This window comes from Hyaena hyaena, unplaced genomic scaffold, assembly GCF_003009895.1.
Source record: "Hyaena hyaena isolate Hyena2069 unplaced genomic scaffold, ASM300989v1 scaffold_413, whole genome shotgun sequence".
Lineage (NCBI taxonomy): Eukaryota > Metazoa > Chordata > Mammalia > Carnivora > Hyaenidae > Hyaena > Hyaena hyaena.
This window is the reverse complement of record NW_024081047.1, coordinates 1,332,773-1,467,413: the sequence shown is the minus strand read 5'-3', so window position 1 is coordinate 1,467,413 and position 134,641 is coordinate 1,332,773. Positions and strand designations below refer to the sequence as shown.

Genomic DNA, 134,641 nt, shown 5'->3' with positions numbered 1-134,641 from the left:
GTCTGGGATGGTGATACCTTCCGTTTTGGTTTTCTTCTTCAGTATTACTTTGGCTATTCGGGGTCTTTTGTGGTTCCATACAAATTTTTGGATAGTTTGTTCTAGTTTTGAGAAGTATGCTGTGCAATTTTGATTGGGATTGCATTGAATGTGTAGATAGCTTTGGGTAGTAATGACATTTTAACTACATTTATTCTTCCATCTTTGTGTCTTCTTCAATTTCCTTCATAAGTTTTCTACAGTTTCCATCATACAGATCTCTTGTATCCTTGGTTAGGTTTATTCCTAGGTATTTTATGGGTCTTTTATTTTTATTTTTATTTTTTTTTGCAATTGTGAATGGGATCAGCTTCTTGATTTCTCTTTCTGTTGCTTCATTGTTGGTGTATAAAAACGCAACTGATTTCTATACGTTGATTTTGTACTCTGCAACTTTGCTGAATTTTTGGATCAGTTCTAGTAGGCTTCTGGTGGAATCTGTCAGGTTTTCTATGCAGAGTATCATGTTGTCTGCGAAAAGTGAAAGTTTGACTTCTTCTTTGCCAATTCTGATGCCTTTGATTTCCTTTTGGTGTCTGATGGCTGATGCTAGGACTTCCAGCACTATGTTAAACAACAGAGGTGAGAGTGGACATCCCTGTTGTGTTCCTGATCTCAGGGGGAAAGCTCTCTGTTTTTCCCCGTTGAGGATGATGTTAGCTGAGGGCTTCTCATAGATGGCTTTTATGATGTTTAAATAAGTTCCTTCTATCCCAATTTTCTCTAGGGTATTTATTAAGAAGCGATGCTGTATCTTGTCAAATGCTTTTTCTGCATCTATGGACAGGATCATATAGTTTTTATCTTTTCTTTTGTTGATGTGATGTATCACATTGACTGATTTGCGAATATTGAACCAGCCCTGTAACCCAGGAATGAATCCCACTTGATCTTGGTGGATAATTCTTTGTATATGCTGCTGGATTCGATTTGCAAGTATCTTTGTGAGGATTTTTGCATCTGTATTCATCGAGGATATTGGCCTGTAGTTCTCCTTTTTTGCTGGATCTCTGTCTGGCTTGGGAATCAAAGTGATGTTGGCTTCATAAAATGAGTCCGGAAGCTTTCCTTTGATTTCTATTTTTTGGAATAGTTTGAGAAGAATGGGTATTAATTCTGTTTTAAATGTCTGGTAGAATTCCCCAGGGAAGCCATCTGGCCCAGAACTCTTATTTGTTGGGAGATTTTTGATAACTGATTCGATTTCCTCACTCGTTATGGGTCTGTTCAGGTTTTCTATTTCTTCCCTTGTGAATGTTGGTAGTGTGTGTTTAGGAATCTGTCCATTTCTTCTAAGTTGTCCAGTTTGTTGGCGTATAGTTTTTCATTAGTATTCCCTGATAATTGCTCGTATTTCTGCGGGGTTGGTTCTAATCAGTCCGTTTTCATTCATTATTTTGTGTATTTGAGTGCTCTCTCTTTTCTTTTTGAGAAGCCTGGCTAGAGGCTTGTCAATTTTGTGTATTTTTTTCTAAAAACCAACTCTTGGTTTCATTGATCTGTTCAGCTATTTCTTTGGTGTCTATGTTTTTATTTCTGCTTTTTTAAATTTTTTTAATTTTTTTTTTTTACTATTTCTCTTCTTCTATGGGTTTGGGGTGCTTTTGTTGCTCTCCCTCTAGTTCCTTTAGGTGAGCTGTTAGATTTTGCACTTGCGTTTTTTCTAATTTCTTGAAGTAGGCCTGGAGTGCGATGTATTCTTCTTAGGACTGTCTTTGCCACATCCCATAGAATTTGGATTCTTGTATTTTCATTTTCATTTGTTTCCCTATATTTTTTCATTTCTTCTCTAATTGCCTGATTGGCCCTTTCATTCTTTAGCAGAGTGTTCTTTAATCTCTATGTTTTTGGGGGTTTTCCAGACTTGTTCCTGTGATTGATTTCAAGTTTCATAGCATTGTGATCTGAAAGTGTACATGGTATAATCTCAATTCTTTTATATTTATTGAGGGCTGCTTTATGTCCCAGTATGTGATCTCTCTTGGAGAATGTGTCATGCGCACTTGAGAAGAAAGTGAATTCCATGGCTTCAGGATGTAGAGTTCTAAATATATCTGTCGGGGCACCTGGGTGGCTTAGTCGGTTAAGCGTCCGACTTTCGCTTAGGTCATGATCTCACGGTTGGTGGGTTCTAGCCCCGCGTCGGGCTCTGTGCTGACTGCCAGCTCGGAGCCTGGAGCCTATTTCAGAGTCTGTATCTCCCTCTCTCTCTGACCCTCCCCTGCTCACCCTGTCTGTCTCTCTCTCTCTCTCCTAGAAATAAATAAAAATATTTTAAAAAAAAAAAAAATAAATAAATATATCTGTCAAATCCATCTGGGCTAAAATGTCATTTAAGTCCATTGTGTTTTTGTTGATATTCTGTCTAGCTGATATGTCCATTGCTGTAAGTGGAGTATTAAAGTCCCCTCCTATTAGGACGTTCTTTTGATAAGATTGTTTCTGTTTGTGATGAATTGTTTTATGTGTTTTGGTGCTCCCATATTTGGTGTGTAGACATTTATAATTGTTAGCTCTTCCTGATGGATAGACCCTTTAATCATTATATAATGCCCTTCTTCATCCCTTGTTACTGTCTTTAAAGTCCAATTTGTCTGATATAATTATAGCTACTCCACCTTTTTTTTTTTTTTTTTTTTTATTTTTTGTATAGATGATAGATATTTCTCCATCCCCTTACTTTCAATCTGAGGGTGTCCTCTTGTATAAAATGAGTTTCTTGTAGAGAGCAAATAGATGGATTTTGGTTTTTTTATCCTTTCTGGTACACTATGTCTTCTGATTGAGGCAATGAGTCTATTTACATTCAGTGTTATTATTGAAATATATGGGTTTAGAGTGATTGTGTCATTTGTGGGATTCATGCTTGTGGTGTGTCTCTAACATCTTGTGTTCCTTTCAACATTTCCCTCAGAGAGTCCCCCTCAGGATTTCTTGTGGAGCTGGTTTAGTGGTGACAAATTCTTTCAATTTTTGTTTATTTGGAAAGGCTTCTCCTTCTATTCTGAATGACAGGCTTGCTGGATAGAGGATTCTAGGCTGCATATTTTTTCTGTTCATCCCATTGAAGATCTCCTTCCATTCCTTTCTGGCTTGCCACGTTTCAGTAGATAGGTCTGTCACCACTCTGATAGGTTTCCCTTTGTATGTCAGGGCCCTTTTCTCCCTAGCTGCTTTCAAAATTCTCTCTTTGTCCTTATATTTTGCCATTTTCACTATGTTATGTTGTGCAGAAGATCGATTCAAATTACGTCTGGGGGGAGTTCTCTGTGCCTCTTGAATTTCAATGTCTACTTCCCTCCCCAGGTTGGGGAAGTTCTCTGTTATAATTTGTTCCAGGACTCCTTCAGCACCTTTCTCTCTTTCTTCTGGGATTCCTATCATATGGATATTGTTCCATTTGATTGTATCACTGAGCTCTTGAACTCTTCTTTCATGTTCCTGGATCAGTTTGTCTCTTTTTTTCTGTTTCTTCTTTTTCTATAATTGTGTCTTCTAAATCACTCATTCTCCTTTCTGCCTCTTCAATCCGTGCTTTGGACGCCTCCAGTTTATTATGTATCCCATTTATCAATTTTTTTAATTCATCATACCTATTTTTAAGCTCCATGTTGTTTCTAGCCGTAGTTTCTTTGATGCTTGTTTCAAGCTCAGCGATTAATTTTATGACTATTGTTCTAAAATTTTGTTCAGTTATGCTGCTTATATCTGTTTTGAGCAGTTCTTTAGCTGTCAATTCTTCCTGGAATTTCTTTGGAGGGGAGCTTTTTCGTTTCGTCATTTTGGTTAGCTTTCTATCTCTTGTTCGTTTTAAAAACTTGTTATGCTCTCTCCACCTGTGAGCACTGCTGTACCAAAGAAGGCTCTTTGTCCAGCACCTATCCATTCAGAAAGTGTTTTTTGAATGGTATGTCTTGGTCTCTCTTGTTGAGAACTTGATTATTTTATTTTCCTACTCGTAGTGGTATTTGGGATTCTCCACCATGTGTACTTTGGCTTGTTTCTTGATGTAGCCCTGGAGAAGAAAACAGACAAACACACAGGGAACAAAGGCACGCCAACGCACAGACAAATCCAACAAACACGCAAACCAAAAGGGAAAACGAAAAAGTAAAGAGAAAAGAGGGAGGAGGGATGGCGAATAATAAAAAATAGAAAGACATAAAGAAGAAAAAAGAAAAGAAAAGGAAAAAAGAAATCCAATAGACAAAGAACAGTTTAAAGCATATAACCGGATTTTCCAGCTACACATAAATTTCTGGGTGTGTGCAGTGCTGGTTGAAGAACATAGAGAAAAAGAAATGACAGGGCAGGGATGAGGCAAAATTGGAAATGAAATGAGCAGGCAGAAGGAATAAGAAGCTTTTTGCAAAGAGCGAAAGAGTGGAATATGGTTGAAGAGGCAAAAGAAATGATGATGGTGTTATCCAGAGAAACTATAGTCTGATTACTCCAGAGAGAAAGAGATGAAAGGTAGGTAGGTGTAGAATTTACGTTTAGAGAATGGATTAAATGTGAGTGTTAAAGCAAGCAAGTGACCAGAATTAATCAGGGCAGTGCTCTGGTTAAAAAAAAAAAAAAAAAAAAAAAGAAGAGGGCAGCTCTCTAGCACTGATAGGCATGGTTTGAGCCAATGCTTCCCACGGGAGTCCTGCCTTGGCGGTTGTGGGGAGAAGAGTGGCGGCGCTCCAGTCCCTTCTTGAACCAAGTGCTACGACTCACTTTTTTGGGTGTGTAAACTACCTGTTCCGGGGGTGCAGCCAAGGTGGGTCGTGCTCTATATCCCAGGCCAGACCTCATTTCCAGATCCTAGTCCGTGTGCCCCCCTGAAATTGCCAGAGACGCAAACTAGCAGGCGACCCCCTCAGGGCAGTCCCGAGCCTCTTGCCTTCCCCCTGGGGATTGAGCCAGAAGCCGCTGCTCTTGGTTGGGTCTCCTCTGGGTCGGGTTGGCGAGTGAGGAGCAGGTCGTTTGGGATGAGTGCGTCCCGCCCAGTGTCAGCTGGAGAGCAGGAAACCGGGTCCCTCTGTGTCCTGAGCGGAGATTTTTCTGTTCCCCAGTGACAGGGACCGTGTCTTGAGCAGTTTTGGCCACTCCCTTTCCCCTCTAAACTCCCCGCAGAGGGGGACCACCCCCAGCCCTCTGCATCTCTGGTCCCGGCCCGATTTTATCTTCCCCAGTTCGCATTCACGTTAGAAGGCTTTCTCAGTGGATTCTGTGTCCTCTTTCTCCTGGATTCTGTAAGGTTTCCTATGGCTTCAGATCTTCTCCGTGCGAGGTATGGGGGCGAGTGCCATGTATGGACTTCCCTACTTCTCCGCCATCTTGCCCCCACCTCCTTGATCAATTCTTTTATTGTCATTTCTTCGTGGAATTTCTTTTAGGACAGTTCTTCCATTTTGTTAATTTGGGTAGCTTTCTGTCTCTTGTAAGTGTTAAAGGCTTGTTATGTGCTCTGCATTTGTGAGTACTGCTATATTAATGGAGGCTCATACACTGTCCAGAGCCTGGGACATTCAGGAAGTGTTCTTTTAAGGGTGTCCCTTGGTCTCTATTGATGTGACTTTGGTTATTTTATTTCCCTACTTGTAGTGATGTTTTGGACTCTCCACCATGTGTGCTCCTTGAAGTTTGCTCCTTGAAGTAGCCCTGGAAAGGAAAACAAAAAAGGAACAAAAACATGCAAATGCACAAACAAATCCAGCCAACTGACAAAAATAATAAAAAAAAAAAACCCCAAAAACAAGAAACAAAGAACAGTCTAAAAGCATAAAACCAGAAATCTCAGGTACAAATAAAGAGCAGGGTGGAGGCAGTGCTGCTGGAAGAGCATATACAAAGAGAAATGACAGGGGTGAGGAGAAAGAGAAAATGAACATTAACCAGGCAGAGAGACTAAAAGGCTTAATTCAGAGAGAGAAAATGGAGAATACAGCAGGAGGTGAGGAGAAAGAAATGAAGATAATGTTACCCAGAGAAACTATGTAGTCTGATTATTTCAGAGAGAGAAAGAAAGAAAAGGAGGTGTAGAACATGCATCAGGAGGATGGATTAAATATGTCTGTTTAAGCAAACCTATAACGAAAATAAGCAGCCCAGAGGAGGGGAGAGAGAAGAATGAGAAAAGGGAGAATATATCTGAATAGCAAGAATTGATCTAGAGTTAATCACGGCAATGCAGCAGCGCTGGTCTTCGGGGAGGTGCCATCTGTTTCTGTGGCATCTACAGGCTCCCAGCAGCTGCCCAGCGCAGATGGGTGTTGGTGGGGGGTGCTGTCCAGGGTCCACTGTGGGTCCCATAGGCAGATCTCTGAGGCCCTGCCTTGGTGGTTATGGGGAGAAAAATGGCGACCCCCAAATTCCTTCTCCTCGAACCAGGTGTCCCAAATCACTACTTTGGATCTGTTCTCACTGTGCCATGGGCACAGCCAAGGTGGGCCATGGTCCCCCAAGCCCGACCATGTTCCATGCTCTCACTCTGTGCACATTAATGATGCCCCCAAAATGTAATCCCAAGAGCCTGGCACTTCAGAGCAGGGGATCAGTTCCTCCTGATGCCGACTGGGCGCCTGGGGTACTGCCTGACCCAGAGGGAACTTCTTTTGTTCCCCAGCGCCGAGGATAGGATAGAATCCCTCTCCGTCCTGGGCCGAGGTTTTTCTCTTGTCCAGATACAGTTCCACACTTCCCAGCCACTCTTTCTCTACCCTGTATCTCTCTGCAGACGGTGCTCCCTCCCCTCCGCACCTCCGTGTCCTGGCCTGATTTTTTTCTTCCCCCGTTTGCACTCACGCACTTAGGAGGCTGTCTTCCTAGTAGACTCTGTCTTCTTTCTTCCCAGACTCTTGGGGTTCAGAGTCCTTTGGCTTCACCCTTCTTTATTTGAGAGATGTGGGCAGAAAATACAGAGCCTCCTATTTCTCCACCATCCTCTTTTTAAAATTGTTTTAATGTTTTATTTTTGAGAGAGAAAGAGACAGAGTATGAGCAGAGGAGTGGGAGATAGAGGGAGAGGGAGAGAGAAGGAGGGAGAGGGAGACATAGGATCTGAAGCAGGATCCAGGACCAAGCTGTCAGCACAAAGCCGGACCGGGGGCTGGAAACCCATGAACCAGAGACCTGACTGAAGCTGAAGTCAGATGCTCAACCAAGTCACCCAAGTGCCCGTACATTTTCATTTTGTACTGGACCCCAAATCCATGTGGCCAGTCCTGTCGCTAGCACCCTGAGGTCCAGCCCCACCAGCCTCCTTTTGTTTTTTTTATGCTCCAAATTCTTCCCATCTCTGCCTAAAATAATCTTTCTCTCTCTCTTCATTTGGTTAATCCTATAAATCCTCAACTTGAATATCCTCGTCTCAGGCCTTTCTGGAACACCCTATTTACTTAAATCACCCTTTTTCTCCTCTTCTAACCCCTTATTGCATATAGGGAGGACATAGTATTTTTATTTTACCCTGTCTTTCTCAAATGAATCAACAATGTAACTTCCATGAAGGCAGAGGCCAGCTCTGATAAACTGACTGTGATGCCCTCAGCATCTAGCACAAAGCCTGACAAACGGTAGGCTGTCAATAACTATTTGTTGGGCAAGTAAACACAGGGTCTAGTTTAAGATGCAATAAAAACACTGCCTGGGAAACTTGCAAGTTCACCTGCTGACAATTCCCTTGGTCCCATCACTTTCTCTAAATATTTTTTAATCATACAGTGTTGCATTGTTTACACGACTGTTTTCTCTGAATTTCAGAGAGTCCCAAATGTATATATGATCTTTCTGCCTCTATCCTGGCTGAGACTTAAATTGAATGTACAGAGATTAGGTGTCAGGAGGCTAATGTCTAGTATGACACTAGATTAGATATAAGGATGTCCTTGTTTTGCCTAGAAGGATGGTAAATGCTAAGATTAATATTCTTTGATAGGCTAAGGATGAAAATTGTAATTCCTTGGGTACCACTATAGACAGCAAAAGAACATTACGGTATACTTTTCAAACTAATAGAGAGAAGTAACATGTAACAGCTCATAAGGAGGTGGTACATTTGTATTAAATACATCCATAGTTTTATATACTAATGGCTTAAATGCTCACGCCGAAGGGCAAAGGATTTCATACTAGGTTAAAAACTGAACTATGTGCTGTTCTCACATAAGAATGATAAAAGTTTGACGGTAAAGGTTTACAAATCTATATTCTACAAACACTAAGAAAAAGCTGATATAGCTACTTAATATCAGAAAAATGGATTTTGAGACATTAAAAAATAAGAATAGTTTCAATAACAGGTTCACTCTGCTAGGAAGATAAAACATATGTAAATACATATTCACCAAATCCCATGTCCTCAAAAGTATTGAAGCAAAATTTGACAGAACTATGAGGTGTATATAGGTGTCCACCACTGAGGTAGGTTTTTTCACAATGCTTCTGGAAGTATAAAAGTAGACACAGTGCCATACCTGGGTTCCAGACCACAACGGCTTCACCACTGAGATTTATCACCTGTTTCAAAAGTAAGAGAAATAAGGGGCACCTGGGTGGCTCAGTCAACTAAGCGTCCAACGACGGTTCAGGTCATGATCTCACAGTTTCGTGAGTTCTTTTGTGAATTCCAGCCTCACGTCGGGCTCTGTGCTGACTGCTCAGAGCCTGGAGCCTGCTTTGGATTCTGTGTTTCCCTCTCTCTCAAAAATAAACATTTAAGAATGTTTTAAAAATGAAAGAGAAATAATTCCAATATTATACAAGCTCATCCAGATAGAACACAATGTACCTCCCAACTCATTTTATGAGTCTAACACTATCATAAATCTAAAACCTAACAGGGTAAATAAAAATTACAGGTCAATCGTATTCAAAATATTGAGCAAAACCCCTAAACATTACTAAATCAAAAGAATAAAATGTCTCAAATTGGATTTATCTCAATATTTCAAGGTTGACTCAATATTAAAACTGTCATAAAGTTGGCATATTAAGATTAAGAAATATTTAATAGATGAAGATTATTCAAATTCACTTTTACAATTGAAAATGCTCTTAGCAAATCTGAAAGTTAATGGTAAATAGAAAAGCTTTCTTTCTGATGTTGGCAAAGAGAAAAATATTATCCTTTATATTTAATACTGCATTGAAGACCAAAGTCAAGAAAAAGAAAGAAATCAGGTCAGGAAAGTAAGAAATAAAACTAACATTCACACATTTAACTGTGTAAGTAAGGACTCTACAGATAATTTAATATAAGTGATATAAATTTAAAGTTGAATATAACATTCAAAACATCAGAAATGAAAATTTTTAAAAATATCCCTTACAACTGCATAAAAATATCAACTATCTAGAAGTTCATCTGACAAAAAGTATACAAGTGTTCCATGGGGAACCTACACATTTTAACTGAGAGATTAAAGAATAGCTCAATCAATAAAAGACACAGGCTATGTCCATGGATTGTAAGACTCAATATTGTAAAGAATGAATTTTTCTCCCAAACTGAGTAAGCTCAATGCAATTCCAATCACAATTCCAACAGGATTTTGTGTTTTGTTTTGTTTCCCTGGAATGTCACTGACTGCCCATGTCTCTATATTTTTGAACAAGCATAAAGGGACAGGATAACCAAGACACTCTTAAGGGAAAATAAGATGCAAGATTGCTTTGCTGTTCAGCCAAACTTATTGCAAGGCTACAGCTTTTAAAACCATATGGTTCTGGTGCAAGAATAGACCGTTGAAACAGATACACAAACACAAAGGCATCTGCTTTCTGACAAAGAAAAACTGAGGTAAGGATGAAGTTTTCAGTGTTATTAGAACAATTAGATAACCACATGGACAATAAAAAAAATATAGGTGGAAACCAAATTAATAAAGTTTTGAGAATACAGAATGTAATCGTGATTCCAGGGTAGGAAAATACTCTTTAAATAAGACATAAAATGACAATCTTAAAGGAATAATAAGTGGTACTATATTAAATTTAGTAAGTCTATAAACATATACCATTAAGAGAATTAAAAGGTGAGCTCCACAATGTGAAGCATATAACTGACAAAAGGCTTAGAAGCAGGCTTTAGAAAGAACTACTACAAACCAATCAGGAAACTGCAACAGAAATATGAGCAGGAGACTTGAAAAGGAATCTATAAAAGATATGCCAATGTTCACATAATAGATGTATTCTATCTAAACTAGCAAAGGAAATGCATATTGAAATCATGAGACACTATGTCCATAGATTACAAAGTTAAAGACATTAGGCCACCAACAGTGTATAGTAACAGGAATTTTCATACCGGTGGCAAACAGGTACAGTGTTATAATCATTTTGGAAATGAGATTGGCATCATCTAGTGAAGTTGATGGCTGTATTTTGCAGGCAGCTTGCACGATCTTAGTCTCCAGGTATTAACATTCTTGTGATATTCCCCCACCTGAAATGAGGGCTGGACTTAGCAACTTCCAATGACAAAGTGAGAATATAGAATTTCAAGTTGTAAGACTAATTTCTGTATTCCTGGTGCACTCTCTTGCACTTCTCAATTGCTTGTTCCGATGAAGCAAGCCGCTGATTTGTAAGCTGCCCAAGGAGAGTTCCATGTGGAAGAAACTGATAACAGCTTCGGGCCAATGGCACACAAGGAAACGAGTCCTGTCAACAAGGCTGTCCGTGAGTAAGCACTGAAGCCAATTCTTTCCTAGGCGAGTCTCCCCGTGACTGCAGTCCTAGCTGACACATTGACTGCAGCCTTGGCGGAGACCCTAAGCCAGGACTGAGCTCGGCTGTGGCCAGATTCCAGACCCACAGAAACTGTGAGCTACTCTTTTATGCCACTAATGTTTGTGATAACTTGTTACACTGCAATAGCTATTACAAATAGAAATCAGGCTAATACTCTGGTTTCTCTTCAGATCGCATAAATCTTTCGCCTTTTACAAATAGAAGTCCTCCTAGATTTTGTGTGAACCCAACACCATAGCTCCCTTCCATGTTTGAAAACTAAGCTCTCAGGATGTCTTTACCAGTACAAGAACTCCCATAGGCTAGATGGCATACATGCCCGGCTGTCAGTCCTTTGTCCTTCTTATCTATCTAAACTCACTCTGGTGATCTCAGCTGGAATCCTGGCTTTCACTCGGCCTTTCCCCATCTCTACCGGAGAGACTCCATCCTTCTGATGTCCAGCCCTAAATGCTTGTTTTCATTTCTGAACAGAGTATGTCCGATCCATAAATCACGATGGCTGTACTTTTAGAACATATTCTAAAGCTGACCATTTTTACCACCTCCACTGTGACCCTTCTGGTTTAAGTCCTCCTCTCTTGCCTGGATTACCAAAATAGGTTCATCTATGGTTGCCATCTTATGGTCTATTCCCGCCAAATGCCAGGGTAGCATATTTAAACATAAGGCAGATCATGAATTCTGCTGCTCACAACTGCGCACAGTTCCCATTCCAGAGTTAAAATGAAATTCCTCATTGCAGGCCACACCGCCCTACATGATCTCGCCCTCAGCTCTACTACTTTCCACCTTGTCCTGTCTGCTTGCAGCCACGTTGGCCTTACTCTTGCCTTGCTCTTCCTAAGCCTTTTACAGAGGCGGTTTCCCTCCTTCCCAGCAAGGCTTGAGAATCTGCATTTCTAATGAGTTCCCAGGAGCTGCCTGGCTGCTGATGTGGGGACCCCACTGAGAAGCACTACCCTCGGGCATCCGCTGGGTGCATCTAGAGTAACTGTTACAGAGTATCCTAGGGAGATGGATACCGCTCTGTGTTCTGCAGAACTAACTCCAAGGGAAAGGCTGTGACGTGCTAACTTTAGGACTAGTTCTCCATCTTCTTAATGAGATCTGTCCAGATGACATTTAATAGTGTGATCCCTTCCTATCTCTATTTTCTCTTGCTTTGACTGCACCCCGTTACTTTGAGCACCTCTTTTGCCTTCCAGAGCAGTATGGACTCATAGTGTGATTCACTTATTAAACTCTGTTTACTGTCTCTCCCACCAACTAGAATGTAAGATCCAAGATGCGAAGATCTTTTTTACCCCAAGGGCTGGGCAGCCTTTTTTTGAATAGATATATCAGTACTGAAATTGAATTTAATCCTGTAATTTCCTCAGAATATGAACCCATTTTAAAAAAATGTATTAACGACATCTGCTCATACAAACAGCACAGCAGTAAAACAGATTTTTGAGATCAGCTAAACCTGGATTCTTAAGTCAGCTTCACTATAAGCTAGAGGCTTTTCGGAGGTTAATGTGCTATCTGGGGCTCGTGTCTTTATCTTGTAAATGGTAACAACAACAGGTGATAGACAAATGAACCTGAGAGCTCTAGGACAGTTTTCCTCACCAAGGAAGTGCTCAAGAAACATTAACTTCCCCTTGGGTATCTCCCCTCCTCCAGCTCACATTTCATTTACAATGCAAATTAATTAAAAGCCATTCTAGATGGGATTATATAGAGGTTTCTGTTTTAAAACTTAACACTAAAACCTTTGCCTAAGCTTTCCACAGTACCTTGAGGTGGGAATGTTTCCAACACCTACCAGATGCAGTGTAGAATAATGAGATTTTGCTGATACTGAGACAGTACTTCAAATTCAACCCCTGTAAAATATTAATCTCCATGGACAGTGTTCACCCATAAATGTATGTCTGGGCAAGAGGCTACTTGAATTTTGATGGCCTTTCTGAGACCCAAACCTTACTGCAAAGCCAAAACCTCCCCTTTCTTATCAGGAGCATTCCAGAGAAAGAATTTTCACAGATGTGAGTATTCTGCCTACCTGCTTCAGCTCTAAATGCTCTGTGCAAGAACACAGTGGCAATGACTGCTTCCAGCGTTATCGGGAAACACAGAAATGGCATGTGTACTGGTTACGCTGCACATTCATGCGTGACCTGGTATTGCTGAAATAGTCTTTATTTCGGAACATTCCAAAAGAGCAGTGTACACAGTAACAAATATTAAGTCATATTCCATAAGAAAGCATTCATTAGTGCAAATGGGTTTTGTAAAAGGTCTATCAAAAAGATTTATTTGCTTTAAAATGCATTCATTTCCAGAAGCATTGTTAATAAAACATTACAGTTTCTCATCCTCCGTAATAAAGTACTGAAAACCAATTGTGGTACAGTAGCAAACATTGCAGGTATTAGGTGCAATGAGCCTGTGATGTCTTTATGAATCTGAAACCCATGTAGGACAATAAGTTAACAATGAAAACGACAAGACCATCTAACTGCTGTCTGGCTATCTCCTTGCAATGCTTCAGCTTAGGTTGTGCTCATTCAACATAAAATTAGGGCTTTTCAAATTGGATGATGGAGTTTTGCTGATATATCCCTAGAGCTAAAAAAATAGTACCTTACCACAAAAATATTTTTATGGCACAAAATTTAAGTTGTTCCATAGTGGTTCACATAGGTGTAAAAAGAAATAGGCACAAAAAATAAAACTCCTGTAAACTATAAAAAAGTAAATTTCAAAGCATAAATTATAGAACCTAGTTGTAAATATGCAATGTATTAAAATACAGAACAGGTAACGGGAAGATGTTTAGAACACGTAAGTAAATCGAACAAGTTACTTTAAAAAACTCATGGCAAAGAAAGCATTATTGATACATCTCAATTCTCTCAAAAAGTATTCAGGTACATAGCAGTTCTACAAAAACTTCCTAGATCTAAGTGTCACGATACTGCAACCGTGAACTTGAGAATGCTGCAGTATTATCTCAGGCAGACATTTAAGTGCAATAATTAGTCTCTGGCGCTTGGTCCATTGAAAAACAATGCAGTAAATGTTAAAATGCAAAAGGGAAAGAATATCCCGACGTTCACGGTTACCTAGCCAGCTAGGTAACTCAACCCTCATTTCCACGTCTTTCCCGTTCTTCAAGGGTGCGTGAGGCCGCGTCAGTAGCAACCGTCTCTCCAGTTTCCGTCCCTCAGCGTGCTGAGTGAAGACAGGGGCTTTGGAGGCTGAAGGAAACTGAAGGGCCGAGGAAAGGAAACAGACTGTTAGTGCCGCCCTGAGTCCCAGCGCTCGCGCTCTCTGTTCTCCGCTCCACGAGGCAACTCACCGGCACCTTCCCAAGCGCGCCCGGGGGTTTCACGCGCCCGACCCTCACACCGCGCTCCCCGGCGGGAAACCCGGTTCGCGGCACACTGCCACGTGGGTGCAGAGTTGCAACAGAGGTGAAAAATGACCAATATCCTCAGTGGACAAAGAATGTTTTAAGATCAGAGAGAAAAAGATAAACTCTGTCTAAAAATAAAGTTACTTCCTTGAATGCAGATAGCAATTACAATTTTCCACCTTACAGATCAAGATCTGCCTGTCATACTGGCAAAGAATCTAAAAAGAATCCCGCCCAGTTTTGGCCTACCTTGGAGGGAACCTCCTCTCATAGCGTCTGGCAGTGACAGCCCTCACAGCGGCTAAGTTTGGAGGCGTCACCATAACCTATATACACCAAATAATGTGACTGTAAACACAGATCTGCACTTACAGGGGCAGAATAAGCCAGGATGTATGAAATTTGCAACAAAATTCTTTGCAGCTGGGTAGCAGATTATGGCATTCACTTTTGTTTACTTTTACATGTTTTTGATAGGTGCTCAGACCAAAAACAAAGTCAGAAACTAATACTTCTAATCGGAAAACAAAGACTTTACACGTCCTGACACACAGAGGAGGAGAAACTACTCGCTCGCGCGTCCCTTTCCATCCTGCCACTGTGGTGTGGCTCTCTCCTCGACAGCCTAATTTCTTGGGGAAGCTGGCTGTGGTTACTGCCTCCACGGTCTCCTCTTCTAGACTGTCCTCCTCAACCCACCTCCACGGAATGCTGCTGACCACTCCAAGATACCCCGTTCAAGACGGGTACCTCATGACCAGGAGCTTGTCTAATAAGTGCCTTGCAACTAATCTGGGATTTTAAAGAATAAAAAATCCTACCTGGACAGTACTAAACTTACCATCACAAGCTAACAAAGGCCCTGCTTAGGATCACTAAGGTGCTTTTGAAAGCATGACTGTGGGCAAGGGTGTGCATGTGTGCATGTGCCTCACAGGTTCGCTTATTTTGATAAATTATTGCTTCAAAAGTATTTGCAATTCTATCCTGCGCCAGACACAGTTCTTGGCACTGGGGCTTTAGAGTAGTGAACACCCTTTCCCCCTCCCCGTGCAGCTTCTGTTCTAGAGGGGACAGTCAGGCCACACAGTAACGAACAGGTAGGATCTACAGCCCCTCAGATGGGGACACAGGCTCAGGGGGAAATGGAGGGGGAGGGTAAGAAAGAGGAGTTACATCTGTCGATGGGGTAGCACTTGTGGCCAGAGCGCTCATGTGGGTGAAGCCCTGGGTGGGGGGGAAGGGTGGGGGGGCAGGCTGTGCAAATAACCTGAAGGAAGGAAAATGCACAAAAGCTCTGGGGATGGAACTTATCTGGTAAATGAAAGCAAAAGCCAACAATGCATCAGGAGGGAAGTGATGAGGCAGGAGGGGAGGACCTGACCACGCAAGGGACCCGCGCCCAACCCCATGGCTTTCCAGAGAAAGGAGGTCACACGTCAGGCCACAGAGGGCAGCAGGCCAGAGACCGGAAGGGCGCGGGCGGTTCCCCAGCGGTCTCCAATTTCAAACTGCAGAAGAGGTGATGGAGACGAAGGTTCCTACCTTCTAACGGGCTGTGCAATTTTGCTTCGAGGCAGGTTACTCCCGTTTATTGCCAGTGAAGGTCTCGGAAGAGCGCTGCGGCCCATCATCGCAGGAGCCGCGGCTTTGTTCGGCGTGGGGATCCCCGTGCTGGAGTAGAACTGTAGGCCGTTGGACAAAGGCATGTTGCTGCTGCCTTGAACGGTGGGGCTCACGTAGGCTGTGGCTTTCAGAGGCTGCCGGACGGACACTGGGAAATGTCCCACGCTGTGGGTTCTGTGCTGAAGCTGTCCTGGGGATGGAACTAGGAAACGACAGGGATGTGAGGGAAACCCCGTGCTGCTACCCGGCTGAGGAAATGCGCCTTACACACAGAAGCGACAGGGTCGGAAAGGTAATATACAGAGAGAGATACATCAAATATGGGTGCCAGAGACAGCATTTAGTACTAGACAATTCTAGCTCTTGACAACGGTCTCCTGTCCTATAATCAGCAACATTTCTGGGCCTCTCACTCTATTCAGAAGCCAGATCTAACATTTCTTTTAACAAGTGGAATCATTCCTGAGTTCTCACAGGACAGTTGCTTGCTTGCTTGAAAGATATCAGGATTTACTTGATGGGTGCTCTGGGGATGGTTTCATGAAAACAAACCAAGGGAACAATTAATAGCTGTGACAGTAGAAAGACAGGTGTACCTCCTGACCTCATGACATTTACCTATCTTATCTCCTAGGGTTGGTGGGAAGAATAAAAGAGTTAATGCTGGAATCCCGCTCCAGCCGGTCCTGGGGTCCCTGAAGGGTGGACGGTGTTGGCGAGAGAGTGATGAGAGAGCCCCGAGATTCTTTCTGATCATCAGGCAGGCGTGTCTGCAATGACTGAGTCTCAGCTTTATTTATGGGTAAGTGTATGGGGAACAGCACAGAAGTGGCATTCTGATGATAAATTCCTTGATCAGTAAAAATTTTCCAGAACATTGATTTGTAGAAGACTCACACATAACCTTATCATTGTGATTTAGACAAGGGTACTCATGCTTATCATATGGGGAAGGAAGGTATCTTTAGCATTCAAATACAAGCAAGATAATGTTTTTAGCACAGCAAAGTTCTTTATGAGCAGGGGTCAATAGCCTGTTTATCACTTAAGGAGAAGTATCAAGAAAAACAGGATTCTCAGAAAAACACAATGTCTGTTCCTATAACCACAAAAGAAGTTCCTACAAGTTCCTTCACAAGGTGCAATCATCATACCAGAGCCAGAATACGGGAACAAGTCACTCCCAATACCGATTAACAAGGTGCTCAAGCAGGAACAATTAAGTGGGGGCGGATATGGGTCATCATCTGATGGCAGGAGACATTGCAAGCCTGCCTTAACCTCACAAGGAGTTTTCTCAACTAGTGAGTTCAGAATGGCTCCCAACAATTTAATCCACACACAGCCTTACAATGGCACCTGACACTTAGTAACCACTCAACAAGTGATATTATCCTCTTGACAACAGCAAAATCTGTAAAATGAAGAGAACCCTCTGGGTAAGAACTCTTAAAAATTACCTCAATATACTTACACACCCAGCAGTGCATACCATTTCACATTAAACAATGAACTGTTTGGCAGAAAGTTTTAAACTTAGAGTCCTTTCCTCTAAGGCAAAAAACTGAATCACAGATTTAATGAAAACTTACACAGACAACTTTGCCTGTTTTTGCAAACTATTCTAACCTTTGCTGCCTAATAATTGCAATTCAGTTAAACATGAATGCACCATTTTCTCAGTTTAACTGATTTTGAACTTAATGATAAAATATACAGTCTCTTTTCCTATACAGTATCTTTTTGAAATAAAAATAGAAAGGGAGAAAGATAAAAAACCATCCATGGTTTTAGTTAATGTCTAGTGAATTATTTCCTTAAAAAATTAGTTTTGCCTAAGTGCATGTTACGTGGAACCTACACACAGGAATGCTGATGCACACATCTAGTGGTCAAAACTCAATTCAAACTAAGGTTGGGGTGCCTGTGTGGCTCAGTCAGCCAAGTGTCCAACTCAATTTCAGATCAAGTAATGATCTCACAGTCTGTGAACTTTGGCCCCACATCAGGCTTTGCACTGATGGCGTGAAGCCTGCTTGGGATTCTCTCTCTGCCCATTCTTGTGCTCGCTCGCGTTCTCTCAATAAACTTAAAAAAAAAAAAAAAAAGTCTAGGCAAGATTCTGATATAGTCTTCATCTGACCAAGTTTCTGTGACACAGTAAAACTTCTTTTGGTTAACAATCTCTAAGTTTCTTTCCCACCAATTCTACAACTCCTCAGTTAGGGAGCTTTTGACCATGAATATTTCAATATATTGGCTCATCAGCATATTAATGCAAGGGGTTAGCAGGAAACCAGGAAAGGCGGGATATGTGGGGATGTATGGTAACTCCGTACTTCTCCCTTTTGGGGTAAGCCTAAAACTGCTCAGAAAAAAAAAAAAAGCCTAAATCTAAAATTCAGTATGAGTATTTGCCTCGATTTCTTTTGAAAAACATATCAAGTATGTAAATCTTGAGTCTAGTACTCAATTTTCAAAATTGAACATACTTGTGTAATCACTGGTCACTCTAAACTATCGAAGGTGATCTGCACCCCGGAAGGCTCTCATGCCCCTTCCCACAAGGTAACAGTTATTCTCACTTTATCACCACAGAGTTGTTATCCCTACCCTGAACTTCAAATAAATGAGATTATACCATTTTTCTCCACCTTCTCTCACTCAACATCATGTTTCTGAGATTCAGCCACGTCTGCACTGTTATGCAGTACTCCACTGTGTGAATATCATAATATGTCTGCCTGGTGACGAAAGGCTGGGTTATTTCCAGTTTGAGGTTTTGTGAACCTTCTAGAACATGTGTCAGTGTTCATAGGCGCTCATTATGTAAGGTATATTATAAATTCTACAACCATCAGGATAAATGAAGTCAAGCAAAGTCACTGAATAACATCAAAATATAAATCAACTACTTCTAAACACCAGCAAAGTAGAAACTAAAATTTGAAAGAACACTTAGGAATAAATTTCACTATGATGCATTAAAATTTCCATACGGAAAGCCATGAACACTAAGCCTAAGAAACATGGAGGAAGATCTAAATCAAGAGAGACTCCATACTAACGAATTAGAAGAATATTATGAATATACCAGTTCTCCTAAAATTTATCTACAGACTCAGTAACATCCTAATCAATATCCTTTGAAATGACATGACACAAGTTACTCTGGAAAATCATCCTATGAACTCTCCTAATACACAAAACAGATAACACCTTGCGTATTTTAAAAGAAGAAAAAATGATGAGAGTTAAACAGACATAAACCTATTTTACAAATAAGAAAACAAGAATCAGAATAGCCATACAACTTATCCAAGAGCATAGGATTAAGACCCAAACTCAGACTGTTTTACTGCAAATGCTGTGTTCTTCCTTCTGTATCACGCTGCCTTTCCAACATTATCTTACCTCTGTGTTTTCTGGAAAGTAAAATGGTCCAGAACTAGGAACCGTCAGGATATAAACTTAGAACATACAAAGAATAATCGCTTAGAATGCTTACAAATAAAAGTCAACAAGAACAAAATCCTAAGATCAGTGCTCTGAAGGACTTTTCTTCTCTCATTATTATGCTTGACTATCAAGCACTGATTTTTCTACTTTATTTTTTTACATTGATGACTCAGAATTCTCCTGTAAAGAATTTTCCGTTCTCCATTTATGTATTTAGTCCATTACTACATTATAGACCTGTAGTTATTCTCTTGATTATAATTCTTTAGAATTATTTTTTCTGTGGCTCCAACTGTCACCGATTTGGTCACTGGGAGCTTCTTCAAGTTGTTTTCTATATCCTATATTCCCATTCTTTTTTGAGCACTTTCCCCATAACTGGCCATTCTTTGTTGTGTGCATTCTATTTTGGGCTACATACATTCTTCTGGTGCTCAAATGATGCTATTAACCCACATAGAGTGAGAATTAACAAAAGTTCCTAATCATTACATTTGCTACTATAAAAACTATAATTTTCCAGGGGTGACTGGGTGGCTCAGCCGGTTGAGCATCCAACTTCAGCTCAGGCCATGATCTCATGGCTCAGGGGCTCCAGCGCTACATCGGCCTCTGTACTGTCAGCACAGAGCCTGCTTCAGATCCTCTGTCCCTTCTGTGCCCCTCCCTCACTCGTACTCTCAAAAATAAACATTAAAAAAAAAACCAACAACCCTGTATTTTCCTAGTCTACACTATCAACTCTTGGACTCAAGTACAGAACTGTGTACGTACCTCAGTTACATTTCATCATGATCTCATCTGGCCTATTGTCCCAGCCATCTGACGTGAAATGAGCAGCTCTGTCTCCCACCATTAGCAAATTTCATAGGTTGTCTTCTGTGTTTTTACACAAGTCATTAATTCCAATATTACCAGATTAAGCCCTAAGATACAGCCCTATGGCATTCATCTACTGATTCATTCAAACATTTACTGTGAACTCATTATATACCAGGCAGCATGCCAGGCGCTCGGCCCAGAAAATCAGCTAAGCTGATAATCTGGTATGGAAGACAAACACAAAGACCATAATATATGACACACTGAAAAACGTAAGCACCAAAAATCGAATCCATCCTAGACATGTTTTGGGGGTTTACGGGGAAGTCCATTTGGGTCAGCAACAGAGCCTCGTCAAAGGGTGGGTGGTGTCTGGGCTGTAGGACAAAGGTAAACAGCAGCAAGCTGCATAGAGAAAGGGACAGATCGGCATGCAGGAGCCAGAATACCAGAGTAGTCACAGGCATAAACTCCGGGGTGATCACAACAAGGTTCTATCTCTATCCCTTCACCTGCATGGCCTCGTGCACACTGTTGCTTTATCTGTTTTCTCATCTGCACAGTGGGAACAAGGACAGAAGCTACCTCAGAGGGTTGTTGGCAGAGCTCAGTAAGACAAGAGATGTGAAGGGGTTAGCACAGTTCCTTGTGCACAGTAAACGTCGTCGTCTGTCTCAGCAACTAAGAGTAAGAAACGAAAAGCCATCACATGTGGGGGCGATGCCACATGAACCTCAAAAATGGATCCGAGGTAGAAGGGCTTCAAACCACCCTGGCTGAGGACTCGGCCGACACACTCGGAACATGCACCAGGCCTCCTATGTTTGGGCGCCAACACTGGGACCCTGAGTCTGCCTCCCAGGGGTCAGTCTCCGACTTAACCCCTACTACTCACATAAACAGCATGTGTAGGAATGGCAGGGGGGCCCTGGATCCAGCACATCCCCACACTAAATAAAAACACAGGAACACAAGATTTCACACTCCCTGCATTGCTCACTGCCGGGTAAAACATCCAGAGAATGAATGACCGACGGTGTGGCAAGCGCAAAGGGAGCAGGTAAGTACTACTTTACACACTAAAATATAACTTCATTTTGAGAGGAACAAAAATATGGGCTGTTGAAAAACAAGACTAAAGTAACAGCAAGACTGAACAAATATGCTTTCTTCAGAGAAAAGGTATCAAGCAGATATAGCCAGAAGGAAGCGGATCTGCAAGGAAAACTGAGGTTATTTTTGTTTAGATGATGAGCAGACAAATTAATCATGATGTAGTGCTTCTGCTATCCTTGGGAATGGGGGATTAAATATAATTTACTAATTAGTAATTGATAACACACACTGATGACACATTATTCCACTGTAACGGTGAAGTTAAAAAAAAAAAAAAAAGCGCCACAAGGAGAAAAGTTTCCCGCCATGGTCTCAAAAGAGAAAAACTGGAATAGTAAGATAGTTTTCTAACTGTATGACAACTAAAAATTACAAATGCCAAATCGTCACACTTACTGCAAGACTGTATTCTTGAAATCCCGTTCCCGGCTCCATGCAAGCTGGAGTCAAAACTCTGACTGTTTCTCACGGCAACCGGAGAACTGGCACTGCTGCTAACAGCAGTGGTACTGGGCATCCGAGCTAGATTAGGCATACTTCTTCGGAGCTTGTCTAGAAAAGAATTTTAATTGAAAATCATAAGTTTATGCCAATTAAAATATTAGCTTTCAAAAGTAAATATAAACATACTTAATAACAAAAATTATCATGTGTTATGAACTGTAACAAGCTACCCGAGAATTAACCTTCTGGGGGCGCCTGGGTGGCTCAGTCAGTTAAGCATCCGACTTCGGTTCAGGTCATGATCTCGTGGTTTGTGAGTTTGAGTCCCACGTCAGGCTCTGTGCTGACAGCTTGGAGCCTGGAGCCTGTTTCAGACTCTGTGTCTCCCTCTGTCTCTTTCTCTCCCTTGCTCATGCTCTGTCCCTCTCTCAAAAATAAATAAATGTTTAAAAAAAGAATTAACCTTCTGTATGGAAGACACACTCAATATCCCCAAGAAATGTTCTTCCAAGTTAACTGTTTAAAAAAATGTGTTCTATAAAAATAAGTAGGGATTAGCTAATCAATTAGCTGTTTGCACATAACAAATGGATAAAATTCTATCAAAGTGAGGTTAGAGAATAATCTTAACACCCACTTAGTTTTAAAAAGCCCTAGAAATTGTTGCATATTAATTTTTAAAAAAACATAGAAGAATCAAATACTTACTGTATCTCTTGCTAGCATATCAAAATGAAAAAAATTATTAAAATTCTAACTTGACATGTTTTGAGATACCCACTCATCACACCAACATGACCACATTTACTTCTGGAAAGTTTTCTTTGTTTTTTTGTTTTTATTTTTTATTTTTATTTCTAGGAGAGAGAGAGAGAGAGAGACAGACAGACAGACGGCGTGAGCAGGGGAGGGTCAGAGAGAGAGGGAGTCACAGACTGAAACAGGCTCCAGGCTCTGAGCTGGCAGTCAGCACAGAGCCCGACGCGGGGCTCGAACCCACGAACCCTGAGATCATGACCTAAGCGAGAGTCGGTCGCTTAACCGACTAAGCCACCCAGGCGCCCCACTTCTGGAAAGTTTTAACTATGAGAAAGGCACTAAGCCTCTTGCGACCTGAAAAGAGAATGCGTCCATTTCACTGTCCTGGCTGAGCACACGTGCGGCCACAAGAGGGCAGCAGAGAGTCGCCCACAGATCTCGGTGCCGCGGGGCTGTGAACCCAGTGCGGGACCACATCCCTGCAAGACGCGCCGCCCCCAAACTGAAGTTCATGTAACAGGTCACTCAGGCTCAGAAAACAAAAGATATACTTGAATACGACGCCGAAACCCTTCAAGTACAAAACCAGATTCGGTACTTCCTCCCCTTCACACACGGATCCTTCTACACTTCCTCAGACCCACTGACTGCACCCTGCCCAGCAAGTCGTCTCCTCAGATTCACCTCCCTTCTGGGCCCTCGCTCCCGAGTCCCGTCAGTCCTGCCTAATAGTTAATGAATCACCGACGACATCTGGTTGGCACCTCAGTATGTATCACTCACATTTTTACGAAAGCCTCTTAACTGGTCTCCACGCACCCGACCCTGTTCCCTCAGACCCATCTTCCACGCAGCGCGCTCCAGTCGCCCCAGAGCGCAGGCACACAGCCAGTCGCCCTCTTAAAGGCTTCCAATCCCTCGGCCACCTGCATCTGAAAGCCCAAGCCCCTGAGCACGGCCACGAGCTCCTCCAAGGTTTCGGCTCCGCACCCTTCTCCAGCCTTACCGCCGGCTACTCCCCACCCCTCCGCCTGGTCTCCCACTCAGTGGATGAAGGCAAGTTGCCCAATGCTCCACACTCTTGCACCTGCGAAGCTCTGGTCCCTCCACGGGGCCGCCCTTCCCCGCTTTGTGGGGGGAACGAATGAACAAGGGCACAGGAATTTACTGTGTATATATATTAAATGCCAGGCACCCCAGAAGATGCTGGGGGGACCACACTGTACCACAGGTCCGGTGCCTGATTCTGAGTTTACAGTCTAGACCAGGGCTTCTCAACCTTGTTTCCATATCAATCCTAAAGAGAAAAACCTAAAGTTTAATGTTAAATCTTGTTTTTCCCAAAAGGAATAAATTAAAAATGAAAACATTTTGAAACATTTGGAACTCTGCAGGACCACAAACCATGGTAATATCTCATGCTTTTCATGCACCCCACCCCCAACTCTCCAAGATATTTTTATTTCTGTTGGTATATGCCCTAAAACACCAACAAGACACCTACCAGGACACTCAAGTTTGTGGTCACTTTCTTTCAAGCTAAATCGGAAAGCAAGTGATGAACGCTAAACCAAAATGTGTCCAAGGACAAAACCAAACTCATCTCCACTCCCCCCCACCCTTGCACTGCTCATTCTGCATGACTTATGCCCAATCACTGGAGCTCTGCCCAGCAATTTTTGCCTCTTTGCGGTAGTCTAGGGAAAAGACAGAAAAGTAAATGAGTATAATAAGTATCCTTACATAAAAAACAAAAGCAGAATAAGAAAGTGTGAAGAGCGCTGAGAGGAGACCAAAAAGTATTACTAGGTTGACCTCGCTAACTTTTTCTGTCTACCTCCTAGCGGACGCATCTACCACTCCCACAACACATCCTTGTTCCCAGTACATATTTCTAGACTTAACAATGCTCAGACACTGCCACCGACGGTTAGGTTTCTTGATCATTTTCCTCACTATCTCCTTGAGGTCTATTTTTAATAACCATAGGTCTCCTATTCCCAAATTCTTGTTACAGTTCCTAACCCCAGGCAGCAGGCACTTAATACACTCAGCACGTTATTTATGTGTACGCTGGCAGAGGGTGTTGGTAGGAGAAATAAGGGAGAAGGGACTAAATCTGAGAGTCTACATCCAAATCTTTTGAACATCACACTAACTGGATGAAAAGCAAGCTTCCATTAATGCAAGACTATATTACTTTGACTATATATATATACACACACACATATATATATATATATTAAGCTGCAGGGAGACACAAGGAAAGAATCCTATGTTACTATTTAGAATATGAATTTTCTATATATCTAAGTTTCCAAAGTATTTACTATAAAGGTTTTCATAGGGGCATCTGGGTGGCTCAGTTGGTTAAGCGTCCAACTTCCTGGTTTACGCTCAGATCATGATCTCACGGTTTGTGAGTTCGAGCCCCAAATTGGGCTCTGTGCTGACAGTGCAGAGTCTGCTTGTGATTCTCTCTCTCCCTCTCCTCCTTCCCTTCCCCCACTCACTTGCTCTGTGTCTCTCAAAAATAAATTTTAAAAAATTGAAAAAGTTTTCATATATACAGAAGTGTTGAAAAGCAGCATCATATCTGTATGTTTTCCACCTAGAGATGCTAGTTGTTTTCATTTTGCCATAACTAATTCATCTCCATATATATACATAACAGTTTGCTGTAAAACCACCTAAAAGCTGCAGACCTCTTGACACTTGAAACCTAAATGCCTTCCCCCTCGGTTTTAATATGATGCCATGACTTCCATTAAGCACATGGAATACATTTTCTTCCTGGTATTTTGAGCTTCAGTAATAAATTAGCCATTATGACCTTCCTTAGCTGCCACTGTTTTCTTTTAAATTTTAAATCTAAAGGTATTCAGGTACTTTGAAATCTTAGGTAGCACCTAAGAATAAGAAAATTCTATCGAACCAAAGTACTTTCATGACATGTAAACAAATTAACAGTAGCTTTTAATAATCCACACACAAAATTTTCCAAACATCAAGAATGTCCTTCATAAGTGTTTCCCCCTAAATCACGATCAATCGAGGTTCACACATTAGATGTGGATATTATGTTTCTAATCTCTATGAATCTAGATGCATCTGCCTTTAAAAACCAATCTTTATTCATGTAAGCATCAAGTCAATCTCACAAAGATTTAAATCTGAAAAATGCTGTTACAAAATAACGGCTTCCAAGTGTCAATATTTAGAACGCTTCTCCCCTGGGAGTTAAGGGGCGCTCTCCAAGCTATGTCAGGGACCATCTGGGAATGAGGTAGGCTCTTCCTGTCAAACCATTTGGATCACGTTAATGTCCACATATGCTTTCATGTTCAAGGAATTAAAAATAACATTCTATTTCTATCTTCACAAGAAATCAGCAGTTTATACTCAAGGACTGAGGCGCAGCAGGGAGAGCTGGAGGAACAGGCCAAGGAAAGAATTCAAACGAGCTTTCTCATATTATTTCTCAAGGAGTGGCATGAGTTACCACTCTAGGAAACAAAGACCAAGGAATCTTCAGAAATAAAGGAGATGTGGTTACCCACCAATCGGATGTAGCCTTCCAATCCAGTACAAGGGAGGGCTCCGGGGTAACTGTTTACCCCATGCACAGACAGACCCTGCCGTACTCTAAAAATTACAGTTCATAAAGATCCTACAAGAGTTAGTCATTTTTCACATCTGGCAAATTATTCCAAATCTGCTCCCTTTAATTTTGTAACCCCTATATATAGTCCCATAGCTTTAAGAGCCCTCTTTTCATAACTTAGGCAGTATTGGAGCTATGAAAGCAATAAACATAAATATGCACTGGTGGCTTGTTAGTCATTTTAATTTAATTTTTAAAGTTTATTTGAAAGGGACTGAGACAGCATGAGTGGGGGAGGGGCAGAGAGAGAGGGAGAGAGAGAATCCCAAGCAGACTCCCAGCTGTCAGCACAGAGCCGAAAGATCAAGATGCGGGGCTTGAACACACAGAGCCGAAAGATCACGACCTGAGCTGAAACCAAGAGCCGGACGCTTCACCTGCTTAGCCACCCAGGTGCCCCTTTAGTCATTTTAAATGGATCAATAGTTTAACAATTATTCTCTCCTATCCATACTATCTCAGTGATTTAGAAAAAATATGATTGACTAGTTTCAAAGTTACCATTCTTATTTCACAGTTTTGTTCAACTAATACTCCATGGTAACAAATGAAGGGTCAGTTATGTGAGTCCTATTTTTTCTAAAAAGCGGATGGGAAGGGAGACAGACACTCGTTAGTCACTTTGTCAGCATTTCTCCTTCAGGCAATGCAAGGATCATTACTTCACTTCTTCCTTAGGTTGGGAGAGTGTGTACCAGATGCCGTGATGTGAAATTATACCTAAGTTTTCCAAGAAAGAGGTATTGTTTGTCCACATTTTATAGACAAAGAAAACAACGTTTATGGACCCGAGAGACCTGTGGAAGACGGAAGGGGCAGGACAAGCGGACCCCAGAGTCTGCTCTCTCAACCGCTGAGTTCATCAGCCTCAAGTCTGGTCCAGAAACCTGCGGTCGTATTCAATTTCCCTTTGTACGGGGAGACCAGGCCTTTTAGGAAGAATAAAACTGCCGCAGCTGGACGCTGAGCTGTGGGACGTCTCTGCTCTCCTTCCAGGAGTCTTCACGTGCAGGTTCGGGGAGCCTGACCCTCGGCCCCACATGGAGGCCGCGGCGCTCCGTGCAAGGCAGCCCTTCCCTAAGGCCAGGAGACAAGCCGCCGGCAACCCCGCGCTCGCCGCAGAGCCAGCAGCTGCTGGGCACCTGGGGTCTGATGTTGTGACACACCCGACTACCGTCAGAGCAATGACTCTAAGTGTCCTTCTCTTCAATTTTACAATGAGGCAGACTTTCATCACGCACGTGGAGTACACGGCTTTTCAGACATTATGAGCTTTAGTTACTATGACACTGCTTAGCTGCCACTTTTTTCTTTTAAATTTGAAATCTAGAAGTACTAAAAGAGAAATTAATGACTAAAATGTTCAATATTTTCCAGTGATCTCTCAGTCAGCATGAATGATACAAGTGCAGAAGAAGGAAAGGTAGAAACCAAAAACATGATGATGGGCGATCACGAATACAATTCGTATTGGGCCCTGCAGTCCTTTTAAATAAGCTGCTCCATCAGTCCTGGGCCTAGCTTACAGAAATGGTGCTATGTAGGAACAGAAGAGCTGTGATGATAAACATGGTTTATTTCCCCATATTATACAGGATTTGTGTGTGAAGTCTGACTGGTCATTGGTACAAAATCACAGCAGGCTTAGAATATGACATGGCTGTTTCCCCCTTAGTCTGTTGGAGGTCAAGGACTGTATCTCCTGGATGGGGGAAGAAACACGGTGAAGACGGAGAAAGGAAAAAATACACGAGAATGACCCACCATGTTGACAATGACGCTGGGGCAGATCAACTTCCTGTTACCACGCCAAGCCTCAGCCTCCGTACCCCGCCTGGTACACAGCTCTTCCTTCTGGATGTGTCACAGGGAAAGACACACCCAACATGCCCTAAACCTAGACATGCGCAAGCATCCCCCTCGGTGCTCCCCGAGCATCACCGCACGCCAGGAGCAGGCGGTGCGAGACTGAGGAGGTGGGAGGGGAGAGGAGAGGAGACACGGCTCAGTGCGACGGGCTCCACTGTGAACTCGGCCGGCACCACCTGCCCGTCTTGCCCCTGAACTAGCACCCATGTAAAGATGCCCCACGTGGACGACTCCTTCTGTGCCGGCCACATCGCGGTGGTTTTCTTGAAGCTATAAATCCGCCAATCTGGGACACATAACCAGAAACTGGTCAATTTTACATTTAAACTCAGACCAAACTGCTAAGTTCTTGGACACATACTTAATAAAGCTGGGAAACTTTTACCAATCATTTATATTGACCTTAAAACCATTTCTTGGGCATATATGAAAGCTCAGAGTATATTAAACACCAAAGCACGCATATTAACCTACCTCCATTGGTCCTATTTGGTTGCTGATCTGGAGTTTGGGCTTGAGGTGAATAATACTGTTGCTGCTGATAATTATTTGAAGGAAAATACTGGGAACTGGGGCTCCTCCTACATTCCCGAATGCTGGAGAAAGTCTGTGAATGGGGAATTCCTCTTTGGAAAGGTGAACACCTTGGAAGACGAGGCTGAGGTGGTGGCAAATGATCAAATTCTTCCTCATCTTCCAGACTGAATCGATCATATTCTTGATCACTACATGTCCCTTTTTTTCCTGAACTCAGTGACACACTGGAACTATGTCTGGACACAGATGCTGAAGTGGACGCGTAATCTTGCCTGAGGCCTGTGACAGAATAAGAAATAGTATTACCTTATGAGACATTTCAATCCAACAAAAATTAAGTTGCAATTAAGTACAGAAGAAAATTTGTGCCAAATAATTCAAATGAAGACCCATTATCTTGTTCATAGTTTGTTAAGCCCTAAGAAAACAGATACATTTACCTACCAATCAGATGTCAAAGATTAGACTATCCTGTTCTGCAAAAAAACTGCCCCAATTCCAATTAAGGAGAAATACACTGCTACAGTTCATCAATCAGTGTCTGTCAATTTCCCCAAATGATACCGTATGAAATCTGGAGAGAGACTCAGGAAAAGCTATTCATCATCATTATGAATAGTGTGTTATAAATTAGACAATTACAATAATCCTATCTCTCTGCCCAGGGGGATCTCCTCTTGCTCCCCACCCCAGCTTTCAAAGTCAAAGTGAAGTTCAAAACATGGGGTACAAATATTTTCTAACAAGGTCACCTCTCTGTTCTATTTGTTACTAATACTATCTTTTTCAAAGCACACAGACACTTCAATACTTCAATAGTTTTGGGTTATCCTAAATGAAAACCACCTAAAAATAGTCAAACTGGAAGTTTCTAGTTATTCATCTCCTCTCATCACCAATACCACAGTTTTTTAAAGTAGTCTCTCCCTGACTAGCTTCTGAAACTGACATTGTCTAGTCACATGTTTTCAGAAAGCGAGACTGTTATTTTACCATTCCCGAATGATAACATAAAACAATCACTGTCCCCCTCTGAATGGATCCTATTAAACTCTCCATAAGCACTACCATGTTTCTCATAGTAGCCTTGACTAATTCTGAAAGCAGGAAGTTGTTGTGCTTGAATGAAACGATACTTGGCTATTTCTACCTATGTTGACCTGAAAAGATAAAACTCCAAAGCAAGCCTAGCCCAGTTCTGCAATCTACATTTAAAAAAAATTTTTTTTAACGTATTTATTTATTTTTGAGACAGAGAGACAGAGCACGAGCTGGGAAGGGGCAGAGAGAGAAAGGGAGACACAGAATCTGAAACAGGCTCCAGGCTCTGAGCTGTCAGCACAGAACCTGACACAGGGCTCGAACCCATGGACCGCGAGATTATGACCTGAGCTGAAGTTGGACACCCAACCCACTGAGCCACCCAGGTGCCCCTGTGATCTGCATCTTACTGTGCCTTTAATAGCCTTGCAGTAGTTCACTCCTGGACTATTTGTTAACTTTTCTGCAGAACCAGTGATAAAGTGTCCCATCGCCAACGGTCTTCTCTTCTGTGATTATTTATCCTGAGCAGTTTATCAGTGCATTTTAATTGAGCTTGTATGAAGATAAACTATAGACTCACACACAGTTCTAAGAAAGAATACCGAGAGATCCCTTGTGCGCTTTTCCCAATGTCCCTCAATGGTAGCACTTTGCAAAATTATAAAATAATGACAACCAATATATTGTGATACAAACCCAACTTATTTTGATATTTTCAGTTTACTTGTGTATATGGAAGTATTAAGTCCTATACAATTTTACTACCTGTATGATCAAATATTTCCCACTGGGGTCAAAATACTAAAGAGTTCTGAAAATCCACAAAACACAAAAACCCCTCATGTTGCCCTTTTATAACCACGCCTCTATCCTTCCTGAGATCCCACACCCTGTCTCTAACATTCATCATTCACTAATCTGTCCTCCGTTTATAAGATTTTCTCACTCCAAAATGTTATATGAATGGAATTACACAGAATGAAATCATCTTTTTACTCAACAGAAATCTTGGGAGATTCATCCAAGATGCTGCCTGCACCACCACTCCGCTCCCTCCTACTGCTGAGTGGTGCCCCCTGGTTTGGGGGCTCTGCAACCTGACTGACTATTCACCTTTTGAAGGACATCCGAGCCCATTCCAGTTTGGGGCTGTTATAAAAATTCATGTATAAGGTTCGGTGTGAACACAGATTTCCACTGCTTTAGGACAGCTGCCCAGGACTACAACTTGCTGGGGTCTATGGAAATGGCATGTTTGTTAAGAAACCGACAAATGGTTTCCACAGTAACTGCACCAGTAATGTCTTTACATTCATGTATTTTGACCAGAGTATGTCCTAATACCTTCCGATGCCCATGAGAGCCTGAGAGGCATTAGCTGGCCCATCTACAAGGTAGGGAAGGCATGAGAAGAAGAATCTAATGTTTACCCATTACCTGGGGAGAAATGCCTAAGCCTCCCTATCCCCTCAATTTCAAGTAGAAGCCTCTAGTTTAATAAGTTTCCTACTTTAAAAAGAACATACTTTCTTCTTGGAGACGAGCCATGATCTGGACATCAGTGAGATCCTGCAACTTATAGCCCATGGAGATAGAATCATCTTCCAATTCTGAAGTACTCAGCTCACTGTCTATAGACGACTGGGGACTGAGCGGGGAACCCCTGGAGGTGTAACCTGAAACACAAAGGAAACGGGTTTATTGTTTGGTCTGAAGAACTGATATCTACATAATGCTTTGCAATTCCTGTATCAAGTCAGCAATTTTTTTTCCTATTTTCATAATGCCACCAAAAAGTAACCAACACGTCACCATTTAATGGTGACACAATATGCACATCCTTCACATGTTCATGATTCACATGTACTTTTTCAAGTTCAATTTTCACAATTAAAAAAATTACTCTATACTATACACCAAAAGAAGCTGCTAAGAGGGCAGACTGAAGTATGGTTTTTACCACACTAAAAAAAAAAAACTATATATATATATATATCACCAGTGCTGAAATCTGTATCCTATTAGGTAAGTATATATCTAAAGACATTATATAAGAATACTTAGTTCCATGTTCACTTTTGATTAATAATCAGATATGCTTGTCACTAGTAGTAACTGATTATAAATTTTAAGATGAAACTAAAATCTGGTCCATTTTTTAAACAGGTACAAATAGTGCAATGAATGAATAACATCACATGTTAAAGTCTCGGACATAAACACAGAAGCATTTATAAAACCTTAATCACAGAGGGTACAGTACTCCCAGGAGGTGGGCAGTCACCCACAAAAGTAAAAAGCAACGGCTTGGGTAAAAGAACGAAGGAAGAAAGGACCCAAAGGGTGAAAAGCTGTAGGAATGGAATCACACTAATGCTGAGACAAGTAAGGAAACGGTGAGAACTTTATCCCATTAAAAGCTACCATGACTCCCTCCCCCCGCCCCCCATGGAGCCCTGGTTTAATAAAAAGCTACCAGAAAAAATAACATTTTAAAAATTAAGACATATAGAAGGCTTATAATGCTGAGTTATAATAAAAACACTTGAATTGTGTTAGGCATTTAATTTTAAAAGCACACTAGGCATTTGGAAACCTAACTACATACATATAGTTTTTTTGCTAACCAAGAAAACTACCTGTCATACACACTTGAGAGCACATTCATGGTGCTCAAGCACAAATTAAGGCTGGCCTTCTCTGTACCCCAAGTAGGTGTGCAACACACACTCTCCATTATAAGAGTACCCTCAACTTTTCAATAAGAGAGGACAGTTAAGCTGTTTTTGGCGACTGAATGACAAAGCAAGCAGCTAGTCAAAAAGTTGAAATATTACCTGTTCTTTCAGGTGTTAGTATTGCTTTATTTGAGGTTTTAGAGAAGCTGGGAGTATTAATGCCATTGCTATAAGGGCTGAGTCTTGCAACAGGACTATAGGGAAAAGCCAGGGAGACATTTGAAGAGAAGAGACTCCGCCATCGGCTAGCTGTCACAGAAGCAGAAAATAAACAGCAGCAGTTAGCCTTCTGGAAGCAGATGCTGATTTGTCAGGAGGAGAAAGGGAAGAGGTTAAAAAATAATGAAAAGACAAAGCAACTTTTCATAAGGATATCTTAAATGACTTCCATTTATCGAAAGTAAAAATATGTAAAAACGCAATTTGTGAATTAGGGCCCTACTGATATCCTCATTTAAGAATTAGTATTCAGCTCGATTAAAGCCAATAGGCCTGTGTAATAACAAAAAGTTCTTTTGAATTTCTACATTAGAAACGTTTTCTATTTCCTGTTTCTGCACAAGGATTTAAGTGTTTTGTAATAATATAAATGTTTAGTGCCCAAAAAAGCTCAAACTTAGAAATTGTGGGGAATATTACTATTAACTATACACAGTCCCATATTATTTCCTGAGGTTAATATTCAACCCATATAATATTGGAAAATGATCAAAATATTTTTTGATCAAAAAATATTTAAGGAAATCTGTTCTTGGCTTGCAGGGCAAATTTAAAGGGACTACTCCATTTCTGAACGGCCCTGAGTCCCAAAACAAGGTTTATGGAAAAACAATACAAAATCACAGAAGAATACAAAATTTAATGACAGCTATTTTTGATGGCAGGTGTTGAAATTTAACTGGTGATTTGTTGGATTTTTTTTTTAACAAAAAATATTTTCCAAATTTTTCGTATTGAACATGTATTACTTATATATAACACTTAAAGGTAGGAAGTAATATACATACTATTACCTTGTACTTTAAAATAAGGAACAACAAGGAATTTTATCTACAATGGACAAATGATCTAATTCTTCTTACATTACTTTACCTGATAGAATTAAGGTATCTCCCTCCGCCCAAAATGCCAACCCCTGCTATTTCTGAGTTCTTGGAATCATGCAAAAGACCTCAGAACCATAAAAACTTGAGTAAGTCACCAAACATCACATACTCTTCCTTCAAGGGATACAGATTACTGTGCTAGGCAAAATCTGTTTTTTAAATAACTTTTATTTTTGAGAGAGAGACACACACACAGCATGAGTGGGGGACGGGTAGAGAGAGGGGGAGACACAGAATCCGAAGCAGGCTCCAGGTTCCATGCTGTCAGCCCAGAGCCGGACGCGGGGCTCAAACTCACAAACCACGAGATCATGACCTGAGCTGAAGTCCCATTTTACCGACTGAGTCACCCAGGAGCCCCAAAAATCCATTCTTCTAGAAAGCAATCACTTAGACATAGACTAATAAGCAGGACAGGAGGGAACAGCTAACACAGAGGAGGTTAAACTTCACGTAAAGCAGTTAAGTGGGACTGTATTTGCTGGAACCCTGACCAAACCTGAAGTGGCAAGTGTGAAAAGGACCGCCCTGACACGCAGCCCCAGACCGCTCCTAATGAGCACCACTAATGAGCTGAGGAGGGCTTCACACCGGGCAGTGCAGCTGAAGGGACAGACACGATGAGATGGGATGTGGGCAGTCGAGAAAATAATCTGCTCCAAGATGGGGATTCTTAAGATCCTTGCAAAATATCACCAAGGTTGTTTCAAAGAGCAAAACCTTTCCTCTTATTTCATCAAGAGTCGTCAGGTTAGTTCCATCCCATCCCAACAATTACATGCAAAACAGCTTTTCCTCCCGTAGGCAATAAGAGGCAAAGAAGCCTTGTTCACAATGATCACACTTCTCAGAATTCACCAGTGTCCCGAAGGGGACCCTGCAGCAGAGCGTGGCTCCTGACTGCCAGCAGTTGCCTCACCTACCCAACCTGTAATTAAGGGTGAGCTCTTCTCAAGCTCAGCCAGAGCAGAGACTCCAGGGGCTGCCATTCCCTGGCCGTAACTTCCACACACATAAACTCGATCCCCAAATACACTGCAAAGCAGGGCTTAATCTGCAACACACACGAGGTAGCCATTCTTGCACCTTCAATCTCTAGGACCCAAAGTTTCTCATTAAAATTCTATATTTAAAAAAAAAATCAATAGCTCTTTGTGACTGCTAACTTGCTTAACAGATGATGTTTGATCACTTGCCAGGCAAATTACAGTAACTGCGTGTTCTCACCCACAGATGCAGGCGACGGCGCATCCCAAGTAAACAGCATTCATTACCCTGCACAATAACTACTGTGACCCAGCCTCCCAGCACAATGGCACAGTGATTGTGGTGATGACTGCAAGATCCCGACTAAGACTAAGAACACAATTAGCATCTATTGCAAGAAAGAATGCTCTGCATTGTCCTTTGGCTTGGAGGCTTTTAGGAAGAGGGAGGAGAATTATCATGGGGCAAGCTAACAAAACAACAATGTTAGACTAGTACTCGAGGCTGTGGTAGAGGAGAGGAGGAGAGGAGAAAGGAGCGGAAGCCATCACATCCTACTTATGCTTCGCTACGTAGCCAAAGAATTGTAGGAATTGTAACAAGAAACTTTTTTTTTTATTGTTATTTTTTTGTGAGTAAAATTCTACTTGCTGGCATGGGGCTGGAACTCGCAACTCCAAGATCAAGAGTCACATGCTCTGCCAACTGAGGCAGCCAGGTGCCTCAGGAAGCATTTCTATACACGGTTAAACAAAAAATCCTTCTAAAGGGCACCTTCATCATTTTCAGTCAATTAATTTAATGGACTTTTCATATGAGGATGTTATTTGAGGGGCTCAGTGATGACCGAAATGATCCCAAGAAAGGAGTAAGACGATGTTGCTAACGAAGAAAATGGGAAATAAAGTTATGAACATCAGTTATGTTTCCTTACCCTCCACTGCAACGTTCTACCTGTAAGTAGAGGGCTTCTCAAACCTTGGACGAGGCATGGACTACATATCTCCTTGATCTATTTCAAGCCTTAGAATAGCAGAGCGGGGCCCAAAGACCAGGGCATGCTGAAGCTTTTCATTCCCAAACGCCTTCAGCTGGATGGTCTCCCCGGACACTCCTTCCCGCAGGCTTGCTGTAGTCTTATTGCAACTTCCTTAAAACAATGCTCACCACCTCGCACCAGATGAAGACCATCTACCCCTCAAACAACCTGTACCACCACCACTGTCCCTGGCGAGCCCACTCTGAATGTGGGATACTAGTACCGTGGTGGCTTTTCACGGCACACAGGATCTAGAAGGCACTCCGGCTCATCTCGTGGGACGCTTCCCCTCTGCCATGCCCTCCTGCCCACCTCTAGGGTCTCTGAACTTCCTTGCTAACACGCCTGTACTGCAAAACCTCCTATGTTGCCTCCCTGATCTAACAAGCACCTTTTACGGAAATAAATGTGATAAGGTATTAAGGTGTGGACTGAACCGTCATCTTTCTACAAAAAACAAAAATTATCTGAGTGTCTAATGGTCGATTATTTTTGGTACATCTTCAAAGTTGCCAGAGTTTAAAAATAAATTACAGATCTCTGAGGCTATTTTTGTTTTTGTGTGTGTTATTTTTTAAGAGAAAAAGAGCACACAAGCAGGGGAGAGGGGTAAAGGGAGGAATGGGGGGCGGGGGGAGAGAGAGAATGAATCTTAAGCAGGCTCCACAGTCAGCACGGAGTCTGATGCAGGGCTTGATCCCACAACCTGGAGATCATGACATGAAGCAAAATCAAGATCCAGACACTCAACCGACTGAGCCACCCAGGTTCCCCTGAAGCTATTTTTGGAAATTATTAAGTATAACACTTACAATATTTGAATAGCAAATATTCAAATTTTTGTTGAACATGTAGGTCTCTGCATATAATCAAAATCAAATTTAAGAAAGCAGTAAGTCGCATGAAAGGAAAAAGAATAACTGATCTAATGAGAGGCTCAGTGATCATCCTCAAAAGATTAGTACTCCATGAAGCTACATGAATTCAAAAATAAAACAGTGCTTGGACATATTCTAGAAACAATCATTTTCACACTTTTTTCTCACTACAGAGATTGCCAGGTCAGTACCTAACAATGTCTGACACACAGTATACAATCAAAGTGCAATGTGGTCAAAATCTTGGTGAGTTCACTAATATCTCCTTCCTTCAAACCATTCTACCATTCCTACCTTAATATCCAAATGATTCTGCCCAATTTCTTAAACTTATTAACTATAATTTAATATACACAGGATCTTTGAAGACAAGAGCTAGTGTAGACATTCTAGCCCAGCTAGATAAAGGCTCAACAAAGACATACTTCCTAACAGCTGCTACGTTGTTGAACTTTGTGTGTGTGAATCCTCTGGTTTCCACCTAAGGGATTTTATATTACTAATGGCTAGGACCTCTGACCAGGTAATGGACACATCACGATTAAACAGGAGTCCCTGTCTAGGATGAGCTAGTTCCTGACATGCTATGCTGCACAAAGTGAAGGGCTGTGCCAAGGACACTAGTTGGCAGGAAGCCATGCAAGAAGGCAACAAAGCGTCCTCAAATTCTTGAAATGCTACCATGTCCTACAATCAAAGAAACCACAAAACAGCTAACAGAGCGCTTAGTGGAATTTCTATAAATCTACCTCCAACAGTGTAGCCTCTGAGTTGGGTGAGGAAGTCTTGGAAAGCAGTGCTCTTACTCCTTCCAGTAGCTTCTAACGGTGCAGGCACATTTCTAACCTGGGTACCATGGTCTGAATGTTTTCCCCCAATTCATGCTGAGGTGCTAACCCGCAGAGATGAAGGCATGGTAGGTGGGGCTTTTGGGAGAAGCTTGAGTCATGAGAATAGATCCCTCATCAACTAGAGCAGTGCCTTACGAAAGAGGCTCCAAAGAGCCCCAAGCCCCTTCTGCAATGCGGGGGCACAAGAAATCTACAATCTGGCAGAGGGCAGGCCCCCCATGCCTGAACCTGCTGACCCCTGATCATAGACATCCAGCTTCCAGAACTGTGAGCAGTAAACTGCTGCCCTTCATAAGCTACCTCCTCTATGGGATTTTGTTTCATAGTAGCCTGAATACACTAAGATACAGGGGGAAGTGAGTCTAGAAAATAAGCCCTGATCTTCCCTACTCATGCAAAGCACGTGATCGAACACCATTGCTTTGATGGCCAGGAGGATCACAGAAGTATGAAGAAAATCAGGCTAAGGCGGCCCCTGTAAATGTTTTACTTCTTCAGCTTTTAATGAGTCCGATGAAAACTCATTAAAAGCAAATTTTAGATCTGTTGTATTAAAAATCACAGAACAGCTTTCTAAATAAGTCATAATTTTGTATCTCCTTGCTCATAGGCTCTTCTCACTACCCAAGTTTATATTCTCCATCATTCCCCTACCCCAGGATCTTCCCTGAGAAACTGGTCAACTAGCATTTGAATCTTCACAGGCAAGACCCTGTGTACCCTGTGAGCCAAAAGTAAAGTGGCATGCTGTAGCATGATGCAGACACCCAACATTTACAGACCACATCCAGAGTCATTCCTTCATTCAAAATTTACCAAGAGATAAAAACAAACAAACAAACAAACAAACAAAACATTAAAGGTCAGTCTCCAGTAGTGACACAAATATCTTTCAAAGACACACACAGCACAGTTATTTCCCTGCTCCACAGTCGTTCTCAGAAATCTGGCCCTGATGCTCCCACCTGCTTTTTAAAATTCATTTCTCTATTCATTTGAGCAGGCAGCCACCATGGGACTATAAAGTACCAGATGCTGCAGATATGGAGATGAATAAAATATGATTATTGCTCTCCTCTCCTTCCCACTCCAATTTCAAAAGACCAGCTAGTGTAGAAGGCGGGCAAGTAAGATATGCATATAATATGATACAGTAAGTACAAAAAAGGCACCATGAAGTGCTCTCACAAAGTAAAGACCGTGATTAACTTTCCAAGGGAGTCCAAAGACTTCACCAGAAGATATTATGTCTAACATGGCCTTGAAGGCCATTCCCATTCCAGAGAGAGATAACGTCTGTGAAGCCACAGAGGAGGAAAAAGCAGTGCACGTTCAAGGAATGTGTGAATGTCGTTAGGACTGAAGCACGGGGATGCGGGAGAAGAGCTCAGGCCGGAGGCTGGGTAGCAGCGGCTACGGCACTGTCATTAGGAGGATGTGCTTTAATATTTGTGTTTTGACTGAGAAGGAGACGGCATGGTCAGGTATGTGTTGTATGAAGATGGCACAAATAGCCATATAGATGAAGGGCAATTCGGGCAGAGAGTGATGACTGGAATACCAGTTAGGAGGTTTCATGGCAGAGCTGGTGGGCCATCACAACGGATCGAACTAAAGTATCAGCAGGACATTTGATGAAAATATGTTAAATAAGCCACATCTGAGCTAAAGAGGAGATATCTGGCGACCCAATGAATATAGGGAGTGGAGAAAAGGAGGTGGCCAAAGCAAACGACATGGTTTATGAAACACTGATGCCATCCACTAAGACATGGTACATAAGATGAACATGCTTACATGAAAGGAAAAAGGGAGCTGAATTTGAGATGATTATAGGACATGCCTATGTGCTGGTACCCTCTAAGGGGTAGAGAGTTCAGGAAAGAAGCTAGAGAAAAAAAGATTTGGGGCACATCAATATGTAGGTGTTGAAGCCATGAAGCCACAGGCATGAATAAAATCACCCAAGAAGAATGTACATAAGGAAAAGAGAAGTGACTTCAGGAACATTCACAAATGGATAAAGAGAGACTCGGTAACAGAGACTGAGAAAGGATGCAGAGAGAACTCAGGAGCTCAGGGATGAGCAGAGCCCAAAACACTATAGATAATGACAGGCTACAATATGGAAGCACCAGTGCTATGAGAATTGCTGCACAGAGGTCCCAGGGATGACGACTAAGAAACAGCAACTGGCTGGACAGGTGGGCCACTGACGAGAGAAGATTCAACACAGGAGCTAGAACAGAAGCCTGTCTTAACAGGTCAAGCAGATATAAGATGCGGAAGAAGAAACAACTCTTTCTAGAGAGATGAGGCTATAATCTTTAAGAAGAAATAGGGTTGTAGGTTTGCAGAGCATGAAACCCAAGGGAGGACAGTTTTTTAGGATAAGGAAAACATACATATTGATAGAATGAGAGCAGAACCAGTGAAGGAAACAAGAGCCTACAGAAAAGGGGAATGCACTGAACTGAAGTCCAGGAGATCAGAAGGAATGTGACAGAGAGATAAGGTAGAAGGAACAGCCTTGGAAAAGGGAGAGTTATTTCTTCCTACGCAACTGGAAGGCAAAGCTAGTGAAAATAGATAGAGTGCATTAGTTCCCTCAGCTACCTGTAAATTAGAAGGCAATAAATATGCTCAGAAGGCACAGGCGAGGGTAAAGAAGCAGTGTAGCAGTAACGGTCTGGCCCCCATGGGGAGAAGTCAAAGTAACTGCCTAAGTGGGTCTGTAACAACATGGGAGCCTAAAAACTATTTGAAGACTCTTTATGTTTCTGTAAAGGGAATTTATGTCCTAGAGGTTTAGGTTTAGATAGTTGACTACCTTAGTGAGTGCAGGCTATATGCCACTGGGGAATTTTAGAGATCTTTGGTAAGATCTTGGTAAAGGGAGTAAAATGAAGGGCTAGATGGCTGTATTCAATGCCAGTGAAAATCAGGGATAATAGCACTAGGCTCACACAAGGGTCGGCCAACATTTTCTATATAAGGGCCAACTAGGAAATAATTTAGGCTGTGCTGGCCATATAGTCTCTACTGCAACTTAATTCCGCCATCTTAGATAGCATAATAGCAGCCACAGGCAACACACCAATGCATGAATGGGACTATGCACCAATACAACTTTATTTATATATACTGAGAGTTGAATTTCGCAAAAATTATAGGTCGTGAATTTTTATTTTTTCCAACAATGTAAAATGTGAGCAGCATTTTTATCTCCTAGGCCACACAAGAACAGGCGTAAGGCCAGATAGGGCCATGATTTGCCACCCCTGGGCTCACAGACATACCAGTTTAACAATGATCACTCTGGAGAATTCACAGGATTAGAACTGCATCATAAGAGTATGTCAGGTGTTGTGATATAACGATGATGGCCAAAAAGGTACTTCTTTACTGCAGTTTTTTGTAACATATTATAATAAAGATCAACAAAAGATTAAAAGGACCCTGGACTAAGAATCCAGATGCCAGAATTCCAGTCTCCATCCAGCCACATGCTAGTTCTCAAATGAAGCAAATCTTGTAGCATCTCAGCTTCGCGGGGTTCCCCATGTAGGTGTGTTTGTGGGAAGATAAGGAGCAGGCTGTGGCAAGCAGCAGACAAAAGCTTGCGGCAGGGATTCACACACTAAGCGGTTTCTTTTCTTTTTTCTTTTTTTTTAAAAAGACTACTGAAAAGTTACAGCAAGTTGTATCAAAATCATTCTCTAAACCCAGAGGGGAAATGTTCTAGAGGCTAGAAAGGAGAGTGCAGAAATATTCTCTTTTACTCTTCCTAATTCTCAGGCATTTTAACATGTCTTCTCAAAAACATGAGCCTGCTTTTCACATTGCGTCATCTTACCTAGACAACTTCTCGGACTCGGTCTTTCCTCAGTTCAGTCAGAGGCAAAGTACTAATCCCTGAACTTTCAATGATTTGATCAGGGTAGGTCAACGGTGCTCACTTATGTATCCAAAGACTGTCTCAGAGGAAACATATGTCCCACATGCCACATTTTAAGAAGTATGGTTTCTTCAAAACCACATGCTCCTAAGGTCATGTCTCTGACTCTTCAATAATGGTGTTTTGTTTTGTTTTGTTTTGTTTTGTTTTGTTTTAACCACAGAGACCTACAAAGTAAGGGAAAGGGGGAAAAAAGGAGATAAACTTTCAATCCTCTGCTTTCATTCCTTATTCATACAACAGGTGGGCAGGCCTCAGTACTAAGCCAAATAATTAGAGGAATTCCATGCATGGCCCTTCACAAACACCAGTGACAGACTGGTCTAAGGTCAGCGAATGGATAGGAGACACCACCTCTTCTCATGCTTCTATTTTCCCTCACGTTGGCAGGAAGTTTTATCCAGACTGCAGCATTTTGACCCAAACACCACCACTCTATTTTCATGAACCATCATCTCAGGTATAAATTTCCCAGGTGATCAGATTATGTTTGTTCACACCTAGAGGCGAGAGCCTATAAGAATGCTTGCATACAGATGCACTCCCTGGTCTGTACTAAACTTAAAGGAACTCAGAAACCTGGGTAAAGATAGTATTTTACTGGTTCACTCTCATCAACTCTGACCAGACTGATATACAAGGTTTCTGAAGGGCCTTAAGTTCACATTAAGCAAGCACTGCTGCCTTGGCCCCAACGTAAGCAAGCCCCCTGGGGTGGGTACACATGGCTTGCAGCTTATCTGATCCACTATTTCTATTGGGTGAACTTGAGTGGCATTGACTTCTCCACAGCTCCCCATGGCCTGATGAATGTGCACACAGGAGCTGGGATGCCCTGCTGCTTCTTTGCAACAGGTGTCCCTACGCTCTTTCCCAGACACACGCAACTAGTATGCACTTGCCAGAGTATTCCTGCAAGGAGAAGGGCTATGGAAGTAGTAGATGTCCCTCCCTGATTGGTATGTCTGGTGATTATTTATTCAGGATAAGTTAGTTGTAGCCCCCAAGTCCCTCATTCTTCAAATTATAGCTAGAAAAACCTACCAGGTTAATTTGAATCTTTCCCACAGTTCCAGTTCATTCAACAATTATGATGACAAATGTAACATTTTCAAAACAGTAACCATGATATATGTACGCATATATATGGTATACGTATATTTACTTGTTTATATCAATATACACGTTTACAAATGTATTTGTGTTAGAGGTTAATATATATACATATTTGTTATAAATGTTTAACCTATATAAGAAACATATATGCATATTTGTTATATAGGTTAAACATATATGTTCTATTTATATAAACATACAGTCCTAGGACATTGTAATACTCAATATTTAAACTTCTAGTTGTACTCAAAATTAACAACTTACAAAAACATGACTTACATACCATCTTTCAAAAACAGTTAGCAAAAGAGGTCATGTGCCCATATAAATAATATCTAGAGCTAATCAAGAAAGTTACTTTCAACATTAGGATTAAGTTTTAAAACATATTAACGGGGTGACTGGGAGGCTCAGTCAGTTAAGGGTCCAACTCTTGGTTTTGGCATAGGTCTTGATCTCCCGGTTGTGAGATCAAGCCCGGTATTGTGCTCTGTACTGAGCGTGAGGCCTAAGATTCTCTCTCTCCCCGCCCCTCTGCCCCTCTCTCATGGGCGTACATGTGTGCATGCATTCTCTCTCCCTCCCCACCACCAAAAACGTTTTATAATATATTGAATTTAAAAGTAACTAAGGGATTGTATATCTGCAAGACTTGGCAGATAAGTGTTTAATTTTTGAATGAGAGTTATAAAATTTCACCATGGAGTATTATTTAACAACATTTACTCCACTGGGATCTGACTTTTATAATTATTCTTGTCTTGAATTTAATAGGTCAAATGTTTTCTAGATCTTAACAGCAGAGTAAGACTTGCTGGTTAGAGCGTCTAGTGGTCGTCATGAAAGCATTAGGCTTTTACTACTTCTCAGCCCTTCACCAGTCTCAAGACCACAGGCTGAATGCTTTTCTCTCTCGGCCACCACTGGATCTTTCTGTGGGTCTTCTCTAATCAGGACCATGCTCTAAAAACTGAAAAATGTGGGTTGGAAAGGGGAAATTCTCTGGACTGTCAACTTCTTTCCATCTTATCACTGGTCAGAACAGAAGCTGCCGACTCTAAGCACACACGGACCAAGTTCGGTGTTTTCTCAGACCAGAGTGAGCCCTGCAACTCCATGGATCTCAGACTTCCCACCTCCAATTAACCAGGGAGATTAGAGAACAAGTTTGACTTCAATAGTAATTATACTTCAAAGGCATGATTAAAAATTCCCTTTTATAAAACCCTTAGACCTGACTGCTGTGGCTTTAATCAAATGTGAGGACAGGGAAAATGGCCACAGAATGTGAGGAGTCAGCCTTTGTGAAAGTCCTAATTTAACCTGAAAAGAACAAGGGAAAAGAGTGACCTAGTAATCTGCCCACAATGTGATATTGTCATGCAGATTCTAAACAGCTGCTTCAATTTGGACTACAGCCACCCCTGGCAAGCCAGGCCATTCGGCTAAGAGGAATTTCCAAGTTCCGCATGGCAATAATGCGGTGGCTCAGCTGGCTATGTGTCCAACTCTTGATCTTGGCTCAGGTCATGAACTCGCAGTTTGTTGAGTTTGAGCCCTGCATTGGGCTCTGTGCTGACAGTGTGGATTCTCCACCCCTCCTGTGCATGAATTCTCTCGCGCTCTCTCAAAGTAAATAAACCTTTAAAAAATGAGGGAAGTTAAGGAAGATGCCACAGAGTCCAATTCCAGAAGAAATAGGCTAGATTATCTCATGTCTGAAAGTGTTTCCTCTTCAGAAAGGACAGACTGGGTAACCAATAAGAACATCCCTGCCCTTGACCATGTAGTGTGTTAGGAAACACAAGCCCAGCAGGCTCCTAGAAAACCCTGTACGTTCCTGAACAGAAGAGTGTTGGAAACCGAACTTGGATAATCCTTCCTCTTCAGCATCTCCTGGGCTAAATTACTTTTCTTCCGGTAAGAGACACAATGCACGTGCTAATAGTCTGTGGCAGAAAAGTCCTCTGACCCAACTAGACTTGAGAGGTGGTAAAGTAAACATTTAAATTAAGAATTTTGACAAGGAAAGAAAGTATTTTCTTGGCCCTAAAAGTAGATGCTGCAGGGGTTTATTAAAATGCCTGCACACAGAGGAACATTAAAATATATATAAAGATACAAAACAGGTGTCTCTTTCCCTTTCCCACCCAGATCCACTTTCCAGGAGTTTTGCTTGAGAAGTTGGGGACAATTATATAACTACTATGTAAATGTAACCCCCTTTTTTCAAAAGTTTATTTATTTTGAGAGCATGTGTGTACCCACAAGCAGGGGAGGGACTGAGAGAATCCCAAGAGATCAATGCAGGCTCCATCTCACAAACCATGAGGTCATGAACTGAGCCAAAATCAAGAGTCGGATGCTGAATGGACTGAGCCACCCAGGCATCCATGTAAGTGTGACTTTAAGCAGACAAACCAACATCGGCTTGTTGCCATCTGACTCCCCACAGTGAAAGGGTTAGCTGCTCAGCCCACGCACTCCCTCTCTTCTCTTCCATTCCCCTCACAGGTCTATTTTTACACTGTCAGGGTTTACTGTATCTCCATTCTGTTCCATAGCTGTGATCAGGACAGCTTTAAGGTCATCACCAGATGTTAAACCACACACAAGCGGCATTTCAGGGCTCTGATGGATGCATCATTACTGGAGAGCTGGGTCCGGTCAGAAGACCCCAGGGAAAGGAAAGGAACTGCCTGGCACAAGGCCCCAAACTCCTGAGGGAGAAACGTCACAAGCCCTGAGAGTCAACCCATTTTCTCCTTTCCTTGTTCCTGGGCTCTCCTAGGTCGTCTCCACGGCCACTCTTCTTTAGACCTCCTAGATCTTCTTCCTGGTACTTCTCCCACCATTAAAACAGGGCGCGTACAGTAAATTTTCTAAATTTTGGCAGAAGCAAAACCCTCTTCTGTTGGTTTCCATAATCTATGATTTGCCTGCATACAACATTATAGTTTGAAAATACCTTTCCTTGAAACTGAAAAGACAATATTGATTTTTCAGCTAGCATCTAGTATTCCTTACGAAATGTCTGACGTCTACTGCACTGCAGATAACCTGTTTCTTCCCTAGAACAGCTTTAGGATTATAACCCTGGAAATTTAACCAGGATGTCTAGGGTTTAGGTCTCTTCTCATCTATCTTAGTTCATGCTGGGGAGTTGTCTTTCTTCAGCTCAGAGAAATTTTATTTCCTTCCTCTCAAATGTCTGTTCCTACTTTTAGAACTATTAGAGATTAGACGTTTGGGATATGCCCTCCATATGCCCTAACTGATCTCGTATTTTCTCTTTTTGGGGGGAGATTTACTTATGGATAAGCGGCTTGGTTCTTAGCCCTGTCCATTCCTATTCTGGTATTTCCAAGAAATTAAAAATGACTAAAAATAATGATTTGACTGCCGCTTTGCCCAGTAATGTTGTTTAAAGGTGTAGTATTGTCTTAAATCTAAGTACACTAAGTTCTCTATTCCTTTAGTTTCTCGTTTCCTACCAAAGTTAGCTATCTATTTATTTTGTTCATGCTATTAGTTTTCCCAAAAAGCAAATGAGACTTGGTTCCCGGTCTGTATTTATGAATGTAGACTATATTAATCTGAATAAGTAACTGGCACAACTTTCTTCTGCACCAGTAAGGTATTACCCCAACAGGTCTCCAACTTAAAACATGGACAACAGGCACTACGTAAATGCCTGGATTATTCCAGAAGCAAGCTTCTCGTGAGGTGCCTAGACATGCAGCGGCAGAGTGGCTGAGGACCCCAGCAGTGCAAAGGAGGGAGGTGTTGAATTCTGGAATGTTGCTCAAGTTCATCTAACAGTCCCACCCCCCATCTTCTCAGTCTAAAGTGGACATCACAACCCCAGTCACATCACTCTCTGCTTCTCATGCTGAGAATGTTCTACCTTCTTTAAGAACAGGCATCTGGTTTTACCCTAAAGACTAAACTTCCAACTACTTGCAGTCATCATCTTTCTGGTGTATGCCAGCAACTCCCGCGAATGCGTAAGACCCTTTTAAGTCTAACATGACTTACCTAAAAATGCCGTAAGAATGGAAGGTCAGACTGAGCATGCATGTGCTTACGTACGTACACACGAACATTTGAATACACACACAAGGATTACAAAACTGAATTTCTCGTGAATTTCTCACACACACACACACACACACACACACACACACTGTTCCTTGAAATAAAACTTCACAGCGATGATGAAAAAAATTAAATTCACAAATAAAAACTTACAAGAGCTCCAAAATTCAAATGTATGAAAGCTGTTACTATATAAAAGTGTAAAAGCTCCATGTATTTTAAATAATTGAGAATATCCAAGCTTTATATTTTCAAAGTAAATTAAGTATCATGAAGAGTTTGGCAATATTTTAAAAGATCATTTCTCACATGAAGTCACACAAGAAATACAGATTATGAAAGAGAGAAGCAGAAGAAAACATTTTCAAGTTTAAGTTAAAGAATCCCCTCAGAAACAAAAATGCTCACTCACACACTGCAAAGAATTTCTAAAATCACTATTTCATCCTCCACATCTTGCTAGATTTCAAAAAGGGCTGGCTTACAAGACAATTCAGTTATCTTGTTTTCTTTCTGGAGTCTGGAGGTGTAGTATGTGCTAGGCAGAGGGTACCTATGTGACTGATCCCAATAACGTGGAGTCCTAAGCTTGGATATGCTTTGCTGGTAGACAAAAGGCTACCGTTGTTACACCTCACTGCAGGAGGAATTATGTCTTCTGTGTGATTCCACTGGGAGAAGACCATGGTTTCTTCCAGACTTTGTTCCATGTGCCTTTTCCCTTTGTTGACCATGATTTGAAAAAATTTTTTTTACATTTATTTATTTTTGAGAGAGAGAGTAACACAGAACGTGAGCAGGGGAGGGGCAGAGAGAGAAGGAGACACAGAATCTGAAACAGGCTCCAGGCTCTGAGCAAGCATTCAGCACAGAGCCTGACATGGGGCTTGAACCCACGAACCGTGAGATCATGACCTGAGCCAAAGTCGGACACTCAACTGACTGAGCCATTCAGGCGCCCCTTGTTGACTTTGATTTGTATTCCTTTGTTATAATAGATCCTCGCTGTGAGTACAAATATATGCTGAGTCTTGTGAGTACTCTTAGCAAATTACTAAACAGGGGCAAGGTGCAGGGGTCGAGGGGATGCCCAACATACTAAGTGGAATCTAAGCACAATAAACTCCAAAAAATCCATGCCAAGGCACATCATATAAAACTCTTGAAAACTAAAGATAAAGAAAAATCTTGAAAGCATCCAGAGAGCAGTGATCTATTACTCAGGAACATTACCAAGAAACACTCATTCAAACGACACTGGATTTCTCAGTTGAAACCGCGGATGCCAGAGCAGCGGAAGCCAGAGCTGCGGCACAGCCTCTTTCAAGGAGACAGCTGCCAGTTGCACATTCTGAGTCTGGTTTCCCGACTCGTCAGGAATGAAACAAACATCCTCAAATGAAAACTCAACGACTTTGTTGCTAGCAGAGCTACCCTTAAATACTGGCTAAAGAAGGTTTTACAAACAGAAAGGAAATGGTAAAAGGAGGAGTCAGGGGTGCCAGGAAGGAAGATGAAACAAGAGGAAAACAGATTTCTGTGTATAAAGAAGAGACTATCCTTTTCCTCATGGCTTGTATAAATTATATTTGATGATTGAAACAAAAATTATAATACCATCTGATAAATATCAATGATATTTAAAAGGGGGGAAGGTAAAGGTACCTAAATAAAAGTAAGGTTTCCACATTTCACTCAAAGTGGTAAAATGTTGGGGCGCCTGGATGGCTCACGTGGCTGAGCCAACTTTGGCTCAGGTCATGATCTCACAGTTTGTGAGTCTGAGCCCTGGATCGGGCTCCACACTGACAGTACAGAGCCTGCTTGAGATTCTCTCTTTCTCTCCCTCTCTCTGCCCTGCCCCCACTTGCACACACATGTGCTCTCCCTCTCTCAAAATAAATAAACTAAAAACAAAAACAAATAAACAAAAAGACAATTCAGTTAACATTCCGACACTTTCCTCTTCAGGGTCATGTCACTCCTTTGTTGAAAACTATCCAAAGGCTTCCCACACATCTTAAGACAAAGTCCTGAATCCTTAAGTGCCCTGAAAACCTGCATGTCTCTCGTTTTCTGCAGAATCACCAGGCTCCCGTTTTCCCGACTCCATTTCTCTCCACCACACTCCCACTGCAATGGTCTGCTGCTTCCTCTCACGTCTGGAGTCTCACCCCATCTCAAGACCTTTCCACATGCTGTTGCTGTGGTCTGGCCGCGCTTCCACACCCCCATACACAGTCACCCCCCAGAGTTACCGGCTCAATTCTTGCTGACTTACAATAAACATGTCACATCCTTGGGAAAGCATACCCCTCCCACTTGCCTGCTAAAATGCCATCAGGCCTGTTTTAAGGGAAAGGAAGAAGAAAAGAACCAGAGCTGCTCTCCGTGCAGTCGGTCATGCTCAGCTGCACGTTCCCAAGGTGAGGTGCTGAGTCTGTCTTGCCACCAGAGCCATTAAGCAGCACTGTGCTAGCAGGTAGCAAGAGCTCAATTCATTCCTTTCATGAGTAAGCATCTGAATTGTCTCTCTGATCAAGGCCCTGTGATTCAGAAAAGAAGAGTCTAGCAATTCTTGCCTAAACCAGCTATTTTGTAGAGGTCCCAAGAAACATCTACCAAAATAAAATTTCACTGCCATAGAAGCAAATTCCATCAGTCATCAGAGTCCTATGAAGGCAGTAAACAACAACTGTGGGAGAATGCCTATTGTTTTATTTTTTCCTCTTTGGGGTAAGAAAATAACATGTCAGTTATATATTCATTATAACAAACATTATGCACGGTCATAAGCTACTGCTTATTTTAATAACTTTCTTGTGGTGGAAACACAAAATAAAAACCAAAAAACCACAGAGAAGCGCATATAATTGACAAAAGAAAGGAAAAAGAAGAAAGGAAAAGGAAACATCCACATTGCTGGATAAAATGGGATAGAAACAGCAAATCCATAGGAGCACACTTCCTATTTATTTGCTACTTATCGTACATCACTTCCAATACTGAAACAAATGCAATGGGACTATTCCGAACATATGAGCAAAGACGTGATGAAAGCCCACAGTCATGACACTGTGCCTTCAATCTCTAGCACAGGAATATACAGCAAATGTCAAGAGACCCTGTCTCTGCAAATTTCAGTAAGATTCCAGATTATTTTCCCCAATGAGAAAGGGACTCCTTTGCAAAGTTTACCTAAAATGAACTACACAGACTAAGTTTTAATTTTGTGTTCCCAATTTGACAGAGCACCTCAAGACTGGAAACATGAGCTGATGCAGATAGTATCTCAGGCCAGGCAAGGAGAGGCTGGACAGGTTCCAGGAGATAGACACCTGACAAGCTTCCCAATGCCTCAGTTCAATCTGTGCAGCTTTTAACAAATCAAAAGGCCACCTTCAGAGTACTGGATTAGTCCACAACTTTCTTTTCCACTGGCTAAATTTAGAGAGGGATACTACATCATAACAACTGAGATAAGAACTAGTATCATAGGAAGATGAAAGAAAACTCAATAAAGAAGCAATATCCATTTACATTTGCTTAGCATATAATCCCAGAGGGAATGAGAGATGCTCATAAGGAAACACGACCCAAGACAGTAATTGTGTAGGGCTATGCTATTTGTGAAAACTATACCCACACTCCTCAAATGTGACCTGTCCTGATTCAATAGTTATGGATATTCAAGTATCTTCAGGCAAGATAAGCTTTTATTAACTGGCCCCAAATTAACTGAGTCACATAGTGGGCGTTTCAAATTACTTAGATAAGCTCTTTTATCATTATTTGGTTATTCAACATCCCAGCCTCATGACACAGACTCACCACAGACTCTAGATTAGCTTTATTTCAATTTAGGATATCACGTGAGTCCATGCTACCCACGAAAGTTCTAGGGACGTTTGTTATGTACAGTCTAAAAGGGTGGAGAAAGTGGGGAAAAATAAAGAAAACCAGGTCAGAAATGGAACACATATAGATCTAAGAAGAAGCATAAGAAAAAAAGCTAATGCAGTTGCTTAACTTTCTACTATTCTTAAATTACACTCAAAAACGTTCCAATTTGAGATCCTACCTCTAACAAAATATGTTTACTTATAGGTAGAGGAAAAAAAAACCCACGTCCTACCAAAGAAAAAAATGGTTTTCTATAAAGTATGAGTAGCCAAACGAAGAGGGTTCCCTGTATGTTTTGGCTCACATTCTGAATAAGAAACTGCATAGCAGGAATGTGTCCACATATTTACACAGCACTTCACATTTATCAAAGTAATTTCACATTCAACATTTCCTGAAATCTTTCTAATAGCCCTGTGAAATCTGTGAAATGTCCCCACTTACTAGGCAAGACATGGGAACAAGTGACACACTTTGTTTTTTCTTAACTAAAGTATAACAATGAGAGATCACCTCACACCTGTCAGTCAGATTGGTTAGTATAAAAAAAAAACATAACAAGTGTTGGCAAGGATGTGGAGAAAAGGGAATCCTTGTGACTACTGATGGGAATAAATACTGGTGCACCCACTCTGGAAAATGTCATGGAGTTTCCTCAAAGAAGTAAAAAATAGAAATACCATACAGTCCAGTCATTTCACCTCTAGGTTACTCAAAGAAAATAAAAACACTAATTCAAAAATACATATGCACCCCTATGGCCACTGCAGCATTATCTGCAACAGCCAAGATACGGAAGCAACCTAAGTGTCCACTGATGGATGGACACAGAAGGTGTGGTGTACACACACAATGAGATATTATTCAACAATAAAAAAGAATGAAATCTTGCCATTTGAGACAAGATGGACGGACCTAGAGAGTATTATGTTAAGTGAAATAAGACAGAGAAAGCCCAATACTGTATGACTTTACTTATGGGTGGAATCTAAAAGGCAAAACAAATGAACAAAACAGAAGCTGACTCAAATACAGAGAACTGGTGGTTGTCCTTGGGAAGGAGGGTGGGGGGTTGGGCAAAACAGGGAAAGGGGATTTTAAGTGGTATAAACTTCCAATTATAAAATAAGTCATGGGACAAGTGATGTGCTCTTAATCAGAGTTAAGTAACACTGAGGCACTAGTGGGCACTATGTCTAACACCAGATCAAAAACCCTCCTACCATATTCATTCACTCAACAACCAGCATTCAATACCTACAACATGACAGGACCCATTCTAAGCACTGGGAAGGTTACAGCAGTGAACAAAAGAGACTCAAATAGCTACCCCCAACACCAACATTTTAATGAGCACCATCATGTAGTTTTTTTAGACTGGCTTCCTGGATGCCATTTATAACACCAATGTTCAAATAGTTTCTTTGCTTATGTAAGAAACTTAAATGTACTCAATAAATCATAAAAAAAATCCCACACATTCAGAACTTAAAACGTTTGACAATTTATTAAGCACTGACAATTCGAAAGGAAAATGAGACACAGCCCTCTATCACCAGACACTTAAACTACTTGAAAGAAGGCATATACACCTTAAAAATTAAGTAAAAAGATGTTCACAAAACAAGGCACTTCCAAATGAAAAATAACAAACACTCCTAGGACCATTTTCAACAGAGAAAAAACAACCAAGATACAGAGCTTTGTCTAAGAATATATATTCAAATCAGGGTACAATGTGTTTTTTTTTTGGGGGGAGAGAGAAATTATTATTCTAGGCTTTCTTAATTTTATACCAATAGATTGCAGATTAAGAAGTAGCAAAAGATGTAGCATTTAGCAAAAGTTTTTGCTAAACTTTTTTAAAGATGTCTATTTATTTATTTTGAGAAAGACACACACACAGAGAGCTCGAGTGAGAGAAGGGCAGAGAGAGAGAGAGAGAGAGAATTCCAAGCAGGTTCTGAGCTGTCAGTGCAAAGCCCAACCCAGGGCTCCATTCCATGAACTGAACTGTGAGATCATGACCTGCGCTGAAACCAAGAACTGGACACTCAACTGACTGAGCCACCCAGGTGCCCCAGTTTTTTCACTTTTAACATTACTTTCTGTACCTTATCCAAAAAAAGCCATTTATATTAATCAAATGTATTAGGAAAGAGACCTAATATTTAAGTCTTTATTATGTCTGCTTCACAAACATCCTTACTGTCTTACAACAACTCTACAAATTAAATGTAAATGTAGAGGATGCTGGGAAAGCGGAAGTGCCCGCCCCATGTGGACTACTTGATACAGAAGACCTTATAAATTATGAAATTTGAGCACAAAAAGAGCAGTTTGGAAAAGGGGAAAATAAGTTTTGGGATCTACAATAAAAGTTTCAATTTAATTTTCAATTAAAATATTAAGTGACTTGCTCAATTAATATTCCTTTTAAGAATTTAGGAGCATTGGATACATGAGTCACCTGTAGTCATCTGTATATACATACCTATGTATACACACTCACTCACACACACACACTCACACCCCTTACACCAAAAATAATTGTCCTGTTGTATCTTCAACACACACGTTTAACCAATTTGCAAAACTGTAGTTGTGAAGACAAAGCATTTCTTTTAGCAGTATGTTGAAAAGGGTCTCAGTGCAGGCGCTATCTCCCAATAAAACTTTTAACAAAACATCCCTTTCGGTTCCTCATTTTCTTCAGAAAAACAAAACTTTCTTCAGAAGGGTAGGGTTTTAATAAGCCTGCTCTTATAACCTGAAGACAAACCATGAACACTTTCCATATATTCTCCCACAATTTACCATATTTTGTTATCTGGATCCAAGGTCACAAGGTTGTCAGATGCAGTGTGAAGGTCACAGAACGACCCCCGCCCCCCAACCAGACAGAAGAAGGCAGGCAACAGGAAGAGAGCCAGGGGTCCTTCACGAAGGGACAATCAAAATAAGCTCACTGGCAACCACACAATCAGAGAACAGAACCCAACGCACCCGCAGAAACTGAGCGTAACCAGCTCCCACTCACTCAGATGTGCTCCCGGGGAAGTTTACTTCTTAAGCAGGGAAGACCGCTAACCTGCAACCAAGGAAACAGTACAGGCCACGTTCCTAGAGTCCAAGAAGGAATAAGGAAGGGATGTAAGACCAGGGGACCAAGGTCCACCATAGGCACACTGGCTCCTCATTACTACAGCCCCCCATCCACAAGTTCTACAGGGATTTAGTCTTCAATTTTTGAGTAATTTTCTTCCCAGAAGCATCAGTGTCAAGAAATAGAAACCAAATATCTAACATACTTGCTCTCTATTATGAAAGCAGCATCTAATCTAAAGCCCAGGCTAACAGAAAAGAACATTTACTTACCACCCCCTGGTTAACAAGTGAGAGAGACAGAAAAAGAAAGGTAGAAAGGGGAAAACACTTTCCTTTCAAAAAACTGACTCTCTCATCACTCCTGGTCATGGCAGTGGATGGTCTTAGTGAACAGTTTTTAAATTAGGGGACAGGATGGGGAGCAGGTACAACCACTCATCATTGCCCAACAAAAGGCAGTAAGTAAAACTTATTTTAATACAAACATGCTTGTGAGTGGTAAAACAAGGCTGCAAACTAATACTTCAAAGGACACTGAAAAGGAAGAATCATATGGCTGGTAAGGAAAGGGGTGTAAAGACTCCACTCCATCTCAAAATGTGCAGAACCGAAACTGAAATTGTAATGGCAGCAACTGTGACAATAGGTTCAAAAAGAAACAGGGTGGCCTGAGTGACTCAGTCGGTGAATGTCCGACTCTTGATTTCGGCTCAGATCATGATCCCAGGGTCGTGGGATTGAGCCCCATGGCAGGCTCTGTGTGGAGCATGGAGCCTGCTTAAGATTCTCTCTCCCTCTGCTTCTCTCCCCTGCTCACTTTCTCTAAAATAAAGAATTAAAAAAATAAACAGAAATTCTTTTATTTTAGCAACAGCAACTTTCGGCTGGTGTGACCAACAAAACAAAGTCCCTGTCTTGACAATTTCTATTTGAATTAAGGGGAAACAAACTTGCTCTCAAAGAAAATGCTCAGTAATATTTGTTACTGGAAAATGCTGATTGCTCAACAGAGAAATGAAGTCTAAACAAAATGTTTTCTTAGAACTACTTGAAAGTTCTAAAATATAGAATGCTTACATAATCCTAATATTTATGTTACAATATAAAATTAAAACCATAATTTCTTATATCTGTTAATTAGCTCTCATAGACAAAAGACCCCCTTCATTGGAAGCAGGTAAGAATTCTTTGATATTGAAGACCATCTAGGAGTTCCTCTCTCTTCTCTTACAAAACCACACTAGACATTGTGAGGACCCTCCATACTGCTTCCCACAGTGGTGGCACCAGTTTGCATGCACATCATCAGCGCACCAGGCTTCCTTTTTCTCCACATTCTCAACAACACCTGTTCCTTGTGTTTTGATTTTAGCCACTCTGACAGGTGTGAGGTGATAGTTCATTGGTTTTCATTTGCATTTCCCTGAGGACTGATGCTGATCACCTTTCCATGTGTCTGTTGGCCAGCCATCTGTAGGTCTGTAGCAAAATGTTTAATGGGGTCTTAATTGGTTTCTTTGGGTTTCTGGTGTTGAGTTGCAGAAGTTCTTTATATATTTTGGATAGTCACCCCGTTTGGGATATATAATTTGCAAGTACTTTCTCATTCAGGAGGCTACCTTTTTGTTTTGCTGTGCAAAGAGCTTTTCATTTTGGTGTAGTCCCAACAGTTTAATTTGGCTTTTGTTTCTCTTGCCTCAGGAGACAAATCTAGAAACAGGTTTCTATGGCTGATGTCAAAGAAATTACTGCTTATGTTTTCTCCTAGGAATTTTTTAGTTTCAGGTCTCACATTTAGATTTTTAATCCATTTTGAGTTTATTTTTATGTATGGTGTAAGAAAGTGGCCCAGTTTCATTCTTTGCCTGTAGGTGTCCAGTTTTCCCAACACCATTTGTTGAAGAGACGGTCGTTTCCCCATTGTATATTCTTGCCTCTTCTGTCATAGATTAATTGACCATAAAGCATGGGTTTATTTCTGGACTTTATACTCTGTTCCATTGATCTAGGTGTCCATTTTTGTGCCAGTACCATACTGTTTCAATTAGTAGAGCTTTGTAGTATAGCTTGAATCTGGTATTGTGATACCTCTAGCTTCGTTCTTTTTGAAGACTGCTTTGGCTATTCAGGGTCTTTTGTGGTTCCATACAAGCTTCAGGATTATTTGTTCTACTTCTGAGAAAAATTTTGTTAGTATCTTGATGGAGATATTACAGTACATCTGTAGATTGCTTTGGATGGTATGGACATTTTTTAACAATATTGGTTCTTCCAATTCATGAGCACAGAATACATTTTATTTATGTCATTTTCAATTTCTTTCATCAATATGCTATAGTTTTTGGAGTGTACAAGTCTTTCACTTCCTTGGTTAAGTTTATTCCTGGATTTTTTATTTTTGGTGCCAACTGTAAATGGGATGGTTTTCTTAATGAAGTAGCAGAAAGAGAAATTATTAGTTTATAGACACACAACAGATTTCTATATATTAATTTTGTATCCCGTGACTTTACTGAATTCATTTATCAGTTCTAGTGAAGTTTTGGTGGAGTGTTCAGGGCTTTCTATATATACTATCATATCATCTGCAAATAGTGAAAGTTTTACTTCTTCTTTACCAATGTGGATGTCTTTTATTTTTTTTATTGTCTGACTGTTGTGGCTAGGACTTTAAAAACATAATTATCCCATGATCCAGTAATTCCAGTAAAAACTAGTTATTTACCCAAAGAATACAAAAACACGAATTTGAAAACATATGTACTCTTATGTTTAACGTAGCATTTATTTACAAGAGCCAACATATGGAAGCAACCCAGTGTCCACTGATAGATGAACGGATAAAGATGTGGTATACAGATACAATGGAATATTACTTAGCCATAAAAAGAATGAAATCTTAACGATTTGCAACAACATGGATGTTGAGAATAAAGATTAATGATAAGTGAAATAAGTCAGAAAAAAAACCCTATGTGATTTCACACATATGTGGAATTAACAAACAAAACAAACAATGAAAAATAAAAAGACAAACCAAGAAACAGACTCTTAAATACAGAATACTGGTGATTACCAGAAGAGTTATACGGGGAATGGGTAAAACAGATAAAAGGGATTAAGAATACACTTATCTTTTTTTTAAATGTTTATTTTTGAGAGTGAGCACGAGCAGGGGAGAGATGGAAAGAGTGGGAGACAGTATCCCAAGCAGGTTCCTCGCTATCAGCACAGAGCCCAATGTGGGGCTCAAACTCATGAACTGTGAGGTCATGACCTTAGCTGAAACCAAGAGTTGGATGGTCAAACGACTGAGCAACCCAGGTGCCCCAAGAGTACTTACCTCGATGAGCCCTGAGAAATGTATAGAATTATTGAATGATTATACTGTGCACCTGAAACAGGTAATTATACTTGAATAAACAATAAAATTCAACTTAAAAAAGCACTCCAGAATGACAGCTAAACTCAAAAGTCTAAACCTACAAGTAAGACTAAACAGAAGAGACACTATCAGTCTAAGGAGGTCATTTCATTTAGAAATGGAAAATGGATAAACATTTGGTAATAGACTAGGGTTTTGACATTCTCTGCTCCAAGGGCCTATAGTGGGGGATAAGCCAACAAGAACCTGGAACGTTCTGGAATTGAATGTGCAGGATACCGCAGTGGGCAGGGAGCTTCAGAGTGAAGCAAAAACAAGATGACTGTTGGGAAGTCTCTAGGAAAATACTTTCTCACCTCCCCAAGCATCTGCCCGTTTCCTGCTGTTATCAAAGACAGGTTCTACTGCTTAAATAAAGTGAAGTAGCAAGCTACTGGACTTAAGATACCTTAAACAAATAACAGAGGATTAAGTGAAGGTGTGTGTGCTAGAAGGTAAACTCAGTGAGGGCATGGACTTAGCACCTTTTTGGTCACTGCTGTACCCCCATTCCCTACAATGGTGCCCAGCACAGGGAATATACTTAATATACACCAAAAGAGTTTTGAAGAGGAATTTTTGTAATCTCCAAGAAAGTAGAGTATCAATCTCATGGACAGAAAATGGGAGAGAAGAATATAAAATTTGAACATCAATGCAGACAATTCAACATGTGACTAAAAGGAGTATCAATGAAAGAATAGAGAAAACTGGAAGAGAGGAGGGATTTACAGAGAAATAATGCAAGACATTTTGTAGAGCTAAAGTTTCCTTGCTGAAAAGTGCTCACTACCTGTCTAGCACAAAAAATGAAAATTTCAAAGCACTAGGAATGAAGAGATTCCAAGCTTCTATCTAAAAGTTATTTTAGAGAGAAAGCTCACAGGAATCAGAAATTAGATGGTACAAGGACTTCAACAGCAATTCCGAAGCTAAAATACAGTGGAATCATGCCTCCTAAACTCTGCTGGAACTGGAGTTCTACACCCAGCTCAAAGAATAATCAAGACCAAAGATATAATTCAGATGCTTTCAGATACAGGAGGCTCTCAAAGTTCCCATCCCCCATATTCTCATGCCTCTTCTACTCCCCCAAAAAGGCAAGAGGAGAATGAATTCTACCCAACGAAGGAAAACAAGGAAAAGGAAGTCTGCACTCAGGAAAAAGGCACTGCGACACTGCAAAGGGGACAGGGTCCGCAGGATGCGGGCAAGAGGAAGTCCCACGAGAGCCGTGCGTGGCCTGCGGAGAGCCAGTTCAGAGCGCGTTACGTGCCGTCCGAGGGCACTACCAGCAGGAACAGTTGAAAAAACAAAAGGAAATGAAACCCTTAGTGGATCTGTATGCCTAACTGTACAGAGGATGGTTGATTTGGAGAGTGTGGGGTTAAATTAATGACAAAAACCAAAACCAGCAAGTAACAGTCCTTTTCCTATTAACTCTAGGAAAAACAAAAGAGGAGATGGAAAAAAGAAACATGACAATAAAATGTTGCCTGACCTAGATAAGATTATTTCTACTGTGATCAATATTAAACAATCTATTTAAGGATTGGCAAAAAGCTACAAGGGAAGATGTACAGAGAAAAGCTAAAGGGGAAGAGGGTATTAAAAGAATTAAACCTTCACCACCCAAAGTAAGAAGCTGACAACGTCTATGTACAGAAATCTAATGAGAAATAAATAGCAAAACCAAAACAAATAGCTTTTGTTAAGTAACTGCATCTGGGTAATCAAATGGGCATGAGAGGTGGGGTAGGAATATGCTATTTTCCTTGTAACATTCATACGATTAACACTTCCTAAACTATCAACAAACTGCTTTATAAAATGTAAGTTAAATTTCCAAAAAAATTTCATCCAATGTAATCCTATTGTAATCAGTGATTTCTTATCTCCTAGGGGGTTTGTGGATCTTTGAAACAAAACCATTTAGTGTCACAGCAAAAGAGGATTTAGATTTATACACAAACTTCACAAAACACTAATGTAGGTTTTGAAAAGCTAGTTCTCTGCTTAAACTCTTACATGAAATTTAAATTCATTACCTAATGAATAAAGCTACAGCACATTAATTCTTGTCCTCATGACCTCACCATTCTGCTTTAGCCACTTGTCAGGGAAAAGAAAATTAGATAATCAAGCACTTAGTCTCAAATCTCAAAAGCAGCCACCTATAAGAATAATTTACATTAAATTTAACAAAACCTCTATTTTTCTTAAATGTTTATTTATTTTGAGAGACAGAGAGCAGAATGAAGGAGGAGAGGCAGAGAGAGGGAGAGAGAATCCCAAGAGGCTCCTTGCTATGGGCAGAAAGCCAGAATCGGGGCTCAATCCCACAGACCTTGAGATCATGACCTGAGCTGAAATCAAGAGTCAGACACTAAAATGACTGAGTCACCCAGGTGCCCCCAAAGCCTCTATTGTTTTAAGTCAATCTTGTATGTAAATCTACCTTGTGTGCAAATGAATTAAAGCAGGGGACACAAATCCTGGCGAGTCCAAATCCAACTCATCCCCAGTCTCAAATCACAGTGGCCACAGACAAAGGCTCTACTAGAACAGAGCCTGGTTCATTAATGTTTGCATCTACGGCCGCTTTCTACCGAGGGGAGAGATCGTGCGGTCTGCAAAGTCTGAAACAGTTACCATCAGGTCCCTTTCGGAAAAATTTGTTGATCCCTCAACTAAAGGATTCTAGTTCTGAATTTCATTTGCACTTTATTTCATATGAAACTGGGCCAAATTTATATAGAAGAGTGTCCATATAAAGAGTCCTTGAATCAAGAGCCGTTTGAATAAAGAACCTTAGAGTCAGTCAACACAGCCCTTAAAGTCCAGAGAGATTTAATGGTTTGCTTGGGGTTTGCTTCTGTCAGGAACAGAGTCAAGGCAGGAGTCTCCTGACACAGATGGTTCCTCTCTTAGATAAGCATCTGTCACCAAAGGTTTAACCCTAATACTTCCCCTTTGTTCCTACTCCACTCTTCAACTTATTACTAATTTAGTTATTTTGTTTTAGTTAAAGTGTTAATAAAATGTGCCTTTTAATTTGATGTTTCCCAAATATTTTAAACAGATTTCTGTTGATATTCACTTATGCCTGTGCCCCAAATGCAGTGCAGAACACTGATTAAGGACAGTCTTTAGGATCAGGGAAACTCAGGTTCTGGCTCTGCCCCGGGGTGTCACTCTGGCCCCAGTAACCCTCATAACTTCACTCCACTCCACGCGTTAGTGTCCACCTCAGATGAGTGTGGTTTGGCTGAATAAAATGAAGGATGCCAAGAACCTAATGCACTGACTGTCACAGAATTAAGAGCTCAAGAAATGTTACCTATACTTTGTCTCTTGTCCAAATTTTGATAACCATCATTATCCCCAAAGAGCTTCATAGGTAATGATCTCAAACTACAGTGTGCGTAAGAATCACCCTGTGAACTTGTCAGTGCAGATTCCCTTGAGCCTACTCCCAGCCACTCTGGGATTATTTAATCTGGAAAAGGAAGGAATCTGCAATTCCAAGCTCAAGTGTGACGTGGACACAGGCAGTCCTTGGAATGGAAACAGTGCTCCTAGATAGTGAGTGATACTGGGGGTTAAGAGATGAGCAAAAACCTACATAATCACAGTGTTAATTAAATACAAATGGCCAGGAGCTAAGTATTGCTTTTCCATCCACAGCAGTCCATTTTTGTTTTGTTTTGTTTTACTTAAACTTATATCAGGCTCCACAAGTTAACTAGTGTTATATACGTTGTGAAGATTATTTCCCAGTTTATAAAGGTTAGGACTTCCAATTACAAACCAATTAAACATTCATGGAACTCAAAACGGTCAGTACTCAGGTCCCCATGAAACTTCAGTTTTCTATCTTGGAATTCAGCCACACAACCTTCTTACTGTCCCCAGAGAATTAAAGGCTACCCATTCTATTTATTGGTATATTTGCAAAAAACAAAACAAAACAAAACCCAGAAAAATAATGTCTATTCCCACCCTTCAATACAAACTGAAACAAGCTAAAAATGTGACTAAAAACAAATATACTAAGTTTGAAACTAAATATATTCTACATTAAGAAACCCTGATATGCAATAAATGTGAAGCAAACTGTATGTAACAGCTGTACCTTTGGGTAAGTTTTTTCCAGGTAAGCGTCCATTCCAAAACCAGCAACACAAACAGAGTTGACAGTGGCAAGAGTTGGTGAATGGAAATGCACAGGTTCGAAATTACCTTGCTCCAGTCTAAAGCACAGGGAACGCCTTGCTGCTTCCATCTCTGGAGTCGGGTTATCTAGGACGTGTCTACACCACTGCAAAGGGCTCAGGGATTTCTCTGATGATGTGAATGTCTTTGAAGAGCCAACGTATAACCTTAAAAAGAGAAATCTACATTATATGTATTATATAGGTATACAGAGATGACCTCTCTTCTAGGGAAAACAACATGTACTTAACAAGTTTCTAGTGAAACAAAGCTCACATTTCATTACTTCGAATACCAAACTTATTTTTTAACAGGCAAATACCCCCAAATAAAACAGGATGCTTTCTGTAGGCTGGTGGGAAGGAGGACTTCAAAAAGCTATGGACCAACATCTCAGTCAGAAAGGAGGCTTTTGTTATTGAACTGACCTTCAACAGGCACCGTGATGATCTGACTAGCTCATTTGCATTTGCAGAAATGAACACTTTCATCTCTTTGGTGACAGAATCTTACATGAACTGAGCTAATGTATGTAAACACGACATGGCAAACAAGGCAAATCTTATGTGCTTTTTAAAAATCTAAGCCTAAAACTAAGTGTAAGTCTGTTGATCCTCTCAACCCTTAAATACTCAGTTATTCCCCATCTCAAATCTGTACTAAATCTGGTATGTGCTTCTTTCTCACGAAAGCCAAACAACTTTCAAAGCTATGTTTTAGGAAAAATTTGGTGTCAGCATCTACACCATTAAACAGTAATGGGCAGAACTCAATAACCACCGTGAGGCCCTGTAAGTTAAAGATTTTCTCTCTGCTATATGGTGCTTACGTAAATTAGAGAGTATTTTCACTCATAGTCACAGGGTTATACTAAAGAAGTTCATCATCTTAGCTGACTAAAAAAAAGACGAAGAAGATAATCACTGGTTCTAGTAATTAACATTTATAAAGCTGTATTCTAATTACAAATATCGTGAAATGATATTCCTTTAAACAAAGTTACCATAATTCTAATGAGCACATAGTCTTGAAATACCAGACTTCATTATTCATTCTCATACTGCTGTAGTCAGGACTCCCATCTGTCAAAATAATTTCTCGGTTATCCAAGATGGTTGGGGAATGGTACTATTCTTCAGCAAAGTCTTCTTAGAGATCAGAGCTTGACAAATATTTCCTATAAAGGGGCAGCTAGTAAATATTCAGGCTCTGTGGGCCACACAGTCTCTGTCACGACCACTCACCTCCACTGTGGCAGCTCCAAACCATCACAGACCACATGTAACATGAGTGAGCTGGGCTGTGCTCCTACAAACTACAGACACTGGAACTTGAATTTCCCATAATTTTCAATGTCATGAAATAGTATTCTTTTGGGTTTTTTACCCAGCCATTTAATAATGTGAAAATCTAGCTGACTAGCCATACAAGCCACGCAGAAGGGCTGATTTGCCCCAGGACACTGTTGGCTAACTCCTGTTACAGATGCAGATTCTAAAATATCTTTTAATCGATTTAGTAGTAATCCTAATATATCATTAGAGAGTTAGAGAGTGAACCATGGTCCTCCCTTCATCAAGAAATAGTGATTAGTTAAAACTTCTTATTCCTGGGCCCCACCTAGGTCTACCATGACAAGATTAATACCGACCTCTGTACATCCATCCTTTTCACCCTCTTGTGCTGAAAGACCCCTCAACTGTCCAGTACCAGGCAGCCTGCCCTAGACTCCCAAGTAAAGGCTAGTCTAAGTCAGTTGTTCTCAATCTCTGGTGCATCGTGATCCCTTAGCAAGCTTGTTAAAACACAAATTGCTAAACACTTGATCGCAGGCAGGTCTAACCTACCTGATTCAGTAGGTTTGGAATGTGGTCAAAGAATCTGAATGTCCAGTAAGTTCCCAGGTGATGCTGATATTACTGTCTGGAGTGCTCACCTAGAGATGGACGCACTGGGCTAAGCCAATCTGAGTAATTCCATTATTCGTGTTTGCCTGATCACTGGTTTAGGCACAAGCTCTGTATACAATCTAGCCAATAAAAACTAAGGGGAGATCTCCTGATGGGCACATTTCTCCTCATTCTTAAAGTGATCAGAAAAGACCCAATTATATGCTGCCTACAACATATGCACTGTAAATATAACCACACAGGTGAAAAGTTAAAGGATATAAATGTAAAAAATTACCAACAACAAAAAGCCCAGGTCCAGAAGTTTTACTCCTGAATTCTACCAAATGTTATAAGAAAAGGAATTGAAGACCACTATCCCTCATTAACATAGAAGCAAAATCTGAATATTTTAGCAAATTGAGTCCAACCATATATAAAAGGGATACTTCATCAGTTCCAAGTGGAGTTTATGCCAGGAATGAAAGTTGGCATAACATTCAAGTATCAGTGTAACTTACCATAGAAAAGGCACGTGATAATCTCAACAAAGAAAAAAGCATAGGACATCTATCCATTAAACACTCTCAGCAGATTGAGAAGGAAACACCCTCTATCTGATTAAAGGCATTTACAAAAACAGTGGCTTAAACAGCTAAAGACTAAACGCTTTTCCTCTAACATCAGGAACAATATAAGGACTAGAGGTTCTAGCTAGTGCAATCATGCAATAAATAAAAACATTTAGACTGGAAGTACTCAATCTATCTTTATTCACAGATGATATGATTGATCATCTATGTACAACATCTGAGGAACCTACAAAAAAATACCAAAACTAGTAAGGGAGTTTAGTAACAAGATTGTAGGATACCAGATCAACATGCAAAAGTTAACTGCATTTCTATACAAGCAACAATCACCATTTTTGAAATTTCATTTCCCATTTACAATAGTATAATAAACCATAAGATGCCTAAGAATATATCTGACAAAGGAGGTCAAGCCCTGTACACTGAAAACTACATAACATTTGAAAGAAATTAAAGATATAAATAGAAATATAGACCATGTTCATAGATCAGAAGGCAGAATATTGTTAAGATATAAATTATCCCTAACTTTATTTAACAAAATCTCAAGATTTCAGTAACCTTCTTGAAGAAATGTAAAAGCTGATTCTGAAATTCAAACGGAAATGCAAAGATCCTGGAATAACCAAAACCTTTAAAAAACAATAAAGTTGGAGAGCTACCACTGACTGAGACACATTACAAAGCTACAACAGTGAAGACAGTTTAGTATGACATAAAGGTATACAGATCAACGGGGAAACAAGGTGGTCCAGAACTATACACATATGCAAAACTGATTCTTGACAAAGTAAAAAGACAATTCGATGAAGAAAAGATGGTCTTTTGAACAAATTGTACTAAAAGAAATGGGTATCTATATGCAAAAAGTAAATTTTTAAATTCTTTTTAGAGACAGAACATGGCAGCAGGGGGAGAAGAGCAGAGGGAGGGAGGGAGGGAGAGAAAGAACCTTAAGCACGCTCCATGCTCAGGGCACAGTCCAATGTGAGCCTGAGCCCACAACCCTGGGATGATAACCTGAGCCAAAATCAAGAGCTGGACACTCAACTGACTGAGCCACCCAGGCCCCCTGCAAAAACACTCTGATCCATCCTTCACGTAATATCCAAAGTTAACTCAAACCACGTTCACAAAAATGTAAAGCCCGGAACTATACAATTTTTAGAGGGAAACCATTGCCAACATCTTGGTATCCCTGAGTTGGTAAATATTTCTTAGATACAATTTCTTACATGGAAAGTATGAATCCTAAAAGAAAAAAATTTTTATCGATTAGGCTTCACTAAAATGAAAATTAAACATTTGCTCTCTGAAAGAGAAAGAGAATAAAAGATAACCCATAAATTGGGTAAAAATATTTGCATATCACATATCTGATTAAAAAACTTGTATGTAGAATATACATAAAAACTCTGCAAACTTAATAATGAGCAACTCAATTTTTAAAAATGGACAAAAGAGTTGAACATTTTACCAAACAAAATCTATGAATGGCAAACAGCATATAGGAAATGTGCTCGTCATCTGTCATTAGTGTCATTAGGGAAACGCAAAGCAGAATCACTATGAGGTACTACTACCAATCTATTCGAATGGCTACAATTAAAAAGACTGGCCTTAGCAAGTATTGGTGATAACAAGGTACAACTGCACCCTCGCACAGTGCTGGTGGAAATGTGAAACAGCACAAGCACTACGGAAAAGACTTTGGCAGCTTCCTTAAAAGTTAACAGACACCTACTCTGTTCCAGCCTCTCAACAACCATTAAGCATTTAGTCAAAAGATATGAATGCACATGTCCACACAAAGACTTATTTGGAATAGCCAAAACTTGAAAACAGCCCAAATAGTCATTTAAAAATGAATGGATAAACAAACCATTGCTACATCCCTACAATCTAACAGTTCTCACAATAAAAAGGAATGAACTATTGATTCATATAACAACACAGATGAATTTCAAAATAATTATCTTGATTGTAAAAAGCCAGACCAAAAACAAATTAAAAAAAAAAAGTACATACTATATAATTTCACATATCGAAAATGCAACTAATCTAAACTGACCAAAAGCACACCAGCGGACGCCTTCACAGGAGGTAGGCAGGAGCCGGAAAGAGGGAATACAAAGGGCCACAAAGAAATTTGGAGCATTAAGATATGTCCACTCTTCTTGATTGTAGTGATGGCTTTATTGGTGTATACGTAGGTCAAAATCTATCAAATAATATATTTTAATATATGCAGCTTATACTTCACTTATATCTCAAAAAGCTACAAAAAATTCACAAAACAGGAACCTACTGTTTTCTGTTCCTCAATGTCCTTGAGACTTGAATAGCCATCTCAAGGTGAATCAGATAAATTCAGGGGAAACAAGCAGGTGCCTCAGCCCTGACATAAATGAGCCATTAAATTAGTCCACTGTGGAAATTATCTTTAGACTTCTTAAAGTTAGTAAGTTATCCTCACTGCTTAACACACACACAAATTCAGGTCACTGACTGTCGGCTTGTTCTCAGATGCTCTCAGCTGCTACATGAAGCTACCGCCTGAAGCGCTGTTCTGCCCATGACCTCTAGCATCATAAGAGTTGCTCATATCTTCTATTAGAAAGCTTCCACCAACTAGGTTGCCTTGGTTGCATATTTGGGGTAGTGTTTTGTAGACTCTTTTGCTTATAAGGGAACTCTTGAAGATTTCCTTAATCCCTTAGGCCTATGTAATATAGTTCTTTCATTTGACCACACAGTCTTGTAGCATATTCTAAAGCAGTGCTCACTCCCGACAGGCTCAGTCCCACCCTCTTTGCCGTCACAAGTTAAGACCAGAGGCATACTACTGAGACAGGCTGACCCAGAAATTCTGACTTCAGGCACATCAAATTTAGCTGAAGGAAGGATGAAATACTTTACTGAGCCAGAGATGTGAAGTGAAAGTCTACACGCTGACTGGTTAAAACCCTAGCCCCATTTTCCCTTTACATTCCTAGAATTGACTGAATTACTTATATCTCTTCGCAGCACAGAAGCATTGTATCTGGAGAAACAGAGGAATCCAAGAGAAGACCTAGAAATACTGAAACGTGAACTTGCTACCCATCCAATCACTAATAAAGAGCTCTACCCATGCAGAACTTCAGATCAAATTCAGTTACTGTCTCCTTTGGTTTTAAACAGACAATCAATGGCACCAGATACTTAGACTATTCCTTTTAAATAGAAAGCTGAGACTAAAAGTAGAGAAAAAAAAGAACTGAGAAAACAACGCACAGAACTGATGAAAAATCCAAGACAAGTATAACTGGTATCATCTGAGAGAAAAACACTGCGTTCAACAATAACAACAACAACAACAAAAAGATATTTAAAAAAAAGTTCCTTCATTCTTACAAAATGAAACTATTTTAGCAGAAACAAAAAATTCAGTAAGTGAGTTTGAAAGATTAAGTCTTCCAGATGCAAAACAGAGATTTACTTACAGTGAAATGAAAGACGACAGATTTAAAAATTAAATGATTGTACCAGGTAAGCTGCATCTGATTTTACAGGTTCTAAAAGACACACATACATACATACACACACACATGTTACTTTTTTTTCAAAAGGCAAAAAATTTCTGAGAATTGAAGGCAGGTCATGGGCTCTAAAGTGAAAATACCTACAAAGTCCAGTACAACAAATAGAGAGGCCCATACCAAGGTACAACATGACATTTTAGAAAACTAGGGATAAAGAAAGCTAAAGAAGTCAAGAAGGATTAGGTATTCAAATTACAGTACACTTCAATATCTAAAACACAATAAAAATTAGAACAAAATGGAATAATGCCTTCAAACACAAGGAAAAGTAACTGATCTGAACTTTTATACCCAGACCAACTACAAATCTTTAGGAGGACAAAGACATTTTTTTTTTTTTAATTTATTTTGAGAGAGACAGAGATAGTGAGAGTTGGGGAGGAGCAGAGCAGGGGAGAGAGAGAGAATCCCAAGCAGGCTCCACACTGCCAGCACAGAGCCCAGTGTGGGGCTTGAACCCACAAACTATGATATCATGACCTGAGCCAAATTCAAAAGCCAGACACCCTGACTGAGCCACCCAGGCACCCTGATAAAGACATTTTTTAATATACAGGATTAAATACACAAGATTTCACAGTGTACTTCTCATAAATGTGCCCTTTCTCATAGAACTATCGGAAGCTGTGCCCCACCTACTAGAATAAATATGAAGACAAAGAATTTTAAAAATGGGAGATCCTACAAAGGCAAGAAACCTAAGGAATTCCCATGGAAACAGCACTGCGCCTGCAGCCTAAGAAGCAAACAGTAAAGACTAGAGCAACGGACTTAAAAGTTCTAGAAGGAATGGCATAAGTTTTTAAAAACAGATATGAGACTTTCAAATAGAGGTGTCTGGGTGGCTCGGTAGATTGAGTATCCCACTCTCGATTTCAGCTCAAATCATGATCCCAGGATCGTGGGATCAAGTCAACTGAGTGTGGAGCCTGCTTAAGATTCTTTCTCCCTCTGCTCCACTCCTCCACTCCCCCACTTGCACACACACTTTCTCAAAAAGAAAAAAAAAAAAAAAAAAGAAGACTGTCAAATATATATGACCTAATCAAGGAATATATGGCTTCAGTAGAGTATTTGAAAAAATAATTAGTAATAGGGATTAAAGAAATTGAAGGGAAAAAAAGAGAGGCATTACTAACTCTCGGAGGAACAAAGGGATTACAGGAAAATAAATGTAATATACAATTCACAGGGCTCAGCTAAGAAGAGTATAATCATAATACAGGCATTACATAGGATTTAATCAAAGATTATGAAAATCATTGAGTAGGGAAAGAAGATATGATGGTTTAGAGGTGAAAAGAGAGCTTAGTCTTCATCTTCCAAAACATCTACTGATGTCTTAGATGGTACGGAGGACTGTTTGGAAATAGTGAAAGAAACAGCCCGACATGTACCAAGTGATCCGTCTGTGGCAGGCTCCAAGGTGGGAATGATAGAGGGCTGCTGCTTTCTCCAAAGAGCCCTGCTACATTCGTTGCATTACCTTGATGAAACTCTAGAAGCACTGTGCAAACAGAGGAGAAGAAGACAAGTGATCATTTTCAGGGGCACCTGCGTGGCTCAGTCGGTTAAGCGTCTGACTCTTGATTTGGGCTCAGGTCATGATCTCACTGTTCATGAGCTCAAGCTCTGCATTGGGCTCTGCACTAACAGTGACAAGCCTGCTTGGGCTTCTCTCTCCCTCCCTCCCTCCCTCCCTCCCTCCCTCCCTCTTTCTCTGTGCCCCTCCACCACTCACACTGTCTCCCCCCCCCAAACTTAAATAAAAAAAAACAAAAACAAAAGACAAGGGATCATTTTCAGTCTCCAAACAACCTACCCAGGATAGCTTTGAGCCTACTATTTCTATGGCTAGGCGTAGAGCTGGATATAAATAAAGAAAAAAGGCAGATGGAGATCACGTAACTACAAACTCCTTAAGTACAACATAACTCCAAAATTAGATAAGGAAGGTAAAACTCATATTTCTCCTAAATGGTTCCAATCTTCCAAAAAGTCTTAACAATCACCTTATTTGCTGTCATCACAGTCTCCTAATTTGCCATCAGTAATACAACATATTTCCTACTGACTTCCAAACTGCTCTTTCAAATTCTTTAGCTTCATAGATGAAACTATATTAGAATTTGACAAGAATATAAGAAAAACCTTCATCTAAAACTTGAAAATTCTTCAAATTCTCAATTAGAAAAGCTAGCTTTTAAAATGTCACATTCTTAATTTTCTTTAACTCTGCTTCAATAACTTCCAAAGGCACATGACTAGAAATGGTTAGTTTCCTCACAGAAGCTCTTCTTTGCCATATTTTTCACATTCTGGATGCCCTCACTTAATACAAGTGCTAACACAGGGAGGGGCAGGAATAACCAGAATAATAATCTGAATGTTTCAAAGGAAGTATTACAACTATCCAGAAAAAAAATCTCAGGTATTCTCAAGTAGACATTTGGTTCTAAAGTCATCCTTCTGATAATACAAAAAATAATAGAGCAAAATATATACATAGATTTTATAAACTTGTCACTGAGAATATGTGGCAATTTTCAGGCATGTAATTTAAGAGCTTTCAATCATCACAAGTTCTTTTAAAAAAAAAAAAAAAAGCTAAAGCATTAGCAATGATAAGCACAATCAATCAATCTTTAATCGAATTAAAGTGTTTGATTCAGCAGCACCTGCTAGGGTCAAAACGGCCAGCCACTGCAAAGCAAATTTCCTTTGCTTTGTCACTAAGCTATTAAAAGGACATGAAGTCCAAATTTCAGGTATGGAATTGTCCTCAAGCAGATCCTCCCCCACAACCCGCCACAGTTGGATTTAAACTTCTGTTTCTACACCTCACTGCACTGCGTTTCAAAGACCTCAGCACATGCCTCGGTCGACTCCATTTGCTTCTAGAAAACACTCAGGTTTTCAATTAGCATTGTCAGAAAGTGAAGCACCCTCTGGTCTTTTCACTGAAAATCAATTATGGAAAAACAGTTTAGGTGGTCTAATTTAGCTGTGCCATATGCACAGTGCAAGGTGTTCAGCAGCTCTGATAGAGAATTGGCAATGATTTTAGCCAGCTGTCCAGGGTCTTGGGTGTTACACATGAAAGATGAATATCTCATCATTAAATTTTCCTTAATTTGTACATATCACCATTTCCCCCTTGTACAATTATGAACTTTTCTCCTGTGTTTTCCAATTGGGCAAGTTCAAAATCGCTGCCACATCCCTTTTGCAGAAGTCTCAATATTCTTCTAATTGCTGCCCCATCCACTAAAATAAATGCTGTATTTTATGTTGGCTGGCATATTTTTATCTTGGCATTTTCTGATTATAGACCGGTCTTCCTGATGGAGGTGTGCAAGACCTGACTTTCCCCAGTGCTGCCCTATCTTCAGAGAGCTGTGTTTTTCCACCTACTTTCCCCAAGACCGTCTTGCTTTCAGTCAGTATAAAACTGAACTTTTCTGACTGTGATCATAACACACAATTACTACTTCAAGCCAGGGCACACACATGCAAAACGGAAATAAGTTTAATCAAGACAAATTTATATGGTAAGACACGACGCATTCTGATTTTATATCCTACTGCCCTTCATCTCTTTTAAAGAAGAAATGCTGGTCAATCCACTAAGCTGACTTCATAACACACTAATGGATCATAACCAAGCTAGGGGAAAAATATCCATGGTGTAAACACTTCTGACCCGGAGTAAACAATCTGAAATGTGGTCTTAACCTTTCAATAACTAACTGGAGGAGCCTATGGAAGTCATTCCACCTTGGAGCTTTGGTCCCTCAATCCCGAAAAAGGAGAGCTGAAATGGGTCATGGAAAGGTCTAGTACACAGTTAACTTACTGCTCCCCTTACTACTTCATACCAATCCGATTTCTCCTCCTTATATCCTGGTGCCTTCAGCCTGGTGACGCTGGGACAGTGATCCTGAAACCATCCTTCTATACAGGCTGGTATATCACACAATCACCATGTTCCACGTATGCATCAAAACTTCACTCCTTGGAGCTTCGTATTTGTTCCAGGCACTCACAGATTCCCCGCCCCCCCCCCCCGGCCCCCAGCTTCTTTACTTTCTAGCCTGTGGTCTTCTGGAGAGCTAAGGCTGTCAAATTAGTAAGGAGATCACCAAAGACTCCATATAGCAGGATGAGAAGTTTACTACAGGATTATAACAACTGGACTTAAGAATTTAAGGTTCCAGAACCACAATCTAATTTTCTGAGACACTTAATTCTAATAGCCCTGTGCTAAGATTAAAGCAAAAGCAAAACCAAATTCAACTGGGATAAATATGAAGAAACGAGACCATTATTTCCTTCAAAGCTTTTCATCAAAACGAAAAGCAGAACACACCATCCTTCATACAAAGTTTTGTTCTTTTTTTTTGTAAACAGAAGATACTTATAGATTAAATAACGGTTTAGGAAAAAGACCTAGGAGATTTGACTGATTGTTCATTAACTAATGAACTATCATCAAGCAAATACTGATTCTACGATTCACTGTTTTCCTTCTACACGTAACTCTTGAGCTAAGAGTTGTCTAGGTTGTTAATAAAAGGTGAACAGTTACAGTCCAAAGTTTTATTAGAATAAAATGGAAGTATAGGAAAGAACTTCTTAAAATAGTCAAGGATTAATCTGAGCTTGTGAATTTCTTTCCTGAAGACAAGACATCTTAGTGGGAAGTACTATTCTAAATAATCAAATATCAATTTTGTTTAACCCCTTAGGATAAAATCACGATTAAAAATGCATACCCTTAACAGTCAGCTGCTCCATAATACTGTTACTTCAACAATGATGCAATTGTTACAAGGAGACAAAGATGTCCAAGATACATTCAGTGAAAGGTAAGTAAAAAAAACTGATGTGTATATATTTGGATGGTGATTGGTACAATTATGTTTTTCTCTTGAAGGAACTACAGGATGTTAACAGGGTTAAATTGTGAATCATGGCAGTGAATTGAGGGGAAGAGGGAAGAGTCCTATGACTTCATACTCAATTCGGTGTGTTTTTGTTTTTTAATAGTGAAAATATAAAATTATTTTTAGATACTTTTAAAATGTTCAGGTACATAGTATCCACCACAGTTGTTTCTTAAAGGGAAATAAAAACATGTTGCCTCCCTGCAAACATTTAGGGAATCCAAGTGCTTTTCACCACAGGGCAGGGACTTAAACAGTTTGCAGCGATGAAGAAAAGTCAGAGCTTTGCAGGAATTAACAAGCAGGTTACACGCCGATGAAAATCAGACCCTGCTGTTTGTTCCTCAACAGGCCAAAACACTGCGATACAAAAATACCTTAATCTATAAAACACTATGACAGAGAGTTTTCTGTAAATCAGGTGACCTTAAACTTTTTTAAGTACATCCCCCCTGAGAGTAAGAATCCCTCGGTTTTTCCACATGGGATTCTAGAGTCCTAGGTTGTATCTCCATAAAACAGGGTCCCACTTGTCTGTAGAAACACTTGTAATGTGTCAACTGATTTATGGACTCACCTAACTACGTGACGAGTGAAATTAGTACAACCTCCTATAATTTACATTTACTTCGAATCATCTGAAGTGCTAACAGTAATCCCACTAAGCAGGTCATTGTTTTTCAAAGTTATTTCAATACTATTTTGAAAAAAAAAAAAAAAAAAACTACAAAAGGAAAGCCTACCTATCAAAATTCTAGCAATCGTGGGACAACAGTAAGTATATCGTAATACACTTAAATATGCTAATATTTTTAATGCCTAGGATAAAAAATACAAACAGGTTCCCCTCTAGAGTACATTATCTCTAAAAAAAAAAAAAAAGGCCAACTAGGGGCTAAATCAACGTAAAATAATCTGAAAGTGGCCTAAGGGCTCATAGTTATTACAGAACCTAAGAACAACCATCAGGAGAGCATCTTCTAGCACCATATTCAGGCCGAAACTAAGTTTACAACACAGCCTAGGCTTCACAAAAATAAAGGTATGACTTCTAAGGAATGGCTTAACTCTCCCCAAAGCGGTAAGCGGTTTTGATTTTTACAACTTGAGCTACCAGCACAGCTGCAGACAAGTAAAGTACTGAGATGGAGGAGGAGGGAAAAGGGGAGGGGGAGGAGTTTGCTTTGCTGTAACTCCATACATTTTGATCCTGCCATTCAAATCAATTGGTTAATATACTCTGCACTGATTCTCACTAAGAGCATAAAGGAACACTACAGTTTTCAATAGGAAACCAGGAAGGTTCTCCATTTCCCATTCCCGATGTGTGATCGTGGAACAGGAACCCAGCTGGCCAACACCAGTACGGGTCTGGCCCTAAGCAGAACGAACCAAGATAAAGGACTACAACCATTCTTCATCCGCCACAGCTCCACAGAGGTGAATGCTGTTTGTTTTCCCTGCAGGGACCAAGTTCCACCCCATCTGTGGCTTCTGCTCATCTTTCCATATCCCACTACTTCACAGGAGCCAACCCAAAGTCACTCCTGAAAGGACTCACTCCAAGAGTAAGCCGCATGGAAAGGGAACTAGACCCCCTAGAGTGAGTCACGGATGGAAAGTAGGGCTAACCAGCTTTCAAATGGAAAAATGCCACCTGCCACAAGTCTTTTGATAACCAACTTACAGTTTCTAAGAAATAAAAAAGTTTCTCTAATCTCACTTTTCTTCAGCCAGCAGTTTGATCAAAAAAAAAAAAAAATTAAAGACAGGTCCCTGGGTTCTAAGTAACAGAGTGCTTTCAAGCTGCTCACTCCATTCCCTGAAAAGCCCTCGTTTTTGCCATCATTACTGATAGGAAAGACCGTGTTGGCAGCACATTTCAAAACCCAAGTCAGTCTTTGAAATGAGAAGCTATCGGTGAAAACGCAGCAAAAGAGAACATGCGACTGCACAAGTCAAACTGCAACAACGAATCTCTAAGGAGAGATCCATCACTAGCGGCTCGGGATGCCACGGGAGGGACGACACGCAAAGCCTGTCCAAGCGTTCGTTGGGGGGAAAAGACCAGGAACAGTCGCTGACTGAGACCAAGCCCCTACCCATCCCCCGATATTCCCAAAAATGACGGGGGGGTGGGGGGGGAAGCAGGACTGGGTAACAAAAAGATGGCATGGATTTTTCAGTTAATGCGAACAAGGAGCTTGGGACCGACTGATCAGCAGAAGCAGAATACAGCGAGATGGAGGGGGCCAATTCATCCCCAGCTGGGTCAGCCTGAGATGCGACAAACAGGTTTCCGCCCTCGGGAAAAGCCTCAGCTCGTCGCGGAGTTGGGCACCTGCCAGGCCACCAGGTCCGGGGGCAATGGCGAGGTCCCCTTCTTCCTCCCAGCCCACGCCCTCCCCGAACCTCCGAGACCGGGGTCCCTGGGGAGGGAGCGGAGCTAGGCAATACCAGGTGTAGTCGTCCTCGTCCCGCCAAGCGGCAACGCTGTCCAGGTCCAGCGGCTCCACCTCGTCCAGCAGCGTGGGGGGCGGCGAGGGCGGCGCGGTGGCTCCCCCCGGCGGCGTCCCCGCGCCCTCCGGCTCGGGCCCGCCGCCGCCCGCGCCGAAGAAGCCGGCCGCCGGCTTGAAGTAGACGAAGGGAGGCTCCGGGGGCTGCGCCAGGCTGCAGAGCAGGGAGGGCGCCGGGCTGGGCAGGCAGTAGGTTCCCGGGAACGCGGGGCTGGAGCCGCCGCTGCCGCCGCCGCCCCCGGCGCCCAACGCCAGCCCCAGCCCCAGGCCCCCGGAGGCGGCGGCGGCCGGAGGGCTCCGCGGACCCAACGGGCTGCAGGCCCCGGCGGGGGGCGGCGCGGCGGGCGGCGGCGGCGGGAGCAGCAGCAGGTGCGGGGCGGCGGCCGCGCTGGCCGCCCGGCTCCGCAGCTGCTCGTTCTGCTTCTCCAGCTTGCGCACTAGCTCCTGCAGCTTCTTCACCTCCAGCTCGGCGTTCACCACCGGCCCGGAGCCTGCTCCGGAGCCGCCCCCTGCCGAGGCACATTTCACCTGCTCCGCCATCATCTTGGGCCCCTGGGGCGCCGCGGCCGCCGGCGGGTGCGCGCCGCCGCGCCTGCTCCTCGGGCCGCTGGGAGGCTATGGCTCCCTTCCCGCCGCCCGGGCCCGGGGAGCCGACCACGCTGGAGCAGAGGCCGAGTCGGCTGTTGGCATCAGCACCGAGCCCCAGCCTCCGGCCGAGGGAGCCGCCGCCAAGCAGCTCTGCACATGCTCAGAGCGTCCCTCCGGTCCCCTGGGCGCCGCGGCGGCTCCGGGTTTTAGCCGCGGCCCGGGGGCGGGGCGCGAACGCCGGGTGGGCGGGGCCGGCGGAGTGGAGGAGGCTCTCCCGCGGGCACGGCTAGCGGCCCGGGCTAGGCTCCTGGGGTCCGCGAGCTCCCGCGCCCGCCACCTAAGCCCAGGTGCCTGATTGGAGCTGGCCCGAACTTTCCCGCCGCGGGCACTTCCTCCTGCAGCTGCGGAGACGGCAAACTGCGCGGATCTGCGAGCCAGGGGCGAGGTTCCAAAAAAACCCGCTGCAGGTGCCTGCCCGGGAGGAGTGCACCTTGCGCCGGGTGGTTTGCTACAGTCCCAGAGCACTTGTGCTCAAGGAGCTTAGCCACTAGCCACTAGTTTATGAAACCTATAGAGAACCAGAGGGCGGGAAACGATAAGGGCCGAAAAGTGAAAACGTGGAACAGAGAGACTTTGAGACGATGCTATTAATCCATTAATTGGCAATACAGAAACAAAATGGTGGGAGAGAGGAGGCGAAGGAGAAAGAAGAAATCCTTCTAAGAGAGTGGCCAGCTGCTAAAGAGCCAAGTGTTTAGTTTATTCTAAGGTAGTCAAATTTAAATTATTCTGTTACCACCAGTGTTTGTCATAATAAGACTAGAGTGTTTTCCATACTATGTACGTTCTTGCATTTATCAAACAAAAGATCTTTGACCACTTCAGCTGTGCCAGACACCATGCTAAGAGTTGGCCATCAGGCAGTGAACAAAACAAGCAAAAATCATTATAGGCGAAACATGAGTAAAATTGTATAGTGCTCCATCTCTTTAATAATTTACAAGCTATTAGGTCAGACGTTCGGAGTGGAAGGGGACAGAGAAAAACAAAACCTTAAAACCCTATCCCAATTATCCCTAATCTTGCCTGCAAACCTGCTCTTCTTACATCTTTTGGAAACCATTGGCTAATCTGCTTGGGGGCAGGGGAAGGAGGAGGCTTTTACACAGAAGAGTTGAATCATCAGTTTCATTCAATTACTATTGACTTAGCATCGCAAGTGTTTAACCCTGAGAAAAGTCTGAGATTTTATCATGAGAAAAGTCCACAAAACTGGTTCTCATCCTCAGATGATGTGCTGCTATCTAGTGAAAGTTCCTTCTCGGGGACTTTACATACCAATCTTTGTGACAATGTACCACTTCCTTCTGGAGCTGCTAGCACATGCTGTCATTGGTTTTAGATATGGCTCTGTGCCTTCCTGCTCAGAAACACATGTGTCTTCTCAGGTATCAATCTGTATCCCTAGCTTCTGCATGTAGGATGGGTGTTCTGCATTTAACTTGCTTGGTGAGAGCCTCTATAAATTAGCTAAGTATGTGTGAAAACTACCCTGACCCTTCCTATCTGGACTTCCAGCTTGCTAGACCACCACTTAACCACCTGTATCACCTTTCCAAGTTTCAGTCTGTCTTCTGGATATTCTGGCGACTACTAAAATCTGGAGAAGTGGAGTCATACTACTGAAAGTCCTAAGTAAAGAATCTATTGAAGGATTTTTCCCGCATGCTCAGTGGCAGATGCGGGTAGCACCAGTATCCTTGCAACACAAAGAAAGGGAGACAACAGATACAATGAGAACAAAGAGCTGCTGGGTTCCACATCAGCAAAAGAAATTGAGAATAGGCACATAATAGTAAAGACAACAAGAATTAGGATGTAAAGAAAAGCAGTCCTTTCACTACAAAATTGATATACCCTAGCGGAGTGAAATAAACAGCCTGCTCCTCCCCCACTTACTCAATATGGTCTACAGAATACATCCAAACAACCAGTAGTCAAGTCTTAGAACTGTGTTCTCGAAGTGACAATTATCAAATTAAAAAAAAAATTTAGTGTTTAGAAAGAAAACACTCATTGAAATTTAGACACAGAGCGGAGATGACACATTCTGCCCTAAATTTCTGTTCTTTGTTCTTCTTCTGAAAAGACAGACTTGCCCTCTTTCTAACTGTTTGAAAAAGTGTGAAATGATTCGTGTCTAGAGAAATTTTAAATAATTTCTTTTCCTTTCTATTAAAGCACCTCTTTTTCCCTCCTCTGTGAACTTCTCATGTACACACAGCAGAGACAATCAGGATGTACACAGATTTTAACTTGGGATCCCCCAGGATGCCTGTCTCTTTAACACATAATTGAAGAGGTTGATGGTGTCAAGGTTTTAATTAAGCAGTCTTGATTTTTTATTTTGATGCAAATTTGTAAAGCTGTGTGTTTTGAAAGGAATTGCATGCATAGTGGCTCCGTTTTAAATTATTCTTATTTTAAATGAAATGTATGATTTCAGAGCTTTGTGAAACATGAAAGAGCATGTCCCATTGAGAACTTTGCATTAAGAATGTATTTGAAATATGATAAGCTGACGAGAAACACCCATATGTCACACGTTCAAAACCAGATGAGTAAATGTATATTTCTCTGGTGCCTCCCATTCCTAACACTTCAGAACTACGGTCCGTGGGTCACTCTAGTGAATTCTAAGAGAGAAAGTAACTTACTTTGATTTGTATGTTCACATATATCTCTAATAGTGTCTGTGGACATCAAATTGACCTAGCCACAGAATGACAAAGGCAGCGTTGTTTTTTCTTGGGTTTGTAGATCTAATTCTCTGAGGAAATCTAGGAACAGCTTGCTATTATCCTAGTTTTACTGATGGCCTAACAAGGTTAGGCTACTTGCCCAAATCCAGGCATGAAAATGATGACAGTTCTCAGCACAGTCTCTGGTGGCCCAGCCACTCCTCTCCTTGTACCCTTGTCCCTAGAGTAAAAGTCCTCTAAGAGCAAGCCCCATGTATTTTAAATGTAGGTTTTCCATCATACCCTAATAGGAGCACTATGTTCATCACATTGATAGATCCAATTACTCCAAGAAGAGAAAATCACCTAATGTGTTAAACTAAGATCAAAGATCCCCAACAGTGTTTGCAAGTTCATTCAGACAGAACACAGTGTTTGATTTTGTTTGCCTCTTAATGAAAATGCCTGTTTTTCCTTACAGAATCGACTTGAATACTGCGGGTCCCCACTGCCCTGGTGCAGCACCTAGCACGGTGTCTAGCACATAGCAAAGACACATAGAAAAAATTTTTAAGAATAAATGAATAAATAAATAAATCTCCAAGTTTTAGCGGGAATTTAGACAAATACCTAAGTAGTTATTTCCATAAGCCTCATTTATCATGTGGTAACAACATGGAAGGATTAGAAGGCTTTTGGCAACCCCATAGTAATTGATTACTTCACATCTGACCCAATTAAAAGCTAGAAAAATACTTGCTGCATCTAATGTGTGCATTTTAATGTAAGGGGATAATGCAGAGAGAAAATATAAATACGTGGAGCCACAATTTATGTAAATAATCCCTGTGTGTGCTGCTCCACTCAAACCTCACCCAACCCTACCGCTCGAATTCATGCCAACAACCCAGGTAATTACACGCTGTAAAGTCACATAGTGTAGTAGTTATAATAGTAACAATGTTTATTTGGCAAGTTAAGTTTGTCAGAGCCCTCTTTAAGAAACACTTATTACATGTCTATTACGTTCAAGTCACAATACTAGATGATTTTTAAAAGTGAGTAAGACAGTGTCTCCACCATCAAGACCTTATCTAGTTGGAGAAAGAAGCACATCAATAATTAACTATAAGACGTAGTGTGTTAAGTATCATGATAAAAATATGAGTCAACAGCATAGAGAGAGATCAAGAAGGGGCAATTAATTTGGGCTAAAAATGTTAGGAAGACTTATGCAGCAAGTGAGCATTATTCCACGTCTCTTTATCAAGCCGTGTGGCACTGGGGCAAGTATTGTGATATTCGTTTATCAGGCACGATATAGGACGTATCAAAGAAACAGTAGAAATAGGATGCAGCACCCAGCTCTAATTTCTAGTCAATATTGTTTTCTCTGTAGTCACTTTGTTTTATGTTTGTAAATCGTTCACATATCTATCCTTCCCATTAAAACGAAACTTTTTACAATTTATCTTAACAGTAGCAATTGGTGCTTCCTAAATGCCCGTAGCTGTTCTAAATCCTTTACTCACATGGACTCATTTAATCACCAAACAACCCTTTGGGGTGGCTTCTATTATTCTTCCTGTTTTATGAAGAAGGACACTGAAACACAGAGAGGTCAAACACTCTTACCCAGCCAGTAAGCAGCAGAACCAGGATTTGAAACTAAGCAATCCGGGTTCAGGGTCCAGGCTTATGAAATGCAGTATTTCTCTTCCAGTCTTTTTTTTTTTTTTTAATTTTTTTTTTAAGGTTTTTTAAATTTATTTCTAGAGAGAGAGAGCGTGAGCAGGGGAGGGTCAGAGAGAGAGGGAGACACAGACCGAAACAGGCTCCAGGCTCTGAGCTGGCAGTCAGCACAGAGCCCGACGCGGGGCTCGAACCCACGAACCGCGAGATCATGACCCAAGCGAAAGTCGGACGCTTAACCGACTAAGCCACCCAGGCGCCCCTCTCTTCCAGTCTTAGGCAGCACCTACCAGAATACCCTGCTCTGGTCTCAGTGGCTAATCAACAAAACTATTGACTAATGCAAAATCAATAGCCAAGAAATGTCTTGAATAAAGTCTGACTCGTTAATAAGCAAATATTACTGGAACTTGACAAGTTACCAAGCACAGATTAGAAAACATTAAGTTTCCAAGATCAACAAAGTTGCCAGGGCTGGTACAACATTTCTTTCAGTACAATCACTATTCATTCAATGCTTATTTCTGCACAGATGACAAAATGACATTCACCGTCACTGCTTTGTCTTGCGTTTCTAGACATTTAGATACTTCAAATGTCAATACCACTCTTAAGAATACTCTAAAGAAACAATGTCACAGCCTACGCTGGACCTGAACAGATCCCATAATGATTTGGGAGATATTTTAAAGTTAAAAAAAAAAGTTTGAAACTTTTTTCAAAAATTGAAACTTTTTTTTTACCCAAAACAAAATTTGCTCTTCTTGAAAATGAGTGTGTAAAATTACTTAAACCTTGAAGTATAATGTCGCATTTAAAATCATCTTTAATTTTTTTTCAAAATTTGTTAACTTTATCAGAGAAAAATGAATCTCATATGACTTGGGTCTCGGTGGCAAAAATTACTCTCTGTGCTACCATCACACTGGGAATCCACTCTGGAGCTTTTGAAATTATTTCAATTTAGAACAATCTATCTTCTTGCTTTCCTCAAATGTTTCTCTCATCATAAAAGTCAATGTGGTGAGGAGTTTTCTTTCTTTAATTCAAGAGTTATTTCTCTTTGATAATTTCCATAGTGCTTGCAAAACTCCCTTGCAAAAAATTGCAACCACACTGGAGCGTTACAAACCAAAGTCAGAAATTGTTTAAAAGTCAGTGTGACACCGTAGGGCAACAAGCCCTCCCATGACAGTGGATTCTTCGTTGTCCTTCAAGGGACTAGCACGGCTACAAAGACGTGACTATCCGAATCTAAGGAAATGGCAGTTGGAGGCAGCATACAGAAAAGAGTGCAGTGTTCTCTTGGGCAAATCATCACATTGTAGAAGTTATAAGCCAGTGTCAAAATAGTTGCTGCAGGGGTGCCTGGGTGGCTCAGTCAGTTAAGCATCTGCTTATCAGTTTTAGCTCAGGTCATGAGCTCACGGTTTGTGAGTTCTAGCCCCGCATCTGGCTCTGAGCTGATGGTGCAGAGCCTATTTGGGATTCTCTCTTCCCCCTCTCTCTCTGCCCCTACCCCCACTTGCTCTCTCTCTCTCTCAAAATAAAGTAATTAATTTTAAAAATGTTTTTAAGTTGCTGCAAGTTTACTCAAAACAAATCGTTAGTGAGTATCTAATTATGGTCTGTACACAGTGAATTTTCAGAAAAGAATAATAATTATGCCAGAGAGGGGTGATCTGTGTTTCAACTATAAAATCTCATCCTAGATCCTTCACAGAGACAATGGTAATAATCATGTTACTGAAGGATTGTGCCAGTATGATTATAGATATGTTCTTATTTTTCAGCTTTAGAAATATTGTTTGTTTTTTATTTGTTTTCAGAAAGGAAGATATGTCAATTAGCAGGAATACTTTATTAAAGATATGATTGCCTTCACCAACACAGAACACAAAGATGAATGCACTCTGGCAACTGGAGAATAGTCAAATGGGTAGGCTAAGGAGGAATTAACCACCAGACAGTTTTGCAGATTTATAACCAGCTTAAAGCCTTTGTGTTCAGATTCTTTGGGCAGGGGGCCTTTACTCAATGGTATTTTAAGCACTTTCTATTAGTCTGTGGACAACAGTATCTGAAAGTTCTGAGGTGTCACTAAAAAACTGGAGACAGAGAAAACAACAAACAATGAAACATAATTTTAAAAGATCGGGCTGATTAGGTGATTAGGCCAACAGATTGCAAATGCCGCTCCAAAGAAGAAAATCTAAAATAATTCAGCTGTAGAAGACAGAAATCCAGAGAGTAACTGGAAACCTAACTTGGAAATGAGATGGTAGCAATTTGTCACTTTGCACCTTACATGTATGGACAGAAAGGAAGAGAGTCAGAGAGTGTCCTCCTCACTCAGGTGTCTGGGTTAAGGGAGACCTCATCTCCATGCTATCTAACCGCCAGCAGAAGAACAAAGCGTCTGGCCAACTAACTGTACACTGGTTAAGTTCATAAAGCTCTTGCCTAAATGTGGCAAAAATTCCTTCTACTTGTGTTTCATTGGCCTCAGCAAGTCATACGGATACACAGCCTCAGAGCAATCGGGGGTTGCAGTCATAACATATGACCGGAAGAACTGGAAATATTTAGCGGACAACACTGAACTATAATCCACTCTTTTTTTAAAAAATTTTAATGTTTTTATTTATTTCTGAGAGAGAGCGAGAGAGATAGCGTGAGCAGGGGAGGGTCAGAGAGAGAGGGAGACACAGAATTCAAAGCAGGCTCCAGGCTCTGGGCTGTCAGCACAGAGCCCGACGTGGACCTCGAACCCACAAATCGTGAGATCAAGACCTGAGCCGAATTCAGACGCTCAACCGCTCAACGGACTGAGCCACCCAGGCGCCCCAACCCAATCTTATGTAAATGCTTCCTACTAACAATAGCACTGCTAGGAATTTACCCAAGGGATACAGAAATGCTGATGCATAGGGGCACATGGACCCCAATGTTCATAGCAGCACTCTCTACAATAGCTAAAACATGGAAAGAGCCTAAGTGTCCATCAATTGACGAATGGATCAAGAAGATGTGGTTTATCTATACGATGGAATACTACATGGCAATGAGAAAGAATGAAATCTGGCCATGTGTAGCAACATGGATGGACCTTGAGGGTGTTATGCTGAGCGAAATAACTCAGGCAGGGAAGGACAAATACCATATGTTTGCACCTATAGGAGGATTAGGAGGAACTTAACGGAGGACTGTAGGGGAGAAGAAGGGGGGGAAATAGTGGGGGAGAGGGAGGGAGGCAAACCATGGGAGACTCTTGAATGCTGAGAACAAACTGAGGACTGATGGGTGTGGGGGGTAGGGGGTGATGGGCATGGAGGAGGGCACTTGTGGGGATAAGCACTGGGTGTTATATGGAAACCAACTTGACAATAAACTATTAAAAAATAAATAAGTAAGTAAGTAAATAAATAAATAAATACATAAACAAACTTAAGGCTAAGTTTACCTTAAATAGTTTGACCGATTCCTATAAATTTTGCTATCTCCTGTTTTTGTGGCTGTTGGGCTGGAAATTCATTGTCATGTGTTTTGGGTTCATTTGTAATTTTATATTACAATTTTTATTTGTGTATATAAACCTTTTTCATCATCTTTTACTATTGATGCCTAATTTAATGGCATTGTGACTAGAGGTCGTGGTCTATATAAATCTGACTCATTGAAATATTTTTCTTGAGGTATAATTGATATACAACATTAGATTAGTTTCAGGCATAAAACATAATGTTTCGATATTTGTATATATTGCAAAATGATTCCTGCAGGAAGCCTAGTTAACACTTATTACCATATACATTTACAAAAATGTTTTTCCTTGTGAGGAGGACTTGTAAGATGTATTCTCTTAGGAACTTCCAAATATATGATATAGAATTATGAGCCATGTACCTCATGCTGTACATTACATCCCCATGGCTTACTTATTTTATAAGTAGAAGTTTTTACTTTTTAAACCCCTTCACAAATTTGGCCTACCCACAAACCCCACTCTGGAAACCACCAATCTGTTCTCTGTATTTATGAGTTCATTTTTTCATTCTGTTTTATTTTTAGAATACACTATAAGTGAGATACTATGGTATTTGTTTTACTCTGACTTATTTCACTCTGATTCATTGAAATTTGATGAGATTTCCCTTGTGCCCTGGTACGCTGTCAATATTTGGAAATGCTGTATGTGTGCTTGAATAGGATGTATACATTCAGTTTGCTAGATGCGTGATACATACAAACATATATATGTATATAAATATAAATACATAACATTTAAACTTATATTTATAAACACATAATTTATGTATATTTATTTGAAGTCAGTTGCTTATGTTGTTCAAATGTTCTGTAGTCTTACTAACTTATCAGTTCCTGATAGAAAAGTGTTTAAATGTCTTATTCTGATAATGTATATATAAATATATACATTTGCTGTGTTATATTTTTTATGCATTTATGACCATGATTCCTATCTTTGTAGATAATCCCATTTATTATTATATAATGTTTCCTTCATCTTTTATAATGTTTTAATTACCCTAAAAGATAATTTAGTTAACATTAATAATACTAATATTAGGGGCGCCTGGGTGGTTTAGTCAGTTGAGCATCCAACTGTTGATTTCAACTTAGGTCATGATCCCAGGTTTGTGGGATCAAGCCCTGTGTCAGACTCCACACTGATCATGGAGCCTGCTTGAGATTCTCACTCTCTCCCCCGGCTCCTCCCCCACACACATGCATTCTCTCTCTCTCTAAAAAGTAAAATAAAAAAATTGTAATATTCATATTGTTATAATAGCTTTCTTTCCTTTAGGATTTTTAATCTTCTCACCTTACTATGTTGCTTTGTTTTAAAAGTGATTTGCATAAGGTACACATAAAAAATACTGTTTTATCATCCAATCTGATAGCTTCTGTTATTTATTAAATGAATTAACTTATTGTGCTTATTGGTATTTCTGGACTTATTGCTATCAAAATAATTTGTGGGTTTAGTTTACCATAATTTTATCTTTTTCTTTTTCTAATTTTTCTTGAATTTATACATTTTTATGGTTCATTTTTTTTCCTCTACTGATTTAGAAATTATGGATTTTGGCAGTTAAAAAATGGGCAGAAGACATGAACAAATATTTCTCCAAAGAAAACAACCAGATAGCCAACACACACATGAAAAGTTGCTCAACATCACCCAACATCAGGGAAATGCAAATCAGGCGACAAAAGAGAGAACAAACTTAGGGTTCATGGGGGGCAGGGAGGAGGAGAAATGGGTGATGAGCACTGAGGAGGGCACTTGTTTGAATGAGCACTGGGTGTTGTATGTAAGTGATGACTCATGGGAATCTATTCCTGAAGCCAAGAGCACACTGTATACACTGTATGTTAGCTAACTTGACAATAAATTATATTAAAAAAAAAAAAACCACAATGAGATATCACCTCATGCCTGTCCAAATGGCTAAAATCAAAAATATAAGAAACAACAAGTGTGAGCAAGGTTATGGAAAAAAGAAGCCCTTCAACACTGTTGCAAACTGGTGCAGCCACTCTGGAAAACAGTATGGAGGTTCCTCCAAAAATTAAAAATAGAACTACCCTATGATCCAGTAATGACACTACTGGATATTTATCCAAACAATATAAAAACACTAATTTAGAAGGATATATGCACCCCCTATAGTTATTGCAGTATTATTTACAATCATCAAACTATGGAAGCAGCCCAAGTGTCCAACAATAGATGAATGTGTAAAAAAGAAGTGGTATGTGTAGATAAACATATATACACATACATAGATGTTTATAATGGAATACTACTCAGCCATAAAAGGAATAAAATCTTACTATAGCCAACAACATAAACGGAGCTACAGAGTATAATGTTAAGCAAAATAATTGAGTCAGAGAAAGACAAATGTCATATGATTTCACTGACGTATGGAATTTAAGAAATAAAACTGGTGAATATGGGGGAGAAAAAGAGTAAGAGACAAACCAAGAAGCAGACTCCTAACTCTAGAAAACAAATGGTTTTCTGATGGTTAATCTACTAATGGTTACTATAGGGAGGGAGGTTGGGGGAGCATGGCTGAAACAGGTGAAAGGAATTAAAAACACACTTGTCATGATGAGCACCGAGTAATGTATAGAATTGTTGAATCACTATTTGTACATCTGAAACTGATATAACACCGTATGTTAACTCTACTGGAACTAACATTTTTAAAATTTAATAACATTAAAAAAATTATGGATCTTATTTCTGTTTGCAATTACCCTTCCATTTTTAAGATTCTGTTCAACTACAAATTTTTTTAATCAAAACTTATTTAATTCTTTGCCGGAATAGGACAAGGACTTTAGACTCTGCTTGGCACTGTTTCCTCAGAAGCCTTGTTATTGTTCTTCAGAGTTTTAGTTTTATCTTTTTTTGCACACACTCATGCATACACAATAGTTATTTAATGGTAAATAGCTAAATTACTAACTTCTCAAAAAAAATCAATGTATACCCTCATTATTTTTTTCTTTTATCTTTCTCCTACCTCTGAGTTTGGATTTAGCTAGACATAAAATCCTGAGTAGATAGATACTTTCCCTAAGAATTTCAAAGATATAATTTTATGTCTTCTGTCATCTACTGGTAACAAGAAGTCCATGTGTAGGTACACCATCTCTTCTTCAGGGTACGTTTTAAGAACATATGTGTGCTTTGTTGTTTTATTTTAATATGTCTAGTTGTGCATTTACTTTTATTCATTTGGAATATACTTTCAGTCTGACATCCCATGTTTTATATCAACTCTGAAAATTCTCAGTTTTTATCTGTCTGCTGTTGCTTCTGCCCCTATTCCACCATGATATTGGGAGTGGTTTAGACTCAGATATGTTGGCGACACTTGGTTGGGAAGGTGGAGTCTGTCCTGGTGCCTGCCTGGGCACTCAGACTCTTACCAGATGGAACTATGGGTAGCAAATGGCAGCACTTTTCGCTGCCATCTCTTCCCAGGATGGAGACAAAGGAAGGAGGGAGGAGAGAGACTTGTCACTCCACCCCACTTCTCCATGGTCCTGGGAACTTGTCTCCTCCCTGTCTTGGCCACACCTGGTACTGAGGGTGGCAGGCCTATCGTTTCTCCCCCACATTACACTTCAGTTCCTGTTCCATAAAGGGGAATTTTTTCCTCCCAGTTTTATTTGTTTGGATGTGAAGTCTGTGGGTAGATCAATGTATGAACTTTGAATGTCATTTTGATCTGTAGTCTACACTCTTTGGGGCACCTGAGTGGCTCGGTCAGTTAAGTGTCTGACTCTTGATTTCGGCTCAGGTGATGATCTCATGGTTTGTGGGACTGAGCCCCATGTTGGGCTCTGCACTGACAGCGTGGAACCTGCATGGGATCCTCTCTCTCCCTCTCCCTACTCCTCCTCTGGGCTCTCTCTCTCTCTCTGTCTCAAAATAAATAAATAAACGTCTGGGGCACCTGGGTGGCTCCATCGGTTAAGCGTCCAGCTGTAGTTCAGGTTATGATCTCACTGTTTGTGAGCTCGAGCCCCACGTTGGGCTCTGTGCTGACAGCTCAGAACCAGGAGCCTGCTTTGGATTCTGTGTCTCCCTCCTTCTCCACACCTCCCCTGCTCGCACTCTGCCTCTTTAAAAACAAACAAATATTTAAAAAAGAAGTCTACACTGTTTTATTGTCTGATTAAAATAAAACTAACAAGTACATCATATCCCCACTCCACAGTAGATGTCTGAATATGCGCTCACTCTCTCTGCAGGTTACGGCCCCACTTAGCCTGTAGTGCACCATGGACTATACATCATTTAATCAGAATGTCACCCCTGATCAAAGAACAAGAGGAAGCTACAGTGATTTCACATCTCTCTCTATTATAAAACTAAAAGGTAAATTGCATAAAACATTTTCTCACAAGAAGAAAGGTACAAAATGTTCACATGCATTTAGGTTTAGTGCTAAGATGTCTTGGGTCATCTGGAAGAGTCAACTGGACAGTGGCGGTGGCTTCTTCTCTACTACTGCCTTCTAGAAATTTTGAACCTTATGCTCCCATCTTTTGGTCATGAGTGAGGGAAAGCTGATAAAAATCAAGCACTGGCTCACCAAAGAAACCACAAACACCCACTGTTTAATATGAGCCGTAATGGATTTTGAAATCTAGGATAAATGATACTTTTAAAATAAACATCTCAGAATCATACTTGTGATGTTTTTCTCCCCTTTCTTGGCAAAGAGTGGGATGAAGTTGAGAGAGGTTTACATTTGGATTTGTTTTAAATTTTCGGAAGCTGTTCTTTTAAATTTACCATCTGTTATTTCAGTGCTTCAAAGTGGCTATGGTAACTGTTCAAGGATACCAGACAGAACCATGGTTTAATCGGGTATGGCTTGACCCCCACTGTGCCTTTCTAGTGGAGGGAGACCAACTCATTGTGAGTCTTGTCACATTTCAAGAGAGTCTCTCTGCAAATATGTTAACAGTTGGTTAATGCACAGCAGAGATAAGATTTAGTTATAGACATTCTTGTGAATCGTTTGAATTACCAGGTGCTAATTCTGAGAACAAGAAAATGCTACCATCTTTTTGAGCTGGACTTCCATGCATACTATAGTGCTTCCACTGATCTTAAATAACACCACGTAAATATGTTGAAGCCATTCATTGGGTCTTTGCTTCAGAAAGAATCATCCATACTGTCAGTTTTCAGATTTCATCTCTTTCCTAGAGATACTTTTTTTTAGTTGAAGACATTAATATAAATATATTGTTGATAGTGGTGTTGATATGGTGATTTAGAGACTGTGATGTGTGCACTATGGTATAAAGTAAAAGAGTGTAATGTTTGTGTCATTGAGAATTGGTGTTAATAGCATGGGAGAAAAGAGATCTCCACTAAGATCATGAGTTGAACTCTATAATTCTAAGCTGAATTGAATTGGAATATCAGTTCACACTCATTTTTAGTAAAAAATATTTATCTTTAGCACTATCCACTGAAATGGCCTAGAGATAATGACCAATACAATATCAATGAGTTACCCTAGTGCCTAGATTTTGGTCTTTAAATACCATTTTCACAAAAAGAGACCAGGTGTGATGACGTAGATGGAGCTAGAGTGTATTATTCTATGGGAAATAAGTCAGTCAGAGAAAGACAAATACCATATGATTTCACTCATGTGTGGAATTTAAGAAACAAAACAGATGAACATATGGGAAGGGAATAAAAAGAGAGAGGGTAACAAACCATGAATGACTCTTAACTATACAGAACTAACTAAGGGTTGCTGGAGCAAAGGTGGGTGGGGATAGGCTAAATGGGTGATGGTAATTAAGGAGTGCACTTGTTGGGATGAGCATTGGGTGCTGTATGTAAGTGATGAAATCACTGAATTCTACTCCTGAAACCAATATTGCATTGTATATTAACTAACTAGAATTTAAATAAAAATTTGAAAAGAGAGAGAGACCAGGGTTCTTGAAAAATGGGGTTGGTTGGAAGTCTGAGGTAGGAGATGTATTAGACGATTCTGAAAATTTTCTTCAAAAGCTAGCAGGATTGTGTCAAAAGGACCCAGAAGCCAACTTCAATAAGCTCCACTGTCCAAAGATCACACAACTCAAGTATGAATAAGGACAATAACTGCCATGAAGTGAAACACTCAAATATGTTTAAATCTACAAGTTCAAAATGCTATTTAAAACATAGATCATCTTTGGAGTATACTTGGGCTTCAACTTATTTTGAAATCTGGTAAATAAAGGAGAAAGCCTTTATTCTATCTTTTCTATACAATTTATGGGTAGCCAAATTATCAATGAGAGAAAGTGTCTTTTAATAGCTGTGTTCTAGCTAATAAATGAGAAAGGAAAAATGGAATGAGAAAATTGCTTTTTTGCAAGTTCTAACAAATTGCTCCACTGACACACACACAATGAAAGACATTATGTTCTTCTGACGAATGTACCCAACACCACTTCCTAAGTAGTCTTCACATGCACACACCACACCACCACCACCACCACCACCAAACCCAAATTTGACCATATCTCAAAACATGGAAATACATGGGGCAAGAAAATTGTATAAAACACAACAAAGCAAAAATATAAACTGCAGGAAACTCTATGAGACAACTGACTACCTGCTTCTCTTTCTCTCTCTTCTCCCCAACCTCCCTCTTTTCCCCTTTCTCCTCCTTCTTCTTCTACAACAACTGCAAAATTCCAAAGGGGGGAAAACAGATGGAGAGAGAATCTATTTATTAAAAGAGACAAGAGCATGTTAACCAAATGCAACATACGGAACTTTCTGAATCATGATCATACAAACACAAGTAGAGAACATTTATAGCATAATTTGGGGAATGTGAGCACTGCTTGAATATTTGACGGAATTAAGGAATTATAGCTGATTTGAGAGATATATTGGTGATACTGTGTCATGTTTTAGAAGTATAAGCATAATAAATGTAATATAGCAAGCGTGCTGTTTTAACTACCATTGAACCAGTCTCCTGAGACTGTAAGTAAGTGGGAGTAGGGTGGGAATGGAAAACTGAGGGTCATGGAGGTAGGAAGGAAGGGTTGTTGCTTCCTTTTGCCAGAAGAATAAACTAAATAAACTATAAAATGTGGTTCAAGTTTGGTTTTAGTTCATCCTGAAGCATGTACATGAGTAGTTTAACAAATGAATTGATGATGCTGTTAAAGCACATAGATAGTGGAAAATTTTTCTCTCTGGCTCATTTTTCTCCACTAAAAAAAGAGCATACTGAAATTTTGTAACAGATTCCAACATCTCCACGTATAACTGATTTACAGAATAGAAGTCAACACCTTATGAAAGAGTTAAATATTTAGACATATGCCTGCATTTTAGAATTCTGTGTTTGTTAAGAGTTGATAGAGTCCTAAGATTTTTCCCCCTCTTCTCCCTAAATTAACCATCTAATACTGAGATAGAAGGCAACCATAAGAGTGAAAAATAATAAAGAAAAAGGAATTCTTGAGGCTGAATACTTTGATACTTACATATTTTTGATTCCTGAGGTATATGTATCCTTTTCTGTATCAAAGTATCATGGAATTAATCATTTCAGTGTATACACCTATAGCATTTCTTAAATGATTTTACCTCCACTTAACAACTGTTGAAAATTTTTCCAAGCTGTGCCATCTCTGAAGCAGTGAGATGCTAGATCCAGTAACACAGGCATGCTAAGTGAAACAGTTGGTACCTGGTGGGTAAAAGTTATTATTGTATCAGGGAAAAAAAAAACAGTGTTTTGATGTTCTCCATTTTCTTACCTATCAAAGAAAATCTGCATTGGGAAGCCCAATTTTCCACCTCTTCTCAGTGTCTAAAGGGGATGGATAATGTCATGCTGAATTTAAGACTAAATTTTGCTAAATAATGTGATGAGAAAGAGGAGAGAGAAAAGGAAGAGGGCACTATTCAGAACTGGGAGTTTAAGAGGGTTTTTGTGGGGAAGAAGGGTTGGGAATGAGGGAAAGGGATTTTAATAAAAGTGGTTGTGGAGTATGTATTTGGAGCCTCTTGAATGTCCTTTGAGAGTCACTAGTAAAAGAATTCTTTTTAATTACTCTTTAAGAATTGAACTACACATCTTAAATGTAGCACTGTTTTGGGACTGAACTCTGAGTGTGTCTGGATTTAGAAGCTTATATTATTATTTATTTGAACGTTGTTATGTAGTAAAAGATCAACCTTGCCCAAAGAGAGATTGGCCTTTTCCTGAGGCTCTGGGAGCATGGGGGGCAGGGGGAGAGATCTTTAGAATGTTCTTCCTGCTAAGTGTATCTTTGTTTACTTGGAAGTCTTGGGCCACTCCAGATATTCTCAGCTGACAGTGATAAATTTCGGTGATTTATGGTGGGGTTTTGGGCTACACAGTATTAGAGACTAAGCTCAACTATGCCAGTAGTCAACCAAGTTTACATGACTGAACCCCAATAAAAACTCTGGACACCAAGGCTGGGATGAGCATCCCTGGTTGTCACAACTCATTGCGTATTGTCACATATCATTGCTGGAAGAAACAGGAGGAGCCTGCACAAATCCCCTGGGGCAGGACAACTAACGCTCTGTGTTTGGTGCTTCCTGAACACTGCCTATGTGCCCCGTCCCCTGGCTGATGTTAATCTGTACTTTTTCACTGTAATAAACCATAATCATGAGTATGACAGATTTTCTGAGTTCTAGGAGTCTTTCTTGTAATTATTGAACAGTGGTCCAGGAGAACTCTTGAACTTGCAGTAGCTGTCAGAAGTGAGATGGTCGTGGAAATCCACACACTTGGCAGAAATGCATGATGAAATATATCTCTTCACAAAATGTGAAGTGAAGTGCTTATGGGAAACCTGAAAGTGAAAAAGAAAACCAGAGTGAGAAGGGAATAAGTCTAGAATTGGAGACCAATAAACTGTATTCCTAGAAGAAATATTTGAATACATATTTAAAGTAGCAAAATATGGAAAATGATGTGGCTTTTAAAGGAGAAAATCCTAATCTAATTGTTTTTACAATGGTGATAAATATAGTAAATTGGGGACATATTATGGCTATAACACATATGAATTTTAGTAAAATTTTTATTTGGTTCTAGGATTTGACTCTTTAAAGCATCTCATATTAAATGGGATCCAACTAATTTAATAGTGACACATACAGAGTACAAAAGGCAGCTCATGAAAAAAGAAATTTATACTTTTTTAAATGTTATATTTATTTCTGAGAGAGAGCGTGAGAGACAGTGTGAGCAGGGTAGGGTCAGAGAGAGAGGGAGATACAGAATCTGAAGCAGGCTCCAGGCTCTGAGCTGGCTGTCAGCACAGAGCCCGACGCGGGGCTCAAACCCACAAACCGTGAGATCATGACCTGAGCCGAAGTCGGACGCTTAACCGACTGAGCCACCCAGGTGCCCCAGAAGAAATCTATACAAATGGGAGCTAGACAGAACTTATTTTGCAAGTGTATGGCATAAAATGATTTAGAATCATAAAAACCACAAGATAAGTAGGAGTTAGCAGTGTGTCACTGTGATTCGAAAAGTTAATAAAACCCCACATTTGGTGAAAGAGACTCCAGCGTGCTGGTTTCCAATCCCAGTTTTGCTGCTGACAAACTGGCTGTATCATGGAACCATTCAGAGACTCAGGCCCCCAATTCTCTTCATCTGGAAATCCCATAAGTTGAGGGCATCAGGCCAGAATCATTGTCAGATGGCCACACAGATCTAAAATCCTTTGTTCATGGGGAAAAACATTATTAACAATGACTGTGGGGAATTTGGTCACCATGTCTGTATACAAAGAGGTGTTTTATAGGAGACTGTGTTACGATCCACTGGGAAGCTATCACAGGAGATAGAATAGGAGCCCTAAGTCACAGGGTTCTGTGCTGGGACTACTACCTGCTCCCACAACCCATTTGTTCATCTTCCTTTAGTAATAGAAATCTCACGTTATCTTAGCAGACACATGGCTAGGAATTATATGTCACCTTGCAGTTCAGTGGGGCCAATGGGGTGTGAGTGGCCAATTGGATGTGAGTGACAGGAACAGGCCAGCTTTTCATCACAGTCTTTCTTTTTCTCTTCCCTCGGGCAGGGCCACAGTTATGCAGCTGGTGAGCCAGCTTTGATTGTGAGATACTGGGCGATGGCAGTACAACAGTATGCTCTAGACAACTTCATGGACAACCCCTATTGCTGTTTTACTTTGAGAAAGAGAAAAGCCAGTGTTATCTGAGCCACTATACCTCAGAAGTTCTTTGTTACAGCCATTTAGTTGTGCCCTAACTTGTTTAGAAACTGGTGCTAGAAACAGTATGCTGTCAAACAAAGGCCTAACAATGTGGTGTTAGCTAATTTTTTGTGCAATAGAGAATAAGGAAACACACACTGCAGGCTGGAGATCTGGTAACCCTTGTTACAGCAAGGCCAAACGTTTGGCCAAGTTCTCACTCACCTTAGCTTTGGTGTTCATGATTCAAGGAGAAGAGATGGAAAAAAGCCAGAAAGAAAGAAAGAAACTAAAACTAAAGCCTACATTTTCTTCCAGATTCTTCAGTTTTAACCTAAGTTCCTTTTTTTCGCCCAGAATATCATCCATGTTCCTCATTACATTTAGTTGTCAGGTCTCTTTTCGGCTGTGACAGTTTTTCAGATTTTATTGTATTTGATGACTGACAGTTTTAAGGAGTGTTGGCTCTTTTTTTTTTTTACTTTCTATAATTTATTTATTTTTTATAATTTACATCCAAGTGAGTTAGCACATGGTGCAACAATGATTTCAGTACTAGATTCCTTAAGCTCCTTACCTGTTTAGCCCACCCCCCCCAATCCCTCCAGCAACCCTGTTTGTCCTCCATATTTAAGTCTCTTATGTTTTGCCCCCCTCCCTGTTTTTATGTTATTTTTGATTCCCTTCTCTTATGTTCATCTGCTTTGTATCTTAAAGTCCTCAGACGAGTGAAGTCATATGATATTTGTCTTTCTCTGACTAATTTCACTTAGCATAATACCCTCTAGTTCCATCCACGTAGTTGCAAATGGCAAGATTTCATTCTTTTTGATTGCCAAGTAATACTCCATTGCATATATATATATATATATATATATATATATATACACCACATCTTCTTTATCCATTCATCCAGCAATGGATATTTGGGCTCTTTCCATACTTTGGCTATCATTGATAGTGTTGCTATAAACATTAGAGTGCATGTGCCCCTTCAAAACAGCATACCTGTATCCCTTGGATAAATACCTAGTAGTGTAATTTCTGGGTCATAGGGTAGTTCTATTTTTTTATTTTTTGAGAAGCCTCCATACTGTTTTCCAAAGTGGCTACACCAGTTTGCATTCCCACCAGCAATGCAAAAGAGATCTGTCTCTGCATCCTCACCAGAATGGTAGCCATTCTGACAGGTGTGAGGTGGTATCTTATTGTGGTTTTGATTTGTATTTCCCTGATGATGAGTGATGTTGAGCATTTTTTTACGTGTCAGTTGGTCTTCTGGATGTCTTCTTTGGAAAAGTGTCTATTCATGTCTTTTGCCCATTTCTTCACTGGATTATTTGTTTTTTGGGGTTTTCTTTGGGGGGGGTGTTGAGTTTGATAGATTCTTTATAGATTTTGGATACTAACCCTCTACCTGATATGTTGTTTGCAAATGTCTTCTCCCATTCTGTTGGTTGCCTTTTGGTTTTGAGTTTTGCTGGTTGTTTCCTTTGCTATGCAGAAGCTTTTTATTTTGATGAGGTCCCAATAATTCATTTTTGCCTTTGTTTCCCTTGCCTCCAGAGATATGCTAAGTAAGAAGTTGCTGCGGCCAAGGTCAAAGAGGATTTTGTCTGCTTTCTCCTTGAGGATTTTGATGGCTTCCTGCCTTATGTTTAGGTCTCTAATACATTTTGAGTATTTTTTTATGTACGGTGTAAGAAAGTGGTCCAGGTTCATTTTTCTGCATGTCGCTGTCCAGTTTCCCCAGCATCACTTGCTGAAGAGACTGTTTTTATTCCATTGGATAGTCTTTCCTGCTTTGTCAAAGATGAGTTGGTCATACGTTTGTGGGTCCATATATGGGTTCTCTGTTCTGTTCCATTGATCTGAGTGCCTGTTTTTGTGCCAGTACCATACCGTCTTGATGATTACTGCTTTGTAATATATCTTGAAGTCCGGGATTGTGATGCCTCCAGCTTTTGTTTTCTTTTCCAAGATTTCTTTGGCTCTTCAGGGTCTTTTCTGGTTCTGTACAAATATTGGGATTGTTTATTCTAGCTCTGTGAAGAATGTTGATGCTGTTTTGATAGATATTGCATTGAGTAGGTAGATTGCTTTAGGTAGTATTGACATTTTAACAATATTTATTCTTCCTATCCAGGAACGTGGAATATTTTTCCATATTTTTGTCTTCTTCAATTTCTTTCATTGCAGACTCCTTCTGTTGAATTTTATATCCCTTTAACATATCCATATTATTTTGAGGGTGTGTGTACACATGTGCATTTGAACACTTCCTTGTTTTGTAGCACTATAAGATGCTCCAGATTCATCTTAGGTACATCCCACCCCAGTCCTTGAAACAGCCATTTCTCCAAGAAGGCTTAGTCCCTTTTATTGGAGAATGACATTAGAAATCAAGATCTAGCTATCAAGTATACTCATTGCTATGGAGTTTCATGGCTTCTAGGCCCTCTCAGCCGACAAAGCAAGAAAATATGTGTTTGTAACAATCCATGTATCTGTGCATATCTAGAAAATATTTCTTTTTTTATTTTTTTAACATTTTATTTATTTCCGAGAGAGAGAGACAGCGTGAGCAGGAGAGGGTCAGAGAGGGAGGGAGATACAGATCTGAAGCAGGCTCCAGGCTCTGAGCTAGCTGTCAGCACAGAGCCTGATGCGGGGCTTGAATCCACGAACCATGAGATCATGACCTGAGCCGAAGTCAGCCGCCCAACCGACTGAGGGACCCAGGCACCCTCTAGAAATATTTCTATATGTAACCATTTGTACCTATGTTATGCCAAATCTGTCTGAATCCATACCAATGTAGCCATTATCACACAGATCATTCTAGCTTCCTCCACTTATCTGTTACCTCCTACTCCAACTGTGGGAAATCTGGCCCCACTATCTGCTTTGTGCTTAATTATTCAATCCAGAATGTATTTATAGTGATTTCAGAATTGTTAACCTGGACCCTATAGAAAACAACTTTATTAGCTAGAATATACTGTTCACGTACAGTTACTTGTGTCATTAGTCTTACAGAGGCCACTAGTCTCCAAAGTTACTTAGGTCAGCATCAGTGACACGGTGTGATATATTTGTAATACAGTTAAATTCTTTTGGCACATTCTGCATTCTATCTTGAGATCCCCTGCCCCTGACCACCTAACTGAGATTTTAAATCTGCATATAATAAGGTTTATTCTTTAAACAGTAAAGTCCTATTGGTTTTGACAAATGCATGGTGTCATTTATTCTCCATTACAATAAGAATATAGAACAGTTTGCTCTAAAACATTCCCTGTGCTTCATTTATTCAACTCTACATTTTCCCAGACCCACTTTCTCTTACCCCCTAGCAATCACTGATCTGCTTACTGTTTGTATGGTTTTGTCTTTTCCAGAATGTCACAGAAGTGGAATCACACAGTATGGAGCCTTTGTCAGACTGGCTTTATTCGTTTACCAACATGCATTTAAGAAGTATCCTTGTTTCTGTAGATTTGATAGTTCATTCCCTCATGAGCCTGAAAGGCCCTTGAAGCTCATGAATTTCTTTTCTCTTGGGAAAAGAGGTAAAATTAACAAATTGTGACTGCCAAGAAAGTTATACCAAGATCTGAATGTTTCTTTCCACCAGATACATTATTCATATTGCAACAAAAGAAGAGAACATGTAATGTTTATAAAATTCCTATGAGACATCTCTCTCAGATCAGAAATGATGCTGGCTGCTTCATGTTTCCATTTTGAAAACAGAAAGGGACATAGTCCTTAGTGCCTCAAATGAAGTGAGGAACTGTCATACCCAGCCCATGGTTTCCTCCCCATTGAGGGCTGGTTCAGACCTCCCTCTCTCCCATAATCACCTTTGGCACAATCACTAGAACATGCCTATTGGCTCCTTTATCCAAGCAAGCAACTTCAGCTTGAGGCCCAGGATTTAGGAGCCATTTGGTATAATCCACTCCTTGCAGAGACTTGAAAGCTATCTGAATAACATTTGAATATTATTTTGCATGAGGAATAACATTTTTTGGCTGATCTCTGTTCCTGGCATCTTTGAACTTCCATCTTATTAGGCCTAAAAGGAGAAAATGGTATGACATTGGCCAATACTAAGACCTAGTTACTGTGTTTTATTTCCTTCATGGATCTTATTACCTTCAGAAATTACTGTGTTTATTTTCTCTCTTTCAAACTGTTCTATGAGGTCAGGAACCTTAGCTGTTTTGGTCATCACTAATATCTGGAACATAGGATCTAAATGAAGATTTTTAAGTTATTGAATAATAGAATGAATGAATGAATGTTGGGAGATTATAAGCTATGCATTTTTTATACAGCACCTAGAACAACCTAGCAATTCAATGTTATTAGGAGAAGAATGTAACTCATAAATTACAGAGGCAATAATGTTAAAACATCCTTCTCATATCATTCATAAGGCAATCATGATGTTTAGTTTCCTCTTTTCTAGGGAAAAACTGAAACCTTTACCGGACTCATGTATCTGAACATTTCACTAATATCTCTCAGGAGCCATACTTCTCAAATGACAAACAAAGATCCAATAAATAAGTTTCAGATGGCGCCAAACATTTGTATTGTGATAAAGCCAGCATGCAATTCTGAAGTACAAGATGATATAACATAGATAAATATTCATACAACCAGCATAGGAACACCAAAATATATATAGCAAATATTAACAGATCTAAAGTGAGAAATAGACAGCAATTCAATAATAGCAGGGGACTTTAATACCCCACTTACATCAAAGGATAGATCATCCAGACAGAAAATCGATAAGGAAACATCAGCCTTAAATGGCATATTAGACCAGAAGGACTTAACAGATAAACACAAAACATTTCATTCAAAAGCAAGAGAATACACATTCTTTGTAAGTGTATATGAAACATTTTCCAGTAGAGATTATATATTAGGCCACAAAACAAATCTTAATGAATTTGAGAGGATGAAAATCAAATCAGCCATCTTTTCCAAGCACAATGATATGAAACTAAAAATTAATTACAGGAAGAAAACTGGAAAATTCACAAATATATAGAGATTAAACAACATGCTACTGAATAATCAATGAGTCAAAGAGAAATCAAAAGATATTTAAAAACACTTTAAGAAAAACAAAAATGAAACTATAGCATACCAAAATTTGTGGGATACAGCAAAAACAGTTCCAAAAGGGAGGTTCATAGTGATAAATACCTACCTCATGAAACAAGAGAAGTCTCAAATAAACAACCTAACATTATACTTTAAGGAACTAGAAAAAAGAAGAACAAAGACCAAAGTTAGTAGAAGAAAATAAATAACAAAGATTAGAGCAGAAATAAGTGAAATGGGATTAAAATAATGAAATAGAAAAAATCAGTAAGATTGAGAGTTGATTCTTTGAAAAGATAAACAAAATTGACAAGCCTTTCGTTAGACTCACCAAGAAAAGAGGACTCAAATAAATAAAATCAGAAATGAAACAGATTGTTGCACTGATACCACAGGAATACCAAGAATCATAAGAGACCACTATGAACAATAATACCCTGACAAATTGAACAGCCTATAAGAAATGGATAAATTCCTAGATACATTCAACCTAACAAGGTTGAATCATGAGGAAATAAAAAATCTGAACAGACTGATTACTTGTAAGAAAATTAAATCTATAATCAAAAACCTTCTAACAAACAAAGGCCCAGGACCAGATGGCTTCACTAGTGAATTCTACTAAACATTCAAAGCAGAATTAATACCAATCCTTCTCAAAGTCTTCCGAAGAAAAAAAAAAGGAGAGAATTCTTCCAAACTCATTTTTTTTGCAAAGTGCTGTTCATATTCATAGTAATACAAACACATGACAGATGTTGCACCCCACACACATGGTCTCATAAATTATTTCAAGGTGATGACATGCACATAATAAATCATGTTATAAATCACCATTTTTCAGACTGCATTTGAAATGTTAGTGTGGAGAAAAATTCATGATATTTCTTACCTTGTGAGTGATACCTCATGAATAAGGGAATGATTTAGAATACTTAATCTAAAGTATTTCTAAAACTAACACATTAATTTACTAATATGAAGCTGAATCTTGTAGCATCAATGAAAAACTTCAGAAAGTCTCTTAAATGTTTACTGATTGTGAAATTAATTGATCTCTAATTTGCCTACTGAGAGTACAGTGTGCTATGCTATGACCAAACTCACTTATAAGGCCATCATTATCCTGATACCAAATCAGACAAATATGTCACAAATTATATGCCAATATCCCTGCTGAATATAGGTGCAAAAGTCCTCAACAAAATATTAGCAAACTGAATTCAACAACAGATTAAAAGGATCATATGTGATAATACCATGATCAAGTGGGATTTATTCCAGTGATACAAGGATGGTTTGACATCCACAAATCAATGTGATATACCACCTTAACAAAATGAAAGATAAAAATTATATGATCATTTCAATAGATGCAGGTAAGCATTTGACACATTCAACATACATTTATGATAAAACTCTTTACAAAATGGGTATAGAGGGAATGTAATAAATGCCATGTATGACAAGACACAGCTAACACCATATTCAATAGTGAAAAGTTGAGAGCTTTTCTTCTAAGATCAGGAAAAAGACAAGGATGCTCACACTCACTAATTTTGTTCAACATAGTACTGGAAGTCCGAGCCAGAATAATTAGGCAAGCAAAAGAAATGACAGGCATCCAAATTGGAAAGGGGAAGAAGTAAAAGTGTCACTATTTGCAGATGACATATTATATACAGAAACCCACCAAAAAACTGTTAGGACTAAAAACAAAATAAAACCTGTTAGAACTAATAAACGCATTCAGTAAAGTTACAGGTTACAGAATCAATAGACAAAACTCTTTTGTGTTTCTGTATACCAGATAACCACAATGAGATATCACCCTCACACCTGTTAATTAGAATGACAATTATCAAAAAGAAAAGAAAAAACAAGTGTTGGTGAAGCTGTAGAGGAAAGGAAACCCCTGCTGATGGGAATGTAAATTGGTGCAGCTACTATGGAAGATGCCTCAAAAAATTAAAAATAAAACAATCCTATAATCCAGCAATTCCACTTCTTGGTGGTTATCCAAAGAAAATGAAGAGGTGATTTGCGACAACATGATGGACCTTAAGGTCCATGCTAATTTAAGTATGTCAGATTGAGAATGACAAGTACAGTATGATCTCTCTTATATATGGAATCTTAACAAAAACAGCAGAAAAACAAAAACAAGCTCATAGGGTACAGAGAACAGATTGGTGGTTACTACAGGCAAGGATTAGGGGTGGGGGTAGGAGAAATGGGTGTAGAGGATCAAAGGGTAAAAAGAAAAAATAAACACATATAAAACATTCAACAACTCCTAGGCATCTAACAAAAGAGATCGTCTCATAATGGGATAAGCAGCAGGAATATATTCCCAGATTTGTTCAATGTTTGAGCTGGTGGCTACGGGTTCTAAATGCTCAAAATTTCACATTTTATTTTTATTAAAAATTTTTTTTTAATTAAGTAAACTCTACTCCCAACATGCGGCTTGAACTCACAACCCCAAGATCACAAATCTCATGATCCACGACTGAGCCAGCCAGGCTCCCTTAAATTTTGAATAGTGAATAGGTCCATGAGGGAAAGGGCATGTCCAAGTTAACAGAGATATTTATGGGTGCCTCTGGGAAATGCTGAGTACTTAAGAATAGGTGGAAGCAACTCATTTACATTGTCACCAAATAACCAGTAAATTCAGTAGTATACACACACAAAAATAAAAATCAACATCATCATTGTTAGTTTGCCATAATGTAGACCAAACAGTCCCTTGTTTTGGTAGAGCTCTGAATCAAGCTGAGTAGGAAAATGTTCCAAACACTCACGATTTTCTATGATAGTAAACAAGTCAGACTCTGCATTGACAGTCAGAGCTGGACCATATGTTGTCACTCATATCTAAGTAGAGGGGTGGTTGCAATCAGACAATTAGGGTGATCAGATTACTTCTTGAATACATTTTTATTTCTTTGCGTTATTAAAACAAAGAATACTATCTTAAATTCTATTTCTGAGATTATTGTATTTCTTCCATTTTGCTTTTCTAGAAGGTATTACCATGCTGCAGCAGTTCATTCTTTTTTGATGTATTTCTTAATTAGCAATAGAATTCAAGACCTGGTATTCTGAGAGTTAGGCAATTGTGTCCAGGAAAAGTATGCCAATAATAACATAATTGATTGGCTGCAAAAAAAAAAAAATGTGATATTCCAAAATGTCTTAGAAATCTGTATTCCCATGGTGCAAATAAACCCAGACATAATGAAGTAGTCTTAGTGAATTAGAAGCTCTGATCTCTCCATTCTATATTTATTCCAGTTTTATAACAGCTTTTGGTTTAATTTAATACATTATTATAGAAGAAAGGGCCCGTTAAACAGCTACAGAAAAGTGAGAAATACGTTCCTTTTACATTTTTTAAAATGAAGCATTAAAAAGTAGAATACTTCTAAAATGATATTCAAATGATTTTTAATTACTACAAAGGCATTGAGATGTTAATACACTTTATATAAAATGCAGGGATACTATTCCATCCGTCCTTTTCTGCCACTAATTTCAACCCTAAGAAAATTATTTCTTTTGATCCACTTTGATAGCATGTAATAAAAGAACAATAAAACATATGGCTCAATTACCACTGCTTCTCATCAAGCATGAATTAATGAATATCAAATTATTATTAATTGTTCTTTCTGGCTTCCTCTCCATAGGACAACAATTATACATTGCTGTATTTTGATAAGCGTTTTGTGTTTAACGCTTTGTGAACCAGTCCTTAAGAGGAACAGATGCTTGGAATCATTACATGCAAAAATAATCCTTTAAATTTATCAACATTTGGAAAATACATGATGATCATTTAACCTCTTTAGTTGATGTCAGTTTTTCACAATCACCTTAAGCTTCCTTAAAATTCCACCCTCCCCTCAATGTTCTATATGCCTTCCTTTGAGAAGCAGTTGCTATGTGTATATAAAATACTTTATAAGTTCAGTTTCTCAATTTTAACACTAATACTCATTCCTCACAAATTATTGAATTTTCAATTTCTCAAGAAAAAGCTCTTTAAAACTAAAAGCTACAGCTCAAGCACTTAAAGAATTAAGCATGGCATAGACTATAACAAATGGCATAGACTATAATAAATTGTGATCTCTGTAATTGACAAAATCAATGTCAGTGAATCATACTTATAGAGACTCCACAAAAAGATCCTGTGTAACTGGTAGTTCATTTTATTTTTATTTATAAGCTGTCTATAATTGTAAAGTGCTATGTAATATGAGTAGATAAGATATGCAAAAAAGCATGTCTCCGTAATCTATAACCATTATTTCTCAGAGGTTATTCATATGCCCAGATTTTGAAATGCATGCAAAGAAAATTTAACAATGTGTAATATGTAAACTATACACGTCATGAGATTTTACCCATTACCCACAAATCCATGTTTTTGTTTTTAAAACATTCTATAAAAATTGTTTCTGTGGCAAATTGAAGGATAACATTAAATTGTTTAGATGTCCTATTTAGTTCAATATGCTTAACAGACACATATTTAAATACACTTTTAAAGAGCAAGCAACACTTGCTTTAGAATCAGATAAACTGAAGAGCAGAAAGGGACCTTAGAAGTCATTTTGTCTGGAAAGGTCAAGTGATTCTCTGAGGTCCATACAACTTTAGATGAAACACCTTTCTGCCAAACTTCGTAAAAAAATAATTCTATCAACATTTCTTTTGCATGTAAAAGAAACATATCTTGCTTTTTTGACAGTTCATCAAGATGTCAATAATGTCGGTAAATTCAAATCCATAGGGAAACAAAGATGACAGAAAGGGAAACTTTTCTGTTATGGTCACCACGATGCACGGTTCACATACAGAGCAGAGATGAACCTAGTTAGTGTTGACAGAGCTCACTGCCATGAGAAGCATCATTTCTTTGACAATGGTAACTGGAACCACTTGAATTTTTTCATGGCTAGATCTAGCCAGATATCAGATGGTTTCCTTTATGTATATGACCTTATGGAAGGCAATTAGATTATTTATTCAATAGCAGAATTGTTAATTGTATACAAGAGTCAATCTTCAGTGTGAAAGCTTTTCTAGATTACATATTCTTAAAATAAAATTTTAACTTCCTAATAAATGCTTTTATCTTGATTTCCATGTGCCAGAATTATTGAATCCACTTTGCTGAAAAATTTAAAGAAAATAACAGTTAGAAATACAACTTCAGTACAAAAATAAGCCTGTAATGAAAATTTTTTTAAATAGCCACTCATCAAGGGGCTAGTGGTGGATTAAGCATTTAATTTTTTACTTCTGCTGCATTCATCACTCTGGCTTTTGGTCATACACCATGAACACAAAATACCATGCCTGGTGCTTGTATTTAGGATATTTCTGAGTCATGTCTTGACAACTGCTATGTCCTGTAAAATAGCAATGCCCACAGGGTGCACATAGTCAGGGAGGAAGACACAAAGACTTCTGAGTCTTTTGATAATCATATTTCCTAAGCCATTTTGTGCACTTCTGAAAGACTGAAAGTTTTAGGGCTGCCACCATGCACATCAAGGCCCTTGATATAATACTGAATCATGATAAGGCTGCTAAATTAGGAAGAAAATGGAATATGGGAACTGGTTAGGGAAAGCAGAAAATAGAAGGCAAAGTATGAATATAATTAGATTTGTTCTTGTAATTGGAACTGCAGCCTGATGGAACGTGGGTTTCTGAGTATTTCTCAGAGCAATTTCCAGATGTAGCCTCCCAATACTTCATTAATGTCACACACTTGTCATTAAATTCTGTATTTTGGATCCCACATGCTCTTCTTTCATTCGCCACACCAATGAGGCATCAGAAAATTCACCCTCACATCGTGATGTTGACCAGCTATCCAATATCATCCTGATTATTCTATCTACTTACCATTGAATTAAAAATAAAACGCTGATACTGGCTATTAAAAACTAATCAAATTTTGTAGCATTTTATTTTGCTAATTTAGTGTACATTGTGCATATCTTTTAAATCAACTGTTTAAGTTTTCATGCTGTTTAAAGAAAATGAATTAAAAATGCAAGTGCTTAGTGTTTTCTTCTCAAATCATTTATGCCAATTAAAAGCCCAAATTACAGTAAAGTTGGTCTTAAACTCACAAAAAATACTTAGATATTATATTTGGTATAGAAGTTCTAAACTTCTCATTTAAAAATCACATTAAAAAGCATTTCGTGGAATAATCAAATTAGGGACAAAAGTATATTTCAGTGTAAATATAAAAGGCCATTCACAGAAATGGACTTCACTTCACACAATTATTTAAGCAGAAAAGATCTATTTTTGTTCAGAAAAAAATAGAGAATTTTCCAAAATAAATCTTCTTTGCCTCGTTGTATTATGTCTGGTCTGGTATCAGGAGACAATAATAAATGTTGACTGATTTTATAGCATAAAATACTATCATAGTATAACTATCTTCAGCTAAATTCTTAACTAAACAAAATTAAAAAAATACTTTTTACTTATTGAAATCCTTCATTTCAACAATATTAAGTACACATTAATATTAGTAAAGTGATAATTTCTTAAAGAGTTTAGCACTTACCCATAACTTTAGAGTAGCAAGGCTCACAGTGTATGGTCTGTCTATAAATCCAAATACTGTCACCTGCTTGTAGGTTTTCCAAAGGCTGTTTGCATATTTCACACTAAAGAAAAAAACAATATAAGTAGCCTAGACTCCTTAGAGTAATAGGATAGAAAAGCCCTTTCAATTCATTCAGAAACATCCTTCATAGCAACACTTAGATTTGAAAAAGGACACACAGGAAAAGTGAGAATGCACTTGTCATGATCCTACTGCTGAAAGTACTCACAACATCTCTCCACTCTGAAAATGTACATTTCAGTGTATATATACCACTGAAGTTTCTACTGAACTCACAATAGAGTAGATAAAAATTTTCAGAAGTTGGTTATGCCAAGGATAAAGTCACCACTCAATATCTCAAATAAAAACATGAAGCATACTTGTATGCTTACTAAGAGTTACGCTGCCCAGTTACAGTCTCATTGAACAAAACAACTTCTGATCTTCCATAGGGCTTAGGGAACAGTTTGTTTTATGTTGTGTTGGTTATGGATACAGAAAAGGGTTGACATCTGCCTTAGACCTGTGCTCATTGGAAACAAGTTCACTGCCAACTGACTGACTTTCAAGCATGAGGCTGTCCCTGACTGTTGGCTTTCAGAGATGAGGTCACTAAAGCAAACTGTCATTGATTAATTTGATATGCTTAAACCAGTCCAGGTAGTTCTCGATTATCATGGCTCTAGAATAATACATCTTTTCCTAGGAGGGTGGGGGCATTTTTATTTTCAGTTAGTGGTGTTTTATAATTAAATTGAAAATGGAAATAAAATATTCAAAAGATAACAAATATATAATAAATGGACATTATTGTTATTTACTAAACATCATAATCAGGAGAACTTCTTATTTTAAAAAGTTTTCTGTATGATAGCTTTAAATAAAGAGCTGTAAACTCATTTGTTTTATTGAGTAAATTTTCATGACTAAAAGGAAATTTCATTTTCTCATAATTAAATAATTATAAAATTTCTGTATTTTATTTTATATGGAATTCGATATACTATGGCCTAAAATTGTATTTTTTTCTCAAAATGAGACAACATATATCTGATTGCTATATGTCACTGTCTGAATGTAATTGAAGGAGAAGCAATCAGTTGTTAAAGTATTACATTTACTTGACTGAATTAGATAAATTGCATCAACCACAGAATGCCAGCATAAAAAGGACCCTTGGATTTGAGCAAATGATTCTCAAATTGGCTGCCGTTAGATCTATCTAAGACGTTTTTAAAAATACCAATGCCTAGGAAGCCTCTTTGAGATTTTTTATTTAATTTGGGGCCGGTCCCAACCATTCTATTTTTCTCCTAATTTCCACAGATGATTATAACATACAGCCAAGGTTAAGAACCACTAGTCTAATCAGCTACTCCATTTTATAGATAAGGAAACTGAAGCCAAGCTAATTATCTGATTGTCCAAAATTATAGCCATAGTTAGTGGAAGTTAGAACTCGAACTCAGCTCTTCAGGCTTCCAGTTCAGTGCTCATCCATTTACACCAACAACTATCATGTTGACCTACCCAATATTATTGTGAGAGGCAAAAGAAATGGCATATAAGCACAAACTGAAGCATTCTACTACGTAAGCTTTATTATTATTATACTAAGCCACAACTAGTTAGAATTAATCACATTTTCAAAAGTAGACTGAGTTTCAACTATTGTGAGGTCTATCAGTCCTAATTACATGCACCATTTATTTTTTTTTAATTTTTTTTTTAATGTTTTTTATTTATTTCTAGGAGAGAGAGAGAGACAGCATGAGCAGGGGAGGGTCAGAGAGAGAGGGAGACACAGACTGAAACAGGCTCCAGGCTCCGAGCTGGCAGTCAGCACAGGGCCCGACGCGGGGCTCGAACCCACGAACTGCGAGATCATGACCTAATCGAAAGTCGGACGCTTAACCAACTAAGCAACCCAGGCGCCCCTCCATTTAAAAAGCTGCCAACTTTCTTCTCAATACTTCTTTTTCTTTTTTGATTTCATTACTTTTTAATGTAATGCATCATTCATTAAAATATTGCAAAAACTTTTTATAAAGAGAACAAGTGTTTATATCTTTACTGATTTAAATCTCCAGGGTAAGAGTAATAAATGTGTCAGTAATCAACTCTAAGCCAAAAGCCAAGATAGTAATTATAAACCTTTGAGGTTTAGGCTGCAGAACTCCTAGAAATATTTAAGTAGTGCATTATTAATGTGGATGAGAACGTTTCTGAAAGCTTTAACTTCATTACATGTATTTCATTAAATAATTATTTTTATCCCAGTCATGCAATTCTACGTTTAGCTAATTGCAATAAACATATCCTTACCTTGAAGCAAGTAGAATGGCAGCAAATTTGTAATTCATCTAAAATCATTTTAGTGTCTGTGCCCAAAGGCTTCCGGCAGTAAGTGCACATATCTCTTTCAATGACAGACCTATAGAGATGTAAATAATACAAATAAATTTGTCATCATGCAAAAGACAGATGTATTCCCCACAAAATCATTTGGAAAGATAGGTTAATTTTGTTGATACTTTAGGAAATTGTGTGAAAATCAAAGAAAGTTCGGAACTTACTTGTTCTCGTGATAGAATTGATTCTTCTAGTTACCTCAAAATGGTATCAAAGAATTAACATGAAGAAAAACTCAAATTATTAATTCATTAGCAATGAAGAGTGCAGCTGGGCAAGGCAAAGATGTTCACAGTTTCCTAATTGAACTAGGTCATGAGTACCCCTTGAAGCTAGAAGAGGGTTTTGAATTATTAATTTGCATATATTATAGAAAAATTATGCTGTAGATTAATACAAAATTTTAACTCTCTAAACATTCAATAGGACAAAACTACAAATCCATTCAAGAGTGTTTGGTAAATTTGGGGCGCCTGGGTGGCTCAGTTGGTTAAGCATCTGACTTTGGCTCAGGTCATGATTTTGCAGTTTGTGAGTTCAAGCCCCACGTCTGGCCCTGTGCCAATAGCTCAGCTTAGAGCTTGAAGCCTGCTTCGGATTCTGTCTCCCACACTCGTTGCCCCTCCCCCACTCATTCTCTCTCTCTCTCTCTCTCTCTCTCTCTCTCAAATAAATAAATAAAATAAAAAAATTTTTAAAAACCGTTTTGGTAAATTCACAAGTAATAGGTCTGTGGGACCCCAGACTCTAGGGTCAAGTCCCCAAAATATTCTCCTATGACCAATCTCTTGGTGTCATTATAAGACTCAGAATATTGGGGTAGCTTTCATGAAGAAACTTATATTCTCTAACAAGATGTAACCCCACCAAAAATTTGATGGGGGAAAAAAGAGTTTTGTTATTTACTTTGGAAAAATGGTGTTCAATGACAAATGAACCATAGATAGGATCGGCAAGTCAAAAGAGCTCAGAAACCAGAACCTTAAGAAAGGCCAACAACTCTGATATTTTTTCCTTTTGGAAGGAACTAGAACTGTCTTAAATAGTACTTTGCGGAGTGTACTAGTTCCAGGGAAATAGCAGGCAGGCCTGAAATTTTCAGAGTAGGGTACATAATAGAAGGGTAAAATTAAAATAGCCCATATTTATATAGTGCTAATATGCTTTATAATATATGCAGCAGTGTGCTTTCCATGCATTTGGCTTATATAAACTCATTTCTTCGCAACATTGCTGAGAAGCAGGCACTGTTATTTTTACATCATTTTACAGAAGAAGAAACTGAGCACAGAGGGCAATAAATGTGCTCCCATCATGCAGCCAGTTGAGAGGCAGTGGCAGGATTTGAATGAAGGCAGTGTGGACCCAGAGTCCCTGTGTACCTCTAGGCCGGCCCATGGGGACTATCAGGTTCACTGTGTGAGAGTGAACTAGTCATGCCCGGGAGCCATGTTTCTATGATCAAGCCCAGGACTAGAAGCAGAGAGGATGGAAGGAGGAGGTAAAAGAAGAAAGAGATTTAAGTAGATGAAATGTGTCTGGTTTTATACTTTCAGTCATTCTAAGAATTTCCTAGTCCTCATGTATATCAATAAATATTTTCCTCTTTCAATTGACTCTTCAGTTAATTCCTTATATGCTCCTGGCAAATACTTTCCTAAGGGAAATTCATATATATATTAATATACGCACACACACTTAAGTTTCCCATGTAATATTGCAAGCACGTCAAGAGTAGAAAACAGGCACTCTCTATAATTCTTCCATTCCCAGAGGCACTGAGGTGTGAGCTGGGAATATAAAGAAGAATAAGACAGTCTCCTTCTTTCCATGAGGGTAGCCAGGTGTGTGATTCAATGATCATAGCATATTATGGATATGTGGAGAGAGTTAGGAGAGCATGGCTAATGAAGCAAATATTCCCTAGGGTAGGGTTAGGAAAGCCATTGTGGAAAAAGTGCCACATGAGTTAAAGCTTGAAGACAAAGGGGCTCTCAAGGTGAGCTCGGTGAGGAGTGGAGGGTCATGATGGAGGAAGTTCAAGCAGGATAAACAGGATGTACCAAAGTGCTATACAAAGAAGGTATCTGGAGTGATTAAACATCAGTTAATATTCCGTAGGAGCGGGTTCTAAAGGCCCATAAATAATTGTGCAAAGGAATTAGACTTTATCTCGTTAAGTGGGAAGCCACTTTAAATGGGAGTGAAGTGCTTAGATAGGAACTCTGGGGACATAGCTAATTTCACACAACAATCCACAGAAAAAGTTGCTTGATGGGCTGGTCTTACAGAGAATTGACTTTTGCTCTGATGACTAAGAAAAAGTTCAAGGACCACTTTAATAACGGAACTGAAATTCTTCATATTAAGAGCAATAGCTTTGTGAAGAATGTTTTCCTTACTTAAGTTAACAATAATAATATGAGCCTAGGGAAGGCTCTAATGTTGGTGTTGTCCTTATCAAGATCATACTGTTGGGACACCTGAGTGGCTCACTCAGTTAAGTGACTCACTCCTGATTTTGGCTCAGGTCATGATCTCACGGTTCCTGAGTTTGAGCTCCCTGTCGGGCTCTGCATTAACAGAAATTCTCTCTCCCCTTCTCTCTGCCCCTCTCTCTCTCTCACACAAAATACATAAAATTAACTTAAAAAAAAAGGATCATAGTGTTAGCCAAAGACCTTCTCAAAGCCTTAGGAGAAAAAAAAAAAAGCTGTTTTTCATGTGTTGGTTTTTGGTTATTTAGACAGTATTGGTAATTCTAATGCTTGTGTAGATGATTTTATTTTTCAAAGAAGTGTGATTTAAAAGCAAGACACTAGATGATCACTGGTAATATGAGATCTTAAAAGAGTGACAGAAAGAGGATCGAATTTTGATACCTGGCCTATCCGTGTTTTCCTTAGCAAATACAGCATTAGTTTATTTTTTCAGAAAACATTTACCGAGTAGCCTTAGGTGCCAAACACTGCATTACAAGCTTAGGCTGTGCATAAAAATAAGATATGCCCTTGCTCTCGATAAGTCGTATTTCCAGCCTCTCCTCTAAAGGAATATCACCAATAGAGTGTTGTATATTTACATTACAGCTGACTTCCAGTGGTTGGGTTGAAATGCTAATTATTGTCATTTTCTCCACTGGAAATCTGCAGGCTATACTCTCATGAGCATCACCTATGCACTCTGCTGAACGTTAAATGGTAAAAAAGGATTACCAGGGACACCTAAGTGGCTCAGTTGGTTAAGTGTCCAACTTCTGTCCAAGTTGTGATCTCATGGTTCATGGGTTTGAGTCCTGCGTCGGGCTCGGTGATGACAGCTCAGAGCCTGGTGCCTGCTTTGAATTCTGCGTCTCCCTCTCTCTGCCCCTCCCCGACTTGTTCTCTCTCTCAAGAAATAAATAAACATTAAAAATTACAAAAAAAAAAAAAAAAAGGATCACCAACAGGAAAAGCCTGGGGTCACTTTACCAGGACTAACTTGATATGCATTGTAACCTCTGTCCTGGGAACTGACTGTGGGCCCAGAGTGGGTCATAGCAGCATACCCACATAGCTGTTTGTAGGTGAGCTAGCTCTGGAAAACCACAAGGAGGATCAGCTGAGGGCACAGTCAAATGATGCAATAAAGCCAAGATACTAAAAATATGGCATTACTGGGGACTCCTGGGAATCAGTGACAGCAGAGGGGCTGGTCTGGCAGGCAGCTGTAGGGCATGGAAAGCCCTATTGGAATAAAGTACAGCAAGTACATCAAAATCAAAGAGAAGCAATAGCCAGGCAGCCAAAGAATAAATTCCTGGAGGCGGGGGTTGTTGTATGTTGTTCCATCTATACACATGTATAACAATCACCCTCAGGAGAGCCATCACTAAATTCAATGGATGAGAATTATGTATTTCACTATTATATATATAATAAAAATATATCAAATATGAATATAAAATATACATTACATGTAAAAGTATATATACACACATACACATGTATATACATAAACACTAAAATATATAAAATATGTTAAATATAAAAATATATACACACATATGTATATATGTGAATGTATGTATATATAAACTTTTAGATATAGAAATATAGACCAACTCACCTATCTGAAGTTGAATAAACAGTTTGTATGTATTTTCCAGAGATATTCTCCTGATATCCATCCTTCAGTAATTTACTAGAAACAAACAAAATTGACATGTGAGGACTGAGCTATTTCCGTACTTTTGATGTACACACCCATACACAGGTGATGAAGCATGCACACCTCATGCAGCCTTGTCATTCTTCTCTGTGCTGTTACAAGCTAGGACCATGTACAAACCTCTTTTTTTTTTTTATTTTTTTAACGTGGAAAGTGCTGATGCACAAGCCACCTCCAGGCTGATGTAAGTTGACATATCTACTGAAGGAAATAGAGAATAGCACAAGGAGCGCAGAAATAAGTGTGAGTGGGAAAAGAAGTTATCATTTCTAATGAAATGTATACTTGCCCCTCCCTCATTCATTTGCTAAAGGAAAGCCACGTGTACTCTAGCGCAGAAGAGGAAATATGCAAAGCATGAGCCAGTGTAAGCACATAGAAACATCAACATTCACGTAGAGAAATGGAGACTCTTGAACTTCTAGAGAAAGCTGTAGAAATGTTTATTTTTACTTGAAGACATCCAAGACATAATAGTCTAGAATGAAAGCAAAAAAAAAAAAGTGTACTTTTAAGTCCTCTTTGTTATATTTTTCAGACTGCCCCAGTTTGTAAATGTCAGTCTTTCTGAGAAACAGATGAAATCTGCAATGCACTAACCAGCTGGCAGCTCATAATTGCTTCCCAAGTACTTATGCTACCTGTGAGTAGATTAGGGCTGGAAGGTACTTATGCTACCTGTGAGTATATTAGGGCTGGAAGCAATACATTCTTATCATTTCATATGGTGAGTGGTAATTCCACAGACTCTACCTGGGATTTTTAAATAAGAAATCTCTCTCTCTCCCTCCAAACTGCCCACAGGCAGACTGTTGTCAGAAATAGAATCTCTTTGGAATACACAACCCAAAATGCTCAGTAAGAGTTTGCACACATTTGTGCATGATACATATATTATTACTCCCATTTTATTGATGAGGAAATTGAGACTTGAAGAGGTTAAGTAGCTTTTGCCAAAACGACATGGTTAGTAAATGACACAGACTCCATCCCAAATCTGATGCTAGGGCCTCTACGCTATCCTGTACCATCAGTGTAGAGTTTAGGGAGAATTAGATTCAGCAGAAAAAAAATCAAACTTGAACCTGCATTTGACAAAGTAAATTAGGTGTGGTTTTGAGAAATCTTTTTTTTTTTTTTTTTTTTGGAAAATTGTTTGTCTTCTGACACATATTGAATTTACTTTTCAGGGATCCCTCTCCAGCGATGTTCTCCCTTCTTTGAAATGGGCTCTGGTTAACACATGTGTCACGTACATCACATTTTTGGTCCTAACCAGCATATTACTCCATGGTTAGGCTAATTCTTGTTTTCATTCTCCCTGAAAATCAAATGGGTTGTGAATTCATGACCTTGGCTGGCATTCTTCTCAACATCCACTGGGACTATTAATTCTCTGTAATTTGGGCCAGAGTGTATCTACTAAAAGGTAACACCCCTTATTTCAGATTAAAGGTAAACAATAGTAGATAGAACTGGAATAGTGTATAGAACTATTTAATTAAAGTGGGACTCAAAATTAACATGAGAATATTTGAGTAACTTTGTGTAATTTTGGATTGTGTAATTTTATAGGCTTGTTATAAACATATAGTTATATTTGATTATGTGAGAGCTTTCAAATGGTTATCCTTTTATGTATACTCTTGTTAAATTCAAGCATTTGGTTCATCCAATGACTATGGTTATTTGCCAACTACTTAATATTGAAAACATTGTAAAGAATGACATACCTAGAACTCAGTATACTCCTAAATGGTCTTCTATTTGAGAAAAGCAAACATACTCCAAAACAATAGCATCTCTTCTTACATAGATAATTTCAAAATTACAATAAATGTAGCAAAATGTTTTAAATAAATTTCCAGTACCTGTTCTCCACATAGGTCCTTGTGTATACCACAGTATCCCTTGTTCCTGTATGGCTGGTTTCAGCATTGGAGCTGTAACACAAACCGTTTACTTAATGTTTAAAGTTTATTTACAAGGATAATAAAAACAAGAAGGCTATTAACTAATTCAATGCAAAAAGTAGTGTTTATCTATTCCTTTTAAATTATAACTTTTGAAATGTAATTGTTAAAGGGGCACTAATCCACTTCTGCAAAATTTCTTCCTATCTCCAATTTTGTTCCTAGTGTCCACTGTTTTTGGCCAACTTCCAGAATGCTGCTATGGAAATTGGTCACTCAGAACACCTGTTGTGGAGCATGAAGATTATTTTGAATATTTATATGTTTTAATGTATTTCCCTGGTGTCCCAATCATATTTCCAAACCATAACTTTCCCCACAAACGTTAAAAAGTTGACCTGGGCTGCATCTTTCCCCATCTATTGGCATGTTGAATACATCTTGCCACTCCCATCTGGCCTGCCAAATTTCTGTGGACAGATTTGCTGCAAACCTGATCTGTCTTCCCTTGTAGGTTAAGGACTTTATTTCCCTTGCCACTTTCAGGATTCTTTCCTTGCCTGTGTACTTTGTGAATTTGATGGCGATATGTCTTGGTAGTGGCTGGCTTTTTTGCATCTAATGGGAATTCTCTGTGCTTTTTGGATTTTGATGTCTGTGTCCTTCCCCAGATTAGGGAAGTTTTCAGCCATAATTTGCTCAACTAAACCTTCTGCTCCTTTTTCTCTTTCTTTGCCTTCTGGGACTCCTATGATACTAATGTTATTACATTTTAAGGAGTTGCTGAGGTCTCTAATTCTACATTTGTGAGAATGGCTAAAATTAACAACACAAGTAACAAGAGGTGTTGGTGAGGATGCAGAGAAAGGGGAACCCTCTTGCACTGTTGGTGGGAATGCAAACTGATGCAGCCACTCTGAAAACAGTATGGAGGTACCTCAAAAAGTTAAAAATAGAACTACCGTATGATCCAGTAATTGCACCACTATGTATTTACCCAAAGGATACAAAGATACACATTCAAAGGGGTACATGCACACAAATGTTTATAGAAGCATTATCAACAATAGCCAAACTATGGAAAAAATATATATATAATGGAATATTACTCAACTATAAGAAGAATGAAATCTTGACATTTGCAACAACATGGATGGAGCTACAGTGTATGATGCTAAGCAAAATAAGTGAGACAAAGACAAATACCATATGGTTCCACTCATATGTGGAATTTAATAAACAGAACAGACAAACATATGGGAAGGGGAAAAAAGAGAGAGAGATGGAAAAAACTTTAAGAGACTCTTAACAATAGAGAACAAACTGAGGGTGATAGGGAGGGAGGTGGGGGGGAAGGGCTAGATGGGTTTTGGGTATTAAGGAGGGCATTTGTGATGAGCACTTGGTGTTGTATGGAAGGGATGAATCACTGAATTCTACTTCTGAAACCAATAATGCACTGAATGTTAACTAACTAGAATTTAAATAAAAATTTGAAAAGAAAAACAAAAAGTTGACTTTAATTTAAGGAAACTTTTAAATCTTCCTAAAGAATGTCGACACCAGTGTCACAAACAGGCTTTTTATTTTTTTAAAAAATGTAAAATTTTCAGGAAAAAATCATATATACACTTTCTTACCCAGATATCAATCCTTACCAATGATCAAGTTGCGAATGCAACCTCTTTGTGTGAAGCTGCTTACATAAGGCCACTGATAAAATTAGAAATTTCTGCATTTCAAAGGAAGGGGAGGGTGGTATGTAAGATGAATTTTAAAAACAGAAGTAGAAAGTCCTATCATTTGTTTCATAATTGATTGTGGTACCTGAGGCTCTTCTTGGCTTCATAAGAATGGGCAGGTGTTCTAGTAAACTGGTTGTTTAAAGCATCAGTGGATCCACTGACTTTGCCATTCAGCCTGGGAAAGCAAACAAATATTTGGCACTTAAAATGAAGGCCACTTAGAAGTTTTTTTTGTTTTATAAAAATTCTGTTCAATTAAGTTTTTCTATACAGTGAAGCTCTTTATGCTTGTCTGGATTCTGTGCAGATACACAAATAGAATATACGTTCTATTTTATACCTCCAGAGTGACCACTGTCTTACCCTGAAGAATAATCTACAGGCATGTGTCATACTATCTAACACTAGAATAGAATAGCTTCTTACCAAGGGTAGAAACCATTTGAAATTGGTTCCAGTAACCTGGTCACACCAGCAGTGCCATTGTACGAACCATCCCATGTACAATCTTATCTTGCGATTTATCAATTTAATGAAAATTATCCAGGAGTTGCTTTTGGAAATTCGTTTCCATCTTGTTTTTAATGAAAAAAAAATATTTTGAAGATTACAGAACACTGACTTAGATTTCTGCTCATTAAAAAAAAAAAAAGTCACTATGCTTAAAAATGTGTAGGCATATTTTCTTTTTCCTCTGGAAGAGAGGAAATTTTAATGCAGGAATAGCCAAAATTTTAGCCACTTTTCTCCCTCTAGGTTAGTAAAATAGAAGAGATGTGAAAGCCAAGAGGGCAGTTTAGATCTTAATCAAGCCTTATCATTCTTTAAACACACTTTTCCTTCCATTTCCAGATAGCTCTTAAAGAAGAGGCAATCATTTGTTTACATATTATCTCTGACATACAGAAAATCATCTTCTAGTTTTAAGACAGATGTTTCACACAACATACAAATACTAACTAATGAGAGAGTAGAATGAACATTAGAAAACTTTCTAACATAATTATTAGAATATGTCATTCCAGGAATAATAAACCTAGCTAGGAATTGTTTAAAATTATTCAAATCATATAATGTACAATACAAAACCCAGTTTTAACAAACAGACAGCTTCAAAGTACAAAGGTTGTCGGTGAGTTTGAAGTGTGTTTGCACCATCCCCAGCAGTATAAAATCAAATATCATCAGTTAGCAAAATCTTCAAATAAGAAAGGGGAATAAATTAAATAAATTAAATATAAAATCAAATATCATCAGTTAGCAAAATCTTCAAATAAGAATGGGGAATAAATTAAATAAATTAAATTAAATACAATACTATAATGGACTGAATTGTCTCCCCCCAAATCCATATGTTGACACTCTAACCTTCAACGTGATATGGAGACAGAGCTTATAAGAAGGTAAAAAAGGTTAAATGAGGGAGAAAGTGTGCAGCTTTAATACCACAGGCCTTGTGTCCTTATAAGAAAAAGACACCAGAGATCTATGCATGTTTGTTGATACACAGAGAAAAGGCCATGTGAGGCCACAGTGTGAAAGTGGCCATCTGCAGGCCAAGGAGAAAGGCCTCAGGAGAAGCCAAACCTGACAACATCTTGATCTTGGACTTCTAGCCTCCAGAATTGTGAGAAAATAAATGTTTGTTGTTTAAGCCACCTGGTCTGTGGTCTTTTGTTACGGCAGCCCAGACAGAGTAATAATACAAGTAGCATTTCCTAGCTGTGTTTACAATGAGATTAATGATAATGGCTTCATTAAGATTTAATTTTTATAATTGTGAATAAAACCCAAATCTAGTAAGCAAATTTGAAATGTGGAACAATAAACTCTTTGATGGGTTTTGCTATGCCAGTAGGTTTGGAAGGTAACAGATTTTTTTTTAAAAAAAAAGACCTTTTATTCTGGAATAATTTTAAGTGTATAGGAAAAATAAAAAGACAGGTGGAGAATCTATGTTTACCCTTCACCCAGCTTCTCCTAATGCTAATATCATACATAACCATGGTATACTTGTCAAAACTAAAGCATCAACGTTGATACAATACTATTTATTAAACTACATACTTCATTTGTATTTCATCAGTTTTCCCACTGATTTCCCTTCTCAGTTCCAGAATCAGAATTAGGACATATCTTCCCATAATAGTAATGTCTCTTTAGTCTCATAGTCTCTGTAATAGTTGCCAAGTCTTTCTTTGTTTTTCCAGAGACGGTGATAGATGTTACAAAGGAAATCCTATCTTGATGTCAATAAATGGTAACAATATATATTTTTTATTATTTAGAACCATAGAAATGGTTAAAAAGTACTTTGGCAACCAGTGAAATAACCTGTGGTGCTTTTTACAATGCTACTGGGCCCCATATCCAGATATTCTGATTTAATTAGCTTGGCTCACAGTTTGGGCACAGGGATTCTTTTAAGCCTTTGCAGTGAGTCTCACATGCCAGTTAAGGTTGAGAACCACCACCTTAGAGGCTGGGCAGCCCAACATCTTACCCAGAAGAGTACTGGTTCTCAAAATGTGATCCCTTGATCAGCAGGTGGTTGTGACATCCACCAAAGTCTGGGAACCAGTACAATTGAGGAAGCTCTGCCCAAGTAGTTTTCTCAGATGACTTGAATAATCCTTATAAAAGAGAATTCATGACTCACAATGTTTGTTAATTAACAATTTTATCATTAATAAGTTATTCTTCATTGAAACAAATTGTTGAATTATAACTTCTAATTATTTGTGTCTGAGTTAAACAACAACTCTACAAAATATAAACTCAAACACTGTGTTGGATCTTACAGAATTTCAAATGGGATTACTCTTGAAGAAATTTTTCCTGCGGTGGAAATTCATCTTGAAACTACCTATCTGGAACCTTCATACATTGCTAGTGAGAGTATAAAATGGTACAGCTGATTGAAAAATAGTTTGGTGGTTCCTTAGATGGTTAAACATAGAGTTACTATACAATCCAGCCATTCCTCCTAGATATATACCCAAGAGAAACAAAAAAATATCCCACACAAAAACATATATGCAACATTGTTCACAATAGTTAAATATAATCCAAAATTCAAAACCAATTCAAATGCCCATCAATTAATGAATAACAAAATGCTGTTTAGCTATACAATGTATAAATACTATTTGGCAATAAAAAGAAATAAAATACTGATACATGCTATAAAATGGATGAATCTTGAAAGAAGCCAGTCATAAAGGCCCACATATCATATGAGTTCATTTATATGAAGTGTTCAGAATAGGCAATTCATCGAAACAGAAAGCAGGCTAGGGCTGAGAGGTTGGGAGGAAAATGATGTGTGACTGTGCCTGGGTATGGGGTTTCTTTCTGAGATGATACATATGTTCTAAAATGGCTTGTGGTGATGATTGTACACTCCCTGAATATGCTGATTAGAAAAATATATTTACTTGGACATACAATTACCAAACAAAGTGAATACATTCATAAAGTAAATCAAGTCTTAGTTTAGCAGGCCCAGGACTCTTATTTAGATTTCCATTGTCTTACTAACTTAACATTAGCAACCTGAGATTCAACACCATAAAACAACTTCAATGGATACCATTGCATACCACTGATACCACTGCAAATTTTATAAATCTCTTTTGCATAGAGAATAAAATCTTATGAGAGCTTACTATTTTGTATCCTATGTGTTGGGGTTTACTTCTATAAAATGTTAAGGTCTTGAGCTCTTGTAAAAATTATAAATTTCAATATATTTTTTAAAAGTACTCTACTGTAAAAAATAGAGGATGCCAGAACAATCAGATTCATTCCACCTCTCTAATTACTAACCTTCTACACTTAGTCAAGTCTCTTAGTCTCTGTGAATTTTCTTAATTTTCTTCCTATTAAATATTTACCCATTTACCCCATTTTCACAGTCCTTTTTGTAGCCAGAACACATGGGCACAAAAATTGGGCCCAGAGATTTCTTCTTTCCATTCTTTTCCAGGAGAAATTTTTATTACAGTTGTTGTGTCAGTGCCAGAGTGGTGCTTACATTTTCCATTTCATTTCTAGAGAGCAGAACCATCAGACATTGTATATATTCAGGATTGTGATTGAACTGAAGGAGAATGAACAGTACTTGGAAACAGAACTCCGGGATCAACAAATGGTTTTGTAGTTGTGGTAGTTAAGGCATCTAGATATAGTAACTGAATGTGATGATTCCTGTCTCACTGGAGAGAGAGTGGGTGCATCTGTGAATGTATATGTCATAGTTGGATTATGTCAGTCAGGAGACACAGATGAAACTACAGGAAGGGAAAGGAGAATATGTGTACCTTATTGTCAACCATGGTGTTTTCCATCTATACACAACTTCAATTCAAATGGCCATACCCATACTGCCTTGTTTAGGAGGCCAAAAAGGCCATAAGAAAGCTTACCATGAGTAAGTTCAAGGTATGAGGAGGCAGACTGCGAAGCAGCAAAGATTCTTAGTTATCAAATAGATATAGAGATTAAGGAAGCCAATAGGCAGAAGGAAGAGCAAGACAAAAAGAGGGAGTGGCCAATATTCAGGAAGTAGCTAAGTTATAACAGTAACAAAGAACTAGGGTTAATGTCCAGGAATTCCTGAAGGAATAACCTTCCGGATCAGGCCACTATGAGGTCTGCCCATGCTACCATTCCTGCTCTTGAATTTCCATAATATTTCATTTCCTCATTAATCTTTCTAATAAAAACCATTTCATGGGGGGCGCCTGGGTGGCTTAGTCGGTTAAGCGCCCGACTTTCGCTTAGGTCATGATCTCATGGTTCGTGCGTTCGAGCCCCACGTCGGGCTCTGTGCTGACTACCAGCTCAGAGCCTGGAGCCTGTTTCAGTCTGTGACTCCCTCTCTCTCTGACCCTCCCCTGCTCACTCTTTCTCTCTCCTAGAAATAAAAAAAAAAAAAAAAAAAAATTAAAAAAAAAAACCATTTCATGGACAAGACACACTGAATTTGGAGCCTGTGTCAAATCATATTAAATGAAAACTTCCTTAATCGTACATAATCATTTACTTATAATTTTTTAACCTTAATCATTTCCAGATAATACTTAAGTGAGACTGGTTAACTGTAAGCCCAGTTCTACTCCCAAAATAATAGATGTTTTTCTAAGATAAACAGATTCTATTGAAAATTTACCCTCCCTAGTTTTAGCAAAAGCTTTTGTGTGATCACAAGAAAAGAAGGCAGAAGATGATTTAGGGAATTAAGGGAACAGAAACTAACATTCGATGCAGGAGTCTTTTGTAGACATTTTGGGGAAAAAATGTCCCAGATATCTTTCTGCTTTTCTGCTCTCCACATACAATATTGACAATATCATTTCTTTGCATAAAAAACTTTTTAATAGAAAAGACAACTGTGCCTTATGAAGGTAAAAAATAGAAAGCCACTGTTTTTAGAGACCCCCATATGTGGGGGGGGGTGTGATGGCAAAACATGGAAAACAATTTAATTCTTTCTTAAACAGTCTGTAACAACAATGAAGTAGAGCTTCTATCCCAACTTTCCTTGTATAAGAAACAAAGTACGACAGTTTTCATGCCATTATACTGTGCGGTGTAAAGTAATTTCAAAACTAGGTCCTGTTTTGTAGCTGTGATAAATTTGCACATTCTTTTAACACTAGGTATCCAAGGAAGAAATTCCCAGAGTGCTCTCTGCACCACTGAAAGACTACTAAGAAACAATAAGTAAAAATAAATCTTCACAGCCCAAGTGCAGAGCTTTGAATTTCCATGATGCCTTTTACACTAAGCAATTGAATAGAAGGTCCTTAGTCAGGCATTCCAACAGAATTTGAATTTTGTTTAACTTTTTTCCATATTATCCATTAAGTACTCTGTATATTGATTTTTGTATTTCAATCATGTTTATATCTAAATACCATAATACAATTCAACTCCTCAGTAAATCTTCTAATGTTATATAATTTTGGTAGGCTCATATGGAATTGATAATTAAAAAAGTAAATTATAATAAGTCTTACCTTCCATTTTTATTTTCAGAGACATTAGAATTTACTTCAATTAAATTTTTCAGCTCTTGGTCTCTAGAGGTGAAAAAAATACACATAATTAAAATGTATAATATACATATTTATAAATATATATATCCTATAGAACATTGGAAATCTGACATTGAGCTATTTATTCTATACAACTCAAATATGAGAGCCTAGATTATGTGTGAGAGAGAAAGAAAGAACTAATCTTTTGGAAGTATTGAGAAATCTGGTCTGTAAATAAACAACTGATTTATAGTGTCATTCAGTTAACATTTAATGAGCACTAACTTTGTGTCACAAAGTACTATGTATTTTGACATGGATTCTCTCTTTCAGATCTCACAAATCCGTGAAGGACAGCATATGGGGCTCAGGAAGTCTAAATGAATTTTCCAACGTCAATTAACTAATTTGTAAAAGAGTCAGGATTTGAGGCCAACCCACCTGCCCATCTGAAATCAATTCTTGGATATTTAATTAGAGACTTCGTTCCAGCTTTGTAGATCACAGAAACGTGAAACCCCAAATTTGAATAAACAATACATAATGTGGAGGATAAATGGGACAATTAGATTCTTGAATCTTGAGCCACAGCAATGACTTTCATATGCTTTCATGATCTACAATGTCCCCTGGTATGTTTTTTTCAAATATTAGTTATTTATATATTTGGCTATAATGCTGGTGGTTCTTGATTTTTTTCCCCCATGAGTTTGGAAAAGCCCTTGTAATGAACCCAATTGATTAGGACCCTTGTTTATGAGCCAACAATGAGGTTACCTCTTCCTCTTTTTCCTTGGACAAGTGAATCAACCTTCCTCATCTTTCTTTTGTAAACTAGACTAATCATATCTAATTTCATTAGGTTGTGGTGAGAAAAAATGAGTTAATGTAATTAAAATTAATGGTATAGTGACTCCCATTGTGGGCAAACTGAACAAGCATGAATAAATGATAGTTAACAGAAGTTTAGTGACACAGCAGGAGGCACTATTGATTCCACTATTTTGATGGACTGCCTTTTCATTTGTATTTCTGCTCTAATTTCTCTCATCTTTGGAATTAACCCTAGTTTTTATAAATCTCCCTGCTCATGACTGTGAATAGTAGATTTAAATAAGTTTACATGTAATCAAAGTATGGACTCTTGCTCACAAAATTAATATTGATAAGGATGAAAAATACTACAAAAAATTCTTGTAGTGTATTGAGATTTAATACTATTTTTATATAATATCCAAACCATCAATAATTGATAAATCTGCAAATTGGGCAACATTCCATAGCTACACTTAAACTTCACATTTAAAATACTAGCTGCATAATTTTGAAAATGTAGAAATTAGTTAGATTATTTTTTAATGTGAGTTACAGTAGGGAAAATATGCTAATTAGCACATGTAAAAAGCACAAGATTTCAGAAGTAGCTCAGAAGTATTGCAATCATCTGATTCTGCAGTCTGAATGATGTAAAATTCAGAACTGACTCTCTCAGTGTAACTCCCTCAATGAACTATGTAAGGAAACCTCCCAGATCACATTGCTCAAATTTAGAAAGGGAGAGAAAAGACTTTTGCTGAACCCCTAAAGGTCCTTCAGGAATTATTAGAGCTACCTTCTTGACCTCAAGGGCTACTGTACTACTTTAATAACCTGGGCATTAAGTAATCCTCCTTTGATCATTTTAAAATAATACTTTACTAAATACTTGGGGATAATGAAATAAAAGAGATGTACCATGATGTCGCATAATCCAGTTTCCTAGCAGTGCCAAACCAGAATGGTTAGCAGGGGTAAACAGAGATCACCAGGATATGTGAATCTTGTAAGAATTAGAATTTTGTCACAGCAAATGATTCTCCTTCCATTGTGAACCTAGGATGAACTGAGGGCCATTGTGTAAAGACAGACACTGATGATTTTCACTACAACTTGTGAGTAGAGTCTCACTGCCATGGCCTTACATGGCCTTGTACTTAGAAGCTGCTCCAAAAGATTTCTGAAATTAAATTTAAATTCCCTTTTTCTACTTCTCTAGGGGAAATATTTAGCTACCTTACCTAGCTCTAGGAAAAGATATTAAATGGGTCCCCAGGGGGAAGACATTAGACCCCAAACTTTTAAGGTAGTCAGCTCCACCCACATCTAGGCACTTAGTGTGCACCATGACCTTGTAGAAAAAGATCACTAAAGGCAGTGGTGGACAATTCATCTCCATTGGTGTCAGTCACCCTTAAATTGCATATATTTCTTTTTTTATGCAGCTTTCAAATCTGGTTTTGTATCCTTGTTTTGGGATGCTGTTAGGGATGGAATTGTGTTCCCCCACCAAATTCGTATGTTGAAGTCCTAATGCTAGTATGTCAGAATGTGATTTTTTAGCAATAGGTCTTCACAGAGGTAGTCACATTCAAATGAGGTCATTGGGGTGGGCCCTAATCCAATATGACTGGTATCTTTACAAGAAGAGGAAATTTGGACTAAGACACACACAGATGGAAGACAATGTGAAGATACAGGGCGAAGGCAGCCTTCTACAAGCAAAGCAGAGGGACTTGGAATAGATTCTTCTCTCTCAATCATCAGAAGGAACAGACCCTACAGACAAGTCACCTCATTCTTGGACTTCTAGCTCCTAGAACTTTGAGAAAACACATTTCTATCTTAAGCCCCTCAGTCTGTGGCACTTGTCATGGCAGCCCTAGAAAACTAATAGAGGTCTCTTCTGCCTTCACAACATGATTACATGTTTCTTAGCCTGATCCTGGACATCCTCATTTCTGCTGGTATTTTTTGCTCCTGGTTGCTGTAGACACTGGATCTTTGCATATCCTCCACCCCTGCCCAAGGACCCAAGCCTTTCTGAATCCCAGCTATCATGAGAAAGAGCAGGAATGGGCTTGGACCTGAAAAAGAATGAGAAGCCAGAATCTAAAAAATCCAATAACTACAAGTAGGTAACTCAAAATTTGAACCTATGCATGACTTCAAAGAAGCATATGCCCAAAGTGGTATAATTGTGAATCATAAAATAAACCATATTAGTGGCTTCATAGAATTTTTGTTGTTTTTATTAAACAGCATCACATATCAAAATTGATAAAGTGGATTATAAGATTTTATTCTGAATAATCTATACTAATATGTAAAACAAAATGAAACACATGTTGTGTGTTTGCCTTGGTTGCTCACTCTGATTGATGTCATCAGCTAGATTAGAAGATCCAATAAAAGTTCAGATTACACATAAAGTTCCCAAGTTGAAGGATACAAAAATAAATTTCCACTCTTTAATTAAGAACACATCTATTGCATCGTGTTTTTACACTGTGGTAAAAAATGAAAAGCTGTGAGCCAAAGTGTGACAAGTAGATTTTTATAGAAGCCCAGCTACATACAGCAGGGTGGAGCAAAGCCTCCATTCCAAACCCTTTCTATGACAGTTGCAGTGGAAGGAAGACCTTATAACTGTATACATTTATGAGCAGTTGGAATTAGCTCCAAGAAAAATCACTAATTCTCTGTGGATACAGTGAGGAATGCTAGAAAGAAATTTTGTTAACCTTTGCACCTAACCATGCTTTTATAAATGTAGCTTTCAAAATTGGGGGTGGGGAATAAGTTATCTGTTATGTAAAGTCATAGCACAAATCTTGAATATAAGCATTTATCTTTGTTACAGCAATATCTATTTTCCACTGTTCACCATAGAGCAGATTAAGAAAATGAATAGATATTACTATGTCTCCTTTTTAAAAAATTTTTTTTAATGTTTTATTTATTTCTGAGAGAGAGAGAGACAGAGTGAGCAGGGGAGGGTCAGAGAGAGAGGGAGATACAGAATCTGAAACAGGCTCCAGGCTCTGAGCTAGCTGTCAGCATATAGCCCTATGTGGGGCTCAACCCCACGAACCGTGAGATCATGACCTGAGCTGAAGTCGGACACTTAACCGACTGAGCCACCAAGGCGCCCCATTACTATGTCTGCTTTTATACAATTTTTCTCAAGATAAGCTCTTCATGAGAGAAAGTTAGCAGCTCACTCACCACTGCTCTTCCTCTCTCACAAGGGTGTGGGAGGTATTTATTAAAAGCTGCAATATGTTTCTCTCTCTAAAGCTTCCTTGAATTGCTCTTGTAGGATATCAAACACATTTGCAAAATTAAGAGCCTTCATATAAAAAATTTACTATGGCACTTCTTTTATGCCAAGAACTAAATCTTAGGCATTAAGCTTTTTAGTTCAAAAGGAATATTTGTCTCTCTGAAAGGAGTACAGAATACAGTGAGATAAGTGGTATAATTCTTCAGCTCTGTTGACACGGCAAAATGGGCCTGGTTTTATATATCTTTATAGTTCATTTCAATGAGGAAGTCTTAAATATTTTATATTAGAGAAATTAACAGGTCCATAGGAAATTGGACAATGTAGGTATTTTAAATGTAAGATGTACTCAAGAATTTTAGTGGCTCTAATTCATCACCACGGTTGATTCAGGTTATGTCATGAGCAAGAGACAGTCATTGGCTTCAGCAAGCAGACCAATCATAAGATATCAGATTCCTTCATTCTAGTTTCACTTGTGGGGGTTCAGAACGTGAGAGCTGGAAAGCAATAAGCTTTATCTGGATGGATGACCAAAGGTCCTTGATTAGTTTGAGATTTTAGCCTTTAATTCAGAGTATTTGTTAAGCATCTAATATGTGCCAGGCATTGTGCTCTATGCTGTAAATAAAGAAGTGAACAAGACAGACCCAATCCTCACCCTCAAAAATCTTATAGTTGGGGAGAGATGATTAAATAATAATTCCCTCTGGGAGACAAAAGCTTGGGACAGGAAGATCAGAGAGCTTGAGAATATCTAAAAGAAGGATATGACACAGATGTGGTGGGTCCAGGTTAGGGGCCTGTTATCAATGCAATACCAATGAAAGATACGTGGGGTTTCTGTGTGGGGGAAGGAGCATCACGGGAGGTAGGGGTGGGGAAAGCCTGTGAAGGCAGGTTCAGGTTGGCTTTGGAAACCAGGTTAAGGAGTATGGCCCTTGTCCAACCGCAATGGGAAGCCACTGGAGGATTTAATCAGAATGATGTGATCAGATCTGTGTTTTGGGAAGATCACTCTACAGTGTGGCCAATAGACTGAAGGGCAGAAGGCAAGACTGGAAGCAGAGGGATCAATTAGGAGGCCGAATTGTAATCTGGTTATTGTAGTATCGGGGAAGATGAAGTATCTTAGTTCCTGAGATAGAAACATGCCGAGTGATCTATCAATTATGGAGAATGAAGCACTGGAGAGAGTCAAGGTTACCTCTTCCCCCAGCTTTCTTCCTGGAGCAGAAGTATAAGAAATCTGCAATGGGAAGATAGGAAGAAACTCTTCTCTTTTTGGAATACTAAAAACTTGCAGGTATATGTCTTAGGAAATAGGAAGCCCTTAAAATTACAGAAGTATAATAATACAAATAGTTCAGAATCCTTTTTCTACTTCAGATGAAGGATACATTCTCTAACTGTAAAGGCCTTGGCAGCACTAGCTGCTTTTCAACTTTCGTTTGTGAACAGAAGTTTATAGGCTGCAGATAATTGAATGTCTCCTTTTTATGCTGGTTCATGACAATGTGAAGCTGTCATTGCTAAAAAGCCATGCAGTTTCTCCCTGAATAAATGAAAATTCTCTGTACATTTGCATTTGTTCAGGTTGTTGTGTTCCTAGAAGGAGCTCAGGGACACCTGCTTGCATTCTGATCGATGACTAAAGTTTATTCCACCCCTAAGAGTGAATTACATATACAGCTGCTGGAAATGTCAGCAAAGTCACACAAAAAGGACTCTAATTCACTGCTGTTCTATTATTAAATAATCAGTGCTCATGTCACATTGAATTGGATGTAAAATTGCCTGTGGCTGTTATTCCACTGGGAGATGCTTTAAAATGCCCCCTCTCCTTACCCATTAAAATCAAGTGGGCAGGGTAGATACATTCTAGTTACAGGTGGCTGAGCTCATTGAATGAAGTCACTTTTTTCAAATAAGCAGCTTTCCTGTCTGTCTGTTCTGCTCTAATTCTTGGATAACCTGGCTGATTATCATTAAATCTGGTGTCACTCCCAAAGAAGACTCAGACATTGCTCAGGTTAGATTTATGGATCAAACTTCCATCTGAAAGCCACAAGATGGCCAATATTTTAAAATTTCCTCTTTATAGGAATCTTATCCATATAAGGAAAATGTCTTCTTTCTATAGATATTTTATTAGAAGTTGCTGAAATACAAACTACCTTTTTATAAAATTGGCATCTTCTAATAAGCGAAAGACAGAGCTCTTACCAGAAAGTTATCATGGTCGGTCAACATAGCATATTTGCCAGAGTGGGGGAGGGAAGAAAGGGAAAGTGAAAAAAGGGGGAAAGTGTATGCGTGTGTGTGTGTGTGTGTGTGTGTGTGTGTGTATGAGAGAGAGAAGTACATTTTGTGGAATCAGACACTGAGGGAGGGGTCAGCTATAGTAGCCACTGTTAGTTATTCCGCACATGGTTATTAAACCTAATCACTTCCAACATGGCTGGGAACCTCCTAATACTGTTACTGATAAAAAGAAAAATCCATCCCAGCCAAAACCACTATGCAGAAATGGTTCTACATAACAAAGATATTTCCATACAATTGTCAGTGGCAGGGTTGACACCAAGACCTGTTGTTATCTCAGCTAGTAGGGAACCTCTATGAGGTAAATACTTTCTATTCTTCCTGTCACTTAAGTGATTATTTGCTAGAATTAGTGTATGTAATTGTATTCCTTTCACTGCAGAGTAGGAGGGGGATTTAGAATGGGAAGGACTGTGGTGAGTATAAAGGATGGAAAGAAGATGGGAGTCTGAGCTGTTTTAGGCACAGATTTTTTTGTTTTTCTTCTAGGCATCAGAAGGACTTGAGTTTAGATCCAGGACATGTTTTCTTTCTTCAGAAGGTCATTTAATGTCCTTGGGCTATACTCTCCTCTTCTATAAAGTAGGCTATATGAATATATCTCTCATGGGGTAGTTGTAAGGACTGAATGTATATAAATTGCCAGTCCCACGACAGGGGCTCAGTAAGTGCTACTTTCTCTGTGGCAGTGCCTCCCTCCTCCAAAGACCCCAGCACCCCAGTGACAAAACAATACAAGCAGAAACAGCAAAATCATGCCCTAATGGAGACAATATACTAGGAGACGCAAGAGCTGGGCCAGTGAGTGTACTACACTGCCTTCTTTCCCCCAGCGGGTTCAAGGCACTTTTCCATATGTTAACTTGCTTTCCTCATCTTAGAATATTGAAACTATGGTTCCCAGCTCTATGTTTATAACGATAACATTTCAGGTCAGCAGGACAATTCAAATTTCTAATAATTATGTACTCGGTTGCATTATGTATTATTAGCTTATTATCTATTAACAAGGCTCTCTAGGTGAAAGATACAGATACCACATAAAGATAGTAATTTATAATATATTTGCAGAACTCAAAATGGAAGTTCAAGGTTAAAATCTGCTGTAATATTCTGTGAGCCCACACGAGTCGTGGATCTGTAATGCTGAGGACCCTGAATATCCCTTCTGATGCTCTTATAGTCATCCACATAAGCTACCAATGTGGTTCAATTTCTCTGAAATACTTTTTCCTCTTATTTGATTGCACTCAGTTTTCATTTCAGTCCTAACATGCTGCAGACCACAAACACAGAGTTGCACTCCTGTAAATAAAAAGTACAGAACTAAGTCCCAAATAGTGGGATTCCAGAAGAGCTCAACATGTTTCCTTGCTGACAGGAGACACATTAGTTAGAACTGTGTCTTCATTTGAACACTAAAGAAAAATAAAAGGCCTCTTTTTTAAAAAAATTGTTATATGTTTATTTTTAAGAGAGAGACAGAGCGCAAGCAAGGGAAGGACAGAGAGAGAGGAAGACGCAGAATCTGAAGCAGGCTCCAGGCTCTAAACTGTCACCACAGAGCCAGACATGGGGCTCAAACTCATGATCTGTGAGATCATGACCTGAGCCAAAGTCAGATGCTTAACTGACTGAGCCACCCAGGCACACCAATAAAAGCCTTGTTTAAGAGAGAGAGAAAGAAACAAAATTCCTAACTAGAACCTTAAGAGCACCTCAAGATAGGCAAAGTCATTTACCGCTCAGTGTTTTTGAGAGCTGGAGATTTCACCTTAATGAGATTGTCCAAGCCTTGACTGTTCAAAACAGAAAAAACAAAACAAAACAAACAAACAAAAAAAACAAATTCAGATTAGTGATAGGTTTTGTTTGTGCTAGGTCAATAAAGCTGCATTATAAATCCACTGCACCCAGGGGCAACAGACAGATGAAAACATGAAATGGCTATTTTATTTGATTACCTCTGACTGCTTCCAGTGACTGCAGGATTCACTCTGATGAGGTTATCCAGATCCTGGTTTCTTTAAATAGAAAAATAAAGGAGAGAAAGTTAATGGTAAAGTTCTTTTGGCAGGAGCATTAAGGTTATAAATCTGCTTGAAATAATAATAAACCAAAATACTCTTCCTGCCCAAGGCACAAAAATTAATGTAGTTCTATTACCTTCGGTTGTTGGTGAGAGTTTCAGGACTCACTCTGATGAGCTTATCAAGATCTCGATTTCTTTAAGTGAAAAAAAAAATTAAAGCAGCTTGGGTTAGAGATAATGCAGGTTCAAGTTGGTTGGAATTAAAAGAAAGGCTTAGCTGTCTTCTCGTTTAGCATGAGACATACTGGTTTGGCATAGAACAGCCTTAAAACTAGTTTTCTAGCTAATTTGGGGGGACAGACTATGCTGGATCTAAAGAGAAATTGCTCTGACTTTACATACTTCGTAGCCAGAGCACATCTACGAGGGCACGCTGGCAGGAGTTCACAGCAAACATCTGGGCATTAACAACTTACCCCTCTGCAATGTTTTAACATTATGAGGATACAAGCTGATTTTAATGTCCTTGTCCTTGTTAGTTTTTAAATAATACTCACCAACTGAAGATATTTTTTAAAATAAGCTCTAAAATTGGGATTAGACTTAGCATAAGACTTGGCAAAGAGCATTCTAGCAATCCATCAAAACCGTGACTTTTTTTCCTTTCCAATGACTAAAAAGCTGAATTGAACTCAGCTGTTCATGGTCAAATTAGTTACATGCTCTGCTTCCTATTTGAAGCCCCACCAGTTTGTTTTCTTGGTCAAGAACAGTATTTCTCCCCACATAGTTTGCTGCCATTCACTGCTTCAGTGTCATACCTTAAGGGCTGGGAAGTGGTGATTTTTCAGTGTGTTCCTGTAAACCCCTTTTTAATATTTATGCAGAGAAATATGACAGCCTATAATGGCAAGAAATCATAGGACCAGGGTGCCTGGATGACTCAGTCAGTTAAGCATCCAACTTTTGATATTGGCTCAGGTCATGATTTCACAGTTTGTGGGTTCAAGCTCCATGTCCGGCTTAGCACTGACAGTGCAGAGCCTGCTTGAGATTCTCTGTCTCCCTCTCTCTGCCTCTCCCCTACTCATGCACATGCACAGGTGTTCTCTTTCTCTCTCAAAAATAAAGAAAAGAAACAAATAAACAAGAAAGAAAGAAAGAAAGAAAGAAAGAAAGAAAGAAAGAAAGAAAGAAAGAAAGAAAGAAAGAAGAAATCACAGGACTGAGACTACTGCTTTCAGCACCATTTTGTTTTGTTTTTTTTCAGTATTTTAACATTTTTATTTTTCATTTTTTTACAAATAGTTTATTGTCAAATTAGTTTCCACATAACCATTTTGGACAGCAACCTGCTATCTCTCCTCCCCCCTCCCTCCAGAGGCCCTTTCTCCTTATATAAAAAAATAAGAGACATTTTACTTGTCAAAACGATTAAAACAAGGTTAAGAGCTGAAGAGGAGCCATTTAGAGCTTCATTACCAATAAGTTCTAAGAAAAGGTCTGTATTTCCTTCCCCCAAACCTAGGATTTCCATAGAATGTGCTTCCCAGACCCTGGTTTCACTTTCTTCTTTCCATCATTGTTCTCAGATTTCCGTGGTAGACAGCAAGCTGCTAACTGAATTTTCACTGTTTTGAATTATCTTCAGTAATAGTATTCGAAATTAAAGGTAATCAGTTAGTGTCTACAAACACTATTTATTAAAGGAAGGCTTATCCAATGAGAGCTATCCAAAATATAATTTCCTTGTATAAATTGATTGCAAAATCTAGTATAAAGCTAAACTGTGTCTGAAAGACAATGATCTCTAAAGTGAGGTTATTGTACACCTTAAACTATTGTAACACTGTATGTTAACTGTACTGGAATTAAAAATTAAAAAAAAATAAAGTGAGGTTAATTTCATACATTAGAATTAAAAGTACAAGGAGTAAGACTTTGTAGAGAAGATAATGTGTTCAAAGGCTACAATATTTTTTAATGTAACTACATATAGCATTCGTGTGCCAACATGATTAGGGTAAGCTGGATACACAATCATGAGAACTTCCATTTTCACCCTTCTGATGAACACAGAAAATTTCATTTATGCAATAACCTAGAACAGTGGTATTCAAGTTACTGTTTCATAAAGTGCCTTAAGAAATACATTTTAGGGGTGACTGGGTGACTCAGTCAGGTGTCCAACTCTTCTTTTTTTAAAAAGTTTTTAATGTTTTATTTATTTCTGAGAGAGAGACAGCATGAGCAGGGGAGGGTCAGAGAGAGAGGGAGATACTGAATCTGAAACAGACTCCAGGCTCCGAGCTAGCTGTCAACACAGAGCTCTACATGGGGCTCAAACCCACGAACTGTGAGATCATGACCTGAGCCGAAGTCGGAGCTTAACCGACTGAGCCACCCAGGCGCCCCTCTCTTTTCCTTTTTAAATGCAATGTACTGACAATGCATTCTATATTCAGAAAGCAGTACGAGTGTTCCAAAATGTAATATATTAAATTGACAACCTATTATTCTCTTGGAGTAACATCTCTGTGCCCCCCACTACATAATTAGCTTTAATCTATGATAATTGCCTGCTGTTAATAAGATTGAGTATGTCTACTGAATTCTCTTTTTGGTGTCCATGGCCTATAATTATACCTAATGTGCAACTAATGATACCTAGTTGTAAGCTTCAAACCCAGTAGGTTCTCCATAATTATTTACTCCCTAACAGATCACAGAACTACTATCAGTCTTCCACTAGTTTTCTCTATGACCCTGGTCAGATCACTTAACGTTTCTGAGTCTGTTTCCTCTTCTAGAAATTGAATAAGTTTGACTGAAACAGGGGTTTTCAAAATTGTTCAAACAAGGCTGGGAGTTCTCTGGGATTCTTTCCTTCATCTCTAAAATTCTGCAACTTTTATATGTACCAACTAAACTCAAAAAGGGAAATCAATATATGTATATAGTGTATAACAGTATAAAAGTGTTCATATACCCAGAGATGAAAAGTGAGTTTTGTTCTTTTACAGATACTGCCTAAAGAAACAAACAAATTTTAGGTCCATACCTTTGCTGAGAGCATCAAACCATCTAAGAAACAATAAACTTCATAAAATTTCCACTGACTACCAGAAAATAATTTATAAAATGAAATAAATGGTATTGCTGCTACTGAATCTAATAAAGTATTCTAGGTCTTTTTAGGAATTAACTATTATTCATAACTGTCATCAGTTCAAGAAACAAAGGTATTAACATCAATACTATAAAGAAAAAAAACAAAACAAATGTAGCACATAGATCAGCTATGTTCATCAGTCTCTTCAACTGCTTCACTTGAGGTGGAAAGAAGTAAAGACATCAGCATACTATTTTCTTCAGCTACCTCTCTTTCTTGCTAGTAATAAATAGATATTTCTGGGACATATCAAAATTGTGATGGTTTTTCAAGACCTATATCCAGTCTGCCCACGAAAGACTATAAATTATTTATATTCGTATTGTGTTTTAGGACAAAAAAACACATAAAACAAAACAAAACAAAACAAACAAATTAACATCTTTCTCTTACCCGGCCATATTTTTGACAGCTTTGGGGCCTACTTTAATAAGTTCATCAAGACTTGCTTTATTGCTAAAACAAAATAAAATAAAAGGTCAAATTCAGTTGGAAACCAGCAAATTTTATGACTGACATTTTTTCTTTTGACACATGTAAATCATACAATGGGATCCTAGATAAAAGTAGTAAGTTTACTGAGTTTCTACTTCACAAAGTTTTAAAACATCCTCAAAACAACCCACTGAGGTAGATATTACCATCCTCCCTTTACAAATAAAGAAATCGAGTTTCTTTTTTTTTTTTTTTTAAATTTTTAATGTTTTATTTATTTCTAGGAGAGAGAGAGAGAGAGAGACAGCGTGAGCAGGGGAGGGTCAGAGAGAGAGAGGGAGCCACAGACTCTGAAACAGGCTCCAGGCTCTGGGCCGGCAGTCAGCACAGAGCCCGACGCGGGGCTCGAACCCACGAACCGCGAGATCATGACCTAAGCAAAAGTCGGACGCTTAACCGACTAAGCCACCCAGGCGCCCCCCATGACCTAAGCAAAAGTCGGACACTTAACCGACTAAGCCACCCAGGCGCCCCAGAAATCGAGTTTCTGGGAAGGTAAGGCACTCTTTGGGAGCCATAGGAAGAAGCCATTGAGAACAAACTAGGTTTGAAACCATAACAACTGGACCCCCAAACCTCATGCTCCTTCCACTATCATCCTGTCTTTCTGTCGACAGTAACTGCTTACATCTGCACCATGCTCATCACCAACATCATCACAGTAATCCTGAGACGGAGCTTAGCCTTACTTTGGTATGCATTTCTTGACTCTTGACCCCATATAGAATGAGTCTTAATTCCTCAAGAAGACAGAAATATATTCAATATTATCTAAAAATATTCAAGTCAAGTATAAAAATGTTATGTCACCAAGTTTCTTGGGTCATTTAAAAATCAAACTTTGGGTTTGCAAAAGAGTAGAAAGCCAATCTTCTTTGGTTTATTTGGCTTTATGAACTTAAAATTTATTTACTATAAATTTACAGTAATGATCTAGTTATGCTATTATTGTGTCAAAATGAATTTGTCAAATGCTAATTATACAGAATTTGTTTCAGCGTTGTAATGAAATAAATTGAAACATGGAAAAAGAAGAGTCTATCCAACATCACTACTTAATCAACAAATCAATCTGTTCTCATTTTTTTCCATGTCTCCTTTCA

The 134,641-nt window shown here is 39.3% G+C and overlaps 2 protein-coding genes across 8 annotated transcripts in view; both read right to left on the bottom strand.

Moving 5' to 3' along the window:
* Positions 1-12,954: 12,954 nt before the first annotated feature.
* Positions 12,955-75,230, bottom strand: SLAIN1 (SLAIN motif family member 1). Of its 3 annotated transcripts, XM_039252463.1 has the most exons (8): positions 74,422-75,230; positions 60,980-61,119; positions 32,369-32,518; positions 31,058-31,207; positions 28,425-28,766; positions 21,611-21,766; positions 15,737-16,019; positions 12,955-14,043 (listed from the first exon to the last, which is right to left on the bottom strand). In XM_039252463.1, exons 1-8 carry the CDS (start codon positions 75,021-75,023, stop codon positions 13,968-13,970), a joined length of 1,899 nt encoding a protein of 632 aa, XP_039108394.1. In that variant the 5' UTR covers positions 75,024-75,230; the 3' UTR covers positions 12,955-13,967. The 3 variants fall into 3 exon arrangements, with proteins under 3 accessions (XP_039108394.1, XP_039108395.1, XP_039108397.1); XM_039252464.1 differs by lacking the exon at positions 32,369-32,518; XM_039252466.1 differs by lacking the exons at positions 32,369-32,518; positions 60,980-61,119; positions 74,422-75,230 and adding an exon at positions 60,873-60,892.
* A 26,643-nt stretch (positions 75,231-101,873) lies between these two features.
* The window catches only part of SCEL (sciellin), a 232,539-nt gene continuing 199,771 nt past the window's right edge, over positions 101,874-134,641 (bottom strand). For all 5 annotated transcript variants that reach the window (XM_039252454.1, XM_039252453.1, XM_039252457.1 and 2 more), the window contains 11 exons: positions 133,437-133,499; positions 130,006-130,065; positions 129,804-129,863; positions 129,582-129,638; positions 121,392-121,454; positions 115,451-115,543; positions 113,582-113,653; positions 111,609-111,683; positions 107,415-107,523; positions 105,045-105,147; positions 101,874-103,624 (listed from right to left, as the gene is read on the bottom strand). In XM_039252454.1, the coding sequence (XP_039108385.1) occupies positions 103,608-103,624; positions 105,045-105,147; positions 107,415-107,523; positions 111,609-111,683; positions 113,582-113,653; positions 115,451-115,543; positions 121,392-121,454; positions 129,582-129,638; positions 129,804-129,863; positions 130,006-130,065; positions 133,437-133,499 (772 nt within the window). In that variant the 3' untranslated portion in view covers positions 101,874-103,607. The remainder of the gene's footprint in view (positions 103,625-105,044; positions 105,148-107,414; positions 107,524-111,608; positions 111,684-113,581; positions 113,654-115,450; positions 115,544-121,391; positions 121,455-129,581; positions 129,639-129,803; positions 129,864-130,005; positions 130,066-133,436; positions 133,500-134,641) is intronic.

Coding starts and splice junctions, on each gene's coding strand:
- SLAIN1 (XM_039252463.1), bottom strand. CDS start 75,023: ATGATGGCGGAGCAGGTGAAATGTGCCTCGGCAGGGGGCGGCTCCGGA. Junction 32,519..60,979: donor GTGCTTTAGACTGGAGCAAG/GTAATTTCGAAC, acceptor CTTCTGTGACAG/CTAGCCGATGGCGGAGTCTC. Junction 16,020..21,610: donor TTCAAGAATACAGTCTTGCA/GTAAGTGTGACG, acceptor GTCGTTTCCTAG/TTCCATCCCCAGGACAGCTT.